The 144,179-nt window shown below is 37.3% G+C and overlaps 1 protein-coding gene across 13 annotated transcripts; it reads right to left on the reverse strand.

Moving 5' to 3' along the window:
* Window positions 1-26,773: 26,773 nt before the first annotated feature.
* Window positions 26,774-114,211, reverse strand: TANK (TRAF family member associated NFKB activator). 13 transcript variants are annotated; one of them, XM_060152779.1, is made up of 9 exons: window positions 99,090-99,144; window positions 80,500-80,647; window positions 59,450-59,561; window positions 58,218-58,336; window positions 37,865-37,941; window positions 37,104-37,219; window positions 31,045-31,625; window positions 29,759-29,835; window positions 26,774-27,610 (listed from the first exon to the last, which is right to left on the reverse strand). In XM_060152779.1, exons 2-9 carry the CDS (start codon window positions 80,596-80,598, stop codon window positions 27,562-27,564), a joined length of 1,230 nt encoding a protein of 409 aa, XP_060008762.1. In that variant the 5' UTR covers window positions 80,599-80,647; window positions 99,090-99,144; the 3' UTR covers window positions 26,774-27,561. The 13 variants fall into 13 exon arrangements, 11 of the variants coding, with proteins under 11 accessions (XP_060008762.1, XP_060008767.1, XP_060008760.1 ...); XM_060152784.1 differs by lacking the exon at window positions 99,090-99,144 and adding an exon at window positions 98,786-99,036 and having other exon boundaries at window positions 59,450-59,558; XM_060152782.1 differs by having other exon boundaries at window positions 27,454-27,610; window positions 29,759-29,780.
* Window positions 114,212-144,179: the final 29,968 nt, after the last annotated feature.

The following is a 144,179-nucleotide window of genomic DNA, read 5'->3' on the forward strand; positions in this document are numbered from 1 at the left end:
ATTTTAAGTAAATTCATTTTGGGCTTATCTTGTCTATCCTGTTACACCATCAACTGTTTCAAAATCTGAACTACATTTAAATGAAAGTTATAGTTCCCACAGTATCACTTATTCTGCTGGCCTTGGTCAGTAATGATTAAAAATGGAGGTGGAGGGAGGTAAGAAAATAGAATGTAAGGAGAGGCCAACGTCCTGAAGGACTGTAAAGACCTCAGTAGGATTTTCCATATTTTTAGAAATCACTAACATATCTCTTATTACCTGGTCTACAACAACGTCTTCAGTTTTCCATTGATTGTAGACAACTGGTTTTTTTTTTGGCCGTGCCTCACGGCAAGTGGGAACACCAGACAGAGAAGTCCCGACATACAACTCTTTTAGGAGGAGAGGAGAGAGAAGTAGATTTAAAGAATAAAGAAAATAAGGGGCTTCCCTGGTGGCGCAGTGGTTGAGAGTCCGCCTGCTGATGCTAGGGGACACGGGTTTGTACCCCGGTCCGGGAAGATCCCACACGCCGCGGAGTGGCTGGGCCCGTGAGCCATGGCCGCTGAGCCTGCGCGTCCGGAGCCTGGGCGTCCGGAGCCTGGGCGTCCGGAGCCTGCGCATTCGGAGCCTGCGCATCCGGAGCCTGCGCATCCGGAGCCTGCGCGTCCGAAGCCTGTGCTCTGCAACGGGAGAGGCCACAGCAGTGAGAGGCCCACATACCGCAAAAAAAAAAGAAAATAATATGAATGATGAAAAACAAGCAAAAAGCCACACTATTTCTTGCTGTATTTTCCTGCTTTAAGGGTTTTACCTGCCTCTTTCTTCCTTGGAATGTTTTAATAGAAAAATGTATGAAAGTAGCTTATTTTCTACTTATTTAGTTAAAATGCTTATCTTCTTGATAAAGTGGGTGGCTATTTCTTAATTTGAATAGTTAGAGCAGAAGAGGGTAGCCATCATTAGATTTTGTATCATTTTACTACCTTAATGCCTTTTAATTTGAAAAACAGTGATAAGTTTTATGAAATGATTATTTGGCTAGTGGTTCTTCTACTGACTAGATCAGATTCTGTAGAAGCTAAGGGGACAGGTGATGCCTAAATTTGCTTCTTAATAATGTTAGAAGTCAGCTCAAAAGATCATTGAATGAGACAACCTCAGGGCTCAATCATGAAAAAATTTTCGTCTTTTCAAGACAGAAATCTGTTCAGATTAAGTTAGGCTTCAGAGAAAATAATGAATGACTTGGTTTAGATATTAGAAGTTTTAAAAAGTGGAGATCAAAGCCTGTAGCTGAAATCTAAGTGAGAGTTTACATAGAGCAAGCATAAGTTTAAGCATTTATAACGTTTAAAAAGTTTACCTTCTTTCTAAGGCAATTTCTCATATGTGAGAATTTCTCTTCCTTATTCATTATTTAAAATATTTCTCATATGATAATATAGAAATAGGAAAATAATTTTATAACAAAACATTAGATTGTATACAAGTATATGTAAAAGTAGAGAATAAGAAATGACAAGAGATAAGTAATGCTTTTGTATTTGAATTACAAAGGCATGGACAAGACTTAGTCTCAGCAATAAATACCATGTGTGAGGCAAATAAATAGGAAATAATATATCACAATGGAATATACATTAATAAATATTAATACCTAGTGGGATTAAAGCAAAGTAAGATAGACTTAAAGAAAAATATTAATCTACTCAGATATTAATCAATATAAGACAATCAGATAAAATCCTAACATGGGATGTATCTACTCATTCAAAGAACTATTCTATCTTTAAGTCTTGGTAGAAATGACCAGCTGCATCTCCCTAGAAGTTTACCAGGAGGGACCAACACTCTAGGTTCACGGTAGTCTCAACACCACATGTATGAATAGTATCCATTGGATTAAATAGAAATTTGTTACTTTGCCTCTAAACAAAGAGGGGAACATAATCTGTACAAGGCATTTTCTAGGCATATCTTGATTTATTTCCCTTTTTTATTTTTAAGAGATTGTTCTTTGTTTACTGTTTGTAGCCTTGTAATGGGTGGGATGTGTGAAGAGAGGAATGGCAGAAAAGACAGAGCTGTAGAGAATAATTATAAATACATCATACTTTAACCATTGTTTAAGAAGGAAAAGTTTCTTTGTATAAGAGTATTGTTTAAAAAATCACAGGTTTTATTTAATTATTGAATATACAAGTGCATGCTCATTGTTAAAATTTAAAACAATATACCAATACATTAGAGTAAAAAGTGAAAGCACTTCTCAGCACCTTTAAAACTTACTATTTTATTATCACTATACCTCCCTATCCCAGAGGGAAATAAGATTAAAAGTGTGGTGTCTATCATTTCAGAACATATTCTTATGTATTTGCATCACATAAATTGTTTGGCGAGTTTTACTTGTTTGGTTTTTTAACTCTCAACAATACACCTTGTAGATTTTTCCATGTACTTATATATAGATATACCTCCTTCTTTTAAAACTGCTGCATAGTTTTCCAAAGTAAAGATGTACCCCAATTTATTTAACCCTGCCAATGATGAACTTTCAGTTTCTTTCAAGTATTTTCTATTGAAAACAATGATTCAGTGAGTAGCCTTGTATACCTATCTTTGTGGGTATGCTTGAGTATTTTATAAGATAGATTCACAGAACTGGAAATGCTGGATCAAATGCATGTGTATTAAATTTTGATAAACACTGCCAATTGTTGACCATAATGAATGAAAATGCCAGCTAAACACTTTTAAATGCTAGCTTTAAAAACAACAAAGTTGTGTAGACATTCAAAGAACCAAAGGGCCAGTTTTGACTATTATATTACATCGTTAGTTCATCCAAGCAACAAATATGTATTGAGTGCTGCCATAGCTCAGGTGCAGGCTAGTGGCAGGACAGTAAGTTACAAGGCAGAATAAACATTATCTTCACCCTTAAGATCACAGTCAGTTCTGACAGCGGAGTCCTATGACGCAATTTTCCCTTTGTCTTACAAAAAAGGAATGAATGTTTGAATAAAATAGAAAATAATATAAAACTAAATTGATTTTTAAAATTGAAGTAGGCATCCTACATTATTTCCAACTTATGCATATACATATGCATTGGCAATTCTATGACCAAGAGAGAAAGGCTATCACTTTTGAACATAAGTCCTCCAAATGGGTTGATCTGTCCTCCAAATGGGTTGATCTGTCTATATCGAATGCGGAGAAAACTTTAAGGGATATTCAAAACTAACACAGACATCAACACACTTTGACAGCCTATTAGTTATGCAAATATGAAGTTATCAATAGTTGGAAAAATGCAGTGAAAAAAAACATGGAACCCACTGGAAGGCTTTCAAGCTTGTTTAATCAGACAGAGATGAGTAAAGTGGTAAAACATGAAAGCAGGCCTTCACTTGGGCCAGAATAAAATCATGGCAAATAATATCAGTAGTTTGGAAAGAATATTTTTAAAAAATTGAGCAAGATTAACTGACCCATTTATAATATGCAAATACACTGCTTTCTTACACAAAGGTTGCACCACTGAGCTGAGACCTGGGAATAAACTAGTATGCTTTCCACGTACATATACACTTTTCTCAGAATCATTGGCATATGATTAAATGAAAACAAAACAACTTTACTTCATTCTTGCTTTCTACCAAAACACATTTCTTATGATTGGATCTAAATTAATTGACAGGTTTGTGTTATATTTTTGAAAAATGACATTTATTCTTCCTTAAAAATTCTCAACTCATATATATATCACACACACGCACACAAGAAACAGTCAGTGCCTCATAAGACTAAAAGTGAAGGATGTTTCATCTCCTCCCAATCGCCTTTTTACTGAGAATTTCTTCGGTTTTATATTACATACCCCTTTTTAAATGCTTTGAAGATGCCCCCTTTCAAACTTCAGTATTTCAGGACTAGCAAATAACATTTAAGAGGGCATTTTATTTTCAAAACTTGGGTCTTTGGAGGACAACTTTGAATATATGGCTCTAAGCCTCAAAGTGATGCTTAAAAGTACATTTAAAACCCTGTATTTCTATGTTATAATCAAGAATGAATGGGTATAGTTTTAGCAGCATTTTATTGGATGCTTGTGTATAATAGCCCAAAATGATCCACATAGCATAACTGATGTATTTCTAATATATTCATTGCTATTTATTAAGAGGAAATAAGAGTAAATTAGACAGCTGGGCTATTTTGTTTTATGTTCAAAATGTACATAAATGTGTCAGTTTATTGCTATGATGAAACCATATAATAAATATTTGTGTTAATTCATTAATGAATAATACAGATTAAAGTGTTAGGCAACTTGGGACTTACCTGGTGGCCCAGTGGTTGAGACTCCGCGCTTCCAGTGCAGGGAGTACGGGTTCGATTCCTAGACGGGGAACTAAGATCCCACATGCCATGCCGTGTGGCCAAAAAAAAAACCTGAAAACAACAACCTCTCAAATGACGTCTTGCTTTAAAAAAAAATCTTTCTCTTTAAAACAAAAAGAAGTGTTAGGCAACTTGAGATAAATTCATAGGCTCACACTGTCAGAAGAGTTCATTTGTTTGTCACTGACCTTCAAATGACAGTTTTAACCAGACCGATAATTGCTTATTCTCTTACTTATAAAATAGAATACTTGTCTTTCCAGAAATAGAAATTTTTAAATCTTTCTTGGTATTTATCTGTAGTGTTTCCTTGACCTAATAAACAATACTTCCTTATAAAAGTTACATAAAACTGTCTGTTTTAATAAACATCTTTTTCTTATTTAGACATGAAGAACCCCTGCTCAGCATCTTTTCTCTGAAAATAAATCTTACAGTTGAATACCAAGCAAGTCACACCTTAGCCTTTTAAGACTGACTAATGGCAATTCCTTAGCTTTCCTGAAGGACCTGAATTAGATCTTCAGCTATTTTTGTTGTTGTTATTCTTTCGACTCTCATAAATTTCCCCACATCCTTTAAAAATGTGATCGAGGGCTTCCCTGGTGGTGCAGTGGTTGAGAGTCCGCCTGCCGATGCAGGGGACATGGGTTCGTGTCCCGGTCCGGGAAGATCCCACATGCCGCGGAGCGGTTGGGTCCGTGAGCCATGGCCGCTGAGCCTGCGCGTCCCGAGCCTGTGCTCCGCAACGGGAGAGGCCACAACAGTGAGAGGCCCGCGTACCACACACACACACACAAAAAATGTGATCTAAAACAGGAAGTAATTTTCAAACAAAAGTATAACTAATACTTGACAATAGGAGAAACTGTCCCTTGCCTATTTAAGATTATTTAGGAAATCATAAAAATTACGTTTGCTTTATCCCACATTGTTGACTATTTGTACTTTGTCGATTAACATTAAAGTTTTTTCTTCTGTCCTTTTTGCCTAGACACTGTTGTAAATCATATACTGCACTGAACATTTATGGCCATTTGCTTCTTCCGAGCATCATTTGTTATATGATTATTATCCTAAATTCAATTTTATTTTTTCAGGATACTAACCACCACAATTAATTTAATATCATTTGAAAATTTGTGCAGTATAGTTTTGACTTTTTAGAATAAACAGAAAATATGTTGATTATTATGGGTCCCAAGAATAACCCCTCAGCCCTCTCTTGGTAAGGCCTTGAAACAACTTGCTCATCATTCTAAAAGTAGTATGATTGAGAAGATATTTTCCTCAGTTATTAATGAGATGAATATATGTGATGGAATCAAAAGTCTGTTTATTCATTTGGAAAAAAATGGTAGAGAATAGTCAAAAAAATCCTGTGAAAGAAAGAGTGATGAGATAGGAGCTATTATGCTTTTCCACATATTAAAGTATCTTGCAGAGCTACAGTAAGTATACTGTGAAGAAGCAGATATACATTTTTTGAATTAGCGATTGCCAGGTGCAATGTGTTTGACATTTATCATCTATATCATTGAATCTTCACATTAACCACATTTTAACAGTGAGGAACCAGAGACTTAAGAAACATAACTAGCCCAATCTGGTAGATAGTATCATTTGTTTACAAGTCATCAATTTCCCCCAAGTCCTTGAGCTGTGAAGGCAATATACTTTCCTTTTCTACTCACTTAGAGCTTGGCCAGGTGATTTTTCTCAGACCAATGGAGTGTGGATGGAAAAGAGAATGTGCTGAGTTGAGATTTAAGAAGTGTGGCTAAGTTTTCACCAGCCTTCTTGAACTCCTGCCACTTAATCATGAGAAGAAACTGTTCTAGCGAGCTGTTGTTACTTCAGCTCAAAAAAAGTGGCACGTGAATGTCATAAACCTGACCTGGAGCCAAGCAAAGTCCATTTGTGTCCAGCAGAACCCTGCAATGTCACAGTTGGCCCAGATACCCATGAGAGAGGAATAAATGTTTGTTGTAAGCCATAGAGATTTGGGGGAGTGTTTGTTACACAGCACTATTGCAGCAAAACCTGAACAACATTCTCAGAATCTCACTAATACAGACCATGCTAATACAGATGAATAAAACAGAAGATAAAATCTGGACCTAGATTACAATATATCCAAGAACTTAGTGAGAAAATGTAGGTTGCTCAAAAATGGTGTGGAGGGCTTCCCTGGTGGCGCAGTGGTTAAGAATCCACCTGCCAATGCAGGGGACACAGGTTCAAGCCCTGGTCCGGGAAGATCCCACGTGCCGCGGAGCAATTAAGCCTGTGCGTCACAACTACTGAGCCTGCGCTCTAGAGCCCATGAGCCACAACTACTGAAGCCCGTGTGCCACAACTACTGAAGCCCGCACGCCTAGAGCCTGTGCTCTGCAACAGGAGAAGCCACCACAATGAGAAGCCTGCGCCCCACAACAAGGAGTAGCCCCTGCTCACTGCAACTAGAGAAAGCCTGCGTGCAGCAGCGAAGACCCAATGCAGCCAAAAATTAAATAAATGAATAAATAAATAAATTTTAAAAAATGAGAGGTAAGAGAAATTATTTAAAAAATGGTGTGGAAATATTAACTAACCATTTGGGAAAAAATATGGTTAGATCTCTACTTACATCGTGGAGAAGAAAGTCTAGATAGGTTAAAGATACAAGTGCAAAATATGAAAACATAAATACAGTTAGAGTAAAACACAGGAGAATTTTTTCTTACTAATGTTGTCATAGGAAATGTCTTTGATACCAAAGACATTGAATTCAGTGATACCTTGTAAATTTGATTACTTAAAAAAACTTCGGCAAAAATGACACAAACAAGATAAAAAGACTAAAGGCATACTGAAAGAAATACATATCACAAACAAAAGATTAATATTTTCAATCTTTAAGGAACTACTTACAAGTCAAAACAGTGAGATATGGGCTTCCCTGGTGGCGCAGTGGCTGAGAGTCCGCCTGCCGATGCAGGGGACAAGGGGTTCGTGCCCCGGTCCGGGAAGATCCCACATGTGGTGGAGCGGCTGGGCCCGTGAGCCATGGCTGCTGAGCCTGAGCGTCCGTAGCCTGTGCTCCGTAACGGGAGAGGCCACAACAGTGAGAGGCCTGCGTACCGCAAACAAACAAACAAAAAACAAAAAAAACCAGTGAGATACATATACTCCAGAAGAAAAAGAGGAATCAGATAGGATAGTTAATTCACAAATATAGAAATAATAATAGACCATAAAACATAGGAAAACATGATAAAATAGACCATAAATATATGAGAAAATGATAAACCTCATTGCTAATCAAATTCTGGAAATTAAAAGAACAATGAAATACCATTCCCCAGCTATCAGATTATAAAAGTTATTTTAAATAATATTAACACTCAGTATTGGGAAGGCTTGAGATAAAATCACTACGACTTTCTGGAGGAAACAGAGGCAGTATGAAATCAAAAGTCTTAAAATTATGCATACTCGTTGATCTAGCATTTCTGTTTCTTAAGGAAATAATGTGTCAAATGTAAAAAGATGTTTTAGAATGTTCATTGTAAAATACTGAAAACTAAACGTTGCTCAATAGAGGATTGATCAAATAAATTATGGAACGTCATGAAATAAAATATACATTTCAATGGTAACCACTAAGAATTATGAAGATCTGCATTTATGGACATTAAAAGGCAGCAGTGATTATACATTAAAAGAAAAAAGAGGCTATAATACAGTAGGTATAGTGTGGTCTCATTTATAAATATATGAAATATATATGAATAGAATTAAGTCTTGAAGAGTAGGCAAAATATATATATATATTTTAATTAATTAATTAATTTTTGGCTGCATTGGGTCTTTGTTGCTGCGTGCAGGCTTTCTGTAGTTGCGGCGAGTGGGGGCTACTCTTCGTTGGGGTGCGCGGGCTTCTTATTGCGGTGGCCTCTCTTGTTGTGGAGCACAGGCTCTAGAGCACAGCTTCAGTAGTTGTGGCACACAGGCCCAGTTGCTCCGAGGCATGTGGGATCTTCCCGGACCAGGGCTCGAACCCACGTCCCCTGCATTGGCAGGTGGATTCTTAACCACTGCGCCACCGGGGAAGTCCCTAGGGAAAATATTGACAGTAGTTTTTTTCTGGATGATAGGGTTATGGTTGATCTTCAAAAAAAGAAAGTATTTTTTCTATGATATTTGAATGCTTTTTACAATGATAATATTAAATATTTATAGTTAGTAATAACGAATAAAATACTGTACTTTTGAAAAGAAAATATATGAAAAATAGCAGTATCTTCTACTACAAATAGGGCAAAAAGTCTACAGGACTCAAAATAGGTCATACCTATAGTTTCTTCCTTGTCTAGGTTCTCATAAATTATTCATAGAAATCCTATCTATACTCTAATAATCATTTTTGTTCATTACTTCTTTGCGTTTCTTTTCAGAAAATGACAGGTATTATATTCTGCAGTCGTTTATATTTCAAGGGATTCTTCATAATTGGTATTTTCTCAAGCCATGTTTCTATGACTCAAAAAATCATATAAATGAAAACAATTATATTAAGTAAAATTAGAATATTTCTATCTAAACCAATAATTTTAGCCTGAACTTGAACTGACCCATTACTTTAGGATTATTTTTAAAGTCAAGAAAATTAAAAATCAACCATTTCTTTCATTTAAAGAAAAAACAATTAGAAAATAGTCTTCCGTGAGACAAATTAACTTTACAAATAATGGCAATTATGCAATATTATTTATGAAACATATCTTTATATTTCTATATATCAATCAATAGTTATAGATACATAATTTACATATAGTTATAGATATATAACTAATAAACTACAGGGCTTGTGTAGTACCCATCTGAAGAAAATTACAAAACTTTTACTGAGGAACATAAAATTTTTTGAAAAGTGTTCTTATATGGGAAAATGACGATATTATAAGGATGTCTCACTTCATTTATAAATTTAATGTATTATAATTCTGTTTAGAATTTCAGGTAAATTTTTGAATACAAACTGCTTAAAAAAGACTATAGTAAAAAACAAAAGTTCTGCTTTCCCACAATGTCTATTACCATTCGTCAAAGGTAATCACTGTTAACAATTTTTTTGTCTATTCTTCCAGAAATTTTGTACATATCTATAAGGCATGTACTCACATACACATGAGCATGCAGACACACTTCTATGTTCTTTCTTACTTTTTTTTTAATTCTAGGAGGGATAATACTATATACACTGTTCTACAACTTGCTTTTTTCACTTAATATATCCTGAGCATTTTTCCATAGCAAAACATATGTTCTCAAGTGAATTTTTTAACTTAATAATTATGAAGGATATAAAGAATAAATAGGCAAGGATGACAAAGAAAACTTTCAGGAAAAAAAAAAACTACTTAAGAGGGACCTGCAATTCCAGACGTAAAAATGTATAAAATATTATGGGAATTCCCTGGCGGTCCAGTGGTTAAGGATCTGCGCTTTCACTGTCAAAGGCGTGGGTTCCATCTTTGGTCGGGGAACTAAGATCCCACAAGCTGCGCGGCTTGGCTAAAAAAAAGAAAGAAAGAAAGAAAGAAACATACTATTAAATACATCCAAAGCACAATGTGGTCCCTCAGATAAAATAATCAAACAATACACACACACACACACACACACACACACACACACACATACACAAACAGTATGGTAAATTAAAAAAATAAACAAATAAAATAAAATATTGTGATAAAAGTGGAAGATAATCAGTGGAGCAGAAATTAATCTAAGGATTGGACCCTGGAACATAAAAGTTTTCATCTTGATTCAAAAAGTCTTTTTAAATCAGTAGGAAAGAAGTATTATTCAATAGATATCCAGAGACAATTGCTTAACAACTGGAAAAAATGATCAAATCCTAACTTTACATGATAAACTAAAATAAATTGCAGATTGATTAAAGCATTAAATGCATGAAATGAAAGCAAATAACAAAACATATATAAAACAAAGTAATCAAATGTATCAGAGAAAAATATAAGTGAATAATCTTTGTGAGGAATATTATTTAAAGGTAATAAGCAAGGATAGAAATTTTAATAAAAACATTTGAATGAGAATTTTAAAATAAAGTCAGTAACAAAATATGACATTAGCTTAGAAAACTACTTGTAAAATGATGGAACAGGGTCAGTGTATCCTTATTATATGAAGAACTATCATAAATTAATTTAAAAATATAAACATCCCAAGAGAAAAAAAAATGGGTGAGGTTTAGGAAAAAGCAAGCCGTAATGAAACAATATAAATGGCAAATAAACATATGAAATATATTAAATTTTTCAAGTAACCAAAGTAACAAAAACTGAAAGAACAAAATGTTTTTCAAACATCGAATTAAAAAAGATTAAAAACTTGGTAACATTTAGTGCTGGTGAAGGTATGGATAAGTAGACACTCTCATACATTTCCATTTTGAAGGACACTTTGAACGTAAGTATCAAAACTTGTAAATAAAAACAACAACAACAAACTTTTAGACCCTGAAATTCTTCTTTAGGAAATTTATCTGTAGGAAATAATTATAGATGTATGCAAATATTGTCTACAGAGATGTTCATCATAGCATTGTTTATAATGCAGGAAAATTAGAAACCACCAAGTACAGTGTCTGAGAACTTAGACAAATTATGGTGCACTAGTTAGGCATTCAAAATAACTCTGTTGACAAATATTTAATGACGTGGGAAAATATTTATGATATATTTTAAGTGAAAAGTGTAGCTCATATATCCTAGTTATTTTAAACATATGTTAGTGCATAGGAAAATATGCTGTAAGGATATACTCTAAAAAGTTAACAGTGGTTCTCTCTCTAACTGGCTAAGTTATGGGTGATTTTATTTCATTATATTAATTTTCCATAATTGCCAAGATAAACACTTACTAGTTTTATAATCAGAAGCAATGTTACACAAATAAGATACATTAAACAATTATTGAAGATGCAGACATTGAAATTTATGTTTTTCCTCAAGAGACTGGTGGTTTTGGGTTGCTTTGTGTTGTTTAGGCATGATCTGATGCCAGCTTCTAGGCATTTCATTGAAAAAAAAATCAAATAAATCATTATAATAAAATTATATGCTGATTTTGTAAAAAATAGGAATCTTTTTTTCAGAGGTAAAATATATTTTCAAATTAGTATAATTAAAAGAATTCAATTAGCATTATATGCCTTTAAATAAAGATTAAATGGCTCTCCCTCAAATTATATTATGTAATTCAGCTTCATTTTTTAACTAGTGGGAACACAAATAAGTATAATTTTATAATTTGACAGTAGCAGATCATTTTTTAAATAAAAAATTTCTAAATATTTTTCCATTACTATCGCTAGAGAACAAGTCACACCATAAAATATGGCAAATAACTTCTAGGAAAAGTCTTCATTTGTTCTTTCTAGAAACTGCTGACAACTGATTTTGTGACAAGCATATGTACATATATTATACTGAAAATAAAATTAATGTAAACTTAATGAAATATTGAAATTATGAAGGGCAAAGCACTTGATAGTTAAAACTTCATAGTTAAAACGACCCATTCTTGCTCATATACCCTTTCATTTTCTACTTATGTTAATAAAACAAACTTTGCACAATCCTCAAATGACAAATTAATATAGACTCCCAAATAGCAAATACTGTGCATGATCTTCTTTTAGGCTCTGATTTTTAGGTATGAATAATTTGGCTGGCAGTACGATAAGCAACAACCTGAATGACAGGTAAATAGGAGGGGGTAAATTCCAAGCACTGTCTGAATGAGAAGTGCAACTCGTTTTCCATAACCCAGACGCCTTTTTAACACATCAATGCATTCTCCATCTGAAAACTGGTGTTGGTCCCAAAGGAGAAAACACTGCCCTCCAGTGGTCTTCACTGGAAAAACGGAAATAGTTTCAGGTACCATGACTGCAGCATGTATGTAAAACATTGTGAATATTTATCCAGTCTCATCTCTGGCTATATTTCTTAAGCTGAAGCCTATGTCTACAACCGAGCATAAGGACAAAACCTCCAAAGTAAATTCTAATATATAGGTAGTTACTCTAGTTAAATAGAAATATTAACTAGGATGAATGATTGTGGCATAAGATCGCCAAAGCTGACCATTTATTTGACTATCACAATTGGATTATGTTAGCCACCTATAGCTTCTCACTTCCCAGATAAGGGAGAAGAGATTTCATCTCTATGTTTCCCTTGTTGGCCAATTTTTTAGCTAAAAGACATTTAAAATTGTACAGCAGGCAGAACCCCAGGGGACCGAACAGTGTTCCAACATCCTTAAAGGCTTCCCATCACTTGAAAAACCAAATTCTTCCTCCTGTTTCTTAAACTAACCAAAGTAGGCAAAAGCAATTTTAAAAAGTCTTTGTGTCTAGCATTGGAACTTTCTCGTATTTCACACCATTATATAAATGTCACTCTAACCTATATGTATCACAAATGCTACGCTAAATTAGGGCCAAATTTGCAACCTAGTTTAACTGGGTTTCCTCTTTTTGCAAATGCAGTTTTTGTGTCTGCATTTAGCAATGCATACAAAACTGTCCGTGTAGCTAACTGCTTCGAATTGCTAAATTTGAGGATGGATGTGTAGATCGCCTGAGTCTTTATGCATGTGCCAAAGCAATCCTGTTCCTAGTCATATAAAGACTTCCCAATCAGATGGACCTTGACTACACTGCTAAATTCTTGAACTACTTCATTGACTTTCTTTGATTTAGTAAAGGAAAAATGGAATTTTAAGAGGGGAGAGATGGTTTTCTACCCTCCATGCCTCTATCTTTCAGACATCAGAATGGAAGTGCCTTACATGATGAGAGTGCAGACTTGAGGGTTCCACGGCCATAGGGGCTCATCCACTACTAGCTATCTGATTTAAACTTAGCCTCATTTTCCTCATCAGTAAAATAATAATGCTTGTCTCATAAGGTGGTTATTATGATTGAATGAGGAAATGTATGTGAAGTACCTAGCACAGAGAACCAAGAAATTATTATTATTCTATCACCATAATTTCCTAGACTATTAATCCAATGGCCAAGTAGATTACCTAGAGGCATGATTTTCTAAAAATATTATTCTTTTAGCACATTGAGTAAAGGCTCCTCATTCAGTTTATTATATAGAGTCCTCCAGATAGATTCTTCAAAACAAATACCCTGTGCTAAGATAAAATATTTTAGCATCATAGTGTTCAAATATAGCACCTTTAAATATGAATCAAGTTTTTCTTCCTTTCACTCCCACAGAAGGTGGTGTCTATTATATATTCACCCGGATTCACAAAGTGCTTTAGAGTTAAAAAAAAAGTCAAACATAAAACATAATTATTATGAAGGTGGTATAGGAATTAGACATATCTGGGTATATTGTAGTAAATTATAAAGTTTCTGGGCTTGAGAATATAGAATTCCACAACCATGCCCATTCTGGTTATTTAACTCAACTGAGAAAATATACACTTCAGAAAGAAATATTGCTTTCTTTCAGAGATTAATGCACTTTCCTTTAGGATGAAGAAAAACCTACAGACACATTTTAATAAGACTTCTCACTGGCTGTTGTGAAGAGTTTTTACTGAGCCGTGGTCCCACATCTCCATCTCCTCCCACTGTGCACACCTGAAGCATTAGAAAATAGGATTTCTATCTGGAGAAATTAATTGAGAGCTGTCTTCACTGTACATGACATCTCACCAATCATCTCATGATGCTCTGTCAACATAGAATTTTGATTAATAAATATAGCTCTTATAATGCAAATTGTTTATGATTTAAAATAGTAGGATATATTGAATGGAGAATACAGTGACTTAATAGGTATTTTATATTTATCAAACTCAGAAAATTTTGAGATGAAGTTTCGTTTAAAGATGCAGCAAAGTAAGTACAGCTAGATATTGCAATTGTGTATATGTGTTACACTGAAGCCCATATATAAGCTTGATCTGTATATCAATAAATGCAAAGAAAATAAACTTTGGTTAAAACAGTTATAGCTAATCTAAATTAATCTCAAAATTTGACAATGAAACATGAATTTGTGACAAACATCCTGAATTTTTAAAAATCCATCATATTTGTAACAGTATGAAAATAATCTAAAGTCAGAACACTTTTTCTGGGTATAATTATATAATTATTATAATTCTCTACCTTAACAGATGACAATTTTAGAAAACTCTAAGTACAGTTTCTAGTATATGTACTAAAATAAAATGTAACAGATAGACAACTCATCATAGTAAAAGTAACACATTCAAATTTAGTAATTTATTTTCCAGGTGGAAACCAGGCTTCTTGGAAGACTTCAAACTATGCCAAATGGTCTGATTTACCATAGAGGTACGCACTAGAGGACTAAATTTACTTCTGTGTAATTTTTGTTAACTACATTTTACATGCAAATGTCTATACAACCATGTTAATGAAGTTATGGAGAAGGAAAGAAAGTTGGCATTCCCATTGTTCTGTTTTATTCAAAAGCAACTTGTCAATTGACTATATATCATTTTAAACTAGTTTTCATTTAGTCATAAGAAAACAGAAAAGTCTAAGAATGCATTCTAATTGGATCACAAGTCAAGAAAAATAATACTTATGAATAGAATTTAGACTTGATAATTTTTCTCCTATACCTTATAATCTTCAGAACACAGGATACTTTTATTGGAATCAGACCAAAAAAGTTCTGTTAATCATAAACATTTAGAAAAGTGCAATCTACCGACCCAGAGGAAAGGAGTTGTGTGCTTCTTATTAAGGGCTAAAAATGTTCTGTACCCGAAATGGGATTGGTTGTTTAATTGACTGTTATCCAAAAATTGTATCCAAGTAGTATAAACAAACATATTTAAATTCCACATGAGTGAAGTTCCTATTAAAAATTTGATATTCAAACTTCCAAGAGTTAATAATCCAAAACTTGCCTCAGATTATAAAAGAAGTGTTTCCAGGGTGTAAGAAAAAGAGTGTTTTTAAGCTAAAGGCACACTTGATTGGCAGTAAAACTGAAAGTACTAATGCCAGAAGCATAGGTGATAGGAGAAAAAGGCAGAAATAATGGTCGCAATTCTGCATTTATGGTACATGTTACAGTTAGGACTGTATCTCCAACTGAGACATCTTGAAAATAAAGCAAAATAAAACCTACTTCACCCTTACACACTGAAGGGAATCAGGATCCTGACCCAAATTTCAAACTCCCAGAACTTGGAAATATCGGTAAAACCCCCAACACCAACATTTCTGAAACCTGCCACATCCCAGAAAGAGGCAGATCTTCAACCATGGAAATATGACTATTAAGAATTCACAGATTATCTGAAACATTTGCTAATCACCCCACCCCCGTGCTAGAGAGAAAGGCTCAAAGCACTGGGAAAAGCCTGCTGTGAAAACGTCAGGCCCTTCTTGGGGTTTAGGTTGTCAACCTATTCCCAGCCACAGCTATTGTATGACTGTATCAGGGGAAACAGAGTACTTGTGTGTGAGAATTGGGGTGCAGTGGGGGGACCAGAATGTTACGAAATTTAACAAATTCATACGATTTTTTTTCTTTAAACATTTGAGAGTGTTGTGTTTATACATGCTGGGCAACATAAACCATAAATCTTGCTGGATTTCTGCAAACTGCTGCGTGAAGCCCACAAACGGCATTCCTGTCAATGGGAGGAAGAGACAGACAGAAATCAAGACACAGACAGGCAGCACCCCCAGGATGTGAAGCCTGCTCCTACTGCAAGCTGTAGTGGAAAGGGATGATGACATCCAGAACAAAATGTCTTTTCCACGAGGATGCTAAAGCTCTTGCTTTGTGTTCTCTGTGCAGAGAAAGAATGATCAGTGGAAAGGGCTTCCTTTCCACCCTTTTCTGGAATCACAATATAAGGGGTTTTAGTTATTTTTAAACTTCTTCCTTTAGAGTCTATTGTTATGTTCCATAAAACAGACAAAACTCAGCAAGACAACAAAGACTTGATCTGTAGGAGAAAAAGTAATACAGAGCAAGTCCTCTCCAGAGGGTAATTAAACCTTAGTCATTCATCCTAGAAGTCCCAGTTACAGTTAAGGTTAATGTTCAGGTAGCTTCTTTCCATTTTCTTAAAAAAAAATTTTTAAACATTTTTTTTTTTTTTTTTTTGCAGAATGTTATACTATTAATTGCCAATTTGCATATGTGTGCAGCTGCTGTTTTGGCTCTGAACTCAATCCGATAAGCTTGCTGGAGGTATCGCAGAGCACTTGGCAGCTTTCCTATTTGAAAAGAAAGCCTCTCTCCACTACAGAACAGCTGATCGTCTATCAGCGATAGACCCTGATGGCGTGAATTACAATTACACTACTTTTCACACTAAATCTGGGTGATAGCTACTTGGAAAGAAGTTTCATCATTTTTTACCACAAACTGGAAAAAGAATTACATGGTCATGCTGTGCTTTTAAAGGCAGTTTGGTTCACTTTTGTCTATTTAACACCTAATTCCAAGAAGTCCATAGGCATCCAGATATCTGAATGGCGTGTAATGAATTCACTGTTTAGATGGAAGATTTAAAAAATCTACCTCAAATTACATTTATTAACAGGGCGACCAGGAAGTGTTAAAGTTGTTAGACGCTTCATTTATTAAATAATTTGTGGGTATTTTCAGTTGTCATATCTAGAGTCATGGGGTTTGCTTATTTTTTTTTAATTAGCAATCCAAAACAATGCTACTGCAATTTAACAATTCATCACATAATCTTGGGCTCTTCAGTTCTGCTGTTAATGTTAGATAATTCAGATGGCTATTTTGATCTGTTTATAAATGATTTGGGTTGCACTGTGCTGTGAGGGGGCTGCAGCCAGGCAAGTCTTTCTCATCTTCCTTGCATTGCTCAGGGTAGCTGAGGGGCCTTCTCAAAATGCATTTGGGGAGTTTAGCGTCTAGCAGGAGGAAACCAGGAATGGGGGCAGAGGACACTAAAATAACTGGATTTATTATCATTACTAAACTTCTTTATTAATTTACATTCCCTGTCTGCTTGGAAAACTGAGGAAAGACCTCTTTGCCAAAGTGTGTCTTATCAGATGCAAAGTGCTTGTCTCTCGTTTCCTGGGAGGTTAGAAAGTCCCTTCTTCCCTCTTGCCAGAAGAACCCAATCATCAGAAAATGTAAGAAGCCCCCAAACATCCCTCTTCTTCTCAGTCTCCCCTCAAATCTCTTCCCCTCCCATCTGACATTTAACTCCATTTGTTTAAAGCAAACGCCCGCCCGCCCCCCAAAAAATGGAGTTAAACCCACCTCAAGCAGCAGAAGTGGAACACATCCTGACGTAGTGAACCTAAGAGAAAAATAGATTTTGTTTTCCTTTTTTAGTCGCTAGCTTTATTAGATTTCTCACTCTCACAGATTATCCGAAGACTACCCATTGATTGATCGCCCGTAGAGCTGCATTTGGTGTAAAGAAAAAACTCACAGCTTTATTGGCTCCCAGGAGACAAAACAAACAGAACAAGATATTCATATTAATGCAAACAATGCAACAAATGAGGGGAAGAAACGCCCGGCTGAAGCGAGGCGTCGAGCGGCCGACCGGGCCGGGAAGCGCGGGGCTGGGGGGCCGAGGGTTCCGGGCGCCCCCAGCCGTTGGTGCCCGCGTCGCCCTCCGCCCACAGGGGCCACGGGGCCAGGCGCCCGGCTCCAGGCCTCGCGGGCCCGGGCAGGCCCCGGGCGGCGAGAGAAGGCCTCCAGGCCGGGCCTCCGGAAGGGCCTGCTCGGGCCCTCACCGCTTCCCGGGGCGGGCCTGGAAGGACATAGCGCTCCTGGCTCCTCTCCCTTCCCTTCTTCCCGACGCTTCTAGGGGTCCAATTCCCGAGTCTCAGTTTCCCTTGGCACCTGGGTCAGAGGTTGAAGTGAAGAATTCCCGCTGCGCCTCCTCGCCCACCTGGGCAGCCTGGAAGGAGAGGTTAGCAAGACTCCAGAGAACCCAGGAGTTAGGGAGGAAGCCAAGCAATACGCGCCCTCTCTCCCTTTGAAAAGCTCACATTATGCTGGAGGAGACTAGATCAACACACACGTTTCGACACAACGCAAAACATTGTATAATCAAAAGCGAGGAGAGCAGTGTGTACAGCAAAGCCTGAGAGCTATTTAAGAGGCACCGAGACTCTCCTTGTGGAATGAGAAAGGAAGAAAGAAAATTCCGGGCACAATAGGGGTATTTGCTCTACCCCTAATTCCCTACCCCCAACCATGCACAGAAAAGCGAAAAAGTACGGGAAAATCTGTTAGGTAAGACTTGACTTCACATCTTTTTAGTCAACAAGATATTACAAATAGGGGTGCATAGGGCATACTTACGGTAAAAAAAAATTATTTGTTGTTTATCTAAAATTCAGATTTAACTGGGCATCCTGTATTTTTATTTGCTAAACCGGGCAATCTTAACTAAAAATACTTTAGTGAGGAAAACTGTATGAGAAGCAAGGCTCTTTCTCCGATGTATATTAATCAGGATATTCGGGACATTTTTAATGGGACTTTGCCTTGGAGAGGAAATGAGTCATCCCCACAGCACACTTTCCCAAGCACATGGTGGGGTGGAAGAGGATGAAATGACTGAAACACTTGGAAACGTCCTTATTTTTGGAGGAAGTGGCAGAGTTTTTTGACTCTTGTTGACTCTTATCTGGACAATGGACCAGTGTCCTTTCCCTGAGGCTGGCTCCTTTCCAGGCCAGTCCAAGGTACCATAGCATCACCTAGAAGTGGAGTGTCACTTACAGTGGCACTCCCATATTGGGATCGTGTATTTTTTTCTAACTCTTACTAGAGAGCCACATTACTCCTTGGTATTAATTGTACTTCGAAAGAAACTAAGTTGGGACTTGACAACTTTAAAGATGCCAGGGTGGAGCAAAATCTGCTTTGAAATTTATCAAGCATTCTAACCTACAAGTAGATCTTATCCAGGCCTTGCCCCGTAGATGCTGAAGGAAAAGACTTTCAAAATGCCAGTGGTAAAACCTCAGGATACTGGAGTGAGTGTGTGTGTGTGTGTGTGAGAGAGAGAGAGAGAGAAAGTGTGTGTTTAAGTGTGTCACAAAGCTGCTTAGCAGAGGAAGCCTGCTGCTTGCATTTCTTCCTCAGTCCTGGTTGGAGAGAGCTTTTTCAAGGAAGCTGTATCACCCTTACTGATACTTCGGATTCCTAGTGAGCTTGCCTTCCTTTTAAGCCAGTTGCTTGAAGTTGTATGAATACACCCACACAGGATGCCCCTTTCTTGCTAGCAATTAGTGCTATTTAACAACTGCAAACGGAGAAACTATTTGTCTAATGAGAGCTGTTTTCAGTGTTGATTCACCAACACTCTAGGGAAGACAGTGTAAAGCTGAGACCTCCTGGTGAGTCTCGGGTCCATCAAGACAAGTGAAGGCCACCTCTTGAAGAAAATGAAGTCTCTGATTTAGAGAATGTTTTAGTTCCAGATTAATAGTTTTAGAAAATATATAGGCTCGCTTCCAGTTCATACTGGTTTACTTTTTTTTTCTTTCCCATACAAACTATAACCTTTGATTTAGAATTTGGATTATTAAATGGTTAGCATTGTGGTTTGGGTGTCACGGTGAGGTTTTAACCCCATGCCTTAGAGGTACAAATCCTTTTTACCTTCTCTCCTACCTCAGATTGTGTCTCACGCTGCAAAATACATTCCAACACTTGCTGTTTGTTCATTAGAGCAGGCATGAGGTATCTCAACACTCAGTTCGCTAAGATGCTTCTTCTCCCAGCAGACACGTTCTGGGGCCCTGCGTTAGGGTGGTGATAAATTGATAATCCCCCTATAGTACACCCCATCCCATTGTCAGGGAACCTACTGCCTCTGTGGTTTAGCATAATGGGTAGTATCTTTGTGTACAAAAGATTCCAGATATAAAGTAATTTAAGCGTCCTATGAAGTCAAGTACAAAGCCAATGAAAAAGTGTATCTTTTTTGAGGTAAAGGATTATTATGGGAAAAAGTGGATTGAAATGCAGGAGAGCTTGAGCCGGGTTCTAGCTTTCTGAGTGGGTTTGAAGGACTCATTCATTCTCTCTAGACACAGCTTTGTTTTGCTGTTTTCTGGGTTGGTTTTTTTTCTTTTGGTCCACACAAAAAGAAAGTTGGATTAGGCAATCTATAAGATTTTATTTCTAAAATAATTATTCCTTGAATTAATAAGCAATAACTCATCTTTTGTACACTGTTTCCAAAAGATATAAGCAAGGTATTTTAAAAATTTATTCATGATATAGCCCTAAACAACAAAGAAAGCATGGGCAGACTCCAGGTTATCCGGGCATTCCAGATCCCAAGGGGATATTCAAATGAGGGAGACCAGTTCAACATCAAGGGCTTGCATAATCAGGTGCAAATACTCTAGAAAAGTGCGAGTGACTTAAAGACAAACAACCCTGTACAGACAAGACAAAGGGATAACATGTTTGAGAACTTATACTTCAGTCCTATTTGGGAAGCTTGACCTCAGAAAGAAGAGAACTGCAATAAAGCAAAAGCTAAAGTTATTTAATAAATATACGCAGCATCCTCATTCCGAATATTCTAGTGCTCGCTGCGCTTTAAGTGTATGAATTCACTCTGAGACAGGAGGAAATTAGCAATCTAATTGTAACTGGTTCTAGAAATGACCTACAAGACTTGCTTCCTTATATATTATCAGTGTCATTAGGTGAAGTGTCTTTTAATTTGAGGCCCTCCTTGAACTGTAAGCTCCAACAAGCTTTCGCTAAACAGACTTCATTCACATTCTGAATCAGGTTTTTGTCTCACACATATTAACTTTTACAAAACAGAAAGAAACAATAGAGCTTATTAGGAAAAACTTGTTTTGAATAGTAAATTAAGCATAATGGAAATAGGCACATGTTTTAGCACGGTTCTCCCCCCTCCCTTTATACCAATTGAACATTTACATCTTTTTCAAAGTGCTGTGATTTTCCCCTTAAGTCTTAAGCTGGCATCACACACTTTCAATAAATGAAACTTAACATCACTTGTATTTACTGAGAGTAATCATTGTAATACTGTGGATTCCAAATGCACAGCCTTCCCTAAAAAGAGTTTTAAGTAGTCACCCCTAAACTGTATTAATCAAGTCATTGTGGCATTCTAAGAATACAAAGAACTACCTAATTTCAAAGACAGTGTAAAATCAACTGTCAGTTTTGACTAGATTCAAATGATGCCCTGTTCTTGAGACTGGACACCTGTACATTCAGAGGTACACCTGACTACATGGTTTGTTATTGAGAGATATGTCCCAGGTGGAGGCACTTTCAAAGCCAATATATTTTCTTTATAACTGGTGTCAAATTGATGTATATATTAAAAAATCTTGGAAAATGATCTCAAAAAGGAAGTAACAGCCCAATGAGCCATATGTTCAGGGAACCTAACAGGTTTCCATTGGGACCAAATTTCACTTCACCTTTTTGTCCTTATGTGCAAATAAAAACTTATCTGTAAATACACCATTAAAACAATCATGCAAATTTGTGAAGTCTATAGACTGAGAAGAAATTACACTAAATCCATAATAACCAAGTTGTTGGAAGGTAAAGGATTTGATTATATATTAGAAATATATAACACAACATGGAATTGAACTAAATTTATTTGTACTTTATAGGTTTACCACATCAGAGAGAGACACTTTGCTTACACAGAATTGGTTAATGGAGAAAAGGCTGATGAATAGTTAATAAATTGCTTAATTTTGATGCTGATGGAGCATCTGAATCTCCAAGTTTACATTAAGAAATGTAAAGTTAATTTTTTTTTCTGTTAGATAGGTTGATATTTTAACAGACTGAGATGCCAGGGAATTTTCCAAATGCCAGCTAATACTCTAGCACTAAAAAGTCTGTGATGTACTAAGCGCAGAGAGGCCTACTTAGTGGTTTTCCCAAGAGTGGAAACCAAAAAGCATTAACATTTATTTACACACAATTCTTTATACAACACTTTTTAAGAATTTTCAGTTTTAAAACTTTTAAACATTCTGTATGATTTCAGTAGATCCTAACAATTTTGCATTCAGCTATTGTATTGGTATGCCTGGGCATATTCTAAAAGGAAAAATTATTCACTCTCTGTGTTTGTGTAGTTTTTCATAGGACTAGGTCAGGGATGAAGATAGAAAATACCAAAATTTACTCAGGTCATTTTATTTTTTGTGCTGTACTTTTGTTATGAAACATTTCAAACAGAGAAGGGTAGAGAAAGTAATATAAATGAAACCGTCATATATATATGACAGTTTTATCAAACTTTCACATTTTATATTGATTTTTTTAAAGAAACAATTGTGTGTGAAGTTATGCAATGGTAAAGGTCAGCAGAACAAAAATTATACTGCATGGATTACCTTTCAACTGCTTTCCTTTTCCATGTCTGGCTTGAGGGAAGGAAGTTTTATTATGTTAATTTAGGCACCTGGTTAACTAAATAGTACGGAACAAGTTAGAAGAAATTACATTCTCCTTCAGTCCAAATTCCTACCAGTTCTCTGTAGCTGTGTTTCACTTAACCTACGTAAGCCATAAGAACGTCAATGTTTCAATGATTTTTATTCTCTAAGGGTAGTTTATGTAAATCTGTAGTAGTAAAAACGTACGAACAAAAGTGTATTTTAAGCAAAAGCTCAACAATCAGCTTTTAAATTCAAAAAGTAGACAGAACCTCAGGTCCTGGGCCTGCCTCAACAGGTATAAAGAGACCTTTTCCAGCAGAGACTCAGGTTCTGGTGGATTATCTGTACAGGGGCAGCCACGGCCCTGCGGTTTTGACCAGCTTTCCCAAGGCAAGAACGCGGAGCGGAACATTCAGGCGGGGAGCTGGGCTGCCAGAGATGCCCCGGCCCGGTCCTGCCTCTGGTCACCGCGGCGGAGGGCGCGGGTGGCCGGTTTCTTAAAGGCTTTCTTTCCCCCGCAACGACTGAATAGTATGATCTCCGGGGGTCCGGAAGCCCCTTAGTCTAGTCTTAGGGTCAGGAGGTCAAGCCTTGGAAGCACAACGAACGCTCAGGCCCTGTATTTGCCTTCCTCTCGGTGCTTACTAAACCGTGTAAGTCCAGTTGGGGCCTGGCTGGCGAGGGGAGGTTGCTGGGGTCTGCGGGGCTCGACCCGGGAGACTCTGCCGGCGGTGACCTCACCCGCGGCCGGCGACGCTGCTCGGGGCGGCGGCGGCGCTGGGGCTGAGTCGGGGGGCCTGCCGTCGGTCCGGGGGACCTTTTCCGCCTTCCTGGCTCCGACTCTCTTCCCACCCCTCGCCCTTCCTGACTTCGCCTGGCTTCCCACTCGCTGCCCACCGCGTTCAATTCACCAGCTGAAAGCGGTGGGCGCGAGAATGCAGGCTCCCCGGCCTCTCCTCCAAGACCCACTCTCAAGAGGCGCGCGGGGAGCGGGCCGGCCCTCGGAGCACCGCGCGGGGCAGCGCTCGCCAGCGGCTCGCGAGCGGCCCGGACCCCGGAGGGCGCCCGCGGGGGGCAGCGCTGGGGCTCCCGGGCCGTGGTGGACGCGGTGGCCCGGCCCAGGTTCCACTTGCCAGCGGCGGGAAGGACGCGCGGGAAAGAGAGGGAGCAGGAAGCGGGTGGCGGCGGCGGCGGCGGCGGCGGGCCCGCTGGAAAGGAGGGAGCGCCGCAGGCGGGAGGGGGAGCGCGGAGGAGGGAGACCGGGAGAAAGGAGGGAGCGCGGCAGGCAGGCGGAGGGAGGGCTGATTAGCATGCAGCAGCGCTCGCGCGCCCGGCTCCATTGTTTTAACACCTCCCCTCTCCTCCGCGCCAATCTGTCACCGTTCAGCAGGCGAACGCTGCTGCCTCAAATGCTGCTCTTCTCAAATGAGACGGATAATTAGTTGCCCCGCACGAATGCCGCACTCTTCTCACCCCTGATTGCTATCACCTTCTTGCTCCTGGCAGTTTTGACACCTCGTAATCAGCCTGCTGCTTTTCTCTTTTCTTCCCGACTTCTGCTTCCCTCCCCCCCTTCCGTCCTAGTTTATTTATTTATTTATTTATTTATTATTTTAAATGCAATCCTGGTTCCTATTTGGACGAGGCCTCTGCCGAGTTAACCTTCTGCGTATACATGTGTGCATATAGATGTATATATAAAATAGTGTGCGTGTGCGTGAGTCGGGGGCGGGCTTGCAGTTTTGCGGGAAACACTGCTTCCACGCGGAGAGAATTCTCTTCCCCTAAAGATATTTTTGGGAAGGGAGGAGTTGGGGAGAGGAGAGGGACGAGGGGGGGGAGAGTTAGGGAGACCTCAATTAATGCTTTAAAGATCTCTTAGAAATTAACAAACTGGGGAGTCTCGGAATCTGCTGTCATAAGCGTGTTTCCCCCCTCTCCTCTAACAAGCACTGACAGTCTAATTACTGTAGCTACAAGCAGCTGTCGAGGCAGCAGCCCGGGAGAGAAGGCGCCACCGGCTGAGCGCACCCGGCCTGCCCCTGCGCCCGGCGAAACCACTGAAACCCGGGCCGCCTCCGGGGAGGCTGGAGAGGAGGGCAAGGCCCCGCATCCGAGAGCCCCGCGAGCAGGAGGCGGGCCTGGGAGCCAGCGGACACGCTTATCGTTTCATATTTATAGTCTTTACTTTGAAGGTTAAAAGATGTGAAGAAAAAAGGAGGGGACGTGGGGGAGCGGGAAGAACATCTCCCGAGCTTCCATCCACCCCTTCTCTACCTCCTCGAGCTCTCCCTCCCCCCGTGTTGGTAAAATAACCACGCAACCCGGGGCTGAGGGGGCGGGGTGAGCCAGGCTGGAGAGTAAGAAAGCAGATGTCCCCGCTGGCAGCAGCCTCAGCCTCCGGGGAAAGCTGCACCGGGGGGGCCCTCCCGAGGACATTCACCTCCCACTTCTCAGGCATCCCGCTCACAACTGCCTCGCCTCGGCGGGGGTGGTTTTTTCAGACTCAGCGTTTCGCGTGTGCAGCTTTTTTACCTGGAAACTGTTCTTACCCGGCCACGCGTAGCAGATGCCAAGATGCAGCCCCTACACGACTCGGAACTAAGAGCCAGAGGGGAGACCCAGCGGGTGCCCAACTCCACTTTCCAAGCTGCAGCCAGCACCACCTCTGCAGTGCGGGCCCGGAGCCTGTTCTCCAGGCTGCCTGTCCCTTGGCCCGAGAGGGCCTCTGTCCCTCGGAAGCCGGAGCTTGGGGTAGCACTGGAACCCAATAGAAAACAAGAGTTCCCCGCTTACTAAAAGTGGTGGAGGTGTCAAAAGGGTGGACTGGAGAAGAGGAGTCAGTGATCCACTTCGAGTCACTTTCTGGGCCACAATTTCCTTTGGTTGTCAGCAGGCTAGTAGATGTCAACTGTGTGAGAGGAACTCTTCCTCACCTAGAAAAGAGAAGGAAAAAGAATCCCCTTTCATGAGATAGGTACAGTGGTATATTCTGGCTGGAACACGCTGGGAAGTTTTTATGTTTAATTTTGCGTGTGTGTGGGAGGAGTGAGCGAGAGGGGAGGCTGGCTGGGCGGGAGGTAGGGGGGAAGGGAAGAGACTTGGATAATTGTCTAGGCATTTCCATTCAGCCCCAGCGGCAATGAAAGAAAGATGTACATGCCTCAGAACCCTTCACAGTGAATGCCTAATAATGGCTATGTCACCTTGGTGAGGAAGATGTCAGTGTGATGTGCTTGGCACCCTGAGAAGTCGAAGCACCACTCTCATTCTTCCACAAGTTAAGGCTCTTCACTGTGGCACAGGTGATACCTGAACAAATTGTTCCAATCCCTTACCTGAAACCCTCCAGCTTTCTACAACACTCGTTCCCAAGAAGGCTTAAATTTCTGTTTTGAGAGTTGCAAATCAGTGTTTACTTCATAAAATGGAAGCCATGCCTCGACCATTTTTAAAAATTAAGTGTGGGGTGGGGGAGGGAAGAGAAACCTAAAAGACAAGAATCATAGGGAAGAAAAATGAAAGGGAAGTCTCATTTTAAAATTCTGCAACCCTCTGAATTTGGTATCCTCTTTCTTAAATATCTTCCTCTCGTCATCAGGCAGGATGCTACCAATGAATTAACAAATTTCTCAAGAATGTGAACATTTCTAATATAAATTAATTAATATGGATAATCCTTACAGGGTTTTAGATTTGCTCCCATTAAAGACAAATGTGTTTCTTTAGTAAGTTTAGTTTGAAAAATAATTTTAAAATTCAAAGTGATCTACTAGTTATAATAAAATGTCACCAGATCTGGTATCACCCTTCTATCAGATTACTGGAAAGAAACATGAATTTTATGAATTTCCCCCAAATGTGATTTATTTATTTATTTAAGAACAAAGAACACATTAATTATCACAATATAAGTAACTTTTAATATTTAATTTCATCATGTTGCTATACGTATAGTAAAAATTAAAACCATGTCTATTTAAAAAAAAAATAAAGTTTTTAAATAATCCTACCAGTGATCTTATCACTGAGCAACAAATGTCTTAGGTTTGGTATTTACTCAGATGTTTATCTTGTCTGCTATTCTCTATTATTGGTTTATTCAAAAAGAACACCCACAGCATAAATAATCTAAACTTTTAAATGAAAACAAGTGAAAAAAACCCTATAAACATTTGACATCACCAAATTCAATAGATCTAACTAGAAATCCAAGCAATAAGCTTAGACATTTGAAAAAAACATAACTTATTGTTATACAATTCCATAAGTCACATACATAATTTTGAATTATGGCAATAAACACTGTAAACATGAATACAATGAATTACAGTTTTGTACAGAATGATCTTTTAAAAGGTAATAAAAGAAAGTTACAACGTAAGTTTAGAAAAAAATTCAAATAGCTGTGACACTGGATTTTTCAACAAATGATTTTGAGCTAAGTTTGCAATCAAGTACATAATATTACAAACCCAGAATCATCACATAGAACTTGATATGTCTGTTTTCAAATGCGTCTTAAGTCTCCCCATTAAAGTGTGAATTAAGATGCCGGAGGAAATCCCCCCTGGATGTAATGGATGGTGGGAAAACTGCTTGACAGAATTCACATACTCGAGGTATATGCAGTTCTGAGCCTGTGCCACTTAGTACCGATAAGTCACTGTCTTGATTAGGAAAGGGCTTCCAAACGGGCTGCAGGAAACAAATAAAAACATCTTCTGTTATTTGTATTTAAAATAAACTTGCACTGAATTTCAAATTCAAATTTTTTGAACGGGTTATGTGCGTATATATGAAATTCCCTAATATGAAAGTGAATTACCTTTCCTTTAGAATTGGCATGAGGACACGACTCAATTCTCTTTTTCATAAAGGGCATAATTTAACTTTAGGAATCACTTAAAATACACATTCATGCACTTTATCTTCACACATTAAAACATCTTTCAGCTTTAACACCAGCATGTTTTAATACCCGTTATCCCAACGGGTTTTGGAGTTTTGGAACAATAGTCAATAATTGAGACTTTAAAAAAATTAAATTCTATCTCTTCTATTTTATACTGGAACTTTAAGTTATAGGACCTTTATTAATACACAGCATACTAGACATGATGTGTGTGTACATGCATTTTGATCAAGAGCAATGTAATTTCGCTACTATTTATAAGCAAATACACAATGAATAAATCATATAGAAATAAGTGTTCTAATTTTTGAAAATAATTTTTTTAAAGTATGAAACAAATTCTACTGATCAGTTGTTTTTTGAAACCTCAAATATTTAATCGTTCAACAAAGTCCAACATTGGATGCATTCTTTTGACTTCTTATTTTGCTCCTGTTACAAGCGCATACTTTGGCCTTCTTACCCTTTCTTGTGGCTAACTAAAGTGAAGCCTGTCAACAGTTGCCAGTTAAAGGATTATGGGAAGCATAATTCTACAGAGCTACCTCCATTACTATAAGCAACACCTACATACTCTTAACTGTACTTATTAAAAAATATCTAGAAGGGCCAGAAAAAGCATTTAGTTCAAGAGTAGGTGCTCAATATATGTTTGTTGGCTGGAATATCTTATTTTCCTGAAATGTTGTAAACCAAATTACTTCTAAAATTTGCTTTCTTATCTTGACATATCTAAATTCTGGCACTTTGAGGGAAATCACCTCGAAATGCCAACTGAAAGAGACCCCTTTGTATTCCTGTTACTAATACGCTTTTAAAATAACAACCTAGTTCAACTCCTGACATAGTGTTAGTTTTCATTCCCTTAACCAATCTCTTTCATCCTAGTTAACCAATCATTACATAAACAGTATATTACTAATTGAAGCATTTGGGTTTCACTACATCACTGTCTTCTTATAAACATTTTAGTGGACAGCTGTGTATGGTTGATGTAAATATACAAAGTCTGTCTAAGCACCAAGATAACATTCAAATATCAGTACAGAGGGTGTATAATAACACTGACTCAAATACTTTTGTGAGAAGTGGCAATTTTATTACAAAAAACAGTAATATTAAAATACATATTTGAAATCTGGAGTAAAATAATTTCCTCTCTTGCATGATAAAAGAAAAGCAGTAATAATTATGAGTATATGACAGAGTTAACTAGATTTCAATTTTAGTGTTGGCAGTTTAAACAAAAAGTACAATTGATTAATATGCACCACTCTAATGGGAAATTGATACGGATATAAATAAAAGATTGTTATGTTAAAGATACTTTAAATTAAGATCTATAAAATAGTAATAGACTCAGAAGCAATTTAGCTTCTAAATTGGATGAGCCAATCTTCTACTGCCAATTTATTTTCAAAGTCCATACTTATCCTTCTCTATTAGGAGCTATTAGTTCGGATTTGAGCTTTTCATAGAATTCAGTTGGGACCCCAATCACTGACTCAGCAAAAGTAGGAAAAAAAGAAAATCACATAGAGCAAAAATAAGCAGGTATATTTTAGACTTTATTATGATAGCTGAATGTATAAAAAAAGGTGCTAAGTAGTAATGATTGAGATAAAAGTAAAAATTTGAAATATGCAACCAAAATTTCACTTCCCTTTGTTATTACTGACAACTCAAGAATTTTGTATTTCTCATAGCTTTATTAAAACAAATAAAACAACAAAATGTTTTAAAAAACCCATTTTAAGAAATATCCTTTGAATCCTAAACTGTAACATGGCCTTCAAAACAAACAAATTTCTTTGCCTTTCTGCCAAAATATCAATTATCTAACCTTATGCCCCACGTCTTGTGACAGCTCAACACCAATTCTCCTGCATTTTTTAAGCTGAATACTTTTCCATCAAGTTGTAATCACATACCAGCTGTTTCCCTTGCTGTAGCCTAGAAAGCAAATGCACAATGCAGGGTGCCATCTACTGAAACATGAATGCACAGACTAGTAAAAGAACAAGCAAGAGATGTAATGGAGAAAAAAATAACAAGCATTAGAACTGATGCACTTCACAGCTCCACAGGAATTCTACTTGAAATAAATAAAATTGTTTAATCTGTTTCATTAAGTAGTAACTATAACTGTGACTATGATGTGAAATAAGGTACAATGTAGAACAAGTGAGTTTACAATTAAAGCTTATTGTCAGAGATGCCTAGTTTTCTCCACTACTAAAATATACCACAGCTTGACTACTGCCTTCTTTGTATGCTGATTTAAAAGTCTATAACCTATAAAAGTACTTATAAAGCCAAAGGGTATTAATCAAGTTGTTGGTGTTTTTTGGTTTTTGGTAAATTAAGTATCTCAAGGCAAAGAGAAATCAAACAAATGTCTGCAAGTTATATTAGACACTTTTACCAATCTGCATTTTTATGAGCTTCTGTTTATTGTAACAATTACATATTTTCATTTGCCTTTAGGCATTAAACACCTTTTTTTTTTTAAACTTAAAGAATCATTTTGTAATAGAACCTGAATAAAAGGGAGGGTAGGAGTGGATTGGGGTGGGGGGCTGTAAGTAGTCTGCAAGCTTTAGAAACATGAAAGTATTTGATTAGAATCATACATATGTAGAGACTGTTTAAAAAATGTATTAGGCTGCAGATTAGAAACCAAAACCAAAACCAAACCCTACAGATCTACGTACTGTATAACTGAGAATGTAATAGAAGTATTATTTGAAAGACAGTTCGCTTATTTTCAGAAATAGAAACATACAATGTGATTATTTACTTATAAAAAAACATGCATTCTTGTAAAGATAAGTATGATACACACAAACTTTTTGATTAAAAAATGCCACCTGCTTCACAGAATGAAATTTAATAAAGAATCCTAACAATGATCCCGAGTTAAAAGCTTTGAATAAGGGACTAAGTAAGAAAATGACACACACTAGATATGGATAAGGTTTACATGTATTTTAAAATGTGCCGTAAATTTTAAGGTACTTTATACTAGAGCTTCACCATATTCATCTTTTAAATTTCATGTCATTTATTACAGGACTTGGATATTTTTATTGAAAGCTTAACTTCGGCTAGTCATTAGTTTAAAAAAGGTGTCTGATAATCTGAAAGCTACATATCTGTGCATGCATGGCAAAATGTGTGTTCACACTTAATATATTTGTTAATGCAAAACAGTTACCTGCTGTGGTCCTCGGATAGCTTTTCCTGGGTAATCGAGTGAAGGAAAAGGTGCATCAGATGGGTCCTGAAGTGGGAATGTATTTACATATAATGCATTATGGTCTCCAGGTGGCAAACACGGAGCTCTATCCAGAGTTGTCCTGATACAAGTATTTACAAGATTTGAGGGTTTTGTTTTGTCAGTTGTTTTAAGGTTTTGTATAGCTGAAGCTATGGGGTCAATTCCCTGAATTTCAAATAAAGTTTCTTCTGTTTTGACAAAGTTTCCCGGGTTGTCTCTGGGCTCCATATTAAATTTATCCTGGCACATAGCCTCACATGAGGCAGGACCAAGGACACTGGGTCTTTCTGGACTGCTATGTAAGAAAGTAGAGTCACTGTCCGTAGGTGGAAACTTGACATTGAATTTAGAAAGTGATTCAAAAGAGGTGTCTTCCTCATCTTGGCCCAATCCTCTTGGTGCGACAGATGTGATGCATGGTGCACCTCTATTTATATCATCTTTTGCCTGAGGCTTAAATAGCACTTCTTGTTTATCTGTTTTATCCGTACACTGTATAGGCACAGAGCACTGTGTCTCTGCAGGGGAAAAAAAACAAAAGGAAAACAGTTGCATTTCAATCCTTCTTAAAAATCTGAACGTTCAATTAGCTTTGGATAGATGAGTAGTATTTTTTCTACTGGCTTTTACAGCAACTGAAGACAACTGGGATTTTTTTACATTTGCTACCACCTTACACAGAAATATTAGCAGTCTCCAGTGGGTGAATTGGAACGTAGCTTATTAGTCACAGTTTAACTACTTTGTCTTTTCCTAGGTCCTTGTGCTGTAAGCCTTGCATCTTGTTCACAGTTATACTGCTCTATACTTAAAAAACATTTGCTTGTAGTGTATACATCTAAACATTTTATCAGTAATGGAAGCTGCAACTGTGAGCTTGCTTAGACAAGTAAGTTATTAAAAGGAAAAACCCTTACCAGGCACATATATAGTATACAGGTTATGAATCTATATGAATTAGGTCATTTACTCCCCCTAATATCTCTGTGTATCACCAATCAGCTTAGCCATTGTCTACTCTTAATACTATGTGAAGGCGTGGTGGTGGCGGGTGCTGGGAGAGAGAAGACTGGAGGCAAAAGAAGGATGAAATTTTAGGATGCATGTTCAGAAAGGTCTATGTGAATATATGATTTTCTCATCTTATTAGAAAAAGGCCTCTGTAGATAACAGGTAGATATCAGGTAGATACCAGGACCTCTGTAGCTCATTTATCTAGAAGCCACTTATCCAACAAATTCAGCTCTCTAGGACATAGGCAAAAGCTAGAAAGTAAATAGTGCTTTTCAGGAGTCAGGCTAAGAGCCACAAGGCCCACAGATGAATTTTGCTCTTATTCTCATTTTAGATTTATTCTAACAAGCTTGATGATGTCTCCCTAGTTCATAGCTGGTAACAAGCAACAAACTACAAGGTATGGATATGAATTGTTGAAAGCAGATATAGATATCAGTAAGAGCTGAAAGCACGAGAGACGACAAGAGAAACAAAAAAGCAGATATAAGAACTCAGAAAACACTACAGTCTAGTGTAGAGCGAACAAGGGCTACATTTTTCAATGCAAAAAAATCAATGATCAAAGCACTCTCCATGTTGATGATACCGAGACATTAGAAAAAGCCAGATTATATTCCACAATGTTACTTCAAGAAGACAGTGAGGGACTTCCCTGGTGTTGCAGTGGTTAAGAATCCACCTGCCAATGCAGGGGACATGGGTTCGAGCCCTGGTCCAGGAAGATCCCACATCTGTGGAGCAACTAAGCCCGTGCACCACAACTACTAAGCCTGTGCTCTAGAGCCCTCGAGCCACATCTACTGAGCCCGCGTGCCCTAGAGCCTGTGTGCTGCAACTACTGAAGCCCACGCACTCTAGGGCCCACGTGCCGCAATGACTGAGCCCGCGTGCCACAACTACTGAAGCCCACGTGCCTAGTGCTCTGCAACAAGAGAAGCCACTGCAATAAGAAGCCTGCGCACTGCAACAAAGGGTAGCCCCCTCTCACCGCAACTAGAGAAAGCCTGCAGGCAGCAACGAAGACCCAACACAGCCAAAAAAAAAGAAAAAAAAAAAAGAAGACAGGTTGGAGGTTGGTAATGTGTATATTTTCATTAAATGGACAAAGGGTAAACATTTTATTTTAAACTAGCACTTTAAAAAAGTAGTCATCAGTGAAGTTATACATTAACCAACGATGCCTATTTGAGCAGACGGGGTATACAGAGCACTGCGCACAGTGTCTGTCCAGATTCGTAGGCACTTAACAAATGTCAGTTCTTTTCCCTTCCTTTGGTCTTTGCAGACTTGTGACACTTTTCTCTCTTTTGCCACAGCACATTTCAACACAGATGTTTTCTGTTTGGACATGATTGTAGTACAATACTTCTTGGTTCACCCTGTTATATGCCTACTAACCTCTCTTTAGTATGTACCATCTTCTCTTACTGGATTACAGCAGCCTTTGAACCACTTCCTTGCCCTAAATTTTTCTCATATCCACTCTATTGTTTACACTGCTTTCCCCAACCCTCTCTTAGTTTTTCTAAAATACAAATCTGGTCATGTTACCTTCTTAATAAAACCTTTTCATGGTTCTCCAAGACCTTCAGCCCTAAAACTCACATAAAGCTGTGCATGATTGGCCCTTCGTCACCTCTCCATGCTGTCATCTTTCACCACATCTGCTCTACTCCGTACTCCAGCTATAATGAACTTTGGTACAGTTGTCCAAACAGCCATGCTCTCTTGTCTTTGGGCCTTTGCACATGCTGTGCAGACTGCCTGAACTTCCCCCTTCCATTACTCTTTGCCTGACTCTTATTTGTCCTTCATGTCTTGGCTTAGGCATTAATTTCTCTGGATGGTTCTCTCTGGTTTCCCAAGACTGGTTTAGTCATGACTCTTGGGTGCTCTGAGGACTATACACTGCATTGTATTTGCAAATATACCTCTTTCTCCCATTGAAGTAGGTTTCTTGAGGTCCTAAACTATGTTTTGTTTCCCACTTATCTCCAGTACCCTGCCCAGTGCCTGCACATAGTATGCCTTCAATAAATGCCTTCTGAATGAATCTGTGTTCTCTTTCCCACAGAGCCTAGCATAATAATGTACATTTACTAGATAATCTGTCTGTAACTAGGAGTGGTACAGTAATTGAGACCAAGCTCAATTGCTGTCATTTTTCCTGGTAGTAGACATAAGAGTGGCAGGAAATTCTAGGAAACAGTATTTTCTTTGTAGATTACAACACCTGAGAAGGAGGAAACACTTATCAAAATGTTCTTCAGTAGAACAGGAGAATAAAGAATCTGCTGCTGCTGATAATGACAACTATTAACATATACAGCACTTCTATGTGCCACACACTTATAACCATTGTTTGTGCATTAATTTAGGGGTTAATTCCAGGGCTACACAGCTAATGAATGAGTGACAGATCTGGAACTGGAACCCAGGCAGCCTAGAGCCTGTGCTCTGAACCATTATGATAAATTGAACATGCTGGTTTCTAAATTATAGAGAAGGGTCTCCAAAATGACAGAAATGTGCTTTGAATTTCTTTTCCAGTAGTAGATATCCCCTTTGTGAACAAAACATGGAAAACCCAAACAGGTGGAATAAAGCATATATTTTCTTTTAGTATAGCTAGCTGGCATACCTCAGCACATTAAAGTAATCTTTTGAATTAATCTGTTCAAGCAATGAGCGTTACTATTCACACACACAAAATTTTTTTTTAAACGTTAAGATTTCTAAGATTACTAGAAATCCAAGCTTAGAAAACTTAAAAATCAAACAAGGTGCATGAAAGCACTTGTCATTCTGACACTATACTAAGAAGCATGATCAGGTGAGCTAATTGTCTTTCTATTTTGTTTTGTTTTGTCAAGACGTGTATTCCTGCAAGGAAAAAAAAGTAAAATGAGAAAATTTTTTCGGTTTCTAAATTTTAAGTATAGGCTGTCCATTTGGATGACTTTTCAGTTTAATTACCTTGTATACTGACAAAAGAAAAAGATCTGAGGGTTGTTTTAACCTCTAGTCCTATATCCTTGTCTCCTGATCGCCACTGAAATATGATCCTACTTCATGGACCAAACAGCACTTTTTTTTGAAGCCACAATTACTTAAACATACATTTTACCTTTGTCCTTTCTCAAGGCTACTGTCATGTGGATGAGAAGCAAAAAAATAAAAAGTACAATTCTACTAACTCAGCAATTTATGAATTATATCTGTTTACTTAAAAGTAAAAATCAAATTTTAACAAAAAAATAACACAGGGGCCAATAATGTCAAATAAACTCTTTCCAGCTGTATTATGCAAATCACATTTAAAATAGTTCCTTTCCATTTGTATTCAATGCAGTGTTCACTCTTAAAAAACCTGAATAGGCATCTTTTTCCAAAACATTTCTTTTTCTTTCTTTCCCCCTTTGATCTACTACTGTCAGAAGCATAATATTTGATATTGTGGTTTGTTTGGAGCCAGCAAAACTCCACTGGAGTCTGTAGCACAAAAGACCTAAAACATTTCAAGAATAATGTTGTATTTATTATTTGTGACACAGTTAATATAAAACATAAGAATAATGTTAGGAAGCAGTTTTAGTGGGAAGGAAATTGAAGTTAAACACTCAGTATTCTAGTTGACAAACACATACTCAGATTTAGACTTGTGCAATTTAAAAATGGTCAAAGTATTAAGCCATTGATAACGGGGTAGGTTCTTTGTGTAACAATGAATACGTCACCATTACAATGTTTTGATACTACGCTGATGTTCAAAAAAGCATGATTAATTGTAGGTACTACATCTCTATAGCTAGTAGATTTTAAATAAAGATAATTCTTTTATTGGTACTTCAGAAGTACCTAGTGTCTTCAGTCTGCACAAAAGATCAAATTCTCAAGAAAATGACAAAAATTAAGGTGGAAACATTAGAGTTCCTTTTGGGGAAGCAGAGGGAAGGGAGGGGAAGAAGTAAATTATGTTTGTCTACAAAGATTGTTTTGCTTCTCCAACAGCATACTGTGTACCTTTTCTGAAAATAAAACGGTAGTAGTAAGCAAAAAGTGAATTTACCCTATAAAATGATTTTTTAAATAGCCTAGCTATAAGAGCTGTAAGAAATGGAAAGTGATCTTTAATTAAAGGAGTGTTAGCACTGCTGCAACATCTTTCAGAGTAAAAACTGTAAATCACAGCTCTTGGGAATTGTAGGTAGAATATCTCAAATCACAAGGGTAAAGGAGAATTTATCATTATAAACCATCAGTTTACCTTCCTTTTGTTTACAGGGGTACATGGTAGCCAGATTCAATCCATGGTATTTTGCTATTCATATCGAACTACTGAGGCAAATACCAGGAAGCCGGTCTGGGGTTTTAGGGAAGGGTGGAGCTTCTAAAAAACACACTGCAATATATCTGTAAAACAGATATTCCTTTTAAGTTATATTTTATACTTAATTTGTACTTTGTACGTCCAACAGAACTGGCCTCATGAAATGTGAAATGTTTATTTCTTCAATCAAATTACAAGAATCTATCCATGGTGTCCAATTAACTTTTAGGCAGAAGTTAAAAACAAACCTAATACTATAATTTTACTTAGCTCATATGTGATAGTGTAGCTTCAAGGTTGCTTACTAATATATCAATTAATGTTTAATAAGACCCCCAAATAGCAACTGAAGACTTTGAGAGATATATTCTATATTTATTTTTCCAAGGTGGGACTTCTCATTAAGATGATTAGTAATTATGTCATTCAGTTCAATCTACATAGTGCCACATAAAATAGGGAAAAGGCCAATAATTATATAATGCAATACATTACAGAATTTAAACAGTACTTACCCATTATAAGTGGTGAGAAGGGCAAGTTATAGATCCTCAGCACTTAATAAGGATTTAGAAATATTTTCACAATAAAAAATAAATCAGTTTCAACCAATAAAATTAATATTACTGTACATTACATCAAACCTTACCAGTTACAGTGGCTGGTACATTAAGTTTGCTTAAGTGGTCTTTTTGTGCTTTGGCTAGCATGCATATTCTATGAAATTCTTCTTTCAGATCCCGGAAAGTCTTCTCTATATAACCTCTAAAAATAAATCAACATTTTAAAATGTAAGGCTATATCTTCAATTTTTAAAAATCATGATTGAATTTACATAGCACTTTTTAATGTATCACAAAATAATTACTGAAAGGTTAAAGTTAAAGAAAAATCATTTAAAATTCCTAGAAAATGTTTCCTAAAACAACTTTAATATTTGGAGAGCCAGGTACAAAGTAAGTGATAAATTAAAGTTCTAATACATAAATGTAGCAAAGACTAGCATACCTACTTATTCATATATCACGCTTATGCTGGCTGTCTCATTCTTACATTAGAAATTTCAGTGTATTGACTTTTTGTCCTCTGTGAACATCTTAAATAGAAAAAATTAAATATTCCTCACTTTGATAAGGTTAACATTAAGAGCCATCCATATAAAACAATGTGGCCATAGCACTTGTTCTATTGATACAGGAGAACTTCAGAGAATTCAGTTTTTAGACCCATCTTTGCTATTAACTGTATGACTTAATTAGGTCATTTTAACATGGAGGAGCCTTGAGTTGGTCTCTTCTAGTTTTGAAAGGCTGCTTTTTCTTAAAATTGCTAAAAATTTAAAATATGTACATAAAAATATATTTCAATATTTATAATTTGTAGGGTTGGCAAAAAAGGATATAGAACTACCTTTCATGGAATAAAGGAATGCCAAGACTCCTTGGTGAAGTTTCTTTTCTTGGAGAAGAAACCTCTTGTCTTCTTACCTTAAAGATATAAAATGATTACCACTTTAAATTGCTTCTAAACTCAAATGAGAATGGGTTACCAGAAAACACAATAGAAAATTTATCTTCCTCAATGAAAAATAAGTTTTGTTAGCTTACAGATATATATATATATATATATATATATGGTACAATAGATTTTTTTTTCCCAACGAGAACATTCAGGGAAAAAGGAAAATGAAAGTAGAAAAATAAGATGAAGACATGAAGTATTTCTGGTAACTTCTTCAATTACTATTTCCAGTATTGCTAATTCAAGAAATTTCCTCAAATTCATATCTTGATGAAATTGCTACTCTGATCACCAAGCATCTGACATGACTAGAAACTTTAAGAAAAAATATCCGTGTGAGTTTACTTTTTTTCCATTGTTGGCCTATACATTTAAATCAATGTCTTTGTATTTTGTTATAGATTCTTTGCTGAGAAATGCGGCTGTATTAGAGGAATAAAGAAAACCAAGCTACAGCTCCTTAGCATTTAACAAACATTTTAAAGATAGTGCAATTATGTATTTAAGCTCCTTTAACACAAGTTCCTGCCACCACCCTGTGGCTTCTACTGGTATTACATTCATCATGACACAAAAGTCAACATTTAGATTTTTAAAAAATCTTCAGTCATACCTAGAGAACTTTGTGTACCTTTTAAAACTACAAATTGATAAATCCAAATATTTGAAGAAGTCCTAATATTAATCAATTATTTATAATTCGGCCAAAACTGTGTAGGGTCTTATTTAAGTTCAAATTCAAACCAGTGTTTTTTATATTAGGTGACTTTTTAGATTTTATTCAGTTAAGGTCATTAAGCTCTTACTAAAATGGATGATTTTACTTCATTGTTTCTTATCATCTGAGTACATCTCCCTTATAATCTTGCTTTTTAAAAGGTTCTTTCAATTTCTTAAGAGTCTTATTTGTTCTTTAGGGAAAAAACCTGATTCTAGTTTGTTTCTCTTAAAATTAGTATCTTCTCCAATTTCTTCAGTTTATTGCTCTACTTTTTCAGCTTTTTCTAAATACTAGTGTTTGCTTACCATTTCTAAAATAGTGTATTACTTTACAGTAATTAGTAAAATATAATCTTAGCAACCCAAACAATTATTTTTATATATTATGTCATTAGACTTAGGTAAAATAAAGATCATTTGCTGCTGCATACTTTCTGTCTGACAAATATTTAAGCCATGTCTTCTTCTGGATTAAAAGAGCTTTATTGAGCTTTATAAAGCAGTCATATCAAAAGACATTTTCACATTCACAGTTTGTTTTTAAAAGTGGTAGACAAGGCTTTTCTTTAGTGTTATGTGCAATTAGAACACTCAATGGATTTTAGTGTGGACTAGGAAAAAAGGCAACATTTTAAAGCTAACCAATCATTCAGGATGCTACAAGTATAAAAACAAACTCTTAAAAGGTTATATTATATTAAATCTATAGCAACAAAATCAGAGAAGAAGTAATATTAAGAGAACAGAAACATTTGACAATTTAAGATATTAAATAAATAATAAAACAAGTGATTAATAGAGTAATTAATCTCCTTTTAAAATTTACTATTTGAAATTCTCAACATGAAATAAAAATATTCTATTAGGAGCTAGAAAGAACCAAAAAGAAGTGCTTCTGTAATTTTAGTCTGAAAATGAAGATAGTTACAGAAAACAGTAATGAAGACTACTCCGATTTTCAAAGTACTGATTTTGACATAAAGTAGGAATGATTGCTTCTGAAGTTAAAGAAGCCTAAAAACTAAGGGGTGGGGGGGTGGTGGTGGGAAAGAGGTGAAGGAAAAGGCAGGAGAAGAATGATAACTTTTAGCTGGCTCGCCAAATAACGTATTGACTTACTTCTGCGATGTTAAGATTTGATAACCGGTGTGGGTGAATTTATCTGGAAAAGATTTCTTTCTTGTGTTGGCAGGGGGTAAAAGGAGGACTGACTTATTGAGGAATTTCTATGAAGTATCTAAACTAAGGACTTCAAGCTTCTTTGGGGTTAGGAACAGTTCTGCTTACTATCATTTTTGTTATCATTATTGAAGAGACATATTACTGATTGTACTGAGCAATGCATTGCACCTTCTATCATTTGCACCAAATAAGTCTATTGATATATTTCAAATGAAAGTTTTATGTCCCCACAACCTAAGAAAAAATTTCGAAAGAGACCATAACATGTTAGTTCAAGAAAAAGCAAAGCAGTTCTCTGACATTTTGAAGTAGGGTTTATCTAAAATGGGTATAGAATGTTAATATTATTTTCCACTGTAGCAATCGAACACAACTTTCTGAAAAAGATCATTTATTTTTTCAAAGGATTTAGGATTAGTATAGCTAACAGCAACTCCAACATTTTCCCCAGAAACTCAGACTTTCTTTTAAATGCTAAATGATCTTACCTAATGAAGACTACTCAGTTTGCTGAGCATCCCAGAGAGTAAGTAAACGTTAAAAGAGATAATTTGTATTTTTCTATTTTCAAATATTATCCAGGTGGACCCCGCACTGCAGGAAGTTGAAGTTATTACAACTTCAAATAAGAAAGCAAGAGAATTCTGAACATTATATTTTAGGAGATTTTAACATTAAATCATTCAACAAATGAATTTATTTTGAGGTACTAAAACTTAAAATACTTAACATTATAAACTGTTCCAAGTACTAGTTTGGAAATGGCGAACTTGTGGAATGAATACTGAAATAAGAGTTTTACACGTCGTACTTTTCATTTACACTTCCAGTATGGCACTGGATAAGTCATTCAACTAAATCATTAAGATAAACCCATTTGAAGCAGTTGGAAGACGTTGTGAAATGATTCCTTAAATTTCCTCTTATGTAAATTGGGAGAATTTGTTTTAGTGTAAATCAATTTAAGCTTCTCATAGATGTGTATTATATATAAAAAAGGTTCTGTTCAAGACTTAGTTGAATATGCAATGATATTTAAGAAGGAGAAAAAACAAAAAGTGGCTAATATTTAATTAGTCCAAAACCTTCTTATTCTTAATGCAGCGATAATGGGAAATGTTTTTGTGTTGGAATCCAAGATCTGTTAGATACCAACATTTCTAAGAAAGAAATGTTTATTTTCCCCAATGCCTGCCTTTTTAATATTTGGTACTAAAAGTGAAAGTTTTTTTTTTTTAATAAATCAATGTGAAAAATACAGAGATGATTCACAATAGCCAAGATATGAATTCAATCTAAGGGTCAGTTGATGATGGATGAGTAGATAAAGAAAACGTGGTATATATACAATAGAATATTGTGTGTGTATACACACACACACACACACACACACACACACACACACATTTTAAGGCCGAACACATCAGCTTTAAAGAAGAAGGAAATCCTGTCATTCGAGACAATATGGATGAACCTGAAGGACATTATGTTATGTAAAATAAGATAAGGCAGGCACAGAAAAACAAATATAGCATGATCTCACTTATATGTGGAACCTAAAGAAGTCAAACTCATAGAAGCAAAGTAGAACGGTGGTTGCCAGGGTTTGGGGGGTAGGGCAAGTGGGAAGATGTTGAGTACAAAGTTTCTGTCATGCAGATGGATAAATTCTGGAGATCTAGTGCATAGCATGGCAACTACAGTTAATACTACTGTATTGTATACTTGAAATTTGCTAAGAGTATAAATCTTAAATGTTTTTACCACAATAAAAAAGAAAAATAACCATGTGAAGTGATGGATATGCTAATTAGATTGACTGTGGTAATCATTTCATAATGTATACATACATCAAAACATCATGCTATACATTGTAAATATATAATATTTTTATTTGTCAATTTATAGCTCCAAAAAGCTAGGGGAGAAGAAGAAATGCAATAAAAATTTTTAATCAGAATCATGTTTTTTCTTAAAAATTTTAAGCAACTAAAGTCAGCAAAATTAAATTGAGTTATGGAACTTTTAAAGATGATTCAATTCAAATTCATTAATACCTCTCATATGGAAGGAATCTAAACTTTATTTATTTATTTATTTTGACATTGTACCAATTTATTTGATTGCCTGAAGCCATATACTTCAAAAGGAAATTAAAAACAGAAACGTTCTCTTCTTTATGGTATATAAGATAAAACAACCTCTTAGTTATTTTTTCCATTTTTTTTTCCAGAATCTAAACTTTAAAAGGCTAATACTGAATAAAGGTGGTAAGTCTTCAATGATACATATTTAACCTATAGCAGTGACTATCGCTTTATTCCAGGGTTCACATCAAAGATTCTCTCTAAAATTTAGTTGAGATCCTTTCATGCAAAAGGAATATTTATTTTCAGGTGGCTCAGGCAACTGAGTGTAGCCAATATTTGATTTCATTTCTGAGATTACGCTTTTAAAACAGAAAAGAGCTATGTTCTTACTTGGAACAATGTCAACCAAGAAGTTAGCCCAGGTGAGATGGCATGGATTAGTAAAGGTAATATAAACTGTGGAATAGTTATAAATACTAACTTAATAAAATTTATTACAGAAAAAGAAAAAATGAGTAGTGGAAAAAGAAAGTGAAAATAAGGTATCACTTAGATTTTTGAAACTAAGAATGAAATGTTAAAGGAGAAACTGAGGTTGAATTTACCAGTTTTAGATATATTGAAACAAAATGTTACAGTGAAGTCAAGCATTGAATATGGCTGAATTAGGGAGAAAGTGAAAAAAGGGCTGAGAAAGTGAAGAGCTTAAGGTAGAAAATAGGAACAGAAAAAAGTTACAAGAGATTTGATAAGAATATAAAAGCATATTAAAAAAGAAGTTTGAGGACAAAAGGTAATTTAAAAAAATACACAGAAATTGTATTTATACGAACTTATGGCCATGTGAAATCTGTGGTTCTGTCACCCTCAATAATATTACTGAAAATCTAGAAAAGCAAGAGGAACACAAATCCTAGGAGCCTTGTCTGTTCCGCATGACACAGTGTGCTAGGCAAATCCACTGCCAGTGCGGGAACAATTCCAGGGCAAAATGGGATCCATCCCAGAGTTCTGAAGGAAGAGGCAAGAAAATAAACAATATAAAAATAAAATTAAATATCCCAATTACTTCCAAGTTCTTTACAAGGTTTTGGTTTAACGTAAACCCCCCAAAACTTCTATCAATTCAATGTTACAATAAAACATTAAAAAAAAGTTATCTTTCTGATTAATTTTCTTAATAGGAAGAAGTATCTAATTGTGGGAATGCCTTTTCATGCAAAATAGAGAAATAACGTAAGTGACTAATTTTAAAAAGTAAGGTTTCCCATACTTCCTTCACCCCTTCTCTGAACACTACTTTAAAATGAAATGATTTGGGAAAATCCTTTTCATTAACTACTACTTTTTTGTCATACCACTACCATGGTGAACAGAAAATATCTTCATGAAAATAGTTGTTATTTAAGCAATTTGCACATATTAATTATTTAACTAAATCCACATAATCTTGTGAATTAAGTACTTTAATTTGATTTTAAAGTTCACTATAGTTACTAAGGGTCTGGAGAGATCAAATATTTGTCTACAGTCTAGTAGGTGGAGTAGCTGCCACTGGAACCCAAGCCTTACTGCCTCAGGCTCTTAACCTCTCAGTTGACAGGTCCCGACTGCTAGAGAAGTGAAGTAGTAGGGTTACCTAGCATGGTGAGGAAGATACAGAAGGGTAACATTTACACATTGCACCAATGCAAACTACTTTTAAGACTCTAAAACCTGTCTGTAATACAACAAATATATTTCTCAGTGAGGCATAGTTATAAGCCAAGTTTTGATGTTTAAATACTGCCTGGGGAATGGCCTTTGGTATGGCCCTTTTTGTGCTCAAGAATGTCCAAGAAGAAATTTACACCCCAAAATCACCCTAGATAGACTTACTCAAGTTCTGCCAAACCAGTTTACGTGTTAACAGAGGCAATTTGGCAATAGCTTCTTAACCAGAATTTCACAGTTTAAGTATTTCTCAGACTTCTCATTAAAAGTTAACCATTTGACAAAGCATGACAGTGGAGTACCTTACTGTTAATGCTATCCTCTCGAAACCTTAATTCTCTTCCTGCCTTCCTAACTACCTCCTAATAGATGACTGGGCATAGTTATAGTAGCTGACTTAAAATCTTTGTCTGATAATCTCAATATCTGCATCATCTCAGGGTTGGTATCTGTTCCCTTGAAACTGGGTCATATTTTCTTGACTCGCCATATGTTGAATAATTTTGGACTGTACCCAGAACATTGTGAATATTATGTTGGGGAGATATTCGGTTATATGGTGCCAAAGAGTGTTGATGTTTTTGTTTTTGCAGGAAATTAAGTTGGTTAGACTCAGACTCCAAACTGTCACTCCTCTGAAGAGCAGCAGCTCAGATCTCAGTTCATTCCTTTATGCTTCAGCTGCAAACTGCTTTCAGTTTGCCCACACATCCTTGGTTTTAGGGAGAGCCAGAGACGGGCTGAGTTTAAACACGGAACTTCAGGTTTACTTTCTCTGGCTCTCTCCTTTATGGGGCTCCTTCCTTCTCTGGTGACTGTGGTTATTCTGGGACCATTTTCCTTTCTGCTTCTTCCAGCCAGAATGATGGTGGGCTTTCAATTGGAATTTTAGCCACTGGAATTGTGGCCACCCTCAGGACAAAACCACAGAAAACTCGGAATCTCCCATTAGTGACAGTACTTCACAGTAGTGAGCAGCTCCTCCTTCTTGATACCTTTTTGGCTACCAGTATAATATTTAGGTTTTCTTTTTGAGTTTTGGTGTTTTCATTGGTCCCTGTTCTTCTTAGACTAAAAATGTAGGCATTCTCTAAGGTTCACACATGGGTACACTGTTCTTCCCTCATTATACACCTTTCTCTTATTGTTCATTCTCGTGTTAAGTCTATTGAGTATTCATTTCCTAAAGTCTGTATCTTCAGGCCCACCCTCTCTCTTGATAGCCACTCTCAATTCTCTTTCAATCCAATATATTTTCACTTGTTTTGCTGTCTATAGTAGAGCACCACATTTTAAAATATAACATAATCAGGGGCTTCCCGGGTGGTCCAGTGGTAAAGAATCCGCCTTACAATGCAGGGGACATGGGTTTGATCCCTGGTCAGGGAACTAAGATCCCACATGCCGCGGGGCAACTATCCCACGTACCACAACTACTAAGCTCATGCGCCTCAACTAGAGAGCCTGCGTGACGAAAACTATGGAGCCCATGCGCCCTGGAGCCTGCGTGCCACAACTACAGGGCCCACGCACCCTGGAACCTGTGCGCCACAACTAGACAGAAGCCCACGTGCCGCAACAAAGAGCCCGCGCCACAATGAAGACCCGATGCAGCCATAAATAAATAAATAAATAAAAATAAATATTTAAAAAAATTAAAAATAAACCCAATCACCTCTTCCTCAAATCTGGTTCACACTTCTAATCTTCATTTTCCTTTGTTAATGCAAGGCCATTCTCCTTAAAATAAAAAAATCTTAGGGAAAGATAAAACCTTCAAGAAACTGAGATTAAGCATTCCTAGAATAGCAAAATTCAAAACATAACTAGGGGTCTGATAAAGGGCTACCAACTTTTTACTTTGCCAAGAAAAAACTTAGTAAAAACAACTAACTATAAAGATCTATTATCTTCTTCATGTAAAAGAGAAATGGACATTTATCAAAAAAGTAGAAGGGAGAGTTTTTGTTGTTTTTTTTTTGCGGTACGCGGGCCTCTCACTGTTGTGGCCTCTCCCGTTGCGGAGCACAGGCTCCGGACGCGCAGGCTCAGCGGCCATGGCTCACGGGCCCAGCCGCTCCACGGCATGTGGGATCTTCCCGGACCGGGGCACGAACCCGTGTCCCCTGCATCGGCAGGCGGACTCTCAACCACTGCGCCACCAGGGAAGTCCCGAAGGGAGAGTTTTAGATTCAGCTTTATTAAAAAGTTTTCACTCTGTCCTCAGGACAAGATGAGAAACAAGAGCCGGGGACAAGAACAGGGATTCTGTGGCTGCAGCATGGGGAAAGAGGAGGAAGAGAAAATGTTCACATCAGCAGGAGCAAGAAGGAAAGCAACATTTACTGTGGCCACTGGCCATCCAGCAGGAATACATTCTAGGTGACACTTTCAGGGAATCTGGACAAGTCAGTGACCTCCTGCACATCATTATTTGGATGAAATGTAGAGGGAAACATGCTGCCTTAATGTTAAATAGTTAAGAGCAATTAGAGGTCGTAATAACGGTGGGTAAACCCATCCAATAAGGAATATAAAAATCACACCACTATTGATAAGCATAACAGGAGAGAGAAAATAAAAGATACCCATCTTGGAATTATTTGGTTTTCCAAAAGGAACTTACCAGAGAAGAAAAAAAAAATCATAGTTTAATGACTTAGAGAATGCCTGGGAACTACCTTACAATAATTTTATCAGGATTCTAGGATCTATCTATTTATCTTAGAGCCGAGTATCAAGTGTATGGAAAGATGTCTAACTGGCAAAGAAAAAAAATCTTTCAGGTAAAAAAGCTTTCATAACATGGCAAGAGTGCCTTAAGCAAGCAACAAAGACACTGAAAGAACACAGCATATTACGTGCAAATGATAAATTAGGTGTGACCTCCCCATCTCTCCCCCATCAAATTCTAGCAATATCTTAAAGGGGACTACAAATTCAATAAGAGTTGTTAAAATACAATATTGGGAAAAGTGCTAGCTAGAGATTCTATGGTAAAATGAAGCTAAGTAGTTTTTTTTTTTTTTTTTTTCTTTTTGGCCACGTTACATAGCTTGCGGTATCTTAGTTCCCCAACCAGGATTGAACCTGGGCCCTCAGCAGTGAAAGTGTGGAGTCCTAACCACTGGACCACCAGGGAATTCCCGCTAAGTAGTTTTCTTACTGTTGATTTTGGATCCTATAATACATTCTTGTGCCTTTAAAAATTACCACGAAGAATACATACTATGCAACATTTCACAAGTCTAGCGTTCTGTGGAATAGCTCAAGAAATGCATCAGGCACCACACCAGCTTTTAACAGCATAATGCAACCCTTTGCATGCACAGGCATCCATTTGGGTCCACCCTGTGTCCCCCACCATGAGACCAATGCAAATATAATGCTCTAGCTGCTTGCTGTTCTATAAATAACAGAGATCTTTTTTACTCTGATCCAGGAGCCTCATGTCTTCTTCCACCATCCATGAAGTTATAACTTATTAGCTTGTAGGTAGGGTAAAATCAAACCCCAGACCCTGAAACTCATGGGGTCAACAACTGTCACAGTAGTATTAAATATTATTTGCCTTTTTTTTTTTTTTACTGTGTTGGCATTTATACTGATGATACAAAAGCAATGGTGAGTAAAACTGCTGGTGCCTGAGTATGACCAAGGCCATGTTACCAAACTGTACTCATTGTATTCTTCAATGCCGTATACTCGATCAAAAAGGAAGCCAGTTTCACCTAAGAATATCCTTGATGATGACATAGTAAAAACTATTAACTTTATTGAATTTTGATCCCAAGCTAACATTTTTTAGTATTCTGTGTGACAAAATGTGAAATATACACAAAGGACTTCTATTTCATACTGAAGTACAGGGGGAAAAACACTTGTGCAAGTGTTCGAGCTGCAAGTTGAACTAGTCACTTTTTTAATGGAATGCCATTTTCACTTGAAAGCATGATTATCATGCAAGCTATGGTTATTCAGACATTTTCTCAAAAGCAAATGAAGCTAGCTTCCCACTTTAAGGAAAACAACTGAAAAGATTTGTTGTTTACGAAAAAATTTAAGTTTTCAAGTGCAAATTTTGGAAAACTTCTGTTATAATAATCTTGACAGCTGCCCAGTATAAAGACTTTTCTGATGAGATCAGTGATGATGTTAAATGTGAGTTAAAATATTATATCATGAAATAAGTCAATATTTGGAAGTTGTGCATAGCTCCCTGAACTGGGATTTTCCAAATGACCAATTCATGATGCTACAAAATCATACATAAGTAAAAGACACATTCGAAGTACAAGACCAATGGCTTTTAATGTACCAGAAGAGTTCACTGGTTTCAGCTTTCATACTGCAGCTAACATTAAGAAATTACCACTTGCCAAGTTTTGGTATAGTATCAAAGGAAAATATCTACAATTTCTAAAAAGGTTATTAAAATACTCTTCCCTTTCCCAACTACGTATCTGTGTGAAGCTGGATTTTCTTCATGTAATTCCACCAACCAAACAAACAAAAAAAAACCCCCACAACCCGCCCCCCTCCAAACCACCCACCACAACATATCACAACAGATCAAATGCAAAAAGCATTTCTAACCAAAAAACAAATATCTTTTTTTTTTTTTGGCCACGCCATGCGGCATGTGGGATCTTAGTTTCCTGACCAGGGATCAAAACTTCACCCCCTGCATTGGAAGCGCAGAGTCTTAACCACTGGACCGCCAGGGAAGTATGAAGAAACAAATATCTTTAAAACAGATTTTGAGAACTTTTAGGATGACAGATTATAATATATTAATAAGAGAAACTAGATTGATTTGGAGGGCTAGCCCCAACCTACTGAGGTTGAAAAAACAGCCTTTCAGGCCTTGGTCAAGATAAATCAAGGAAGAACAGAATACAGTAGCTCTGTTTAGTGGGCTCTGGAGAAGAGTAGAAAAAAGAAAAATGGGAAATGTGAGAAAGGGTACAGAAAGGGGAAATAAGGGGAGAAATACCATATTAGAGCTATTTAAATCTTCTTAGAAGCCAGGGAAGAGGATTTAAAAAGTGATATGCCACTTCTCATTTTCTTCTCCCCTCAAAAATTATTTCTAGTGTAATAACAAAGCAAAAACTAAAATTATGTATTAAATTAAAAAACAGAGACTCACCAAGATTAACATACAGAAATCTGTTGCATTTCTTTACACTAACAATGAAGTATCAGAAATGGAAAGTAAAAGAACAATCCCTTTTAAAATCCCATCAAGGGGACTTGCCTGGTGGCGCAGTGGTTAAGAATCTGCCTGCCAATGCAGGGGACACGGGTTCAAGCCCTGGTCCAGGAAGATCCCACATGCCATGGAGCAACTAAGCCCGTGTGCCACAATTACTGAGCCTGCGCTCTAGAGCCCACGAGCCACAACTACTGAGCCCGCGTGTCACAACTACTGCAGCCCGTGTGCCTAGAGACTGTGCTCTGCAGCAAAGAGAAGCCACTGAAATAAGAAGCCCACACACCGCAACAAAGAGTAGCCCCTGCTCGCCGCAACTAGAGAAAGTCCGCGCACAGCAACGAAGACCCAACACAGCCAATAAATAAATAAATTTATTTAAAAAAATTGCATCCAAAAATAAATAAAATACTTAGAAATAAATCTGAGCAAGGAGGTGAAAAGACTTATTATAGCTGAGAACTACAAAACACTGATAAAGGACACTGTAGATGATTCAAGGAAATGGAAGGATATTCCATGCTCTTGGATTAGAAAAATTAATATTGTTAAAGTGGCCATACTACTCAAAGCAATCTACAGATTTAATGTGATCCCTATCAAATTACCCACGATATTTTTCACAGAACTAGAACAAACAATCCTAAAATTTATATGGAAACATAAAAGACACAAAATTGCCAACACTATCCTGAGGAAAAAGACCAAACCTGGAGGTATAACCCTCCCAGACTTCAGACAATACTACAAAGCTACAGTAATTAAAACAGCATGGTATTGGCACAAAAACAGACATATGGAACAGAATAGAGAGCCCATAAATAAACCCACACACTACGGTCAATTTATCTTTGACAAAGGAGGCAAGAATATACAATGGAGAAGAGACAGTTTCTTCAGCAAGTGGTTCTGGGAAAGCTAGATAGAAATCAATGAAGTTAGAGCACACCCTCACACCATACACAAAAATAAACTCAAAATGGCTTAAAGACTTAAATATAAGACATGACACCATAAAACTCCTAGAAGAGAACATAGGTAAAACATTCTCCAACATAAATCATACCAATGTTTTCTTAGGTCAGTCTCCCAAGGAAATAGAAATAAGAGCAAAAATAAACAAATGGGGCCTAATCAAACTTATAAGCTTTTGCAAAGCAAAGGAAAGCATAAAAAAAATGAAAAGACAACCTACAGACTGGGAGAAAATCTTTGCAAATGATGCGACCAACAAGGGCTTAATTTCCAAAATATACGAATAGCTCATACAACTCAGTAACAGAAAAAAAAAAAAACCCAATCAAAATATGGGCAGAAGACCTAAATAGACATTTAACCAAAGAAGAGGTAAGATGGCCACCAGGCACATGAAAAGATGCTCAACATTGCTAATTATTAGAGAAATGCAATTCAAAACTACAGTGAGGTACCACCTCAAACTGATAAGAATGGCCATCATTAAAAAGTCTACAAGTAACAAATGCTGGAGAGGGTGTGGAGAAAAGGGAACCCTTTTACACTGTTGGTGGGAATGTAAATTGCTGCAGCCACTACGGAAAACAGTATGGAGGTTACTTAAAAAGCTAAAAGAGAGAGAGATGCCATATGATCCAGCAATCCCACTCCTGGGCATATATCCAGAGAGAACCATAATTCAAAAAGATACATGCACCCCAAAGTTCACTGTGGCACTATTTACAATAGCCAAGACATGGAAGCAACCTAAATGTCCATCAACAGATGAATGGATAAAGAAAATGTGGTATATATACATAATGGAATATTACTCAGCCATAAAAACGAATAATGTTAACGAATAATAATAACGAATAATAACGAATAATAATAACGAATAATAATAACGAAAATGCAAATAATGTCATTTGCAGCAACATGGATGGACCTAGAGATTATCATACTAAGTGAAGTAAGTCTGAAAGAGAAAGACAAATACCATATAACATTTATATGTGGAATCTAAAATATGACACAAATGAACTTATTTATGAAACAGACTCACAGACATAGAAAACAAACTTATGGTTACCAAAGGGGAGAGGGGGTGGGGGAGGGATAAATTAGGTATTTGGGAATAACAGATACAAATTACTATATAAAAAATAGATAAATAACAAAGTTCTACTGTATAGGACAGGGAACTATATTCAAAATCCTGTAATAAACCATAATGGAAAAGAACATGAAAAAGAATATGTATATATACCTGAATCACTTTGCTATGCACCAGAAACTAACACAACATTGTAAATCAACAATACTTCAATAAAAAAAACAAAAACAAAACCAGAGACTCAAAACAGGAAAGAGTTAGGATGAATTAATAATTCAGATTTGGAAACAATTTCTACAACAGAAGCTTCAATGTAAACATTAAAATGATTTGGATATCAATTTTCTTAGAGTTTGTGATATATTTATTATGACACCTTGGGGAAAACTATGAATTTTAATGAATAAACTTGTTGAATAACTTTTTTCCTTCTAATTATTATTCTACCAGAGAGTCTATAAACAAAGACTAATCTCTAGAGAAAAGTAATATAGAAGTGTTACATATAAAAAGAAGGTATATTTGATCCAATCTCTAAAAACAAAACCAGGGGGAATGGGACATTTGCTCTGACCAAGAAGGTAAGTTGCTACATACACACGTTTTCTCCAATCCTCTGTAATCCCCAGGCTAGGCTGTCATGTGTCATTGTATAATGGGCATTTCTATCTAATAAGAGATGATGAAAAGAAAGAATCGAGCCTTAAAGGAATATAAGGATAACTTTTTTTTGTTGTTTTTTACAAAGGTGAGTAATACAAAGGTGAGAACATAAGCAGTCATATTTTTTTTAAAGTTCCTCTCTCAGGAAAGGTACTATGTGTTTTGGTAATGTAAACCATATTTTACCTTGCCAAGGAAATCACTTGATAGTTACATATCTTGACTAATAATATAATTTCTAACTTCTGTTCAAATAATAAAAACATATTTAAAAACAGGTGTTTTTATCATATACCTGTATACGATACTCTATTTTAAAGCATTTACAATGTATATAAAACCAGGTACCTGACAATAAACCTAACCTATAAATAAATATAGTTTAAGAGACTTGCAATAGAGAAAGTATCTAGATGTTGAAAGAAGCTATGGGGGCCTGAAACTCAGATGGCGATCCCCACCTAAGTGGGTGCTGCTCCTGAAGTCCAGAGTATATGAGATATGAACAGTTCATGGATGGAGATGTCATCCAAGACCTAGATTTGTGAGGCTAGGATTTTATAAGCTACAGAAGGCCAGACAGCAGAACAACTTAAAGTTCATACAGTGTCTGCCAAAACTGTCATATATAATAACTGGAGGAATACACCATGGGCAAATGCCTTTCACTGAAGAACCGTCTACAGAATAAAGAAACAAAAATAAAGAATAAGGAAACAAAAAGAAGCACTCTCTCCTCTGAAGTCATGATTATGTAATTTTAAAAAGTTATAGTAAATGAAATTGCTCTTTCAAAACCCTCAGTTTTATTCTTATTTTTTTGCCGTACACGGGCCTCTCACTGTTGTGGCCTCTCCCGTTGCGGAGCACAGGCTCTGGACGCGCAGGCTCAGCGGCCATGGCTCACGGGCCCAGCTGCCCCGTGGCATGTGGGATCTTCCCGGACCAGGGCACGAACCCGTGTCCCCTGCATTGGCAGGCAGACTCTCAACCACTGTGCCACCAGGGAAGCCCCCAAAACCCTCAGTTGTAGCTTTCAGTTTATTTAATGTTCTCCAAAGTAGCCTGGAATAATATGGGTTCTTGCCTAGAGATTATTCTTTTTCTATTAAAATGCTGCACAAAATTTAAGTTTACATATCTATGCACATACTACCACATAAGCAAGTTAAGAATTTGTTTTCTTTCCCCTACTTAAACTAAATGTTGAGTGCCTGATCAAGCCTACCTTCAGCTCACTGGGAATTTTTATTTTTAAATTAAGGTCCTATATGTTTTATCTGTACCATAAAATGATAATTAGGATTTCATTTTGTCATGTAATTAGGACTTCACATTGTCTTTTAATTTGCTTGCTAATTGCTTTGGGTCTCCAAATTTTGTTTCCCCAACCAGATTGTAGCTCCTTAAAGGGGAAAGATCTTACTCTTTTTTTTTTTTTTTTTTTTTGGTATTCCTATCAAGGACTAGCAAGACTGGGAAAATAGTCTGTCATACAGAGTGAAGCCAGAAAAAGAAAAACAAATACCACATGCTAACACATATATATGGAATCTAAAAAAACAAACAAACAAAAAATGGTTCTGAAGAACCTAGGGGCAGGACAGGAATAAAGACGCAGATGTAGAGAATGGACTTGAGGACACGGGGAGCGGGAAAGGTAAGCTGGGACGAAGTGAGAGAGTGGCATGGACTTATATATACTACCAAATGTAAAATAGATAGCTAGTGGGAAGCAGCCGCATAGCACAGGGAGATCAGTTCTGTGTTTTGTGACCACCTAGAGGGGTGGGACAGGGAGGGTGGGAGGGAGGTGCAAGAGGGAGGGGATATGGGGATATATGTATATGCACAGCTGATTCACTTTGTTATAAAGCAGAAACTAACACACCATTGTAAAGCAGTTATACTCCAATAAAGATGTTAAAAAAAAACCCAAAAACTTCTTGTCTAACTGATTGACAAGCGAATTTTTAGACATCAGCTTTCTTCAAACATATCAGAGCTTCTATGTTTACTTGCAATTGACAGGTACAGCACATCCTACTTCCTTAATGTTAGCACTGATGGCAGCTCCACAGCTCCATTACTGTTTTACTATTCTAAACCTATAAAATCTTTCCTGCTCCTCAAAGCTACCATGTATCTGCTGATCTAATCACAATGATAGCTACATTAGAAATCTGCCAACTGTCTAACTGGCATCTTTCAGTAACAACTGCATTCTTTGTATTTTTTTTTTTTTTTTTTTTGCGGTACGCGGGCCTCTCACTGTTGTGGCCTCTCCCATTGCGGAGCACAGGCTCCGGATGCGCAGGCTCAGCAACCATGGCTAACGGGCTCAGCCGCTCCGCGGCATGTGGGATCTTCCCGGACCAGGGCACGAACCTGTGTCCCCTGCATCGGCAGGCGGACTCTCAACCACTGTGCCACCAGGGAAGCCCCATTCTTTGTACTTTTAAACTTTTGTTTAAAGCGTATAACTCAGATGAAAAAAGATGTATAAAGAATAAATTATATATAGAAAATCAGAAATAAAGCATAAAAACATCTCTATACACATGAACACATGGTCTCTAAATAATTAAAAGTTCAAATAAACTCATATAATATATACTTTGTATCTCGGATCCTAGAATCTGAAAAAACTTTATAACATTCAATAACGTCTATATTGGTTATTAAATCAGAGGGCAGTTTAGAGTTATTGAATGAATGAGTGAAGAAAATTTACCAACATCACTAAATTCTTCTATGTATTCTACATTTTTGCTCTCTATATTTTCTTGTGTCAAAACACTCTAGGACTTTTGTATAACTTCCACACAAAAAAAGGGATAGAAAGATGACAAAATCTTTTGTCACACCCTACACACCTACGGTAGCATTTAGTTTGCAACTGAAGTGGTTCCCAGAGCCGTATTATAAAAAAATCTCATTTCCAAGATCATAAAAATGATCCAGGGGAACTCCCTGGCGTTCCAGTGGTTAGGAGTCTGCGCTTCCACTGCAGGGGGGCCTGGGTTCGATCCCTTCTCAGAATTTGTATTTATATTAAAATATAAAATTTGCTAAATAATAACTGCTATCATGACATATGTTACTATGTCTGACAATGGTGTCCTGCAAACAAGATAGTAGTCTTTGCCAAGAATAAGTGTATGCATTTTTGTGTTATTTGATTTCTTACAATTTTTAACTTTTAAAGTAATAACATGCGACAGTTTCTTGGTGCTCTAAAGCACTGCTCAGCTAATCTCCTCTGGAAAGTCTATATTCATATTAGAATTTTTGAAATTATTCTCAAGATAATAAGCTATGATTATTTCTTTCCTCTGAGATGAATAACAATAGGATTCAGGTGAGTCAAATTCAATATTAAATTCTGCCAGGTTCCTTTAACTCTCATCAATATTTATCATATGGTAAATGATGTACTATGCTGCCCCCACGCACACCCTTGATCTTTTGGTACCCTCTTCTGTATACCACAATCAACAATCCCTGTGATGCTTTTATTTTTATTTTTAAAAATATTTATTTATTTAGGCTGTGCTGGGTCTTAGTTGTGGCATGCGGGCTCTTTTAGTTGTGGCATGTGGGATCTAGTTCCCTGATCAGGAATCAAACCCGGGCCCCCTGCATTGGGAGCACGGAGTCTTAACCACTGGACCACCAGGGAAGTCCCCCTGTGATGCTTTTAAATACAGTAGGTCTACAAAATCTTTGATAATCTTTTTTTTTTTTAAAGAAGAACTTATTTTATCTCTGGAGCACTTAGTGACTTGTTTCTAATGAACAGAATAAAGTGGAAGCAAAGGTGTGATTTTAGAGACTAGCTTGTAGAAAGCACTGTGGCTTCCTCCTTGCTCTCTTGGATCTCTTTCTTTGTTACTCTGAGGAAGATAGCTGGCACACTGTGATGAGAGGCCCATGTGGTGAGGTATCTTGCCAACAGCCATCTTGGAGTAAGCCATCTTGGAAGTGGATCCTCCAACCACCGTTAAGCTTTCAGGTGACTGGAAGCCCTTGGCCACATTCTGACTTCAATCACATAAGATCCTGAATCAGAACTACCCAGCTAAGTCACTTCTGAATTTCTGACCCACAAAAAGTGATTAATAAATAGTTGTTGCTATATATTGGGGTAAATTTGGGGTACTTTGTTTTGTTTTTTTGTTTTTGCGGTATGCGGGCCTCTCACTGTTGTGGCCTCTCCCGTTGCGGAGCACAGGCTCCGGACGCGCAGGCTCAGCAGCCATGGCTCACAGGCCTAGCCGCTCTGCGGCATGTGGGATCTTCCCGGACTGGGGCACGAACCCGTTTCCCCTGCATCGGCAGGCGGACTCTCAGCTACTGCACCACCAGGGAAGCCCGGTACTTTGTTATATGATAGATAATACAATGAATCCTATCTCAACAAGAAATACTGTACAAACTACAGTGGTGTACAAGAGGTGAAACTCAAGTTTTCCATTAAACTGAGTATACTTCTCCTCTAATGTCACTAAACTACAAGCAGAATACTAAGGGTCATCCAATGACACAGGTTCTGCGACCTTGACTTTTTTATGTCCTTTTAGAAATCAAAGGACTCTTGCATGCTCTTTGTGTAGGATTTCTATGAACAGACTAAACTATACGTTTCATGTTTCTCAAATACAATTTTCTAAAAGGTCCTCTTTTCCCTCAACATATTCCTTTCTCCTCCACTCTATGTGTCTCATTTTCCAAGGCAGCCATAGTTGCCATTTGCCATAATGTCTGGGGGTCTTTCCCTTTTCAAATAACCTATCCAAGTCCCAAACAAGGTAAACAGTCCTCAAACTACCCACCAAATAGGAGGAGGAAAGGACTGTGAGTGGTTAGCAGTAGCCTCCTTCTGTTGTTGGTTCAAAACGTTTCTATTAACTCACTAATTCATTACAGAGGCTAGGCCAACTGATTGGGAATGTAATTTCTAAAATCAGTTAAGTTTTTCATGACACAGAGAACTATATTCAGTATGATAAACCATAATGGAAAAGAATATATATATATGTATAACTGAGTCACTTTGCTGTACAGCAGAAATTAACATAATGTTGTAAATTAACTATACTTCAGTAAAAAAAATAAAATCAATTCGTTTTTGAGAAGGCTAATAAAAGCATATTGAAAACAGAAAATTGTGCCATTATCTTAGCCATTTCTGCATACTACCTTCTAGGTTTTGTCTTGTGTATACATGCATACTTTGACAAAATTGCAAGCAACCAATATGGAATTTTTTCATTTTGGAAAAACCTTAATGATATCCATGCCAATCAAACTCCTTCAGGAAAGGATTTCAATTGTATTACCTAAAAGTGTATTTAATTATAACTTAATTAGCTCAGATCAACATATATGCCAATGGAAAAGATTTTAATTTCAATTGGCCAGTATTTTTCTAAATTAGGACTAATTTTTGTAACGCATATATAGCCAGCTCTTAAATACTCAATAAATCCAATTTATCCATTCTTTTAGAATATATTTCTTCCCTTTAATCCTTTATACGTTTAGTGCTCATTAGCACTTTGGCTCTAGATACATAAAGGAAGATTAGAAAACTGAAATATAAAACTGCTAATTTTTATTATAATACAAAAAGATTGAGTTGATGAGCTATTCAAAGAGTTAAATACGTAGCTGTCAAATAAATCTTTCCCCTGTTAGTAAAGATAATTAAGAGAACTCACTGAATTTAGATTTATTTCCTACTTGGAGCTTTATATTTTTCCCTCTTGTGGTCTGTCAACAAATAAGGTTATAATTGATGCAACATTATTAATTTTTTGGAAATAAGCTACCTTTGACATCATTTCTGTTACTTACACTTAATTTCAGCCCAGCTGTTCAGATATATATATATTTGAGACATAAAGACATCTTACAAAATTAAAACAAACAATTTAAAAAAGAAATCTGTTCGAAGGTTCTCTTTGAACACTAATTGACAAACTCTAAAACTTTCATAATGACAAATTATCCAAATTCAAAATAAACTAAATTATTAATATATCTTAGAGCCTTTCACATTATCCCCTTTGTTCTAATCAAGACTGCTGCTTTCAAAAATACTTTCTATGTACTTGAACTGCAGATATTTTATTATTTTCAGAGAAATGTTATAACTGGAATAAATATAAGAATTTTGACTAAAAATTGATGATAAATCATGACATTTAGAAGTCTCTGAAACAGGAAAATGGTCTGCAAATATTATTTACTTAAGCACTAAATTTATGTCAGCATTTTATAGTAGTTCAATGATTTTAAAATGTACTATAACAGGCTCTATCACAAAATTGTATTCTAAAACTCAGAATCACTGTTTCTGAATTTTGTCTTTTGCAAAATAAACCTGAACATGTTCCAGTGGCACAGTTTCTTGTGTTTACTAGCAGTTTTAGATAAACGGAAATTGGAGTGGGGGTGAAGAGAGCTGAATGATTCTCCACCGTTCCTGCCCATCCCAAATGTGACAGAATACTGACTAAATAATTCAAGAAGCCCGATTTCTCATTTATTTCCTTTAGGGAATAAACTGGCAGCGCAGTCTACCTTTGATTCTTTTTCTTTTGGTATTCGTGATTTTACGTTATCATGTGGCTGATCCAGAGTGAAATTATTCCTCCTTGCTTCACTGTCTTCAAGCAGGGGAACACAGCCATAACTGTTATCTGTAAGACAAAAACCTCTTAGACATAAGTGGGAAATCCTTGTTTTTGGTACCACCTGGAAAAGTAAAAAGAATACAAACCCAAATCCCTAATTTTAAAGAGTAGAGATTTTAAACTATGAATTTAAAAAATTCTTTAGATAATAGCTACTTTGACAATTTGCCCATTTAGATTTTGGCATATTTGATTCATATTTTTTTACTTTCATTCCCACTAAACGCACAAAACCCCTACTCTTCCAATATCAGTAGTATATAAAATATGTAGAATTTAGAAAACTAGAAGTATGTTCTTTGTATCTTATCATCAGCAATGTAATTAAACTTTTATTTAAGTCATATTTTCAGGTATGCATTTCTTGTTTATGATAATTATTTGCATAATACTCTATGCTTATTATTAAAAAATGAGAAAATGCAGACATGCTGAAAAGAATAAAAAAAATAAAAGCTACCCACAGTTTTTATTATCTGTGAATTATTCCTATTAACATTTTGGTTTATATTTTATCAGAATTTTTCTTTTCCAATACATATAAATTCACAAAAGAATCTTTTTTTTTGCATAGATAAAATTACATTTATTTTTTATCTTGCTTTGCTCAGTTTGCCATATGTCATGAATATGTCTCATGTTTGTAACTGAACACCTATTATCACTTTTCTTGGCTACATAGCTGTTCACTACACAAATGACTGTAATTTAACTGTTGAACATTTATTTCTAGTTTTCCATTATTAGAAATTATACTGTGATGAGCATCCTTGCATATATACCTTGAGTACTTAAAGAAATATCTTCTTATGATATATTCTTAGGACTTGAATTTTTGGTTTAAAAGGCACAGACATTTTAAAAGCTTTTGCTATTTATTGACAAATTGTCTTCTAGGAAGTTTTATCAACTTAAGAGTTCCACCAGATAATATATGTGAATGTCCATTTTCCCATTTCCTGCAACTGTTCATTTCTTAAATAAATGTAACTGTACCACAGTTATTAAAATATCAGAACTACTGTAAAACAATGGAGAAATAAAATAGAAAAACTTAACTTCCATCTTTCTTTTCTCCCAGAGGTTTAAGAAATAAATAAAAATTTAACATGAACATACCTCGACTGGAATTCACAAGAAGTAACTGTGATTTTAGCTTGTCAATAATAGTTTGTTGAAGTGACAGCTGTTCCTGTTGCTCACGTATTCTCTGCTCATAGTTCTCAGTCTGCTGACATAAAAACCAGTTAGCCTGATATTTACTGACAGACATGTACATACATTTACTGCCCCTTAATAATTACATATAGATATGAGTTACCCATATTGCCATTTCCCAGGTACTGGAGCATTTATTTATGAGCTAAAAATAGGATCCAATAATGCATTTATAATCATTACACATAAGTGATTTAAAATGCTTTAAACACTGTAAAATTTTAAAAATCTTCTTAAAGAAATTTCAGTTAGGAGTTCAACGTATAGTTTCTTGGATAAAAATTATAATTTAGAATTTAATCCTTAATAATAACAAAAAAAGCATGAATGACAAAATGGATATTAAAGTTATTCTATACCCACTAACTTTAAAAAGTGAAGATTTCATGTCTTTTAAATAAACACACTTTTGAATTTACTTTTAGAGTACAAAAACACAAAGGAAGTAGCTATAGCTAAAACACTATGAAAATCAAAGGGACATGTACAAATTATAAAATATATTGATCAGAAACTTCTAAGATTAAGTTTTAAGAAGTCAAGAGAACACATGGTTAATCTCTAGTGGATATCTTAAATACCACAATTTCCCTTATATTTTTAATCCATTCACCCTACTATTTCATTGCAGTGGCTGTGAGAATTAAGCAATGAAAGAAGAACAGGAGTTTGCATTAGAGAATACAAATGTTGCAAACCCGAAATTTGAAAACGTTCCATTACAATTATCAAATTAACACGAAGTCTGAAAAATATATGACCAAAGAATAATAGAGAATTCTTTAACAATTTCTATCACTAGAAGAACATATAAATGACTAAATTGTAAATTCTTTGAAATATGAAATGGGGTTCTAATAATCTTGGACTGTCCTTTAATAGATACTAAATATACTATTTTGAATTGATACTTAATCAAAGTTCAAAATTAATGAAGCTCTATTATTTTCAGAGATCTATAAACCTAAAGTTCTTTATATACACAGCTGTTCCTAGATTCCCAAAGTAAATTAGCTTAAGAAATGAAAGCAAAATACCACATTTTCCCAAATAAAAGGTGAAATTTTATAAGTATTACACTTCACACATGAGTAACTGACAAAGCTGGTAAATAACCCAACTGGTGTGTTGTCTTTGCATGTTGCCTGAGGGTGGTATCATATAACTTGATACTCCCATAGAACTCTGCAAAGTAACTTACACATAGGAGGAATTCAGTACATGCTTATTGAAAAAATAAAATAAAAGAAATAAAGAATCCAATTAAAAGAAAATCCAAGTAAATTTTATTATAATGAATAAAAGAATGAGTCTTTTGAATCTGTCTGAACCATATGTCCTATGACTAGGAGTCTGAGAACAGAACCTTGGATACCAAATTCCAGTCGAGGGCCAGGCTTCCCCAAATAAGACTTCTTATTCCTACATAAACTTACATCCAAGCCCCTAGGAAGAGTGGGTAGGTTGACTGTAAGAAGGGTTTAAACCTCTAATGCAAATTCTGTAATACTTTAAATTTACCTGGCTACACAGAGCCACCAGGGCTGAGGAATCAGCAAACACGCTGATATTACAGTCTGTACTACCTACTTCTGTGTATTTAGAACTTTCTCTAAAGAACTCAAAGCTTTTCATTAATATCAACGAAAAATTACCCATTCTTTCACTATTCTTTGAGAGCTATATATATTCTACTATCCAGCATTAAGTAACCAGTACAAAAAACTTAGTAAGTTAGAGACGGGCCCAGAATAAATGTATAAGTTATTCAAGCCTCAGTCCATTCTCCATGTACTATATATTTTCCCCCAACCTTAATGAAAAAACAAATGACTTGTATTTTCTTTTGGAACCAACTCAGAAAGCCTCTGCCAGGTAATTTTCATCTTCTAGTTTCTGGCTTAAAAATATACTTTAGCACATCTGCATATAACATATTACAATAAATGAATAATGCTGAAAATGTTTTCATTAGCTGGAAAAAAAATCTATAGATCAACAATAATTTCAAGTTGAAGTTTCGAACTATTTCTTAAACAACTTAACAAAGTACTTTATAAACTTAAGCAAATTCTGTAATAATTTAAAAACCAATACTCTGGAAGTATAGCAGGGGAAATAGAACAGCAATGACCCATGTTCTTTTACTGTTCTTTCCACATACTTACATTATATCAATTACAGTAGTCTAGCCTAAATGTTTATATGTATGATTTCCCTTTAGACTATGACCTCCTCAAGGGCAGAGACTATTTTCTCCTGAGTACCCCATCTCCAGAGTACAGCAGAGTACCTAGCACACACTGAGATGCTCAATAAATATTAGTCGAATAAATAAACTAAGTTTTATAAGGAAATATAAGAGAAATAGATATGCCTTCAGAAGTAACCTGAAGGAATGGAGATAAGGTTTTGCTTACATTTCTATAAGGAAAATAGGAAAAATAGAGACAGTAGGCCAGTAGGTAAATAAGACAAAAGGAAATTAAGTTTCAGAAGATGGATGCAAAAAAAATAGGCCATGTCTGAAGATTTTCTTTTTCTGGAAAAAAAGGGAAGCTTATACTATCAGAAAAAAACGTACTAATTTGAGAAGAGAAAATACATATTTAGAAAATAGTATAAAGCTTCTGACCACAAGGCTATGAGAGGGGAAGTCCAGAAGAGGATACTGTATCAAACTGGGAAATAACCAGCAGAATTCAGTTTACTTGCTGTTTGGAAACTAACAGGAACAAGAAGTTTGGTTTTTTTTTCTTTTTAGTAAATGCTTTTGTTCACTGAACAGATGTTAACAAACTTACTATCTGAAAAGTCTTTTTAAAAGGTCAGATAATTGTTGCACTGTCACAGTATTTTTTTTAAAAAAACAGTACAATTAAAAAGCAAGTACATTCCAGCACTACCAAAGACCCAACAAAACAGAAAAATCACTAACAACCACATTGAAAACGTACAACAGCAATGTCTTGTCAACACTTCTGTACAGAGCACAGACATGACAGCTAAAACAGACAGAAGAGAAGATGCTTTTGACAGCCAGTGTGTGTGAATGATTCTTTGAGTCAGATGGCAGCAACAAGTTACCAACTAGGAGATCTGCATGACAACTAACCATCCATCTGTATCAAACACCATCTGGCCGAGATGACTCTGGCTTCTGTGTATTTGACACTCCTTCCAGTTCCAAAGACTAGCAAAACAAGTGGTCTATCAGCATCTAAAGAGGTAAACAGGTACTTAGGTACTTGGTGCCAGAATGTACTTTGTATTCTTTCTCAGTGTTCAAAAGCAGAACTTAAAACAATGGTGATTAAATACAGTACACATCTTGAATTTACTAAAAATGGTTGTCCATACATACTCTCGACTATCATAAATAAAGCAAAAAGCTTATCTTAAGAAATGTCCCTTTATCCAGGCAAAATTTCAATCCATCTTCAAAACTAAGGCAGCATATTCTCTATAATTTTGGACATACAGCTGCTCAAGTTTTCATGGGTTTCATAAATATTAATATAGAGTTCTATAAATTGAATTTTTTCCTACTGCTGATACTGAAAATTCTCATTTTTCATAGTTTCCAAAGCACGTATTTCCTAAATGGGAAAAAAAGTTCAAGTGTCCTTAAGTCATCCATAATTCTCTAAATAGGTCAAACATTATCTCTTCTCATCCTCAAGAACTAATCCCAATATTCTGAGACATACCATTCTTTTCCTCTAAGTATAGAAAGAATAAAAATTTTAGTAAATATTGAATGGATTAAAAGAAAAAGCCTTGGTTTAAAAACCTTTCAAACTGTTCCAAGATTAACAAAGAGGACAAAAGCTTTATTGAAGGATTTGCTTGGCTACCACAAAAGCTCTCAATAGGGAGCTCCACAGTTCATGAAGGAAGATAATTAAATATTAATTATTCCAATACATAACACTTCAGACACAAACTAATTGTCTTATCTTGAAACTTTGGTAAACTAAAAACCAACTTCAATTTTAGGTTAAAAAAAAAAGAGACGGTATAGGATTAAAAACTCGGAGATATGGTTTACACGGCTCATTGCTAAACCATTCTCTGCTATATTCTCCTATAACTAAGAAGTTATAAACCCTGCCCTCTCCCACCTTCCTGATACCAAGACTCACCTGGGAGATCTGCAATTTGACAGATCAGATTATCAATCTGATTATCTACTATTAAGTGACAGTGCTGTCACCAATTTCTCTGCATGCCAAATGGTAAACTATTTTTATTTTACAATATTGCATTTTGGTCCTGATTAATTTATTCAGCTTCTTTTAGCCTTGGTTTCTTTCACTTTGAAATGAAAATAATATTTACTTACAGGATTGAAGGAGATTGCTTATTATGGTACATAATAAGCTCTTTGCAAACATTAGTTACTTTCCTGTAATAATGAACAACGTTTCCACATAATATCTATTACTATAGCATGTAGTGCATATGTCCATTAACTAAAGCTCTGATTATCACCGTACATAGGCAATTTGTCACCAGACTTACCACACAACCACCCCATGCTCTAAGCCAGTTTCTCAGTCCTTCTAGTTCACTGTAATCTAGGACTCAGAAGCTTCTCTTCAAGAAATCAGTGTGGTATCTCCATTGAATCAAAAACATTCTGTCAAGCAAAAAAACAAACTCTGGTTGTTCAAAGTTTACAAAGAGACAAAATAGGCTCAGAAATGATTAAGAAACAAAATTGTCGTTAAAAACTACAAAAGTAGCACGTTTGTTGAAAACAATGCAAAAATAACAAAATGTCCACCATTACCACCATAACAAAACCCCAGATACGTACAAAGTAAAAGTGACAGTCTCTTCCTTTACTTTGCTCTCCTTTCCTCCTCAGAGGTAATTACACTTGGGCATTTGCCCTTTCAAAACTTCCGTGTACATGTGTATGTATCTTTTTTTAAAAATGTGAACTGTTTTGCAACCAAATTTTTCATCAACACATCATCATCATATGATCATTTCACTGACTACTATGCTCCAGAAATTAGAGAGCTTTATTTTCTCTATCTCACTTAATCCTTAAACTAACCTTCTGAGATTATTTCCCACATGTTATAGATGAGAAAACTGAGGCACAAAGAGTTACAAAATAACCTGCTCAAGGTTTCTCAGTAGGTAGTAGAGCTGGGATTTGAATACAGGTTTGCCTGACCACAATGCCCAAGACCCTAAATAAGCACCATGGCTAGACTCATGTGAGTCTATCTAGCTCTACCAAGGTCCTCTTTTTGCTATATATTCTCCCTTCGGGCAATCTCATTCCCAGTGGTTGGTTATTTCCCAGACTTTCAAATTCTCCTTCTAGCAGAATCCTCCTTTGAACTCTATATCTATGTGGTCAAGTGCTCCTGAAAAAGCATTTCAAATTTTACTTACTCAAATCCGATGATCTCCTCCCTCCAACTAACAAACCCCTCAAACCCCCCGCAACCCCACCAAATCGGTCCTTTTCTAGCATTCCTTCTCTCAATACATGGCACCGCTATTTATCCAGAAAGCTACAACCATCCTTGACCTTTCCTCGTTCTATTGCCAATCCACCACCAAGTGTCAATTTTAATCTTAAATACTCTCAAATCTATCCACTTGTTCATTTCCAATGTAGACATAACAGTTCAAGCATCCAACATTAATGAACTACTGCAACAGCCTAACTGCTCTTCTTAAATCTATCAGCCAATCCACTCTCTACACTGTAGCCATAGTGTTCTTTGCAAAATGTAAATCTAATCATAAGACCCACTCTTTCCTCCTCCCACCCCTCCCCCCAAAAAACCTTAAATGGCTCCCTACTGATTATAGAATAAAAACCCCAAAATCTTCAATATGGCCTCTAAAACTCTACAAAGTCTTGCCCTTGACTCTTCTCATTGCATTATTTCCCTTATACTTTCAGTTCTTTAGGCCAATGGGGCTTGTGCCTGGAAAGCCCCCCAACCTTGTCCTTCCACAATCACTTCATAAAAATTGTCTTCTCTAAATTAGGTCAAATCCCTAACAGACATTTTAAAAGCAGTTTACTTTTCTTCCTAATACTTATCAGAGTTTGAAACTTTACATTCACAGGATTGTTTGACTAGTCTCTGCTTAACTAGTCTGTGCCACCATTTCATGAAGCAGGGAGCATTTCTGCTGCTCATTGTAGACCCAGTAACTTAGAGCAGTTCCTGATACAATACATTGAGTAGGTGCTCAAAATAATCTTTGAATGGGTATCATAATTTAAATATTCCTAATTATTAATGAATCTTCTTGAATATATATCCTAGCATACCTGCCTAAAAGTTTTAACAAGACATATTTCTGAAAATTAAGGCCTGGAACAAAGGATACAAACATTTTAAATTCTAATAGGTGGAAAACAAGTTTATGGCAAAGTACTCACAATGTACAATAGAAGAAATAAGGCTTCGATCAGAAAGAGCCAGAAGCACCTTTATTCTAATACCAGTAGCTTCAGTAATAAAAAAAAAAGAGTGAACTACTTTATTCCTACCGACACTTTACACCAAGATAAATGTTTTGAGGAGCAAAGAAAGGTAAAAAGGAAGAGTAGTAAACAATAATGAGGCCATTCACATCTTAAGTGAAAGTAAAGGCATTTTAAAATAAAGTAGTACATAAAATAAAGGCATGTTACGCCTTTATGCATTCCTTTAAAACATGTTTTACAAGCTTTTATGGGTAACATAAGCCTTGAGAGTTTACATTTCACATGGGTCAAGACTAGCTCTAGAATAAAGCAATCTGACAGCATAATCCTTATGGCTTTACATTTATTGTCAGAAAAACATTTAGAACTGTAATTTATGATAAAAAGACAGCATAAATTTAGTCTTATTTGAGGTTTTCACCTTATACCCACTGGTTAGTCAATAAGGCTCTTTGCTTAGCACACAGGATGATTTGAAATATTTTATATCCTTCAACTTACTTATCAGTACAAAGAAAAAGCAGTTTATAGCACAGCATCTGAACTATTTTAGAATTAAGAAAATTTCATCCTTTGTATACAAGTTATTGTAGATATTTCTCTTTTAATCAAGAACTGGGCAAGAAGAGACAAATACTTCTTTTCTCAACAAGAAGATATTTTCTGATTACATAATACAAAGGCTCTGGGGACAAGCAGATCAAACGCAGGAAGTTTTCTGTAACTTAATCATTTATGAATATGGTAATCTGACTTTCAAATTGGCAATCAGTTTTTAAATTTTCAGATGTTTTTATTACTTTATTAAGATTCTTCTCTTGGTCAAAGAAACAATAGAGGGTACTTACGTCTTTTAAAAATATATTTGGTTTCTCCCACAGGACAGTGGCAGAAATGAGTGATAAGCAACTTGGTATAATAAAACTGATTTAATATTTAATTCCACACTGTGGAATCTTGTGATATTTGAAACTCCCTAGGCAACTTAACTAGTCAGTCACAAGATATGGCAAAGACTGCTAATTATTACCACATACGCATTCTCATTCTTTCTTTTAGTAATATAGATTTTTTTTGTGTGGCTTCTCCCGTTGCAGAGCACAGGCTACAGACGCACAGGCTCAGCAGCCATGGCTCATGGGCCCAGCCGCTCTGCGGTATGTGGGATCTTCCCGGACTGGGGCACGAACCTGTGTCCCCTGCATCGGCAGGCGGACTCTCAACCACTGTGCCACCAGGGAAGCCCAGTAATATAGACCTTTAAGTGGGCACATGATCATCCAGCTAGAGAATATATTTACTGGCCTTCCCCACTACTAGGTGTGACCATGTAACTAAGTTCTGGCTAACGGGGTATGAACAGAAGTGACCTGTCCAAATTCTGGACTACATCATTAAAAGGAAGTTGTTTGCTCTTCCCCACTTCTCTCTCTTCTTACTGGCAGGGAAATGATAACAAGTAGAGCAGCCACTGTGACTCCAGAGAGGGAAACTGTAATTTAGGGGTGAATGAGCTGCCTAACTAGCCCTGGCTACTCACTTCTGGACTGTTACATGGGAAAGAAATAAACTTCTACCTTATTTAAGCATGGTATTTCCTGATCTCTTTGTAACAATAGCTTATTCTATCTGCACAAAATTCAGAGGCCAAGCCAACTCTATCACTGCCCTATATAATAATCTCTTCTCTTATCCTTCAAGCACATTAAAAGTTGTTTATGTCAGGGGCTAACGTGATTAAAATATTCCTCTACTTTGCAACAGTCAGAAGACCTTTTAGTCTGGGTATACCTAAGTGCTTATACAAAGCAAGAAACAGAATAAGCCATATTAGACTGTGAATCCTTTAAAAGGTACATTTTATGTTTTATGTATCTTTGAATCCCTAGCATTTATTATGTTCCTGGAACATCATAAATTATTTGTAGGATGAATAAAAGAAATATGAATGGCAAACTTTATACTCTAGGCTCTCTTAGTAAGAGATATATAAATCACAAAGTAAGGATTTATCCAAGGATAGGGAAGATTATATTTGGTTATTTATAGCAATGGGAAGAAAACGGTTTGAAAACCTGGAATGGGCTGTGATTTAACTAGGTTAGTATAATGAATATGGACTTTTGAGTCAGATAAACTGTTTCAGTATAGATTCTGCCACTTATGTTAAAAAATTAACTTATTTCTGAGAGTGTCAGTTTCTTCATTTGAAAACGGGGCTAACAATGCCAACTTTGTAGGGCTGGGAGTATTTACATATAAAGTATGTGACTCTTGTAAAATATACTCATTCATAAAAAGTTAATTCTCCTTTCTGCTTTCTGAAGTAATATGAATTTAAGGATTGAAGGAGGGAAAAGGATAAAATTGGTTCAGTATTTTCTGGGATTACCTGCCATTTTAATATGGTCTAGAATAAAGGCTAAACTGTAAGGAAGAGCTAAAAATAGTCATGTTTTCTTACAGACTAGAGGTTCTAAGACAAACAATTTAATGTCATGGTGGTAGGAGTGCCTAGATGTAACAATGGAAAATTTGGTATAGAGAAGAACACCTCTTAGGGGCCAGGGAAAGTAAATATACTTGACGATCAATAGTAGGATATTAGTAGCCGTATGAAGGATCATCCTTTGAAATTTAACTGAGGTAACTTAGGATAAATAAAAGGCAGTATTATTCCACACGGTACCTTATAAAACTCATTACTCTATTAATATGGTATAGGTGGGAAAAAAATAGTGGATATATAAGTTCAGGTCTGACATTCAGTTTAATGTGCCTTCCAAGTGACAATAAGATATATGAGTCTAGAGCTCAGAGAGTAAATCTGGAGTAGGGAGATAAATTTAAGAGTAACTGTCATAGGTATTTGAAGCCATAGGAGAAGATGAAATAGCTCATACAAGAATATAAAGTAAGATGCAAAGAAGGCCTTGAATAAGTCTAATGTTTAGTGACCTGGTAGTAGAGAATAAACCTACAGAGAAGAATGAGGAAATGCAACCCAAAAAGGAATGAGAAAAATCAAATATGGTATCTGAAATGTTAAAGAAAAATAGTGCTTTAAGTAAGAGGTAGTACAAGAGAGAGGATCAGTTATTAGATGGAATGAGGTAGTTCTGTATGTGTGAACTTGAAAGACTATGGATGATTTTAGGCAAAGAAGTCATAGACATGAAATCTGTGGTCAAGCAATTTTTTTTTTTCAAATCATAGTTCTACTACTTATTAGTGATGTGGTTGTGGGCAAGTTTTTTCACCCTTTTTGTACTTCAGTTTCCTCATATGAAAGATAATTCTTCCTCATAAGAGCTGTAAAATGATTAAATCAGATGACTGTGAAGCACTTTGGCAAACGTAAGCCTCAATAAATCTTAGTGATGATGATGGTGAAGATAAAGATATTTAAAAAAATTTAAAACCTTTTTCAAATTAGCGTAACTCCATTTTTGAAAAAACATGATTCACATATTTTGGAAGGATATACATATATTACTAACAATGATTACCTCTGGGAAGTGAGGGAGAGGACCATCACTTTATATTCTGTGTATCTTGGATTATTTGCATTTTTTTCAATAAGCATGTGCTGCTTTTGTAATTTTGGCCAATAGTATTTTAAAAAAATCACTTACCTGCCTTATTTGTCTTTGTCTCCTTTATTGATTTGGAATGCTCAGATGTCTTTGCTTGACAGAATGTTCTTAAATGGATGTAGCACACTGACTTTTCAAAGAGGAGCTTCTGAGTCTTAAACTGCAGTGAACTAGAAGAAATGCTGTGAGAAGAACTGACTTGGAGTATGGACAGCTAAGTGGTAAAAGGCAGGCGAGTCTGCACAAACTGATGAATGACAGGTGAACAGCAATAAAACATAGATAGCAGGAGAATCTAGGCTACACTGATTTTTGGTTTTTGGTAATAGATCTTTTGAAAGTTGTGGTAAAATATATGTAACATAAAATTTGCTATTTTAACCATTTTTAAGTGTACAGTTCTGTGGCATTAAGTACACTTACATTGTTGTGCAACCATCACCACCATCCACCTCCAGAACTTTTTCATCTTCCCCAACTGAAAATCTGTCCTTTGAAACACTAATTCCCCACTCCTTTCCCCCAGCCTCTAGGAACCACCCTACTACTTTCTGTCTCTCTGAATCCAACTAGTCTATCCATTGTATGTATATACCACATTTTGTTTATCTATTCATCCATTGAGGGGCACTTGGGTTGCTTCCACCTTTTGGCCACTAAATAAGGCTGCTATGAACAAGGGCATACAAATATCTCTTTGAATCCCTGCTTTCAGTTCATTTGGGTATGTACCCAGAAGTGGAATTGCTAGATTATATGGTAATCCTATGTTTTGTTTTGAAGAAACATCATTTATTTTCCACAGTGGATACACTATTTTACATTCCCATCAGCAATGTACAAGAGTTCTAATTTCCCCACATCCTCACCAACACTGATTTTTTTTTTTTTTTTTTTTGCGGTATGCGGGCCTCTCACTGTTGTGGCCTCTCCCGTTGCGGAGCACAGGTTCCGGACACACAGGCCCAGCGGCCATGACTCACGGGCCCAGCCGCTCCGCAGCACGCGGGATCCTCCCGGACCGGGGCACAAACCCGTGTCCCCTGCATCGGCAGGCGGACTCTCAACCACTGCGCCACCAGGGAAGCCCCTTAATTTAATTTTCTGTAATAGCCATCCCAATGGGTACAAAGTGGTGTCTTACTGTGGTTTTAACTTGCATTTCCCTAATGATGTCGAGCATCTTTTCATGTGCTTATTGGTCATTTGTGTAACTCCTTTGGAGAATGTCTATTCAAGTCCTTTCCCTATTTTTTTATCAAGTTGTTTTTTGTTGTTGAGAGTAGGAGCTCTTTATATATTCTAAATATCAATCCTTTATCAGATAAATGATTTGCAATTATCTTCGCTCATTCCTTGGGTTGCCTTTCACTCTGTTGATAGCGTCCTTTGATGCACAAAAGTTTTAATTTTGATAAGTCCAACTTACCTAATTTTTCTTTTGTTGTCTGTGTTTTTGGTGTCATATCTAAGAAGTCATTGCCAAACCCAATGTCATGAAGCTCTCCCTCTATGATTTCTTCTAAGAATTTTATAGTAGCTCTCGCATTTAGGTCTTTGATCAGGTTTAAGTTAATCTGTATATGGTGAAAGGTAAGGGTCCAACCCAAGAACACAGACTTTCCCCCATATGTTTCTTCTTTTAATTTTTTTTTCTTCTGGCTGCTCTGTGCAGCTTGCAGGATCTCAGTTCCCCGACCAGGGATTGAACTGGGCCACGGCAGTGAAAGCCTGGAATCCTAACCACTAAGCCACCAAGGAACTCCCTATTCTTTTAATTTCTTTCAGCAACATTTTGTAGTTTTCAGTGTGTAAGTCTGTCGCCTACTTGGTTAAATTTATTGTTAAGTATATTATTCATTTTGATACTATTGTAAATTGAATTTTCTTAATTTCCTTTTCAGTTTGTTTAATGTTAATGATTTCTGAGTGTTGACTTTGTACCCTACAACTTTGCTGAATTTGTTTATTAGTTCTAATAGTTTATTTGATGGAATCTTTTGGGTTTTCTACACACAGGATCAAGTAATCTGGAAACAAATGGAAATAATTTTTCTTCTCCCTTTCCAATTTGGATATTGCTTTTCTTGCCTAATTACTTTGGGTAGGACTTACAGTGCTATGTTGAATAGAAGTAGTGAAAGTGGACATCCTTGTCTTGTTCCTGATCTCAGAGAAAAAGCTTTCAGTCTTTTGCCATGGAGTATTATGTTAGCTGTGGGTTTTTCGTATATGGCCTTCATTATGTTGCAATAATTTCCTTCTAGTCCTAGTTTGTTGAGCGCTTTTATTAAAAAAAAAGGTGTTATTTTATCAACTCTTCTGCATCAATTGAGATGATCCTGTGGTTTTTGTCCCCCTCTTCATTCTGTTAAAGTGGTGCATTACCTTGACTGATTTTTTTTTTTTTTTTTTGCGGCACGCGGGCCTCTCACTGCTGTGGCCTCTCCCGTTGTGGAGCACAGGCTCTGGACGTACAGGCTCAGCAGCCATGGCTCACGGGCCCAGCCACTCCACAGCACGTGGGATCCTCCCGGGCCGGGGCACGAACCCATGTCCCCTGCATCGGCAGGAGGACTCTCAACCACTGTGCCACCAGGGAAGCCCACATTGACTAATTTTGATTACACTGATTGACTTGACCATCCTTGCACTGCAGGAATAAATCGCACTTGGTCAAAGTGTATAATCCTTTTAAAATGCTGTTGAATTTCGTTTGCTAGTATTTTGTTGAGGATTTTTGTATTAATATTCATAAGACATATCAGCCTGTAGTTTTCTTGTAGTGCCTTTGTCTGGCTTTGGGATTAGGGTTGCTGGCTTCATAGAACTGAGTTAGGAAAGTGTTCCATCTTGATCAATATTTTGGAAGAGTGTGGGAAGGACTGGTGTTAATTCTTCTTTGAATGTTTGGTAGAAATCACCAGGGAAGACATTAAGTTCTGGGCTTTCTTTGTTGTAAATTTTTGCTTACTGTTTCAACCTCTTTACTAGATATAGGTCTATTCAGATTTTCTATTTCTCCATGTTCCAGTCTTGGTAGGTTGTGTGTTTCTAGGAATTTGTCGATTTTATCTAGGTTATCCAATTTGGTAGTATTGTCCCCTCTTTCATTTCTGATTTTAGTTATTTGAGTCTTCTTTTTCTTAATCAATTTGGCTAAAGATTTGTCAAGTTTGTTGATCTTTTAGAAGAACCAATTCTTGGTTTCATTGGCTTTATTAGTTTCTAGTCTCTATTTTGTTTATCATTGCTCTAATCTTCACTATTTCCTTCTTTCTGGTAGCTCTGGGTTTATTTTGTTCTTTTTTTAATTTCTTAAGGTGTAAAGTTAGGTTACCGATTTGTGATCTTTCTTCACCCTTTCAGCACGCTTTCACTGCATCCCATAAGTTTTGGTATGTTGTGCTTTCATTTTCATTTGTCTCCAAGATATTTTCTAATTTCCCTTATGATTTTTTTTCTGACCCATTGGTTATTTAAGAGTGTGTTATTTAATTTCCACATACTTGTGAATTTCTTAGTTTTCCTTCTGCCATTGATTTCTAGTTTCATTCCACTGTGATTAGAAAAGACACTTTGTATGATTTCAATCTTTTTAAATTTATGGTGCCTTTTTAATGGCTTAAAATATGGTCTTAGAGAATGTTTCATGTAAACTTGAAAAACATGTGAATTCTGCTACTGCTGGGTGGACTATTCTGTATATGTCTGCTATTTCCAATTGGTCCATGATGTTGCTCAAGTCTTCTATTTCCTTATTGATCATCTTTGTCTGGTTGTTCTATCCATTAATGGAAGTGTTGAAAGTGAGATATTGAAGCTGCCTACTGTTACTGTAGAGTCATCTATTTCTTCCCTTAAATACTATAAATGTTTGCTTCGTATATTTTTGAGTTTTGATGTTCAGTGCATATATGTTTATAACTGTCATATCTTCTTGATACCATCCTTTTATCACTATGTAATGTCCCTCCTTTTTTTTGTAACAATTTTTGACATAAAGTCTACTTTGTCTGATATTAGTATAGCCACACTTGCTCTCTTTTGGTTACTATTTGCACGGAGTCTTTTCCCATCCTTTCATTTTCAATCTATGCATGTTTTAAAATCTAAAGTGAGTCTTATAGACAGCACATAGTGGAATCCAGTTTTTTTATCCATTATGCTAATCTATGTCTTTTGAGTAGGGTGGGACCATTTATACTTAAAGTAATTACCCATAGGGAAGTACTTACTTTTGTCATTTTGTTCTTTATTTTTTGTATGTCTTATAGCATTTTGTTCCTCATTTATTCTGCTACTGCCTTCCTCTGTATTTAGTTGGTTTTTTGTAGTGACACACTTTGATTCTCTTCTCCTTTCCTTTTGTGAATATTTTATATTTTCTTTGTGGTTATCACTGAGATTACATATAATATCCTGAAGTTATGACAATCTATCTCAAATCGACAACAACTTAACTTCAGCTGCATACAAAAACCTTATGCCTTTATAGCTCTGCCCCCCACTTTGCTATTGATGTCACAAATTTTACCTTTATATACTGTGTACCCATTAATATAGACTTAAAATTATTTTTTATACATTTGTCTTTTAAATCCTGTAGAAAATAAAAATCAGAGTTACAAACCAAAATTATAATAATACTGATTTTTATATTTGTCTATGTATTTACCTTTCCCAGAGGACTTTATATTTTTACTTGGCTTCAAGTTACTCTCTAGCACTCTTTCACTTCAACTTGGACATGCCTTAGCAGTTCTTGTAAGTCAGGTCTAGGGGTAATGAACTCCTTCCACTTTTGTGTGTCTGGGAATATTTTAATTTCTCCCTCATTTCTGAAGGACAGTTTTGCCAGATATAAAATTCTTGGTTAACAGTTTTTTTTCTTCAATACTTTAAATACATCATCCCATTGTCTTCTGGTCTGCAAGGTTTTTGCTGAGAAATCCACTGACAGCCTAATTGGGGCTCCCTTGTACATGATGAGTCACTTTCCTCCTGCTGCTTTCCAGATTCTACCTTTGTGTTTCAACAGTTTGATTATAATTTGTCTTGATGTACGACTCTTGGATTTATCCTACATGAAGTGTGTTGAGCTTCCTGGATTTGTATATCCATGTTATTCCTCAAACTTGAGAAGTTTTATTATTTATTCAAATAATCTATTTCTTCAAAAGAATTTCTCTCTTCTCCTTCTCCCTTGATGCATATATTGCTGCACTTGATAGTGTCCTATAAGTCCCTTAGGTTCTGTTAACTTTTCTTTCATTTTTTTTTTTGTACCTCAGGCTCCATTTTTTCAAATGACCTGTCTTTAAGTTCACTGATTATGTACTCTGCCTGTTCAAGTGTATTCTTGAACCCCTCTAGTAAAATTTTTATTTTGTTCATATTATTGCTTTCCCGATTTCCTTTAGTTCTTTGAGTCTGGCTTCATTTAGCTCTTTGAGCATATTTACAACAGTTATTTTAAAGTCTTTGTCTATTAAGTCTGATGCATGTTTTCTTCAGGAGCTGTTTCTGGAAATTTATTTTGTTCTTTTGAAAGGGCCATGTTACTTCCCTGGTGGTCCAGTGGTTAAGAATGTGCATTTCAGCAAGCCTGGCATCTCACATTAAAATGGGAATAATTATGTTGTCTCTTGAGGATACAGATGCCTCTGTAACCCCCTCATATGAAGCTGTCTAGTGTCATATCAAACCACAGGGGTTGGGTGATGGAGTTAGATGTGGGAGAACAAAAAGATAAGTATGATCTTGCTTCATTATTGCCACTTCTGGGCCATTACTCATTTAAACTTAAGCAAAAGACCATTCACAAGGCATTCAATTATACCAGTCTCTCCTCAAAACAGTTATCTTCCAAGATACTAGTCATTTCCTCACATTCAAGAATTTTTGCTCTTCCTTTCACAACAGTCTCTCTAAATGCTCCTAAAACTACCACCATTCTAGGAGAATTGCTCTAGTCTTAGAGTTTCTTGAATTCCTCAATCTCATTCCAGCTACCCACTTTTATGACTCATTATGAAGACAGAAGATCCTAAACATCAATATTTACTCATTGACAATAACCTATCCTTTGAACTCTCACATTCTTCTACTCCCTCTATATCTGTTCTCTCACTTCATGAACACTTCAGCCATAAACCCTCTTTTTGTTCTTAGTCTGTTAGATTCCTCCTAGGTTAGCTTCTTTCTGATTTTAGCTTATATCGCAAAGCACATAATTTCAATTGCTTTAGTATGCACTTTCTGGCCACCTAACCAGAAATTCTTCTACTCTTAACTCTACAATCTCTTAATCCTGGATTTGGCCACCCACTTGTTCTACTTCTATATCAAGAAACTTGATGAAAAAATAACCAGCAAACATGGATTGACACCACCAAAAATTCATGGTGAAGGCTGGATGCAAAATTTTTCTTCTTTCTTTTCTTAACTGAAGCTTTCAAGTCTTTATTACCACTTTCAGAATATTCTAAAATCATTTCACTCAGTAGATGACCTTATCTTGTATTTCACAGGAAAAAAATGGACTCTCATATGATAACCCTACTATTTTTTATTTGATTTTTTTAAATTGAATGAATTTGACATGTAACATTTTGTAAGTTTAAGGTGTACAGTGTGTTACTTTGATACATTTATATATTGTAATAGGATTGTTGTAGTCATATTTATCACAGTAAATAATTATAGTACCATATTATTATCTATATTTGTCATACCGTACATTGGATCTCTAGCTTTACTACTTGTTACAAATTTAAACACCGTCAGTCTTATCTGCCCCCCTCCAATTCCTTAGTAACCACCATTTTACTCTCTGTTTTTTACAGGTTTGACTTTTTTTGGATTCCAGATATAAGTGATTCATGATAACCCTTTTAACTTCCTGCCACCTCCACCCCTTATCTGCAAACTTATTTTCACTTGCAGCTATTTCTCTCTCTTGTTCCCTCCAATTCTTAGAGGAATGGGTGTTTCTCCTCTGTTCATAGTAAATTCCTTAACCTATTTCTGAATCTCCAGCAACCTACTGGTTTTCCTTATTTTCTCCCTCTTACCCTCCTGTCCTTCATATATTCCTTCACCCCATACATATAACTCAGAAATGTTATAAACATTCAAGGCTATGATGAAATCTGTTGTTCTACAACCTATATCTAGAAACTCCAATTCAGAACTCTACCTAGGCTTTTAGGTCCATATTTGCAACCATCCATTGGACATTTTCACCTGCATGTCCCATAGGTAACCAAACCTAATAACTAAAATCTAATTATACATCTTATTTCCCAACCCCTTAAATCTGAACCTTCTTCTCCATTCTTGGTTTCAGTTCATCAGCACCACTATTAATCCAGTCTTCTCTTCCAGATACATGGGTATCATCTTAGAATCTATGCCATCACCCTCAGAAGTGGCCTACATTCATATGCCACCTGCTTTTCATTCTATCTCCTAAATAAATCTTAGATTTATTCCCAAATTTATTCCCAATGCTTAATTTAAGTCCTCATTTTGATCGCTTGAAATGATTGCATTCATTCTTTCTTTTGTAAATTGAAGCATATGTACATATGTATTTAATATATGTATATTAATAGAAATATATATATTAAAATGCAACTTGATTTGCCACTTATTTTTATATTCCTGGATCTTAGACCATTGCTTAGCATCAATGTATGTTTGTTGAGTGAATTCTCTATCCTATTTATCCCCTATCCCACTGTCAGGAAGACCCTTCTAAAGCATATATTAAATCCTTCAATAAATTTTGAATGAATAAGAATACGTACAAACTACATAATCATAATCATAGAGATAGGGCTCTAATCTACCTTCACAGCTTCTTTTCCTATACTGCCCTATAGTTCCTTCTGGAGCCATAGGATCACCTTATGGTACATAAAACATACCATACATTCCTCACTTCCAAGATTTTATTATATAATATTCTCTCTCTGCTTGCAGGATCCGTTTTCCCTAATTTACCCAACTCCTCCTAATCTTAGCTAAAGGGTTGGGCTTAGTAGTGGGCTTATGACCTGATCCTTCCAGACTGAGATAGATGCCTCTTCTCTGTGCTCACATATTATCCTGTACAGATCTCTACTGTAGCACTTAGTATGCTATGGTAATAACTTGATCTTCCTTTTTTACTTATTGAAAGTTCCTTAAGGACATAAACTATATTTTATTTCAGTATTCTTAGAACCTCATTAAGGACCCAGTACACAGCAGACACTCAATAATGTTTCTTAAATAAATCAAAATATTTAGAGTTTAACATATAAGAATATATAGTATATATTTTTTCTTCCCCTGTTCTTGAGAAATGTAAAAAAATATTTCCCTTTCCCCTCTTTAAGATAATTGCTGCTGTGAGTGAAGGTTTCTTCCATGGCAGATAAGAGATTAAATTACAAAAGTTTTCAATTGCTTACCACTGGCCAGTGCAGAAAGAAGAGGAGACAGAGAAATTCCTGTGCCTGCCTTAACCCAAGAATATCTCAATATTCCTTTTCCCTAATTCTGTGTTTCCTAACTTTCCTAGAGCAAGTACAGTATTGGTGAAGTTTCTTAATGAACCTAATGGGAAAATAAGAAGAATAAAAGCTGGGAGTTTTTGTTTTGTTTTTTAAAAAGTGATTATGCCTTATACATAAACTGGAAAGGAAAAGAAATCCAAACTTCATTTCAATAATTGAGAAAGGGCTTCCCTGGTGGTGCAGTGGTTGAGAGTCTGCCTGCTGATGAAGGTAACACGGGTTCTTGCCCCGGTCTGGGAAGATCCCACATGCCGCGGAGCGGCTGGGTCTGTGAGCCATGGCTGCTGAGCCTGCGCGTCCGGAGCCTGTGCTCCGCAACGGGAGAGGCCACAACAGTGAGAGGCCCGCGTACCTCAAAAAAAAAAAAAAATTGAGAAAGTGCCTGTCATTATCCCATCTGTTTCTCTTGTGCACCCCTAATGAAGACATCTAGCCCATTAAGTTTACCTATATAACTGTGAGTATTCTTTAGTAAATCAAAAGGAGAATCACAAAGAATAATGATAATTTCTGAGGAATGCAGTGAAGTATGTATAACAGCTAGTTTTATAGTAGATGTATCAAATGGAAAGGAGGAAGGGAATTGTGTAGTTCCTATATTTATGGAAGAAACTAAGAACCGCATGGCTAGCATATTTCTTAGACTTCAGAATTCCACAGGCTAGTAAATTTTTTTTTTTAATTGAGGGAACCAACATAAGATCCTCCACTTTCAACTGCCCGTGCAGGAATAATTTAACATAGCAGGCCTTAGGCTGTTTATCTTCAGAAAGGCCTATTTGCAAGGCTGGCCCTTCACAGCATCTGGGAACTTGATTTTTGAAAACGTTTAAGTGATAAGATTCTAAATGCTGTGCCAGCCTACTTAGACTGTACCATGAGATTTATGGTGAATAACTACTTTCCTTCTGAGAATCTGAAATTTTGGTTGACAGAGGGTGCCTATGTAACCAGCCCTTAAAAAAAACCCAAGCTCTTGAGTCTCAAATGGAGTTCCCCATGCCAAAACACTGCAAGTGTGTTGAGTGAATTTTTGAAGCTGGAGACGGTGCACTCTGTGTGACCTCTCACAGGAGGGAAAGAGCGTAGGAAGCCTGCACACAGATTCCTCTAGACTCCACCTGATGTCTTTTTCCATTAGTGATCTGGCTGTGTATCTTTACAATGTCTCTGTAATAAACCTTAGCTCTGAGTATGACAGTATACTAAGTCCTGTGAGTCCTTCTAGAGAATCACAGAATGTGTGGGCGGCATTGGGGACCCCCAAAACACTAAGTAATGATATTAAACAAGCAAACAAAAAACTCTATGATCATCATTCAATGAATATATATGTTAATAAAATTTTGCTCTTTATTCTGACAGTACAGAAACATGGAAACAATATCAGAATAAAGGACAGAGTTTTAAACGGAATAAATTTAGCATTGTAAGAAGTTCATTACATTATTCTCATTTTGCTGTAGACCAGTGAAAACCTTATAATGGACAAATAACAGACATGTGCCTGGTAACTACCAGACCAAGTAATTTTTGCCTGGGTATACCTTTCTTCCAATTTACTTTCTTTTGAAACTGAAAGCACTAAACAGAAGTTTTACGTGTACAGGAGTAATTTTAAAAAGCTGAACATTCTGGTAAGTCACTAAAGATTTCACTGAAATAGTTGATTTTTAACTGTTACATTTAAAGAATGGAAGACTATTATAAATTAATAACAAATTTAGTTCCAGGATATTTTAAGATTTGTACAGTCCTCGCACCAGCCAAATAACCATGTAAAAAAAAAAAACACAAAAAGGGCTTCCCTGGTGGCGCAGTGGTTGAGAGTCGGCCTGCCGATGCAGGGGACACGAGTTCGTGCCCTGGTCCGGGAAGATCCCACATGCCATGGAGCGGCTGGGCCCGTGTGCCATGGCTGCTGAGCCTGCACGTCCGGAGCCTGTGCTCCACAACGGGAGAGGCCACAACAGTGAGAGGCCCGCGTATCGAAAAAAAAAACAAAAAAAACACAAAAAAATCAAACTAGCTGAGATAATAATACTTCTGACTTTCAGTTTGTCATTTTATTTAAAAATTATTTATGGAAGATAACATTCTTATCTTTCCTCAATACAATCACCTTAAAATGAATTCTTCCCACAGGTCACAATGTTTTTAAAAAAGATAATAAATAAAAATCTCAAATTTCATCCATTAATATATCACTGTGTTTTAGTTCTTCAAGGCACTTTCTAACAATATAATATTTTCCATTGCACAAGACTCAAATTCCATTTACCAGGGTAAATAACTTTCAAAACCAAAACCACATACCTTTTGCTGTAGTTCTTTTACTGCTGAATCTCTATCCATGCATGCCTGTCGAAAGGCTTCATAAGCTTTATTGAGTTGCTCGCCAATGTTTTTATCCATTCCTCTCTGTCCTGTAGCATCACTATAAATGATGGAGTAAATGACAGGTCTGGAAAATAATTGAAAAATTTAGATAGCTATTAAGTTATATAAATCTCACTTTAAAAATGTACCTCAGGGCTTCCCTGGTGGAGCAGTGGTTGAGAGTCCGCCTGCCGATGCAGGGGACACAGGTTCATGCCCCGGTCCGGGAAGATCCCACATGCCGCGGAGCGGCTGGGCCCGTGAGCCATGGCCGCTGAGCCTGCGTGTCCAGAGCCTGTGCTCTGCAAAGGGAGAGGCCACAACAGTGAGAGGCCCGCGTACCGAAAAAAAAAAAAAAATGTACCTCAAAGACAGTTCTATATGGTTTATCATGAACATTATAGCACCAAGTACTATCAAGTTTTATAAAGGCAAAAAAGCCTCATTTAAAATCCTGATCAGAAATATTGTGAAACCTTAACTTCTACAATTTTTAAATATTTTTTACTAATGTTTAAGGAGCAATTAGGGTTCCAGTTCATAAAGATCCTACTTTGCACATGGTATTCTAGAAATGCAAGCTAAAAATGGAAAAACGTAAAAGGCCATTTGTTATTACTCTTTATTACAGAAATGCACAACAGGATTAGCAATGTGAGAAGGGATTTCTTTTTACTAAATGGACAGTTATTCCCACTTACAAGGTAAATGCTTGCTACACTGAAATTAGAGCAAAATTAAGTAGATAAATGTTTGTGGATGGAGTTCACACTGTTGTTATCACAGAGCAATTAAAATGTGTGAAAATGCTCTTATTTTAGCACAAAATCTAGGGAGAGCTGCCGTTGGACTCTACATTAAAAAAGAAAAATCACATCCCATCAGTCCTACCCCTATGCTCTATTAGTTTGCCAACTTTTTTGCTATTTCTGAACTACAGGTGATTTACTCAGTGGAGGTAATTTATTTTTATCATCTCAACTTGCATAACATCTCTAACGACATTCCCTGACTCTGAGCAGAGGGTCATCTAATGACTGATTCTTCCTGTCAAGCTGTAAAAACCACACCACAGAGCCTTTCTCTTAATCCTCTGAAAGCCAGAGTAGACAAAGTTCTCTATCAGTCATAGGGGATTTTGGGGGTACCAAATTATTTCACTCCCTTATGATTAGAAATCCTTCATAACCGTCTCTAACCTTTTATAACACCTTTATTTTATTGTCAGGTATATATGCTTTAAAAAACTTTCAGTATTTTACATTAAGATGTTCATATAACATAAACTCACCATTCTAAAGTATACACTTTTGTGGTTTTCAGTATATTCACAATGTTGTGTAACCATCACCAATATCTAATCACAGAACATTTTTATCACCTCAGAAAGAAAGCCTGTACCTATTAGCAGTTAGTCCCAATTCACATCTCCCCTCTATCCCCTGACAACCACTAATCTACTTTCTGACTCTATGGATTTGCCTACTTTGGACGTTTGGAGTCATAAAATACATGCCCTTTGTCTCTGGCTTTTTTCATGTAGCATAAAATTTCCAACCTTTATCCATGTTGTAGCATGTAACAGTACTTCATTGCTTTTTATGTCTGAATAATATTTCATTTTATGAATATACTACATTTTGTTTATTCATTTCTCAGTTAATGGACATTTGGGTTGTTTCCACTTTTTGGTTATTTTGAATAAAGCTACAATTTGTGTATACATATCTGTGTGAACATATGTTTTTAATCTCTTAGATATGTGCTTGGGAGCAGAATTCCTGGGTCAGATAACAATTATGTTTAACTTTTTGAGGAGCTGCCACAAAAGTTCCAGACGTTTCCACAGAAGCTGTACCATTTTATATTTCCACTAGCAACGTACAAGAGTTCCAATTTCTCCACATCTTCACCAATAATTGTTGTCCATTTTAAAATTATATGCTAGGATCCTAGTGGGTATGAAGTGATACCTCATCACAGTTTTGATGTTGAGCATCTTTACAGTGCTTATTGGCCATTTGTATATCTTCTTTGGAGAAATCTCTAGTCAAGTCCTTTGCCCACTTTTCATATATACATACATATATATATAATTTGTAATATTTTCTCCCATTCTATAGATTATCTTTTCATTTCTTTGATAGTGCCCTTTGACAAAGTTTTTAGTTTGATGAAGTCCAATTTATCTATTTTTTTTTGTTCTTGTGCTTTTCATATCATATCTAAGAAACCACTGCCTAACCCAAGATTACATGGATTTTCACCTGCATTTCCTTTTAGAAATTTTATAATTTTAGCTTTTACATTTAGATCTTTGATCCATATTGAGTTAATTTGTATAATATGGTATGAGGTAGGGTTCCACATTCATTCCTCTGCATGTGGCTAGCCAGTTGTCCTGGTATCATTTGTTGAAAAGGCTTTTCTTTTCCCACTGAATGCCCTTGGCAGCCTTGTTGAAAATCAGTTTACCATAAATCACAATGCCCTTTTAAATACCTAGGTAATATTTCAATCCCGTCAGCCAGTCTTTCATTTTTTTTTTTAATTAATTTATTTATTTATCCATTTTTGGCTGTGTTGGGTCTTCGTTTCTGCGCGAGGGCTTTCTCTAGTTGTGGCAAGCGGAGGCCACCCTTCATCGCGGTGCACGGGCCTCTCACTATCGTGGCCTCTCCTGCTGCGGAGCACAGGCTCCAGACGCGCAGGCTCAGCAGCTGTGGCCCACGGGCCCAGCTGCCCCGTGGCATGTGGGATCCTCCCAGACCAGGGCTCGAACCCGCGTCCCCCGCACCGGCAGGCGGACTCTCAACCACTGCGCCACCAGGGAAGCCCAGTCTTTCATTTTAAGATACTAAATACACTCCTAAGTTATTTTCTAGGCTTGATAAAAACAATTTCAAGGATTTTATTATGGGGATTACAGTGTCTTTACCTTGTGAAGCAATGAAAGAATGATATATTTTTTAGGCACTCCACTTGAAATTTGTTTTTACTGCTACTTCTGATAGATGGAAAAGATGAAATACTGTTAGGATAATTAACATTGCCAGGATCTCTGACATACCGTAGACACTACGGAAACATGAGTAATTAGCATGAACACAAAGCATCACTTCGAGTATTTATTTAGATATTATCATTCAAAAAATTGATTTAGGGTGGCTTAAAAAAACACAAGATTAAAAATAAGTATATAAGCAGGAAAAGAAAAATAAGGGTAGGTAGCTAAAGGGACTATAGTATACTGTAATATGCTCATGCAGAAATTAGATGATTTAAGTAGCTAAGTGGCTAGGTTGTCTATCACTGTCTTAATAAGCTGCAGATGTCATAACAAATTGTCAATGTAAACCACACCTATATTTATCTGGGACAAACAAGAGGCTTGAATTGGGAACCCATCTAGTTTCTTGTTTTGTTCTATCACTGGCTGACCCTGTGAGCTTAGTTCAGGGCCACTAAATCTTTTGGGACTCAAGTTTCTACCTCTTCAAAACAAAAAGAGATGTCTGGATTCAATTTCTAAGAAACTTCTTTGTTCTACGGTTCTTGAGTCTGTGAATCTAAAAATGCATGTCTGTTCCATCAAGAAGGTGCATTCTTGCTTTTAAAAATGTAAATACAGTACTAAAAACAGCTGCATCATATGCAAGTAAATCATGTGCAGCCTTCATTTCAGTTCCACACAAATGTCACTAGGAAGAGTTACTGAGTAAATTCCACATGGATGCATCCGATTTCCTGAAATAAGAATGTATGCTGGGGAGATATGATTCAGGTCAATACAACTAAATAAATGATGCATTTAATTCCTTTCTCACAACAAAGAAGAAAATTGGATGTTAGATCAGTGACACTGACCAGAGAAAAAGGAAACAGTCTCTGGGACGCAGTTAATTAAATTGGACAGATTTCAAATATTAACACTCTGAACTTTAAAGCCACTTGTTCCTCTATTTTTTAAAGCATTTGTTAAGTGTAAAATTAATTTCACAATTTAAGAGGCAGTCACAATTCAATTACATTTTGGTATGTCTTCTGCAAAACTTGCCAGGCTCCAGGGAAATGGTTTTATTTACAATAAACATGCTCAAACTCAAATCAAATGGCCACTCTCATCCCCTAAACCCAGGAGGTCCAAGCTAGAGCCAGCTCTGCCTTGGAAACATTCTTCTAGTTATGGCTTCACTCTTTTAAATGTATTTTAAGGAAAGCCTTCCGTGGTAATTTCTTTATTTCTGGGTTTGGTTTACTAGTTTCCTCATACCACACAAGGAAAAACTTAACTCACTGATGCCCAAGACAGTATAGCTGGGTGGGCAGAATACAAAGCATCCCACCCCCAGGGTAATCCTGGCTTCAGGATAGTCCTGTCACACCTACCTCTATTCCTCTGACAGAAGTCCCTTTTTTCCTTTGGGTTGTTCCTGTAAGATGGAAAATGGAGGGTGGCAAGTTCCTATTCTGCCTCCCAGGTCCAGCATGTGCTTGCACAGGAAGAAGTACTAAGAAAATCCCTGGGCATCAGGCTGCTTCCTCTTTCATTGATCCTTGGTTCATAACGAAACTGTTCTAGGATAGGAGAATCAGCCTGCATGAGGGCCAATAATTTTATTTTCCCTTGGTAAAATTTCCCAGCTCCAACAAAGCTGTGTCAACTACTAGGGCCAAACTTTGATTTCAATAAAATATATACCATTATGATTCAATTAAATTAGAAAAACTGAAGTAGTTGTTTGCTTAATACATGTAAGGCACTATGTGGGATGCAGCAAGGGGCTTTAGGGATAGTGCCACCTTAATGTTGTGTTCCTTTTACAAAGTTTTTCACCAGCTCTTCATTTCCTGTTACTCGTATTCCAATCTGACTGATAAGGCTCAGAGGAGTTAAATGACCTGCATACAGCTACAAAGCTATAAGCAAGTGACTGGGACTAAATCTTTGAAACTCTTAGTTCAAGGATTGTTTATTAAAGCCAGCTGCAAAGTATTCTCCTAAAATGCCATGATGGATATTTCATTCCATAAAACATTTACTGAGTGCCAACAAAAAACAAAGCCTGGGCTGGCCGCCACTGATGTAGTGAAAACAAAACAGACATGAAACCTACCCTGACGACGGGTAGGTTTAAGTTACACCATTAGCTGTAACTTAAAGAATATATATGAGTACCTGGAGATATTTAAAGGCTAGAGTTTGGAAAGGAAAGTGCTCACATCAATTTACAAGGTTTAGGAAAGGCTTTGAGAGGTAGATGGCATTTGACTTGGGTTTTGAATTATGGGTAGGAATGACCTCACCCATTCCTTTTATTTGACTGTCAAATAGCAGTCATCCTTTCTAAAACAGGTTCCTGACAATTATAAAGATTTTTTTTTGTGCTAGATAATATCCATTCTTCACTAAAACAGCCCAGGATTACACACATTTCTTATGCATTGTTCAGTTTGAATTTCCAGATCAGGACAACTCTGCAAACCTGAGACAATTCTTAAGTATAACAATTATGGTTACTTATAGAAGTGATTAATTAGGCTAGTCCTTGTCCATGATGCTTGAAAAGAAGCAAGGGTAGTAATGGAATACAGGACAAGTCCTATATCTGCTCTGGACCTCGATTTTTCTTGCTTTTAAAGTGAAGGGGTTACAAGACAATCTCCTTCAACTTTATGACTAGACAGCATTTCTAAACAAATACAGAGTATAGAAGCTTTTGCTTGGCAAATATAGTGATTTTTCCTCATAAATGATATCATAGATTTAAAAGTTACAAGCCAGTTGATATGGTAATTCATTTAAAGATAATGAGAAGTATGGAATAAAGTTATGTGGGATGTCCTAGAAGAGACATGATACTGTGAAAATATGTGATATGAAAATACATGATGTAACACTGTGAAAATTAATGACTTTCTTTATTTCATAACAATTATATAGTCCCTCCTAACACTTTACTAGGTAGAATGAAAAAAAAGTACAGGCTTTGAATTCAGATCTCAGATCTGCAGTTTTCTAGCCATTTACTTAGCTTTTCTGAGCATTAGTTTTCTTATATATAGTTTGTAGGTTTATTGTGAAGACTGAGATCATATATGAAGCAATATCTGTTAACTGTTCCTCAATATCCATTCTCTCCTCTTCTAGTATTCCTGATTTTTAGCTGATGTGGTCATGTGACTGTGTTCTGGTCATCGGCAAGTAAGTATAACTTCCAAGACAAGCTCTCTTCTTTTTCCCTTTCCCAGTTGGATGGAATATTGTGGTTAGTCACCCAAAACACTGTGGTGAGGGCAACACTTCCAGGATGGTGGAACAACAAGAATGACAGGTCCTTGACACTGTGGAACTGCCAGATCAGCTCTGGACATCTTATACTTTGAATTGTAATACGTGAGAGAAATAAAATATCTGTCTTATTTGTTTAAGCCAGTGTCTTTGGGGGTCTCTTAAGAGAGGAGCTGAGCTGTATCCTAACTGGTACAATATTCAAGACTGGTTCAGTGCTGAACACACAGTAGGTTCTCCTTTTTCCATGGGAAAGAGACAAACTCATAGTCTTTGCCTTATAAGCTCTAATTAGAGCTTATAATTTAGTAAGGCAGAAACACATGGAAATGATTAACCATATTAACAGATCAATTATAAATGTGTAAAAATGTATAAGCGTATCTTTATAGGTATCTGGGAAACATAGGTAGAAGCATTTGTAGGAACTGACCCAAAGGCTCACTCAAGATTTGTACATTTCATTGTATTTAAGTTTTATCTCAAAAGAAGAAGAAAAGAAAGAACTGTTAAATAAAGAGTATGAGCAGGAAAAAGGCTCAATAGAAGGAACAATTAACATGAGAGGAACTGTGGAAGGCTTCACAGAGGATCTGACGCTTATACTGGGACCTGAAATATGAGAAGGATTTCAACAAGTAGAGAATGAGAGGGGAAAGAACATTCACTCTGAAGGAGCTGAGGCTCTGAGAAATCACTAGTATAGTGCATTTAGGGACTGGTGGTGAGTATTGTATTTATGAAAGTAAGGTGTATGTACAGACAGGATGGAGAGGTCAGGGTGCTAAGACAGGTGCATAGTCAGGGCCACCATGTGTGATTGTGCTGCACTGAAAGATCCCTATAGGTACCGTTCATGTAGACCATAATTGGAAAGAGTTACACCCTAGAGTTACAGAGTGCACTAACTACATAAACTATACTACACAGCAGATTAGATAAGGCCAGATTGCAGTAGACCTTGAATGTCACTCTTAAGAAATTTAGACTTTAACTTGCTAACATTAAGGAATAATGGAGGATTGTCAAGCAGGAGATGGATATGTTTTAGAAAGATTAACTGGATATCAGCAGGGAATATAAACAAATGAGGGAGACAAAGTGAAGATATCCATAAGAAGCTACTGCTGTATTCTGAGTGAAAGATGAGGGCTTAAACTAGAGTAGGGAAAATGAAAGATGAATGAATTCAAGAGACATTTTAAAGGTAGAATCAATAGGATTTGTTGGCCAACTGGATCTGTACAACAGACAAGAAGGAAGCGTTCAGGGCCCAGCAATTCTGAATCAGTTGGCCTGGGAAGGAGTCCTATAATCTATATTTTAATAAGTAAAGTAATCAGGTTATTTTGTTAAAGATAGTTCACCAGCCATATTCTTCAAAAATTAGGCAAACAGTGATGCTAGTCAGCCACAGAGAAACAGGAAGAAATACTGAGGGGGAGAGGAGAGGATATTGAATTCAATTTTGAACAAAAGTGCTAACAGAGACATAATTAACAACAGTCAGGAAAAATGTACCAATTGAGTGATAATGAAATCTAAAGGAAGAAATGATGGCTAAGTATGCCTTCCCTCCTGCTTATATTCTTAAAGTTTTTAATGTCCTCTGATACTGGTTGACAGTCAACCAGGCCAAAATCTTTTTACCAAAAAAGAAACAAACAAACAAACCCCTTACATTTTTTAAAAGAAAACAGTGGAGGGAGAAAGAAGCAATACTTGTTATTGTACCACTTTGTGCCACAAGATGCACACTTTTTTTCTCCCAAATATAAACCAAAAAAGAGGATAGGCCCACTGGACAACGTCAGAAGGAAAACTAGGATATGCATAAAATAGTAAGGCATTTTAGTATAAGTCTGTTACCTTATATGAAGAGATTATTAGCCAAACAGGAACGTTATCTAACGTTCTGTTCTGTTAACATTTATACAGTGTTAAATAACAAGAAAAATAACTTTCTGGTAGAGTGAATGTGTTATTTTTCTTAAGTCTCTCTCTTCTACTCTACCAAATTTATGATAATGAAATAGTATTATTAATGATCTTTCACAAGAGTAGAACATTTGTACCTATCTTCTGGTTTTAATTTAAAAAGTGTGAAAAAATATTTTCAGTAATCTTAAAAAGGTCCCGCCAACCAGAAGAGATGACACAGGTTGCACCAGATTCATAAAGGGCAAAGTTGTTTTTGAAAAAGAAGTAGTTAAAATCTCATGAGTTAACAGATTAGGGGCCCCTCCAGCATCTCTGAGTCATTTACTAAATCATAACCACTACGAAAGGAGAGAGCTCTTCTATGAAAAGAGAATGAAACTTCAGGAGACAGAGGACCTTTTCACAAAAAGGTCTATTTTCTCTTAAATCGCAGTTGAAATCGCTGAACAGTCATTTAGCCTTGAGAATATTACCAATGATAAATGGGAACAGGCAAAAGCCTACATAATTATAAGCTGTACTCTGTGCTCTTAATTACCAGCACAAAACTCTACGGCTCTTCATACCGCTGCTTTTAATTTCCCTGAGGACACCTAGAGGCTGCTGGGCAAATGTTTGCAAGTCACAACTTGTCTTATTAGAAGTAACTGAGAGAACTCCAGTGAGAAAATAAATAAGGTTTCAGAGATATCCAGATCTCCATTCCTAGTCATTCCCAAGATGTTTAGGTTGTGACTTTAAATGTATAATATGATAGAAGTTTAAAACCAGATACAGTATTTTTATACCATGCAACACACTTTCTTACTCCTACTGTTGAATACTCCTGAAGACAGGACTAAAAATCCCTGGGTAGCCTGACAAACCAACTTCTCAAACCTGCCTCTGTGCCAAAATTACCCAAATCTCTACTCTTTTCAGGGCCACTCCAGTTTTCCTCAAACGTGAATATTCAGATCTAGTTAAGTCCCAGATCCCAAATGTGAATATTCAGATCTAGTTAAGTCTAGCTTGTTATGCTACCCTACTGTGGAGGAGCAAGAGTTTATTAAAAAATTTGATTCTGTTTCATTTCCTTTTGCATCTGGAAAAAATTAAAAAGATGCTAAAAAATAAGATTCCAAATCTTATTTTTAACTGAGACCACATCTTGTGTAAAATGTGTTAATTTCTCTCTTAATACAAGTTAGAGAATCAAAATTAAAAAGCCTAGTCAACCAAAGATAGAATCAGAGTTGAAGTGCAGAAAACATGTCCAGTCTAGATATGCTTGTTGATGGGTGAGAGTAAATAAGCTGTAACCTTTCTGTGGACCTCGGTTCCCTCATCTGTCCCAGTTTAGAATGTCTGGGGTACAGCATGCTGTAGGACATGGGTTCCCAACCTGTCAGTACATTAGAATAATCCAGGGCAGTTTCAAAAAACAGATCAGCCACCCCTGTCCAAGACTTCTTGGATCATAATTTTTTTTGGTGGAGAGGGGGCGGTGAGGGGAGGAAGAGGGAGAAGCAAGTGTGAAAGATTTAGAATCACTGCCATAGGGGACCAAGTCATAACTGGGAAAGCACTGTACTCTGTAAAACACTACACAAATATGCACCAAGGCAGGGAAATAGGCTTTCATAAAGTGTCCTTTTGTTCCACAGTGATCTGCTTTATGAACTGTTCCAAAAGAAGTGTATAGAATTGAGAAACAAAAATAGCAGTTGCTAAGGTAGATGTTCTTAAAAAAAAAAAAAAAAGGTATTTTGATACTTTGGCAGATGGTCCAGAGCAACAGCACTCTTGTCGATCTTGATTCCATGAAATTTCCACAGTTCATCAGTCTATGTGACAACTGTTTTCTCTATTAATGGAAGAGACACCATTAATGGCATTTGCACTGAAGTTCATGCTGAAAGAGAAATCTGAGTGTGACCAGAGTTCTCCCACCAAGCAGTCCTTATAACTTGATTCTACCCGTACCAATACTCTAAATCATCTCAATTCTATTTAAATTCTCTAACTATCTACAGATAGTCTAGAAAGGGCATAGATCCCAGTGCCATGCCTTCAATCCGAATAGGCACACAGCTATGAACCAGAAGGACAATCTTAGTCTTATAATTGAATGGGAAGCTTCCCAACAGTGGTGGTGGTTCCCTATTTCCTCCTGGGAAACCTTAGGGCCAGGGGTAGAGACTGACACCTGCTGAGGTAAAAACTGCTTGCTACTTTACATAAACTACCTTATTTTAATGTTCCCTTTCCAGATAAGGAAACTGAGCTTCAAAAGGTTAAATACGTTGCCTGAGTTCAACGAATTAGAAAATGGAAGACCCAGATAAATCCAGGTCTCTTTGATGTGAAAGTCCAACATCCTACCTCTTTTCACCCTAATTTAGTTTTTATTTTATTTTTAATCAAAGCATAACACATCTACATTTTAATGAGTAAAATAACTTTATAAGGTTTAAGAAAAACAGTAGTACCTTACTCTCCTCCCTTCCCATTTCCTGCTTCACCTTGGCAACAATTTTCAGCTCTTTTGGTTGATTCCTCTTTTTTTTTAATAAATTTATTTTTATTTTATTTTTAATTTTTGGCTGTGTCAGCTCTTCGTTGCTGCACGCGGGCTTTCTCTAGTTGCAGCGAGCAGGGGCTACTCTTCGTTGTGGTGAACAGGCTTCTCATTGCAGTGGCTTCTCTTGTTGTGGAGCACAGGCTCTAGGAGTGTGGGCTTCAGTAGTTGTGGCACGTGGGCTTCAGTAGTTGTGGCACGTGGGCTCAGTAGTTGTGGCACGCTGGCTCTAGAGTGCAGGCTCAGTAGTTGTGGTGCACGGGCTTAGTTGCTCCGCGGCATGTGGGATCTTCCCTGACCAGGGCTCGAACCCGTGTCCCCTGCATTGGGAGGTGGATTCTTAACCACTGCGCCACCAGTGAAGTCCCTTTTGGTTGATTCTTTTTGGTATTATCTCTGTATCTCTAAATAACATGTTAATATTGCCACTACTGAGTTTTCAGTTTTACTTGTCTTCCCACTATGCAAAATAAGGATTCAGCTCTCTTTAAAATCTCCCCTCCCTTTATATTCTCTCCATTCTCCTCATATAGTTATATCCTATTTTTTGGTTAGATTTGCATTCTACTTTAACTTTCTTATGACTACGTAATGCTATTCACTGCTGAGCCATATAATATACTATGGCTCCTTTTCCTTTCCTGAAAAACATTTTTCCTGAAAAAATTTCTTGTTTGTTTCATTTCTTATTATCATTACTACAACTCCTCAATCCATTGAGACACTTCAATTATTCTATCAATTTCATCTTCCTAGAAGAATCTCTCCTTGACCTTTCTGACTTGCTCAAGTCTAGATTTGTTGATTTCTATGCCTAGAGGAAAGCCTTCATCTTGAGACTTTCTTTCAACTTGAATTTGATGATTCCCTTTATTCACCTCTCTCTCTAGCTGAATCCCTCATTTTCAGTATCCCAAATCTTCATCCTTCTTGTTTTACTCCCCAATTTGGTGAAGTAAACCCTCTAGTAGCTTCCTGATAAAGTGCCTGCAAAGTAAATTTTTTGAGACCCTTCATAACGGAAAATATCTTTACCCTCAGATTTAAAGGACAGTTTGCCAGGTTAAAAGTTCTAGGTTGGAAGTAATTTTTCCTCAGAGTTTTATAAGTTTTACTATGCTCCCTTTTGTTTTTGTTGAAGTCCAGAGCCATTTTGATTTCTGATCTTGTACTTAACCCACGTGGAAGTTCACCCTTCAGTTCTTGCAAATTTTCTTGAATAACTTTTTGAGCAATTTCATTCCTTCTGTGTCCCTTTCTATGACTCCTACTATCTGGATGTTAAATTTTCTGAAGTGGTACTCTGACTCCTCCCACCCTCCTTCTTCTTGTTTGTTTATTTATTTATTTTTAGCTGCATTGGGTCTTCGTTGCTGCGCGCGGGCTTTCTCTAGCTGTGGCGAGCGGGGGTTACTCTTTGTTGAGGTGCACAGGCTTCTCATTGTGGTGGCTTCTCTTGTTGTGGAGCATGGGCTCTAGGTACCCGGGCTTCAGTAGTTGTGGCACGCGGGCTCAGTAGTTGTGGCTCGTGAGCTCTAGAGCACAGGCTCAGTAGTTGTGGCACATGGGCTTAGCTGCTCTGTGGCATGTGGGATTTTCCCGGACCAGGGCTTGAACCCATGTCCCCTGCATTGGCAGGCGGATTCTTAAGCACTGTGCCACCAGGGAAGTCCCCCTCCTTCTTTTTAAACAAACATTTCTTCCCTTATTTTATAGATAAAAATATCTTAAGCCTGTTGTCTTTGACAACCAGCATTATGATACCAAATGATATCTAACCAATCCTGAATAAAAATTAATAATCAAAGAAAGTAGTGGTGCTTTTGGAGCTCCATTGAGGCTGCAGGTGTATGAGCCAAACAATGGTCTACCACCAATTGCCCAGTTCAACCAGAGCAGCTCAACTGTGATTAGTTATATACATTGGGATTTCAAGTTTGAAAAGAATCACAGGCCTAAAGGTAGATTTCCACCACCTCCACCCCTAAAATGATTTATAAATCTTTAACAAGTCTACTTTTTGTGGACAAGTAGAGACAAGTGTGGGTGATTTAGTAAGTAGAAAAAGGTCCTCTGCTGGGTTTCCCCCACTGCTGAGACTATTCTGCTTCTGGGTAAATATTCTACCAGGGTTCACACTTGTGGTAAGATGCCAGTTCAAATCTACAGAAGCTTCAGGATGGGGGAAGGATCACACAGAGTAAATATGACGTCTTCCACTCTGCCCTAGAAAAGAAAGTCACCTGCTTTTCCCAACCCCTCAGGGTATGAATAATAATGAGTTCATATTCTATCTCAGAAAAGTTGCCATCTTAGCAAACGAAGAGGTGAATAAGTGAGATACATCCTGTCTTTTCTCTATCTTAGCTCTATGTTTGCCTCCTCACTCACACAAAGCAACAGAAGCAAAAAGCAGAAAATAAGTCAACAATGTAGTATATACACATAAATAAAATAACATCCTCTTAGATGGTTAAGGTAAACCTTTAAAGACACTAAAAAGTATGTATGTTTTCCTTGCCTGAAGAGAGGAAATGGAAGAGAACTGTCACTCCTGACATTTACTTACGATCATTTCCCACTTTTAAGAAAGTTCCATAACACAAGCAGCCAATTCCCCAAAATGACAGCTTGCATTTCTGTTCTCACTTTCCAGGTTGTAAACTTCGGTTATGGATATACCCATAGCACACTGCACTACACTGTTACTATGTTCCAATCAGGCAGCTAAAATAATAGAAACTTAAATATCATAGATCCAGTAGTGTCAGAATTTGGATTTCGTATTTTTTTCATAAGCTGGATTGCTAAATGCATCAGGATAAACAAGGTAAGACAATCCCACTGATCAAACCAAAAGCTCCCCAGACCAGGTTCTCCACTATGCTGGATGTTAAAACTTGGTGAAACTTTTTGTGCTATCTTCTAAGAGTTAAAAGAAGACTTTATAGCCAAGACCACACCCATGAGTCTCAGCTTTGCCTCATTTCCTTTTTTATCTCCAGTAGGACCTCTCTCAAACTGTTTATCAAATTCTATGGGTTGAAGTGCAAAACTAAATAGTATTAACACCAAAAAGGAAATTAGGCATGTGATGTTCTACCCATCTAAGGTAAACATAAACACTGCATTGCTCAGTTGTGGTTGGTTGAATCCCTGGATGTGGAACTGCCAGTATGGTGGAACCACAGATACGGAGGAACCTTAGATACAGAAGGCTGACTGTAAAATATATGCAGATTTTCAACTGAGCAGAGGGTTGGCATGCCTAACCCCTGTGTTGTTCAAGGATCAACTGTAGTTAGAATAGTGAAGTTTTACATCAACAGGCTATCTATTTTTTACCATTTCCTTACAGATAATAGGTATGCTTTTAAAAAACATGCAAGTCTTTATTTATTTAGGGCACGCCCCCCAAATTATGCCAATAATTATCTGTTCTAGATTAATAGATGATAATTTAAGATACTCAAATATCCAAGCATTGACATAATGCCTGTATTCTTCTGTAAATAACACTTACGAGTGTCTTGAAGTCTCCTCCACAGTTCACAGATGTACACTGCTAAACTCCATTATCTAAGGTAATAGTCTTGAAAGTAATCAAAAAATATTTAAAATAATCATTTATAAAAGTTAGTAACTCTACCAAAGATTACATAATACAATACTATCCACATATTAACAGTAAACCATTAGCTGAGTAAAACGGTGGGCTCTGGTTGGATGGTTTGTATTCCTTAGAAGCCAGCCCTGTTCTTACGTGTATGCAGAGGCCATGTACATCCCTAGACGGTGCTACTGATTTTCACTTCAAATTAAATAAGTAAAAGCATGCTGAGCTTGCATATGTTCTCAACCACTCCTTTTGAAACTCCCCTATGGGATTTGGCTAGAGTAGAATGTCAGCTTGGTTACTACCTCTAAAGCAAGAAATTTCCTGGCAAAATTGGGAAGCTGATGACAACAAAGTGAAACTGATGCTTTCTCAGTTGAGTATCCCTCCTGGTTTCTTTCAGGGCATAGAAGAGCTTGCCCCTGTAGAAGCAACACTCTTTCCTTCATAAACTGGAGTAGAGAAGAGAAAAAACAGTAAAACACTTTATTATCAGCCTCAGTCTACCTACAGCATTTTCCCAGAACAGGGGGGAAAAAAAAGGTGGGGGACAAAAATAACCAGGATCAGTACAGCAGTTCTTCTTTCTTGACATTATTGGTGTTTCACACCCTTTCTTTTATAAGGATTTACTCTAAGGAGTTTTTGTTTGTTCGCCTTTTAAAGTTCTGGACCTTTTTGCTGAATATTATTGCTGTTTTTAAGAACAATGTACAATTGACCCTTGAACAACATGGGTTTTAACTGCATGTATACACTTACAGGTGAATTTTTTTCCCACTAAATATATACTACAGTACTACACTATCTGAAGTTGGTTGAATCTGAGGATGCAGAACCTCAGACACGGAGGGCTGACTATAAATTACATGCAGATTTTCAACTGCTGGTAGGCTTGGCACCCCTAACCCCCAAGTGTTATTCAAGGGTCCACTGTACTTTCAGATGGGTTCATGAGTGAATTCTTTCAGACCTTCAAATAGAGAGCTCTTAAGCTGTATTTAAACTACCTCAGAGCAGAGAAAGAAGGAACTCTTCTCAATTCTTTTTAGAAAATCAGCATAGCCTTGCTATCAAACTCTGCCAAAGATAACAGTAAAAAGATAACTACAGATGAAACTCAATTACTGATTTTAAATAAAAATGTGACCGAAAAGAAACCTATATGCTTAAATATTACACAATGACCAAGTGTAAGGTTGGTTCAAAAAGTAGAAATCAAGGGTAAAAATGAACTTATTTACAAAACAGAAGTAGAGTCACAGATGCAGAAAACAAACTTATGGTTACCAAGGGGGAAAGGGGGGGAGGGATAAATTGGGAGATTGGGATTCACATATACACACTACTATATATAAAATAGATAACTAATAAGAACTTGCTGTATAGCACAGGGAACTCTACTCAATACTCTGTAATGGCCCATATGGGAAAAGAATCTAAGAAAAAAAAAGTGGATATATGTATATGTATAACTGATTCACTTTGCTGTACACCTGAAGCTAACATAACATTGTAAATCAACTATACTCTAATAAAAATTAAAAAACAAACAAACAAAACAACAACAACAAAAACCCCCAAAATCTACTAAAACAATTTTCCATTCTAATAGGTCAAGGAAGAAAAGCACATGACAGGCCATGATAGATGCCAAAATGCCGTATGACAAAACTCAACTTCTACTCCTGATAAAAATGTTTAGTTAAGTAGTAATGAAAAGACATCATCTTGACAACAAGAAATATACAGACCAAATGAACATTCAACATCTGTTAGTTAAAACTGTTCTCCAAGTGCTAGCCAATGCAAACAGACCAAAAGAAAAAACAAAAACAAAAAAACCCAACTTCAGACACAATCCAAAATCCATTCCCTGCAAAAATCCCAGTAGCTAGAAATATTAGACACTTCCTTGATAAATAAAATTATTTGAAATTTACTCTAAAATTCATATTTAATGATGACACAGTAAAAACATCCACAAACTAAGAAATATGATGAGGATGGCCTGAATCAATGTTATTATACACCACTGTTCTGGAAAAGCTAGAAATTTATTAAACCAAAGAAAGAAAGAAGTATAAGGAGGGAGATAAGATTATATTTAGATGACTGTTTTCCTAGAAAATTCAAGAGAAAAAAATTATTACAATAAGTTTAGAAAGTTGGCCAGATATATAAATTATCTACATACCAGTAACAAAATATTACTGGATGGCTAAAATCCCCCCCAAAAGTTATGTTTTAATGAAACATAAACAGTTTACTTTAAATTTTACCTGAGAAGAGAACGCAATCACCAAGGATATTTTGAAAAAGGCAAATGAAGAGGGACTTGCTTTATGAATTACTAAAAAGTGCCTAATCAAAGAGATTGGTATTTGTATAGGAAGAGGCAAATAGAACACAGCAACAGAAGAATCCAAAAAAAAAAGACTCATGTACAGGTGGAAATTTACTATATTAAGGTAGTATTTCTAGTCAGTTGGGAAAGAATTGATTTCAGCAAATGATTTCAGGGAAAATGGCTAAACCCTATCTTATACAATGTACAAAAATAATTTTCATATGTTTTAATGAGTAAAGCATACAAAACTATAAAAAGAATTAACAGACAATACAGGAAAATATTTTAATAATTTTTGAGTAAGGACAGCATTCTTAAGCGATACAAAACCTGGGCATTTAAACCAAAGACTGATAGTTCTTGAAAATATTTGCCATATAATTCACAGAGGATTAATATATCTGTATCCTAATGAAATACAGATAATTTTGTAGAACAAGAGCAAAATATATAGACAGGCAATATCAAGAAATGGTTAACTACATATGGTACATCCAGGCAAAGGAATACCATGCTGACATTAAGATAAAGTAGAGCTACATATGGTAAGATTTCCACTATATATTTTTCATCTGAAAAACCAGATAATAGAACTGTATGCATACATAATCTCATTTTCATAAGAAAGCGAAACAACATATTTACATACACATGAGAGATGTGGAAGACGTTGGAGTACCTGTGGTTGGGGAGAGGGCTGTGAAGGAGTTACATTTTCTGCTTTATGCATGACTATCACTTTAGGGTTCTCCTCCCCTCCCTAATGAGAGGGGCAAAATAATTTTTCAGCAGAATACAGAGCTTGCTTCTCTGCTACCTCTCGTTTGAAATGTGTATTCCAACCGTGGTAGGGAAGCAGATCACGTTATTTTCCTTCACTTTCATGTCATTTCACTTCCTTTACTACCGTTTCTCTCTTAAGATATAACTTGTCAAATGAATCTGTGAGATAAATGACACTTGACATAGCAAAGGCTGCTCTACTTCTGCTTGTTACAGCATAATAAGAGACACAAAGACTCTTTGGTTTGAGTGTCTTCCCCCTTCTTTCTTCACTTCGTGACAAGCACAGCTTGTGACACCCGTAACTCGTCGCTAGTCAGTTTACGCCGCGCTGGGGATTCCACCTAACGCCCGGTTCCCACTGGGGGCAGGGTTTGCTTCTGCTCTTTCCGCCTCAGCCATCTATTCTCTCCGTGACCCTCGGGGAAGTTACCCAACTTCTCATTGACAAGGCTATGATAACACCCCACAGGAAAGCTGAGAGCAAAACTGTGCAATAATCTTGGGGGAAAAACAACAGAAAGAACCGACGAAGTTTTCGGAAGAGTAACAACGATAGTACTAGCTTCTGCAAGGCAGCCCGCGTCCTCAAAGGAGGCGGGGACCTCCAGGCGGGGTCCACTGCTCACCCTGATATCGCAAGCCCTGCCTCCCCGGTGGCTAGCCAAGAAGTCAAGTCACCGAGAGCAGCCGACGCGGAGTCGGGCAGGATCCCTCGCCTGCTGCCGTCGCAGCGGGGTCCGTCGTTGCTGCGCTGACGTCGCGGGCCCGGAAAGCCCCTCCCTGGTCCGCTCGGGGATGGGGACCCAGGTGGTTTCTCTCGCACTAAGTCCCTCCCCACTCTGAGAACTGGTTGTCTCTGCAGCTCCTCGGCTTCTCTCCCTGCGGCGCCCATACGGCCAGCGTCGCTCACACACACAAGTTCTCTGTCGCCGTGCCCGACGGCTTCGGACACAGCAACTAGCTCACGAAGTTTCTTACTCACAGTTCAGGGCTTCCGCGCCGCTCTCTCACACCTCGGGTCGCCGGCGCCCGGCGGAGTGACTCCAACCGGAAGTTGTTTTCCGTTCCAGTTCAGAGGGCAGCGCCTGCGCGCGGAGCATTAACCCTTCACCCTCTACCTCTCCAGGCCTGGCCTCTCCGGCCCCGCCCCTCCCCACCCCGCCCACTCTCGCCCCTCATCCAAGCCAAGCCCCGCCCAGCGCAGCCCCGCCCCTCCTCGCAGGGAAAACCATAGCCACAGAAAGGCATACAATGTCAAGTTTAAAGGTCACCTGAGTGTGTTGGCTAGCTTTTTGCCAAACAACAAATAACAGGGTCTAGCATCACCCAGTGTGTGAGCTGAGAATCACCTGAGAATTACCCAAGAATCACCTGAGAGGCTTGTTAAAGACGTAGATTCACCCCTAGAGATTCCCAGAGTTCAGAGCAACTGGGGTGAAGCCCAGGAACCCGAATTTTCAACATATCTCTATATGAATGTGATTAAGGTGATTAAACTCCACACTCTGAGAAAAATTACACACGCACACACACACACACACACACACACACACACATTTGGTTTTCCCCCAACTAGTAACACCTTTCATTAAAAGTACTTGCTAAAGTTGAATGATTGCTACATGCAAGTAGACCTTTAACATTTCCCATGACTTACGATTCCCCATTATTCCGTTGCCTAACCATGCTTGAATATTCTCCAAGATAGAAAGTTTAGACAGATAACTCAAGAAAAGTTTTAGCTCGAATACCTACTACCTCAGGCAAGTTGCTTAACCTAATGAACATTGATACTTTAAAATCTGACAAATGACAATGATAACCTACATCACTGGATGGATGGTTGCAGAATCAATCCATAATGTAAGCAAAAGTCGTGGTAAAGTTCAGAATGCTCTGTAAATGAAAGGTGTTGTCTGGAATCACTCATGTCATGCTGGCTCCTTCCCACCACCAAGGTCATCCCGAGGACTCCTTTCAGGAAAAGAGCAGTCAAATCCACAGCACATGTGGAAGCTTCCTGAGAGCACTGAAGGCTGGGACTCTCTACATGGACTGGAGCATAACTGTTCTGGGTGAATGCATGTAGCACTTTCAGAAGCTTCCATGGTGATGACCTACTATTTATTTAATTAAACATTATTTTTAAAACTCACTATTTTTGCATATATCTGACAAGGGTTAATGGTGTTTGAAAAAGACTTTATCACCAAGCACAAGCATACTAAGGGTGCTGAAATAGTGATTTCATAGTAAAGATTAAAATGACCATGAGTACTGTATATTGTTGTCAGGCAGAGCCTGCTCTAGAGCATAGCTCTATATCCATAGACTTGATGAAATTTCCAAAGTTGAGAACACTCCTGAACACTCCTGTAACACTCCTGTCCTAGTGGTCTTGGCTAAGCCATACCTTGACAGGTCTTCAGTCCATCCAAGAATCTTTATTCATCCTGAAAGTTACAAGGCTAGCCCTGGAATCTTGAGCTCCTTTTTTCTAGTCATGCTGTCCCATATAACTTAGAAGCTACTATCTTCCCAGGGAGGTCCAGGATCTTGCTCCTCCTAGGATAGTATCTTTTCTCTGTTAGAGCAGAAGGATGGGGTTCTGACTGCCTCAGTTTCTCCCTACATTTCTGAATCATGGATGTTTATACTTCTTTCCTTAGGCCAGTAAGTCCAAGAATTTAAAAACTTGCCAAATTGCAGTGTATTCTACTTGGTTAACTTGAATATTGGGCTTATTTTTTAAAGTCAAAGCCAAAACATAATTTAAAAACCTTTTTTAAAAAAAACAACAGAAACTTCTTGTGTATAGCATTATGACCAGTTGAACAGTTTTCTTGTAATAAGTAATTGAGTTAAACATGACAGTACAGCACATTTTAAAAAAGAATTTTTAAGAGTAACTTTAAGTTCACGGTAAATGTGAGAGGAAGATACAGAGATTTACCACATACTCCCTACCCTGAAACATGCATAAGACTGTTTCATCATCAACACTTCCCATCAGGGTGATACGTTTGTCACAATTGATGAACCTACATTGACATACTATTATCATTCAAAGTCCATAGTTTCCATTAGGGTTCACTCTTGGTGTTGTACATTTGATGGGTGTGGACAGAAGCATAATGCCATGTATCTATCATTATAGTATTATACTACAGTATACTGGAGGATACTAGTATACTCTATACACTCTGACATGTATCCATCATTATACTATCATACTATACAAGAATAATTTCATTGCCCTAAAAATCCTCTATGATCCACCTATTCATCTCTCCCTCTCCCTAATCTCTGACAACCACTGATCTTTTTACTGTCTCCATAGTTTTGCCTTTTCCAGATTGTCATATTGTTGGAATCATACAGTAGGTAGCCTTTTCAGATTGGCTTCTTTCACTTAGTAATATGCATTTGAGTTTCTTCCATGCCTTTTCATGGCTTGATAGATCATTTCTTGTTAGCACTGAATAATATTCCATTGTCTGGATGTACCACAGTTTATTTATCCATTTGCCTACTGAAGGACACCTTGGTTGCTTCAACTTTTGGCAAGTTGAATAAAGCTGCTATAAACATTAGTGCACAGGTTTTTGTGTGCACATATTTTCAACTACTTTGGGTAAATACCAAGGAGCGTGATTGTTGGGCTGTAGAGCAAGAGTATATTTAGTTTTGTAACAAGCTGCCAAAGTTTCTTCCAAAGTGGCTGTACCATTTTGCATTCCCACCAGCAATGAATGGGAGTTCCTTTTGCTCCACATCCTCATCAGCATTTGGTGTTGTCAGTGTTCTGGCTTTTGACCATTCAAATAGGAGTGGAGTGGTATCTCATTGTGTTTTAATTTTCATTTCCCTGATGACATATAATGTGGAGCATCTATTCACATGGTTATTTGCAATCTGTATATCTTCTTTTGTGAATTATCTGTTAAGGTATTTGGCCTATTTTAAAATTGGGTTGTTTGTTTTCTTATTGTTGAATTTTAAGAGGTCTTTTTATGTTTTGTATAACAGGCCTTTATCAGATGTATCTTTTGAAAATATTTTCTCCCAGTCTGTGGCTTGTCTTTTCATTCTTTTTACAGTGTCTTTTGCAGAGCAGAAAAATTTAATTTTAACAAAGTCTAACTTATCCAGCACTGCTTTTGAGCAAATTGAAGGAGCTACTTTGACTATTTCTAATTTAAATAGTAGAATTTAATAATACACTCAGAATCTAAAACTGAATTCATGAGCATTTTGAAATATGAAAGTGCTAAACACTTTAAATAAGGAAAGAAAAAATTAAACACACATTTCTTAACTATATATTTTTATCTCTTTCCACTCCCATGATGTTGTAGTCATGAAGAGAAGTGGCTGCATACTGCTCCAATGTCTGAAACATGCATAAATGCTGGGGTAAGTGGATGAGTTTGTGCTAAAACAGTGTCAAACATTTTCCTTTTTTTATAATGATGATGAATTTTTTAGAAATGACATACAATATGTTGTATTAAGGTTAGGAATTGAGTTGGGATATTCATTTGAGGAATAATTCTTTAAAACTGACATAATTTCACTCTAATTTTCCTTATATTATTATATACCTCAGGTTAACAAGTAGTACTGGAGGGTAGGGTGGAATGAAAATGAGAACTGCAGCTTTATTAAAACTATTTCAGGACCTGTTTTCAAAACTGCTTAATATTTTATTGAGAGTTCTGAATATAAATCTAGAAACAAGGAAAGCTGCCAGTATAAACACTTACTACAACTAACTTGGAATGCCAGGTATGCATCAATGGTCTTAGTCAAATCTTTGATGTGAAATATCACTATTAATAGAATCTGGTTGACTTCTGATTTAGGATGACATCTGGACTAGCTGTTTTTGTCTCAGAGTCTCTGAATTAAATGCCTAATGAAAAATCAGAAAAATATGAGAACTCATAATAGCATCAAAAGGCAGGATTGATGACCAGACCCAGCGCATATGGCTGAGAGGCTGTGCCCTGTACAGGGCACTCGGCTGAAATAGGTGCTCACTCACTTGCCAAGCCTTGCTACCTTGGGCTTGAGTCTTCCAGAGTTGCTATAACCCTGCTGATAAGCATCCTACTGACAGAATTTGACAAGATTTTCCACCACTTGCAAGAACTGTAGGGCTGAAATGGACATGAACTTTGTTGTTTGAAGGTGAGCAAACCTGTGACCCTGAAGGATAGTAAGAAAGCTATCTGCTTCATGTCACCTACTAGTGAATTGGACAGTAACCCCACTACTATGTGTTACCTTCAAGTACTATTTTACAACTTGTTGCCTCATTGTCCCCCATTAGTACGTGTTTTTATTATCTATTGATATTTTTGAGTTCTGGTTTGGAGTATATCAACATGATCCCAATGGGAGTGGACGGATGTGATACTCTGTATCTAAGGATATGTGAAGCAAATAATGGAAGGGCCTGGGCAGATAGAGCTGTGTGTTTGACTCTCTGGGAGTTTAGTTTTTCATACATGGCTCGTATCAAGGAAAAGACCAATGATTTTTTCCTGATTAACCAGGAATTCTCTTCTTCATATTAAAACAACTAGGCAATAAGGGTGAGGGATCTCTGCCTCAGGCCAGTATTCATAGTGACAAAGTTGGTAAATGTTAGCTTTAGGTCCAAAAGTTAGCTGTGAACTATGCATGTCTTTATGTCTCCTAGCTCAAGATCTGTGCTGAGGAGCTAGTAGAAATCAGGAAGATAATGAGAAGAACCAAATAAAATCCACACTTCTGGTTAGTAAGGGCTACACAAACCTTGGAATGAGTTTAATACAAGATATAATATACTTGTATTAATGAGTGTAATACAAGATAAAGCATCCGTTTGAAAAGACTGTGCTGCACAAAGGAAGAAGAGCAAAGTCCCCCCAAATCCTGAGAAAATGAACACTCTAGAAAATGGTTTGCCAGAAGCATAAGTAAGTGGAAAGAATCCAATTTGTATTTTCTGTGATACAAGAGTTGAAATCTAAGGCATGATATTGAGCTAAGACAAGAAGGGAGAAATAAAAACAAAGTTGGGTAAGTTAAGGCTGTAAGGACACAGAACATGCAACATCAAAATTCAAACGTTATTTGAACATAATAAAAAATGGAATCCATACTGCAGAATGTTAAATCAATGATTAGAGAAAAAGCTTGAAAAACTCTCTCAAAATGTGAATGGAAAGGAGAAATAGATGAAAACCATTAAATGTAATAGTGGAAAGATAGTGCTCCAACTTCTGAAAAAGAGATCCGAGTAAATGGAACAGAAATAGCAACTAAAGATATATCAGAATATATCCGAAGTAATACTTTGATATAAGACAATCAGAGATGAAAAGAACTCAGTGAGTCTTGAAATGTATTAATGAAAAGAGCCCAACATTTTGACCTATCCTGATAAAGATTGTAATGTTAAATTATGTATCCATTCATTTATTCAGGAACCATTTTGTGAGTGCTTGCTATATGCTAAAAGTTAGGGCTACAAAGATTACCAAGTCACAGTTCTACCTTAAAAGAACTTAGTGTCTATTGTGGATGATATGCATACAAGAAACAGGCAATTGCTATACAATGTGGTATTACACCATAACAATAAGGGTAAGAATAGGGTACTCAAAAAAGACATTGGAGAGGCCTTAGTCTAGTCATCAGGGGGTGAGAGAAAGCTTTCTGAATCTAAAGTATGGAAAAAATTCAATAAGAATACAGATTAAAAAATGAAACTATTTTCAAAGGAAGAAAAAAAATGAAAAATAGACTTAACTTCAACATTAAACTTCAGAAGCTGAATAGAATAACACGTACAGCAGCCTGAGAAAGATTTGACTTACAAAATCTATACCCACTCGAATTATCATTTTCATAGGAAAGGAAAACTAAGACATTCTTAGATACCTTATAGTTCAGAGATATTTCACCTATGTCCTGAAATAACTGGACATACACTTCAGTTAGTCAGAAGGGAATCAAAGTGCAAAAACTAAGAAAGGTGAAATTCTGATATAAAAGAAATATCTGTAAATATTTGAAATAATTTAAATATTGGATTAGGTAAAAACTTGTTGCAAATATAATGAGAATATTAAAAATAATCTTTAAGATATAAGGTCCAAGTATAAATAAATAGTTTAGTAATAATTTGTTCTAAACTTCCTGATTATAGCAACAAAAACTCAAGTGGGTAGAAGAGAGGTGGCAGGAAGGAGAAAGTTCTAATTTACTCATTTTCTTATCTTCTATATGTGAAAACAAGGAAATGATAGGCTCTCATTCTAACAATGATATTATAATTGAACATATATTATTTTAGATTTTTAAAAAAAATATAAAGGTAAATAACTGCAAGTAGAATTAAAAGCAATTATACTCCAATAAAGCCATTAAAAATTATATGCTTATTGTTTATGTTTATGTTTTTGGCCGCACCTCATGGCTTGTGGGATCTTAGTTCCCCCACCAGGGATTGAACCCTGGCCCTTGGCAGTGAGAGCGAGGAGTCCTAACCATTGGACCACCATAGAATTCTCCATTTTTTCATGCTCCTCAATAGAGGAGAAAGAAAGGAAAACATTGCTCATGTAATGAAGATGTAAAACTCATCCAATAAGGTAACTCTTGTGAGCACTCCTCTGCAACATTGTTTTTGCATGCATATACTCTGTTCTCATTGTCAACTCTGTCCTCACTGTCACACTCTGACTCTACTGACACCCCTTGTTCAGACCATCATCAAATTCTTATTTACTACACAATCTCCTAACTATTCTCCTAACTTTTTCTCTTGTCAAATTCTAAATTTTATTATGTTCCTTTAGCACCTAAAGTCACTTTCTATTAACCTTAGAATAAAATCCAAACTCTAAACATAGTATGAGGTTTCTTCTTACTTCTCCAGACTCATATCCTGCCTCTTCTTCTGGCTTCTTTCAACACCTCAAATGCTCCGTGTTCTGTCTTTTTCAGGTGTTTGCTAGTGTGTTTTCCTCATACTAGAACATGTTTCCCTCACATTTTGTTGGTCTATTAAGGCCTCAGCTGAATGGTCTGATTCAAAGCAGGGCCTCACTTGACTTCTCTTCCAGGTTAGAACTATGGGCTCCTATTTCACCCTGTCCTTTCCCCTTTATGACATGCCTCACACTTGAAATTCCAAGACACATATTTGTGTGTTTCTGAAGTTAGGATGGCTATTACAACTAATATTAAAGAAACTTGTAACACAGTCTGAGGCCTAGATGATCATTGCCCTCACAAAGGCAAACTCAAGCTGACATAGGCTAATGCAAGCAGGCTATAAATGAGAGTTCTCATTAGAATTGCCCCAGTCATATGTTGGTATTGTCATTTACTAACCATATGACCAACCCCGAGCTTCAGTTTCTTCTCCTGTCAAGTATAGATTATAATAATACTGGCCTCAAAAGTTGTGTGTGGGGCTTTCCTGGTGGCGCAGTGGTTGAGAGCCCGCCTGCCGGTGCAGGGGACACGGGTTTGTGCCCCGGTCTGGGAGGGTCCCACATGCCGCGGAGCGGCTGGGCCCATGAGCCATGGCCGGTGGGCCTGCGCGTCTGGAGCCTGTGCTTCACAACGGGAGAGGCCACAATAGTGAGAGGCCCGTGTACCACAAAAGAAAAAAAAAAAGTTGTGTGTGTATGTGTATGTGTACAGTGAGATAATATATGAACAGGGCCTGGATTATAGGAGGAACTCAATAAATATTAGCTAATACAGTTGACATTTGAACAATGAGAGGGTTGGGGCACCAACCCCCTATGCAGTTGAAAATCCACATATAATGTTACAGTCAGCCCTCCATATCCATGGTTCTGTAACTGCAGATTCAACCAACTGCAGATCGTATAGTACATGTTTATTGAAAAGAATCCACGTATTAGTGGACCCATGCAGTTCAAACCCATGTTGTATAGATAATATCTGTAACTTAAGTAGGTCGTTCTACATGCAGTTGATTTTTAATTTAAGTAAGTAGTCAGAATTATCATTTAAAATGTCTTTAAAAGTTCACCCTAAGGAAGTGTAGAGATTGTACTTACTAGGAAAATCTCTTACTTTAAATCAATTGTCTTACATATGCCCAAAAAACCAAAGGAAACTGTAGACCAAAAAACCAAAGGAAATCAGAAAATGTTGTATGAACAAGACAACATTATCAATAAAGAGATAGAAATTGTAAAAAGGAACCAAATAGAAACTCTGGAGCTGAATAGTACAATAAGTGAAATGAAAAATTCACTAGAGGGGCAACAGATTTGAGCAGGCAGAAGACGTCAGTGAATGTGATTATAAGACAATTGAAACTATCTAGATAGAGGAACAGAAAGGAAAAAAGAATAAAGAAAAGTGCATAGAGCCTAAGAGGCCTATGAAACATCATCTTGTAAGCCAAAATATGCATTATGGAAGTTCTGAAGGAGAGGTGAGAGAAAAGGAGCAGAAAATATATTTAAAGAAATAATGGTTGAAAACTTCCCAATTTGATGAAAGACTGAATCTGTACATTCAAGAAGTTCAGTGAACTCAAGTAGACTAAACTCAGATTCACACTGAGACACATTATAATCAAACTGTTGAAAACCAAATACAATGAGAGAATCTTGAAAGCAGCGAGAGAGAAGCAACTCTTTATTTACAAGGGATCCTCTGTAAGATTAACAGCCAATTTCACTTTGGAATCATGAAGGCCAGAAGGCAGTGGGATGACATATTTAAAATGCTGGGAAAAAAAAAGAAATAGGTGCCAACCAAGAATTCTATATCCGGCAAAACCATTCTTCAAAAATGAAGGAGAAATTAAGACATTCTGAATTTATGAAAAACCCACAGCTAACATCATACTCAATGGTGAAAGACTGAAAGATTTGTCCCTAAGATCAGGAACAAAACAAGGGTGCTTTTTTTCACTACTGCTATTCAACATTGTCATGATAGTTCTAGCAAGAGCAATTAAACAAGAAAAAGAAAAGGCATCTAAATTAAAAAGGAAGAAGTAAAACTATATCTGCAAATGACATTATCCTACATGTAGAAAATCCCAAACAATCCACAGGAAAGCTACTAGAGCTAATAAATAAATTTAGCAAAGTTGCAGGATACAAGATCAACACTCAGAAATCAGTTGGTTTCAATATGTTATCAATGAACAATTCAAAAAGAAAATTAAGGAAACAACTTAATTTATAATAGCATCCAAAAGAATGAAATATCTAGGAATGAATTTAACCAAAGAGGCAAATGACTTGTACACTGAAAACTACAAAATATTGCTGAAAAAAATGAAAGAAGACCTAAATAAATGGGAAGACATCCTGTGTTCATGAATTGGAAGAGTTAAAATTGTTAAAATGGCAATACTCCCCAAATGATCTACAGATTTAATGTAATCTGTATCAAAATTCCAATGACTTTTTTTCAGAAATGAAAAAGCCAATCTTCAGTTTCATGTAGAATTGCAAGGAGCCCTAAATAACCAAGGAATATTGAAAAAATTAAAAGAGTTGGAGGACTCACACTTCCCCATTTCAAAACTCATTACAAAGCTACAGTAATCAAAACAGTGTGATAAGAGCATAAAGATAGACATATAGACCACAGGAATAGAATGGAGAGTCCAGAAATAAACCCTTACATCTATGGCCAATTGATTTTGAGCAGAGTACAAAGACCATTTAATGGAGAAAGAATAGTCTTTTCAACAAATGATGTTGGAGCAACTGATATCCATAATGAAAATAACAAAACTGGACCCCTATCTCACATTATATACAAAAACTAACTCAAAGTGAAAAAGTAATCTAAATACAAGAGCTAAAACTATACAACTTAGAAAAGACGTAAATCATTGTGACCTTGAATTTGGCAATGGATTCTTAGGTATGATACCAAAATCATAAACAAAAAAATACAATCAAGAAAAAAATAAATTGGACTCTAAAAATTTTTGAAAATAAACTTTTGTGCATTGAAAGACATTATCAAAAGGCAATCTGTAGAATGGGAGAAAATGTTTGCAAATTATGTATTTCATAAGAGTCGTGTATCCAGAATATATAAAGAACTCTTTTATTATATTAGCCTAACAACAGAAGGACAACTCAATTAAAAAATGGGTAAAGGACTTGAAGACATTTTTCCAAGGAGACTATACAGTTGGCTAAAAAGCACATGAAAGGATGTTTGACATCATTAGTCATTAGGGTAATGCAAATCAAAACCGCAATGAGATATCATGTAACATCCATTAGGATGACTATAATAATAATAACTTAAAAAACAGAAAGGGGACATCCCTGGTTAAGAATCCGCCTGCCAATGCAGGGAACGTGGGTTTGATCCGTGGTCTGGGAAGATCCCACATGCTGTGGAGCAACTAAGCCTGTGCGCCACAACTACTGAGCTTGCGCTCTACAACCTGCGAGCCACAACTACTGAGCCCATGCATTGCAACTACTAAAGCCTGCACGCTCTAGGGCCCACCTGCCACAACTACTGAGCCTGTGTGCTGCAACTACTGAGCCCGCATGCTGCAACTACTGAAGCCCACACGCCTAGAGCCTGTGCTCCGTAGCAAGAGAAGCCACCACAATGAGAAGCCTGTGCACCGCAACGAAGAGTAACCCCTGCTTGCCACAACTAGAGAAAAGCCTGCACATAGCAACGAAGACCCAACGTAGCCAAAAACAGAAAACAAAAAACAAAACAAAACAAAAAACCCAGAAAATTACAAGTGTTGGCAAGAATGTGGAGAAATTGGAACTTTCATGCATTGCTGGTGGGAATGTAAAATGGTTCAGTCATTGTGGAAAACAATTTGGCAGTTACTTAAAAAGTTAAACATAGGACTTCCCTGGTGTCGCAGTGGTTGAGAGTCCGCCTGCCGATGCAGGGGACATGGGTTCGTGCCCGGTCTGGGAAGATCCCACATGCCGTGGAGCAGCTGGGCCCGTGAGCCATGGCCGCTGAGCCTGCGCATCCGGAGCCTGTGCTCCGCAATGGGAGAGGCCACAACAGTGAGAGGCCCGCGTACCACGAAAAAAAAAAAAAAGAAAAGGAAAAAAAAAAGTTAAACATAGAATTAGCCCACAATGTGACCCCACAATTCCACCGTGAGGTATATACTTAAAAGAATTGAAAATAGGTAATCATACAATGTAAATGCATGGTCATAGCAGCACTGTTTACAATAGACAAAAAGTGAAAACAGCCCAACTATCCTGTCCATCAATAGATGAATGGATAAATAAATGGTGTATACATAGACAACAGAATATTACTTGGCCATAAAAGAAATGAAGTACTGACATATGCTACAACATGGATATATCTTGAAAATACTATGCTAAGTGAAAAAAAGCCAGACAGAAAAAGTCACAGGTTATATGATTTCACTTATGTGAAATACCCAGAATAGGTATATTCATATAGACAGGACACAGATTGGTGGTTGCCAGGGATTGAGGAGAGCAGGAAATGCAGAGCAACTGCTTAATGGGTAAAGGGTTTCCTTTTGGGGTGGTAAAAATGTTTTGAAGCTAGATAGAAGTGGTGGTTGCACAACACTGTGAGTGGACTAAATACCACTAAATTGTTCACTTTATAATGTTTAACTTTGTTATGTGAATTTTACCTCAATTTTTGTAAAAGGAAAAAATAAGGAAATTTGAATAAACTATAAACTGAGTTAATAAAAATGTATCAATATTGTTCCTCTATTGTCACAAATGTACCATACACTAATACGTTAATTACAGGGGAAACTATGTTGGGGAGCAGGGGTGCGGGGGAAGAGGCAGGGTGGTACATGGGAACTCTCTGTAGTGTTTACTCTTTTTTTCTCTAAATCTAAAACTGTTCGAAAAAAAATAAAGTCTGTTAGGTAAAAAAAATCCAAAAAACAAGAAAAACCTTTATTGTTCTAAATAACTCTTGGATCAGAGAGGAAATAAAACTGCAGTTAGAAAAACATAAAATAATAATGAAATAATGTGAAAATGATATAAATGTGTAAGAACAGTTAAAATGGTACTCAGAAAATTCCTAGCCTTAAATACTTTCATTACAAAATAAGAAAGAAAAAAAATAAATGAACTAAGCAACCAAATCTAAAACTGAGGAAGGGAAAAGTAAAATAATCTAAAAGGAAGGAAAGGCAGTAAGAAAATAGTAATAAAGATAAAAGCAAAAACTATTTATTTAAAAAAGAGCTAACCATAAATGAGATACATCCAAGAGATTAACCCTTTGACATGTCCAATCAGGAAAAAAAGAGAGAGAAAACATAACGAAAAGGGTTATCCATATGGTTATGGAGATGGTAAAAATTACAATACCATGTATACCAATACATTTGAAAATTTTGATAAAATTTTATTTATAAACAACAAATAACCTAAACTGTGCGAAAAAATGGCATAAAACCTGAATAGATCAATAACAATAGAAAACGTTGAAAAGCTTTTAAAGAATTACTTCCAAAAGTGCGTGTCAGGGACAGAGTGCTAAGATATGCTCTTTAAACATTTCAAGGAGCCGATAAGTCCCACGAAATTTTTTTAGAACATGGAGAGTTTTGGTATTTTTATCAGAAAATACAAATACAGATGAATTTCACTTGTGAATAGGAATGCAAAAATTCTCATTAATTCTTTTTCAGTATGTATTTTCTTAATATAAATTGGTGTAAAATAAATCAATTTGGACACACATTTTGCACACCACTGTTGGTTGTAACTGAATTGTGGTCTGCAGCTAGCAGTGTTAAAATAGGGAGAAAGCTTTTTGCACAATGTGTAGGAACAGCTGCTTTGTCTGAGTGTTGGTTGCTCTGCCTTGATAGGGTTCCTTGGCTATGCCACATTGTTTTCATTCTTTTCTGTTAATTTGAGTTGTGAACTGAATTGTGAAGCCAAAATAATAGGGGAGAGGCGTTTAAGCATGTGGATTGAAGAGAAAATGAGGAAATGTGTAGGTTTGGTTTGCTTTGATCAACCAATTTATTATCTTAACCAGGGCAATAACAAAATATACTTCATAATTATAAACCTACTTTTATTACCGAGGGATGATTTTTAACAACATGTAATTTTTAAAAAATACAATTACTCTATTGTGTAACAACAGGGCACTATATAGTTTAAAGTAGAAAAACCATACAGCTGTCTCTGATGATATCAAAAAGACAATGAATATAGTTTACCATGAAGTCTTGATACACTTTTAGCAAACTAGGGTTAGAGGCATATTTGGTAGTTATTTGGTCTTTATGATTAATGTGTTTATCTCAAACCAACAGCCTACCTCATTCTTAATGTTAACCACTAGGGAAATTCCCACTGAGATGAGAACATGATGAGGTTGGCTGCAATCTCCTCTGTTATTAAACACTGTTCTAGAAGTTCTGGCCAATGTCACCACCAGAAGAAAAAAGAAGACAAAAGTAAATTCTTCCTATCTAGGCTTTGCATGTGAATTACCTAAAATAATTTAGAAATAAATAAAATATCAATATAATGACTGGATGCAAGATAAAATTATGTTTTCAAGAACTTTCCTAAATGTCAGCAGTAATTAGTTAGAAAATATAGTGGAAATAATACCCCTATCAAGATAGCATCCCTATGACACACATGAAGAAGATAAAATATATTGGAATACATTTTATAATAAACAACCAACCTATGTTTCCTGAGGCCTTAACACATGGAGAGAAAGAATGTTTGCAGACAGTAAGGTTCTCTCCTGTAAGGATAATTATTTTCTTCAAATTAGTGCGTAAGTTTCATGAAGTTCCAACCAGCTCTTTTGGGGAGGAATTTAACATATTTATTTTAAATCTTCCAGTTGGCCATCTCTCTCATTGTCATAAGTGTTTAAGAGAAATAATTGGATGTTGCTCTAGTTGGCTGCTAGCAGGAACTTCAGTCAGGTTAGACCTGGTATACAGCCATAGGTCCCCCCTTCTGCATGGAGGCAGACTAATGTGTGCACCTGTGCCCAGGTGGAAGTGAGCCCTGGAGGGAGTGAGGAGATGGGGTGGGCAAGTGAGGACAAGGAAGACCTAGGAATGAATTCTAAGCTTCTGTGAATGACTTGGCTTCTCTGTGATCTTGACCAAGTATTGTCATTTTCCCCCCATCCGTTTGCAGTTTAGATAAGATAACTCAAAACACTTTTTCAGTATTGTAAGAAGGCAGGGCAGTGGTAACAGAGAGCCATGGAAAAAGAAATGATGTGGATTTATGGTTAAGCTCTGGCTCTACCACTTACTAGCTGGGAGATCCTGTGACCATTTCCCTGTAGCAGACACTCAATAATGGCAGCTATTAATATAACAATAGTAATGATCCTTGAGGTTTAATCTTTTTGAACTATCTACTTATTCTTGAGAATATACTATACTATCTTTAATATTCATTTTTTGTGAAAATAAAGGCCAATTGATAATAGAATAAGACTGGATTGCTATTATTGTGTAAATTTAAATATTCGAAGGTAGGAAATGCCAAGTTTTCTATAAGGTTAATACTTTACTGTAAAGAAATATTCATAAACATGTGTTTCTTAGAAGATAGAAAAATAGTAAATGTGAGTTAATGTTTGAATGAACACACTGGATCAGGCCAGAATTGACCTTTAAAAATTTAACCAAAAAAAGTATGAATATATACAGTATTTACTTTTCAACCTAGTAAGCGGTATACAACTTAACTTATGCTAAATATATATCTTTTAAGTCTTATGTTATAAAAACCACTCACTGGAGAAGGCTATATTCCAGATATAAACTTAAAAAAAATCATTTCAAATAAAGACATAAATTCTACCTTAAAAGTTGAGAAGAATGCAAAAAGATCACAGTTTAAAATTTTTTCCTTTAGTCTTGGCTAGGGACCCCATTTTTAAAAGGCTGAATTTCCAACTGTGGCAATGAATAAAAGGCATTACTGAATCATGTCATAAATTACTCACTTAACAGAAGGAATTGTAGAGCAAATCTGCAACACGTCAGTTTAAGACATCCAGGCCACCTTGCTAGCTTGAGAATTGGTAGGAACTACTAAAGTTTTGATTACCTCTTCTCCAGGTTACAAGGCTTCCTTCATAGACTATTGCTTTTAAAGAAGTAGGCAGTTACAGGGTCTGGAAGTTTTACCTCGAGTCTCTAGCAGTGCCGCCCCAACTGTCCTGAGATCTCCCTTGAGTTAAACTGGGAACTTCCACTGAGAAATCCCCCGCCTTGAAGACTTCCTTTTTTGTAACTTTCAACAGCCAATCATGGCAAGATATTGAAACAAAGCAAAGACTACCAGAAAATGTTCTGTAAACCACCGTGGCTGTAACTTTGACTTCCTTTTGAAGCAAAGATACTTTACTTGAAGAGCTAGGACGTTTTAACAAAAATCCAGAAATTGTAAACCCCAAATTATATTTGGATTAAGCACATTTTCATGTAGCAAAATTTTAAAGTAAGCTTATTTGATAAATGGCTTTTTTTAGGTTTTAAGAAGTCACTTTTTGACCTGAGCAGTATATTTATAAACAGTAGGTGAAGACTAGATTTGAGTATAGTTGTCTTTGCTTCATGGCCTACAGAGGTCACTAGGATGAAGCCTAGTAATATTAAAGTTTATGCTGGATTCCAGAGCCTGACCTCATGTACTTAGAAGAGAGATGAAACATAAAAGGCTCTTAAGAGCTTTTCTCCCTGGGACCTCAGATTCTCTCTTCATGTGGATAAGCATATATGCCAGCACACTGGGGAAATGCTTTACAAATACATATATTCTTCTCAGGCTACTTGGAGCAAAACATCAAGTTCTACACGCAAATGGAAGGCGGCATATGCACCCCAGACATTTTTCTTTGTTATAAAATTTTAGAGCTGGAAATGTCCTTAGACACCATCTGTTCCATTTCCTTTTTATTACAGATGAGGAAACAGGAGAGGGTAGATGCTCAAAGTCACCAAGAAAGTTAGAGGCAGCACTCAGATTAAAATCTGTCTTTTGAATGAGTGCATTTTTCTCAGTGTAGCAAGTTATTGAACAGGAAAAGGACTATAGCGATTGAGCAGTCTCCTTGTTCAACTCCTGCATTTTATAGATGAAGAGTTTGAGACCTTACCCAAAAGTTCACAGTTAGCAAAAGAACTACAATTTAGAACTTTGGATTCTTGGTCTAGTTTCTTTTCCACTTTAAAACACCACCTCTCTTAAATTAGATGTTAAATAAACCTGAGTTATTTCTATTCCTGAAGAAATTATTCTATAAAAAGGAAATAATTCTGAATTAATCTAAAGTGATGAATAAGCTTATGATTAAAAACATTCCATTTACTCATCTAACATATCATGAAGTATTAATTTCCTTTAGCACCTTACATTTTATAATTAACTTACTGATATCAAACATTAAACTTTTTTGTGTGTAACGGGAAAATAAAACCTATCTAATACTGTGAATACAGCAAATCAAAACAAAAAAGTGAGATAGCCATTGGTGGAAAGAAAAGTTTTTTTGTCAAGAATTTACACTTTTGAGTTGGATTTTAAAAACATAGGTTTTTAAAAAATTTTTTAATTTTTATTATTACTTTTTAAAGCAGTGCTGATGTCTTAACTGGGAAATGCCCCTTTGATCTCTTTATTCTGTGCCCCCTCCCTCTTCTATTTACTTTGGCATGTGAGCTTGGCATGAGCCCAAGCCCCAGCAGAACTGGCTAATCCAGGGTAATTGGTCTCAACCTGGCGGGGCACTGTTTGCAAGAAGATCCTGAGGCCAAGACAGAGAAGCTATAGTTAGAAACGCTTGTGGAGGAAATTTTGGCTGCGTGCATGGAATTTAGAACCTCTGTCACAGACTGGTTCTGGCTCCAGGCAAAACATGTGAGGCGGATGGAAGTTTTTATCTTTGTTGTCTCTAGTGGTTCCTTTTCCTATTCCCTCCCCCTCCTTTTTTCCTCTCAGAGTCATAAACCATGTGACTGGAGCAGATAGAAATGCAGAGATACCTGCAGGGGAGGAAGGAGCAAATTGGTACTGAGGGATTGGCAAGGATTAGGGTCCAATGATTAGAAGAAGGGGGGGGATTCAGGGGGTGGGGAGCTCCCATCCCAAATGAGACAATGGGAGGCACAAGTCAGGTTCCCATTCAGGCAGAGGTGAATGGCCAAGGGTTTGCTAATCAAAGAATGAAGAAATCACCACCAAGGGACAACAAGGTTCTCTAGGCAGGTCTGGGTGAAAGACGTCCCGAAGAAGAATCCCTGGAAAGCAGAGTCTTCCCTGGGGATAGCGGAGAGCGCAGAAACCTGTGCTCTTCATTGCTGACTGGGATTCAGAGATAGACTTCCTCCTTCAGGATGGGACCCAGGTGCCTGTAACTCTGGCCAAGAAGTTAGTTAGGCAGCTGGGCTGCATGCGGTAGGTGTTTAATTGGAAAACTTTGTTCAGACTATTTCAAGGACACCTGCAGTATAAATCTATGTTCCAGGCATGGTATTTGTGGGAGGAACAGACTTTTCTAGCCTCTGCTTGCTGGTGAGCTGATGCTACAGGATTTCATTGGCCCATGGCTGGGATCTGCAGGGATGATGGATACTCTCTTTTGCTACCACCTCAGTCTCTATAAAGTGCACTGTGGGGAGTAGTTGATATCACTACTTTGCAACTTAACATAAATTTATTCCAAAGTGTTGCTCCAGTGGGGATACTTACATTTTCTCTCTTAGAGACTTGTAGAATTAAAATGTCCCTATTTAACTGAATTTCTGGTCATAGTGAACAGGGGAAGGGGATTTGGTGCAAGTAGGGAGGAGGTAGGGAAGGGGAAATGTCCTTACTTCTTACAATTCTTCTACTTAAGCTGTAACCTAAATTAATGACGGACCTCACATCAGTAGGTACATACATTTAGCATGCTTACTCAATAAACATGTATTATCTATTATGTGTTAGGTTCCGTGCTGGGTGTAGGAATTATTAAAATGCTTTTTCTTGCCTTTGAGGAGCTCATGATCTTAAGAAAGAGACAGACAGGCAAACAACATTTTCCTCTGCCCATTGCCAAAATGAGAGCAGAGATACGTACAAAGTGCCGTGTGGGCAGAGAGGCAGTTCTCAGAGCTAGAGCAACACATAAGGAGATGCCTAGACATCCAGGAACTGAGCAAGCAGAAGATCAAGGGTTAAAAATCAATATTGTACCTTTCTGCATATTCTCAGTAAATTCATTCTTTTAGGCTAACCTTGTGGCTTTTTGCTCATTTCCATAGCTTTATAAGTAAACATTTTCTAAAATATTAATTTTTTTTTTTTTTTTTTTTTGCAGTACGCGGGCCTCTCACTGCTGTGGCCTCTCCCGTTGCGGAGCGCAGGCTCCAGACGCGCAGGCTCAGCGGCCATGGCTCATGGGCCCAGCCGCTCCGCGGCATGTGGGATCCTCCCGGACCGGAGCTCGAACCCATGTCCCCTGCATCGGCAGGTGGACTCTCAAACACTGCGCCACCAGGGAAGCCCTTAATTTGGTTTTTAACATTCTAGAGGATTATTTACAGTCTTGATGATAGGTAGATACCATTTTAGTGTTTTGGGTAACTCTCGTTACAAAACAAAGCTGTGAAGTACACAGATGGCCTGAGCAGTTAAAAAGTATGTTAGGCCTGTTAGTTTTGAGACTAGGAATAAAAATACGACCCTGGTTTCCACAGTACTCTGTCATCCCCATTGTATGATGGCTACATACTTTTGACTATCAAAAGGAAGAGGACACTTTGTGATGTCTGATGAAATGAAGGTTGATAAAACTAAAATCCAAAAATATCTTGACAAACTCATGTTGTAGGCTGCTGCCACATGAACTATAACAGGAGTAATCACTACTCTCACTTACAGACTACATCACCCTACAACCATCCACCATCCTACAAACAAACAAAAAACACGAAAAAATTGCATAAGGCCAGAAGGGATGGTGAGATGCAATTTGTAGCAGTCATACAAAAATGACTTAAGAGTTTCATCTGAGGTGGTAATACAGGGATGCTAAAAAAATTCCAAAATGAATAGGACCTTTGAATTCCCTCTAGAATGAGGGAAGCACTAGTTCTGCTTTCAGACACATCTTTCCAGGTACCACGCTTTAAAAAGACCACAGACAAACTATTTATTAAATACTCATCCATATTACATATGTATGATTGCAGAAATGGAAGATATTTAGCTTAAAGAAAATGAGAAGGAAATAACAGTATTTATACCTGAATTAAATTCTTCTATAGAGCTCCAAGGTGAACCTCAGACCAGTAAGTAGGAGCTAAACGGAAAACAAATTTTGGTTCACTGTAGAAAGATCAACATTACAATAGTAAGAACAATAGTAAGTTACCCTGGGAGATAATGAGTTCCATGTTCTGGGGAAAAATCAAGCATGGGATAAATGACCGCTGCTTGGGAGTATTGAAAGGTTATTAAAATCTCAGATGAGATAATAATGAGTAATACCTATATAGCATTTCCTGTGGTCCTGGCACAATTCTAAGTGCTTTACACGTATCACCTCATTTAATCCTTAGAAGTATCCTATGAGGAAGGTGCTCTTTTATAGATACAAAAACTGAGGCATAAAGGAAGTTAACTAATTTATCCAAGTGCATGTAGCTATTAAGTGGAAACCCAGACATCTGTCTCCAAAGTCCATGCTCTTAACAAATTCACTATAGTGCAGCTGGGTTGTACATTATAATGCACTTTATTGAATACAAATTCCTTCATTTACTGAGGGCACAACATTTTAGAGGCAGTGAAAAGAAATTCAGGTGTTTTCTCTGTCACTTTTTATTCCTTCTTATGTCCAGTTTTGAAAGCTTCCAGCCTGCCAAGAAGTTAATGAACTGAGCATATGCCACCTCCAATCCCTGCCCAACACCTACCAGTTTGGCCTTAGGATGGGCATGTAAGAATGGTATAATTGGAGACAGCAAGGTGATGGGAAAGGAAAAGGAGGGTGGGGCAGAAGTTGGGCTCCTGTGGAGAAGTGGAGGAGGTATTAGACTTGCTGCCTTTTCTCAAGTGTCAATTTAGAAAAAAAGGGCAACCTTGGAACAGATTCAATGCCATTAGTTAAGGAAGATGACAGTGCACATTTTGTTTCTGCAGATTTACTTAGCCTTCAATTTTTTTGCTTTCTCATCTGTTATGGATTGCTAAGTAAATCTCATAAAATAAAAATCCATGATACTTTCTACAGGATACAAGGTGAACTATCTAGGTCTCCATAAAAAAATCTCTATAAATTGACAGAATTTCATCAGGGAATGAAGGTACCTCACCACGGAAAGGTTTGTTTCAGGTATTATACATTCTACTTTCTCTTTTAGTGGCCAAGGTAGCAATAGTTCATTGTCAAATGGCCCTTTCATTTTGATCTATGTACTGGGATTTCTCTTGTCTGAGGTTAATGAGAATCACCAACCAAAAGAATGAGTCTCATAGGCACTTTCTTTCTAAGCTGAGAAACCCAGAAAATGATTTAGCTATTAGAATAGAGAAAATAGAAGTTACCTGGATCCTTCACAAAGGTCCAGAATTTATGAATGGTGCTTTTGCATTACCTGAAACATATTTATTTTGGATTTATAAATTTATGAAATTGAAATTGCTGTGAGGTGCTTAAGGTCATCAATAATTTTCTATGCGAGCACACAGTACAGTAATTTAGTCCTGATATAGTTTCTAACATTAGCAGGATTAATAGTTCCAACTTGTAATTCTATATAAATAAGGAGATAAAAAACATGTTAGTCCATCTATAGCCTCTATGACACAACACAGTGAGAGAAGAGAAAAGAGGGAGAGACAGGAAGGATAATCCTTAAACTCTGGGTTTTTCTATGGCTTTAATAAAATTAGTCAGGCTTTCAGAGATCTGACCTTTGAAAACGATTAGCTTGCCTCCAAGGGGATGTTGGGAGGATTAACCAGCTGAATCTTGCAGAGAGATTTTAAGATTTCTTGTGTGTTATTTATTCTTTGGTTTACCAGTTACGTTCCTTTTTAGTTTGATCATATTTGGAGGGATGCCAGAGACATGATGAAAGATTTAATAAACATGGGTTCCAAGTAAAATCACAAGCTATTGTTTGAGGGGGAAAAATTGAGGTAGTGCTAGAAGTGTAGGAGTAATTGTGTGTGTGTGTGTGTGTGTGTGTACATGCTGTTCTTTAGATAACCTTGTTGTATTCCTTTACTTCACAGGGGAAGAATCTGAGACTCAGATTGATTTTCTCCATTGACGGTGTTGACAGCTTTCTAATCTTTGGAATGAGAGATCGTAGCTCCAAGATCATCTCTGACTTTACAGTTTGAGGATGCTCTTAAGGTTTGGAAGCTGAGTGGAATGTGACTGGAGAACTTCAGATTACTCTGTTGGTGAATGGCCTATGTGCTTTGTCTCTTGTCATTGGGTTTCAGGTTTTAAAACATTGTTTGAATGGAAAAAAAAAATCTTTCTAGAACACCTCCTTCCCAAGTCATTCATTTACTCATTAGTCCTTCATTCATCAATTGCTCTGTGCTGATCACCCCTGGACAGAGGGCACCATAGAACCAAGCTCCACAACATTTCTGTAGCACACCAGAGGAATTAAGTATCACCGCTTTGTTGAGAGACAGTCTAACAGAAGGGTTAGGCACACAGTTTCTGGAGCGTATTGTCTAAGTTTCAAATCCTGATTCCATTCTTGGGTAGCTCCTTGCTTAAATCTTGTGGTAGTTTTGAGGATTGAATGAATGAGTATATCTAAAGCATTTAAAACACTGAGCACATGATGAGACTATGTGAGGTGGTTGTTGTTGTTTATTCTTTGTTATATTTGTATTCACTATCTCTATAAAATCATAATGTGAATTTATACAAGCTTTACAGGAAAAATAGACGAGGGAAATTAAATTATTTAAGCAAGATCTTTTTATTTTTCTATGCAACATCCATATAGCTTTTTCCTTTTCCCCCTTATAGCCTATGTGCAGTTTGGGAAAACACCCCTGATTTCACAGGTAAGCTAGGATTGGCTTAAGCCAGTCAGCACATTACATTTCTCTGAACTTTGCTATTGGGGTGAGCATGTGACCTAAGCCAATCTAATCTGAGTGAATTTCAGGACTCTGCTTTGGAATACATAGCTCACTTTCCCTTTACCTCTTGACTTTCCTATTATGTAGTCCCCAAAGCACTTTTTTGATTGTTTAAGTGAATTTGGGTTGGATTTTCTGTTACTAGCAACTGAAATCTTCTTGCTATAATACTCAATATAATAAAAAAGAAGTCATGAATAACAGCAATAACCACAAAAAATAGACTTTTGGAGAAGTTGCTATGTGGCAAGCACTGTCCTAGGTACTGATCTTTATAATAACTCCATGAGACAGGTATTATGATTCTCATTCTCTGTGAGTCAAAGAGTGAAACTATGAACACCATGTGCAAAGTATCATGACTGCAGACCTTATACTTCCAGCAGGTCCTGTTTGTGGCATATTTTTGTGCCAATATTTTCACAGAAAACAAATGTAAAAGTCTAATTATCCAGGCATCCTCTTCCTTGATCCCCCAGATAATTTTTTAAACTAAATATAGAAGATAATCATTTGGGCACAGCAATACTGAAACTTGACAATTAAGGCCCTTGTGTATTGAGGTTTGAATTTTTAATTTTGTTTGTTCATTTTGCTTTATTTTATTGCAGGTTTAATATGAAAATCCTTTTTTTCTAAAATTTGAATGTTCACTGCCTTTTTTTCTATCTCATTTATTGTAATCAAGATATTGGGCTCACTTGCAATAGATTACTCTGACAGAAAGTCAAACTATCTTTCTGATTCTTTGCATTCTTTGGGTTTTTAAACAAATGCTTTGAAGGTTTATTCCTCAGGAATGAAGATCTTTTCTCCCCTCTATTATATCAATGAGAAGCCAATCAGGAAACAGACACCCTAGAGTAATTTAAACAGGGAAAGTTTTATATCAAGAATAATTAACTGTAACAGATGGTGATCTATGAAGGGTAAAGATAACTCGAAAGAATACTCTAGGGCTCAGGAGGGTACCCAAGGAGGGAACAAATGTGGAAAAGATCTCTCTTCCCTAAGGCTGAGATTAAGAAAGGCCACATTGGAAAAGGTGTGGCTGTGGACCACTGGATTGCAGAGAATTTTGCAATCCAGTTGCCCAGACTAGGACTTATCCATAGATACTGGACAAGCAGGAACCACTCCTCCAAAGTGCAGGTAGGCCAAGGCTGGGAAACTGGCTTCTGGGATACCTGTGAGACTCATTGGGAAGCTGTCAATCAAGACGCTACTGAAACTTGATGAGAAGCTGTTTGCACATGTGCCACAGAAACTTGATGAGGGTGAGTGCCGCTGGAAGAAATGCAAGCATGAAGCTGGCAGCCGTGAGATAGGAACAAGAAGCAAATGGAAGATACCAGAACCAGTAGGAGAAGTCCTGTTCCTCTTGTAGTGTCTCTCCAGTTCTCTTACTGACGAAGTTTAACATCATGCTCATTGCAAAGAAGAAATATTCCAACATTCCAGCTCCATTTTTTTAGGGCAGACAACAAAGGTGGCTTTGGAACTAGGAAGCAATACAGTTTTAGCTGGAACACTTTTGAAGGTAGGGGATTCGTTTTCATTTTACCCTGTTATGTCAGTATTCAATGGTAGCTTTTATTTAAGTATATCCTCTATATTACTTGAAGGTAGGTAAAACAGGTCTCTTATAAAATGTCTCTTCAGGTCCTCACTGAAGTCTTGAGGCTCCCCAAACCCTCCTTGACTAAGGTCCAAAACAAGTTGACTTTTATTTGTAATATAAGACTTTGACCCCAATTAGAATGTAACTACCTCATGAAAGAAAACTGTTATACTGTTGTGGGCCGTTAAACCTTAGGGTGACTGAAGACTCTAATGATAACCATTGATAAGGGAAATGAGAAATTTTTGAGGAACTAGGATGGGGTGGTCACTGAAGGGGAACATGGGCTAAGAATGAAGAGGCTAGGAGTACAAAAGACAGTTTTGTCCATTTCCCAGTTTTGTCTAAACTGATCACATAGAGAAAAGGCAGGGAATAAGACCCTTAAGGATAAGGGAGATATAGCAGTAAATACAGTTACTGGGAACTTTGTATATGATAGGATGGCTTAGATATTTTTGAAGTGAAATAATGAATAACTAAACAGTAGTATAAGATAGAAGTCCTCAACTGCATACAGTGGATGAAGGGGAGGGTAGTCTATGATGTCTAAGATGCCATCTGGCTCCAACACGTCAATAATTTGTCATTCCTTTCCTTGGCATGATCGAATTTCTAACACAGCGCTTGTTTATGAGGGGACAGGACACAGGAGGAAATTGAGAAGAAAAGAAGGTGGAGTGGAGGTAAAGGTGGGGAGTGAAAGTGTGTGCCAGGATGGTTGCAGGCAGGTGGGCAGCAGAGATGACTTGCCCAGTGTGCAAGGCTGAAGGTGGGGTTCTTGAGAAGAAAAATGAAACTATCCAACTTGGGACAAATATAGTGAATTTAGTATTTGATGGTACATTCATTGTGGACATTCTGTTCTTGAATTAGAAGTCTTTTTTTTTTTTTTTTGACCCTAAGCTGAAACTTTCCCCTATCATTAGGGAAACTTTCCTGTCTCTTCTGAACTTTTCTAAGCAACAAGATTCTGAAACACACAGTTTAGCTATATCTTACATATTCCTTCATTGTTGTAGAATTATTCCACGTATTTTGAAAGCAGAGGCCATGACTTGCACATAATTTATACTCTCACGGCACCTAGAAGTGCTATGAGGTTAATGATATGTTTGAGTTTTGATATATTATGAGTTAATGATATAATCAAAGGAAGAATTTCCTATTTGGCATTACATGTTAAGAAAAACTTCCTATAGCAACAAGACTCTTATTCACAGAAACAAAAGGCTAAAGGCTTTGGGCATTCACTCTTTTCTTGACTTGAGTCCCACCCAGAAACCTAAGGAAACCACCCAATTGAATACCTTGGTCCTGCCCATTTATAAGAATTATGGTCCAAATAAAACAAAGAAACTTTATGACAGTGCTCAGTACGAGCTAAAGTCATGACTGGCAGGACTCCAAGATTTTTCCAAGATTCTCAAAATAATTCAAGGCATAAGACGAGAGAGCCAAAAATAAATATTAATAAAAAAGGTAAAGAAACATATTTATTAAGTAACTTCATTGTGCCAGGTGCCATATTATCTTAATGACTCATCTCAACCACACTATTAAGTAGATTTTGTTCTCACTCTGCAGATGAGAAAATAGAGATGACAGGGTCACACAGTCACTGATGTGGAACCAGGATTTGGATTGAGGCCTGTCTAACTCTGGAGCCCAGGCTCTTTCTACCACATGACATGGTCTCTCTTGAGAAGAGAATCTATGATCATCAGAATGAGTGGCAAATTCACTTACTTAGATTAGGTGCATGACCTGGGTCTCCTCTAAAAGCAGAGAACATTTCCTTGAGGATTGGGTTTGTAGCTTTGAATGAAATTGGCTAGAATGAGGTGGGGCTTATCAGGGAAGTGGCCTAGACAAGAACCACAGTTTTAATCCAATTGGTGGCCCAGCAGGGCAGGCGTGTGACGGGGAAGATTTTTTTCCAGCTGCCGAAATGAGGGGGCATGATCTGGAAACAGGTAGTACCACAGATGGGATAGCTTTGGAGCCTTGTAAATTTTTGAAGCTAAAAGTACCTGAAATATTTATTTGTTGGGATTTCCCATTACACTTCTAAAATTTCTGTCATCTAGAGGAGACAGCTTTTGTGTACACACATTCTCTTTCTGAGGAAAGTGTTATTTAATAGCTGAAAGCTCTGAGTAGAATAAATTACTTGTACTAATATATGGGATACAGAGAGGTATAAAGCATTATAATCCAATCTAATGAAGAGAAGAGAGATTAGAGGCAGGGAGATCAGTTAGGAATGATTATTAGACTGTACAATTGGCAGAATATGGGGACTGATTAAATGTGGGAAACCAAGGAAAGGCAGTTGTTGACGATGCTACCGGGTTTCTAAGTGGATGACTGGAAAGTTGGTAATGCCAGTACCTGAGTGCTGCACGCTGTGCCAGACACCATTCCAGATGCTGCATGCAAATATCTCATTTCATTGAATCTTCGTAATCACGCTAGAGCCTAGATGAAGGACGTAGAGAGAACAGGACCATGGTGGTGGAGAAGATTTGTTCACTTTTATGGAAATTGATATTCAGGAGGCAATCAAGCATTCATGTGGAGATATCTTAGCCAGGATTTATATTCACTCATAAAGTATTAAGGTGGTAAATCCTACAAGAGTCTGAGGAGACTGGAATTGAAGTTCTGTATCTCAATCATTATTCCCCCTTTCCCCACAATTTTACTGAGAAATAATTGATATACACCACTGTTTAAGTTTAAGGTGTATGGCATGATGGTTTGATTTACAAACATTGTGAAATAATTACCATACTAGGTTTAATTAACAGCCATCATTTCTTAAAGATAAAACAAAAATAAAAGAAAAAAAAACTCCTTGTGATGAGAACTCTTAGGATCTACTCTCTTAACTGTCCTATCTATCATGTAGCAGTGTTAACTATAGTCATCATGTTGTACATTATATCCCTCTTACTTATTTATAACTGGAAGTTTGTGTCTTTTGACCACCTTCCTTCAATTCCTCCTTCCCCTCCCCCTCTGCCTCTGGTAACCACAAATCTGATCTCTTTTTCAATGAGTTTGGTGTATTTATTTGTTTGTGTGGATTTTTATTAGATTCTACCTATAGGTAAGATCTTATTCCTTCTTTGTCTTACTTATTTCAGTTAGCATAATTCCTCCAAGGTCCATCCATGCTGTCACAAACGGTAGGATTTCCTCGTGTTTTTGTATGGGTGAATAATATAATATGTATATATCTCACAACTTCTTTATCCATTCATCCACTGATGGACACTTAGGTTGCTTTCATGTCTTGGCTATTGTAAATAATGCTGCTATGAACATGGGGAGGCAGACATCTTTTCGAGTTAGTGTTTTCATTTCCTTTAGATATATTTCCAGAAGTGGAATTGCTGGATCATACAGTAGTCCTATTTTTGATTTTTTGAGGAAGCTCCATACTGTTTTCCATGGTGGCTGTACCAATTTACAGTCTCACTAACAGTGCACATGTGTTCCCTTTTCTCTACATCCACGCCAGCATGTATCTTTTGTCTTTTTGTTACCATTCCCTTTTGAAACTTCTTGACAAATAATTACTCTCTCTGAACAATTCCTGTCCCCAAACCCCCCAACCCAAACTCCACCCCCTGGGCCAGCTATAATCTTGTCAGGATGCATCACCTTGCCTCTTTTTATTTTTGGAGTTGAGTTTCTGGGTTAGCTTTTTTGGTGACCCCTGAGCAGATGTACAGATAATGTGGGCTCTTAACACTGTTCTCTGCTCTTGGGCTTCAGAGAGGGTACGGAGAAAATGGAACCCTTCTACACTGTTGGTGGGAATGTAAACTGGTGCAGCCACTATGTAGAACAGCATGGAGGTTTCTTAAGAAACTAAAAATAGAGCTACCATATGATCCAGCAATCCCACTCCTGGGCATATACCCAGAGAAGAACATGGTTTGAAAGGATACATGTACCCCAATGTTCATTGCAGTGCTGTTTACAATAGTCAAGGCATGGAAGCAAGCTAAAAGTCCATCAAAAGATGAATGGATAAAGAAGATTTGGTACATATATGTAATGCAACGGAATATTACTCAGCTAATAAAAAGAATAAAATAATGCCATTTGCAGCAACATGGATGGACATGGAGATTATCATACTAAGTGAAGTAAGTCAGACAAAGACAAGTATCATATGCTATTGCTTATATGCAGAACCTAAAAAAAATGATACAAGTGAACTTATTTACAAAACAGAAACAGACTCACAGATTTTGGGAACGAAATTTTGGGTACTGGGGTTGGGAGTGGGGGAGGGATAGATTGGGAGTTTAGGATTGACATGTAAAATCCACACTGCTATATTTAAAATAGATAATCAACAAGGACCTACTGTATAGCACAGGGAATGCTGCTCAGTATTCTGTAATAACCTAAATGGGAAAAGAGTTTGAAAAAGAATAGATATATGTATAACTGAATCACATTCTTGTACACTTGAAATGAACACAACATTGTTAATCGACGATGGCTCCAATATAAAATAAAAATTTTAAAAAAAATAAAAAAAAAAAGAAAATCAGAGGCAACAGGAACAAGTCTACTTATACTGCTACACACATCAGTAATTTTACTATTGAGACAATTTAAACACAAAGTGTAGATTTGGGCTATATCTTTCAACAAGACAATGGCTTAATTTATAGACTTATTTGAAGTACTGCTTCAGTCAATATGGTTGAACCCAGTTTGGTGTGTAGAATTAGCCTCAGAGACTTTCATCACTCTTTCAGGGTGGTTCCCACAGACGGGTAATGAATAGACTGGGCAAATGAGAATAATTTTTTTAGGCTAGAGCCAACAGAGGAGCAGATTTCCAAAACGTCTATTTAAGGTCTTTTAGGCCTTCTTTCCCAGAAAGCCTGAATCGAGGGGCTTCACTTAGTATCCATCTACCTCTGGTCTTTTACATTCCTGATCCTCAAATTATGATGCAATTCTGATCTATTGTGTTCCTAATTTCGGCATGATCAACAGACTCAAACAGCCTGTGGCCTGTGCTACTTCTAAACTTTACTCTTGATTTCAATAATCATATTTCCAATCTTGAAATTACAATCTTGGCCTGATTCCTGCTTCTCCCTTGCTAGAGTTCTGGTTTCCGTGGCCTTGAATTTGCTTGAGTATGAATCATCCCATTGTTGTGACTCATCAGGAAAGATCCTGCCACTGCTTTCACAGCTTGCCTGCTAGTAAAGATTTAAGAAGTTAACATATCTCAAATCCCCCAAATCTTTTCTTTGATTTCATCTTTACTGTCATTGAGGTCAGTTTAAGACAGGGAGAAAACATAATTGCTTTGCCTTCTCTTCAAAGCCAACATAACTTCTTAAAAGTAATGACAGAATTAAAACCTGACAGAGACTTGGAGACCTGTTCCTCTTCTAAGTACTTACACTGTGTGGGCTGCCTCATAAATGGGCTCATAAATGCAGCCCACACAGTGTAAAACAGTCTGTGGCAACTTGATAGAAATCAGAGATTCACATTCTGGAATAAAAGAAGACTGGAAAAGATTGTTTTGTCTATAACCTGGCGTTTCCTCAGTAGATAGGAGAGAGGATTGCCATACTTAGACATGATAGACCCTATCAATATGGACAAGCAGGTGAGGGAAAGAAGCTGAGATGGGAAAGATGGATACAGAACTGCCCTTCCAGGGACAGCTGGGTGTCCTCCACGCAGAGCACAACAAGCATGATTTGTACAGGGCTGGTTTTGGCGGGTACTGATTTTCTAGCCTGGTTCAAAAAGAGCCAATTCATTCCCTGAGCAAAGGAAGACCCTAGTCCTTGCTGTTGATGAGGAAAACATTACCTGCTGCCCAGAGTTCAGTTACTTAAGCCTGTAGTACCCAAAGGACAGTATATGGACTGTTGTCTATTATCAGACCACGTGAAATGAGGAGGATAATGTAGTGGTTTTTCCTCTAAAGCTAAATTTAGTCACTTTAAAGAATTGCTTTTTAGTCTGTGATTTGTTCCCTCCTATTTTATTTTTTTTGGTATTAATATGTGCTTTTAAAAAATAAAACAACAGTGTTAGTGGATGGTCATTATTGGTTTTTATATCTTTGCTTAGCAAATTAAAGATGAACAACCTTATATTAGTCTCCAAAATATTTTTTGAAAATATTACTAGTTCATAAAATCCAAACATTTTGGAAGTTCTGATCTAAGCCACACACTCTCCAGCTATATACCAACTGACAAGGAAACAGGAAACCTAATCAGGGAGAGACCATGTTTTTTGCATGGTAGCAAACGGAGTATGGAACAAAAGTGGCATCGAATTCCAGACCCAATTCTCTAAGTCAGCAGTAGCAGCTGCTGACCATCCTAAATGTCATCTATGGGTTTTCTATCAAAGCTATTTTTTTTTTTTTTGTGGTACGCGGGCCTCTCACTGTTGTGGCCTCTCCCGTTGCGGAGCACAGGCTCCAGACGCGCAGGCTCAGCGGCCATGGCTCACGGGCCCAGCCGCCCCGCGGCATGTGGGATCTTCCCGGACCGGGGAACGAACCCGTGTCCCCTGCATCAGCAGGCGGACTCTCAACCACTGCGCCACCAGGGAAGCCCTATCAAATCTATTTTTGAGTACCATTTGAAATTATTGTTGTTGTTTGGTTATTATTGATAGTAAATCAGGAAGATGAAAATCAAGGATTTCATGAGAAGTATTGATAAAGCACAAACTATAATTACATAGTTACAGATAAAATGAATGTAATGTTATCTTAAGTGACCATTTAAACATACTAGTTTATTATTCACTGTCAGGTTGGTGTCACAAAGAGATGCTGTTAAATTGTCTGGCCAGGCTGAATCAAAATCCACTCCCTTTGGGAAATGCTCCTCTTGGAATTGATTGTTTCTTTGTCTAAACTCTCATCATATCCATGTCAGGGATGCAAATGCTGGACATTGGGTTAGGTTGCTGTGTTGGGAAGGATTCTAAGGCTAAATATGTGCTCAAAGAGAAAGAATGTTATCAATGGTCATTGATATCTTCCAAAGGCTCCAGAGGCAAGGTAGTGGGACATATGTGTGGTGGCTGTGTATTTACCAACTTGGATTGATACCCTCACTTGATATGTAGCATATACTGCTCTAAATTGTAGCTATCAGTTAATTTATACAGAGACACTCTTTCTTGTCACCATGGTGCTTCCTGTGAACTGAATATAAAAGTGGGTTTTCATAAAATGGATTGTGCTTTTCCATAGGAGCAATGCTTTAATTGTGGGATATATTTCTACCCACAGACTCAACATCAAATATACCAGAAATAGCAAACAAAGAATGTCCCACAAAAGAAAAAAGGCCTTGAAACAAGAGCATTGCTTTCTTCCTTAGAATTTAGAGATAAAAAAGACCATCCATGTCCTTGCTACCTACGTGTGGTTGACAGATCGGCGGCATCAGCACCATTAGACTATTAGAAATGCAAAATTTTAGGGCCTTGCCTCTGCCTTTTGACAAGATCCCCAGGTGATTCTTGCTCTGTCAAGGAAACCAGGGCCTGGCAGAGTAGCGAACTGAACAAAGTCTATCATGACCACAGGATGAGGGCATTCTTAGCACAAGTTTAAAAGAGGAGCCCAGGGCAGCGGGGACACAGGACCAGGTCAAGTCATCAGGAGGGCTGAAAGGAAGAGCTGCGTCATAGGAAATGCTGCTGGGCTGTGCCTGGAAAGTCAGTGCAAACTCACCGGGCTCCTTCCTGGGAAGAGATGATGTGGCCCTTCTAAAATCCCAACGAGTGCCTTGGCTGGAGTTGGGACTCAGAGATTAATCAGTGGGGAGAGGTATAATAAACAAAAGGGGAGAGAACTAGTCATGTCTTTTCCATCCTACTTCCCTCAGGCGGCTCATTAAAATCATCTGGGGAACCTTAGAAACCCTCTAGCGCCTGGGTACCACCCCAAGAGATTCTGACTTAATTGGTCTCAGGTCTGTTCCAAGTGTCAGTATTTTAAAAATTTCCCCAATTGATTGTTTTTTGCGAACAGCATTGCAAAGTCTGTGATATTTTATTTCTTTAAAGACCTTTAAAATAAAGACCTTCAGGGGAAAAAAATAATAAGTGTTTACACTCTGTAAAAAAGCAGCTCTCCTATAGCATAAATACATGCTCACATAAATTAATAAAAAATTAGATAAGCATTTAATTAGAAATATCTTTTTATTGTGTTAGAACCTAGAAGGATGGGGGTAGGGGCATGAATTTGAAGAGCTAAATATTTTTCCAAAACTACAAATAAAGTCTGTACTTTAAATTTCCTGTCGCAAACAGATACTCAGAAGTTTAAATTGGGATTAAGAATCGGGAGGCCTGGATCTGATATGTGACCTCCTGCTGGTGATTAACCATGTTGACACTGATGAAAGCGTGGGTGAAGGTGAAGAGCGGCTGTTAATTAACTGCCTTGAAGTGGAGCAGCTCCACAAAAGGCTAATCCTGGAAACGCAGAGATTCTTTTTATTACCTTAACACCTAGTTGGAAAATTCCTATGAGGGAAAGCAGCAAGAAGCTAATGTTTATCGGGAGCCTATTCTGTGCTGGGCTAGGCTTTCTCATTGCATTTTCACAACTACCTTGTGAATTAGATACTTTTCAGAGGATGAAGTAGGCTCCCAGAGGCTAAGTAACTTGGACATAGTAAATGGCAGATCAGGATTTGAATTCAGGTATGTCCGTCTCTAGGGCCTGTGGTCTCTGTATAGCACACAGGCTGTGTTCCCCGGAGGGCAGAAGGGCCTGTTAGATCGTGTTTTTTTGATATCCGTAAAGATATTTCCCACACACGATAGATGGCTGACAAGTATTTCTTTAAGAGTCCACAGCCAAGTGGCATGTGAAACGCATATTAAGTCGATGTGTCCAGCTGTGTTTTACATTGTGGTAATGGACTGTGGTCTGGCTCCTCTCACTTCCCATCACATCCCATCATTCTCTTTCTGGTAAATCTTCAACTATTCCCATCCTGTGGTACACTCCTTCTCTCCCTGTGGAGCTGAAGAGCCGAATGCTGGACTAACTCCCAGACTCTCTATAAATCCTATAACTGATGATTCTGGCCTGACAGTCTTTGCCAGTTTAGGTGGAGGGTCAGATTGGACCAAGCCTGGAGACACCCAAGAGAATTCAACGAGTTGCATGGTGCTTGAGGCTTGATTCGACTTTGATCCAGGTGGAATTGGGATAGAATCATAACTTCAAATACTCTAATTCAGAGATTCGTTCAGGCTTAACACTCAATAGTTAACATTATGGTTTCCTAAGACTATATTTCTGAATTATGGATGGAACTGAATAAAACTATTGTCAAAGGTAATTCTGGAGCTGGCTCTTCTGTATAATTTGATGTACTCAAGACTGCTCGAATCACTAGGGTGAGCTCATGGGAAAAGTTTTTTGATAGCAACTCTGCAAAATGGACACTAAATATTAAAACACCTAACATAAAAGCTGTAGCTTTCATTAGATTTGAATGAGAGAAAGTGTTAAAAATAAGCAATTCTATAAAAAAAGTACCGGTGGTTAAAGAATTGGTAACAGTTGTAAGATTGGTTTGGCAGCAGAAGCAGTCTTGTGGTGGTTTGGGACAGCTGTAAGGGCACATGACTGTCACAAGTTATGGTTTCAATCCTAAGCATGGTGTGAACATTCATTAATCTGGGTAAGAGTTAGCTAAGTGGAAAATACAGTTTTGGGACTAGTCTGAAACTTACCCAGTGCATTACTTTGGGATCTCCCCACCTCCAACTTAATGTTTGACTGATTTCCTCTTTACTCGAAGTTTAGATGAGAGAGACGACAATGATGAGAATATTTGTGATTCACTAGGTACACAATGGTTCTAGGTTTTGTGTAGGCACTTGTATGCACACATTAGCTCTGAAGTTAAAGCTCATAAATAGAAAGGACTTATTTCTTTATTTAAAAAGTTTTCTTCCAGTTTTATTCAGATATAATTGACATACAGCACTGTATAAGTTTAAGGTATACAGCATAATGATTTAATTTACATACACCATGAAGTGATTACCATAATAAATTTAGTGAACGTTCACCAACTCACATACGTACAAAATTAAAGAGATACAAAAAAAACATTTTTTTTCTTGTGATGAGAACTCAGGATTTACTCTTAAAAACGTTCATATATAACATACAGCAGCGTTAATTACATTTGTCATGTTGTACATTACATCCCAAGTACTTGTTTATCTTATAACTGGAAGTTTGTATCTTTTGATAGAAAGGACTTATTGTAGATACAGAGTGCCAGCTTCCATCTTGTTCTCCATATTCGGAAGGAGCTATAGCATCTTCAGGGACACTAGCAACATTATTATTGAGCTCTCCTGGAACTGTGCTTGGGTGGGACAGGTGCTAGAGTTAAGTCAGGGAAACAGAAGTCATGCTCTGTTCAGGAGTCTGTATTCCCTGAAGAAACTGAATATCAGGAGTAGTCTTGGCAGGGTCTGATCCATTTCCTTTGTTTCCCAGTATAGTTAAAAGTACAGGGGAAAAAAAGCATGAAGAAAGGGAACAAGTCTGTGTTCACAGGTTGTCTGCTCTATTGAAGACTTTCTTGGGCAGGCTTTTTTTTTTTTTTTTTTTTTTTTTTTTGCGGTAGGCGGGCCTCTCACTGCTGTGGCCTCTCCCGTTGCGGAGCACAGGCTCCGGACGCGCAGGCTTAGTGGCCATGGCTCACGGGCCCAGCCGCTCCACGGCACGTGGGATCTTCCCGGACTGGGGCATGAACCCGTGTCCCCTGCATCAGCAGGCAGACTCTCAACCACTGCACCACCAGGGAAGCCCCTGGGCAGGCATTTTTGATGCAGTGAAAATCATGCAATCAAGGAGCTTTAAAAATAGACAACCATAGCAGACTTCTCCCAGTGGAGAATGTACACTCCCTTCCAGGTGTTACATCAACAAAAGAACAGACGTAGTGAGCAGAGTTCTGACTCGATGTTGGCCGCCACTTAATGTCTTGCCTGAGCTCTTGTGTAGTGTACCTCCTGAATAACCATTCATGGCATCCCTGACACAAGATTTTATTTTATTTATATTAGTTTACTGCTTATAAGATAAGGGGATGGTTGAAGAAAAGTATTCCATCTTCAGAGTCTCAGTATCGTATGTTTTCAACTTGTATGTAGTGGGAAAAATTTCTCCCCTCCTAAGTTGAAACTCTAAGAAGAACAAAACAACAAAAAACCCAAATATGTCCAATTTTCATAGGTCAGTCAGTGGCTTTTGTACTGCAGAGCAAAATTTATTGTGGATTCTACTGTGGGTTTCCAGAGAGGGGAAATGTAGGTACTTTCTGGAGGGTGGATCTTGGTGCTACCCCTTGAGAGACAGTGAACAGATGTAGGAACTTGAAGCCATTCAGGGAGGGAGGATAAGATAAGGAGAGCATTGGGTTTCTAGTTTGAGAAGTGAGTTAAAAGTCCTGATGATAAGCGTTTGGATATTAGTGGGAAGATTATGGGAATGAAAAGACCCCATAATATGTTCATGTGAAATCTAGGCCCCATCAGAAATCAAGGTTAACAGAATTAGTCACTTTCACTTATTCTCGTGTCATAATACTTACAAAATAGCATTGTTAATCTACTTGATAGAATTGTCAGAGGCTGCAATTTGGATTCCCAAACTCTATCACAATCTTCTTTAGCTTAAATTGTAGAAAAAATACATTAAATATATTTTTGAAAAAAAATGGAGTGGTGTATTCATCCGTAATCTTATAACTCTGACCTTTTCTCTCTTAGACTTTCCTAAACACATACATATATTTAGTTGTAGTAATTATGTACATGCAGTTTTGTGCTCTACATTTTGATGTATTTTCTCATAGATATTTTTGTATTGCTTAATAGTTTTCATAATGATCATTTGTAACAACTGCAAAATATTCCATTGAGTGGATGTACTATAGTTAACTCTTTTCCTATTGTTGGATATTTAATCCTTTTAGACTCTTTGCTTTTTAATAAAGGTAATCAGGCTATTTACACATACTATATATATATCTATATATACACATAAAATTGAGATATACTTGGTCTTTAGAAATCGTTCTATTTAATTAAAAAACATTGCTTGTCTCTTGCTTGACCTATGCTCCTGTCTTGTATTCTGTAATTTAGAAAATGAATGTAATTACTAAAATTCTATTGGTGATTATTTTAAAGGATTGGTTCTCAAACTTTAGTGACTGTCAGAATCACTTGTGGGACTTATTAAAAAGCAAATTTCTGGCTCTATCCTTAGATGTATTGATTAACTAGATCTAGAGTGTGGACCTAGACTTTCTTATGTAGGGGTTATAGAGCACATTCGATAAGTAAACACTGTTTTCAGGAAAATTTAGGACATCTTTTAACACAATTGCTGTTAGAATTAACCATGGAATGCTTAGGTTCTATATTTGAGCTTAAGTAAACTTTTAAATATAGTCTGTATAACCTAGTGATTCTTATACCTATAAGCATAAAATCTAGTTTTGACTTTATGCCATCACTCACCAGGCAGTAGAGAGGAAGTGAGACTGAGGGAATGAGGAGGAGATCGGTTACCCCTGAGCTGGAAGACAGACAGGAAGGCAGTCCTGCCCACTGTGCATGCGACGTGATGTGGGGTGTGGGGAAGATGTTGTAAGGAGGACCCAGGGATCCCTGAGCTACAAAGTGATGTGATAAAGAGACAGCACACCTATTGGATTTCTTAAGAAATCTAAACAGTGCTTGAAATAAAAACAGAATATTTAAATACATGTAATCAGCTTTACAGTTTGATGAGATTAATGGCTTAAATTCATGTTCAGCATTAAAAAATTAATATCTCCATGTTCTCAGAATGAAATATCTATATGTTTATCATACTTCCTTCAAAGGCATCAGAGAATAAAATCGTGATTAGAACCCAGTATGTTTTTATATGGTGTTCTTCTATTTTAGTGTGTCCATCATGAAGCTCAACACATTTGTCAGGCTATTCTTTTTCCTTTATTTCTCAAAATAAGCAGTGAGTGGGCAGATATCTTTCCTACTTTATAATCACAGGAAGAGAAGCACTGGAAAATGAAATTTTTTGCTTCAAATCCCATACCAGCTAATTGATCTCTTTTCCTGGATTATCTGAGGGTTGAGGCCTTTATAAATGCTACAGTAGACTTAGCACTGTTTTCTGTGTGTCTCTCACATTTCTGCATGAGCAAAGACACAGTCTGCCCTTTGCTATGGAAAGAAGGTTTATATAGCAAATAGCCTTTGAAGACAGAGAGAGTGTTTCCCACCAGAACAAAGGGCAGGCATGCTTGCTGTCCAGTATAAAAGATCTAAGTTTCCTAAGTTCAAAGATCCTTTTCTGGAATGCAACCCACTGCATGTGCCGGCACCCATCTGGACCCATCTGCGTTGTCTCCCTGGGATTTGAAGACAAGGAAGAACTGACAGAAATATGCTATCCATGCTGCCTGCTGCTGTGCCGTGAGTAATAAGTCCTACATCTCTGACCCAAGAATCTCATGTCATCAGCCAACATTCATGAAACTATGGCAGGCTAACTTGTTATCTAATCAATAGGATACAATCTCACAGCCTTCACAATTCTTGACAACCACAAAATGGCATTCAGTTAAAGACTGTGGAATAGAATCAAGGCCCAGATAATAGACTCTGGGTCTTCTGATTATAAATTCATGGTCCATGGAGAAGTTGGCACTGCCCCACAAAGTATGGCCAAAGAAGAAATAACGGCAACCACACATCCCCTGGGAGAAAAAGACACCTACGTAGAATGCACTGCTAACAAATATGCTTAATCTATCTCATTTGTACTTGAAACTGTCGAATTTGGAATCACAAATATGTATGACCAAGAAATGTTGTGTTACTTTATTTTCTGCAAGTTACTAAGCAGGTAAAAAAAAAAAATTGTCATCATTGTGCTCCTTTTCCTTCCTTCCAGAGGTTTAAATTTTGCCCAGAAAATAGAGGCAGAGCCAGTATGGTCACCACTGAAATGCACTTTGTCTAAACCAGTGAGGTTCCCATTGAATCAGCAGCTGACCCTGCTGCTTTTGTGACACGTGGCTCTCAACATCATCTCCCCTGAAGCTCTACGTTGGGAGGAAAGTGCAGGTCACAGGCTCCTCCAATCTCTTTCCAGATGAGAGGAAACCTCCTCTCTCTGTCAGGCCAACTTCTTTCTCATCATCCTCATAACATAATACCATAATGTTTACCTTCAAGGAGCTCTCAAGTATTGGAAAACAAAGTCAGGAAGGAAACATTGGGACTTGCCTGGTGGCGCAGCGGTTAAGAATCTGCCTGCCAATGCAGGGGACATGGGTTTGAGCCCTGGTCTGGGAAGATCCCACATGCCGCAGAGCAACTAAGCCTGTGTGTCACAACTACTGAGCCTGCGCTCTAGAGCCTGCGAGCCACAACTACTGAGCCCGTGTGCCTAGAGCCTGTGCTCCGCAACAAGAGAAGCCACCGCAGTGAGAAGCCCGCGCACCGCAACTAGGAGTAGCCCCCACTCGCCGCAACTAAAGAAAGCCCGGGCACAGCAACGAAGACCCAACGCAGCCAAAAATAAATAAATAAATAAATAAATAAATAAATAAATAAATTTATTTAAAAAAAAATCATTGGGCTCCTGGAGCAAAGGAATCCAAAGGGCATGGCTTTTTTCTGGAAAAGGTCTTAAGAGGGAAGTGTAATTTGAGAATACAGCATGATGTAATATCTCAGTAAATTATCCTGCCACACTATGTTTTATATTTTTTTTTTCTTTACATTCTCTTTGGATCCTTTCCTTTAATGAAAGTGGATGACTAGGTGGTAGTGATGGGATGAATTGGGAGATTGGGATTGACATATATATACTAATATGTATAAAATAGATAGGTAATAAGAACCTGCTGTATAAAAATGTAAATAAATAAAATGAAAAATAAAACTGGATCACAACTTTCTGTAGAAACATAGGTTAAAAAAAAAAGTGGATGACAAGTTTTAAAGTGTTGCATGGACCGTTTTAAGGGTGTAAGTTCCAGAACAGTAGCCTGGGCGTGGGAGCGGGGTTTAACGAAAGAGGCAACACCTACAGAGAGCAAGCAAAATGAATAGGAAACCTGTGGGTTGGTGCCTTTGGCTCTAGTCCTCTTTGTTCTCTTCAACTAGTAACCCTTCCTCCCTCTATCAGGCTGTCAAGGTAAAACCGACTAGCAGGATGCCTGCTTAGCCAACCCTTCTACATTTGAAGACTATGTAAATGACAATAAAACACTGGCAGTATGTGCAGATTCTCTTGCATACTAGATTCAGAAAGGAAAATATGGTCTGTCTTGACTCTCACTGCTGTCAAGTGTTTAAATTGTCCTTCCAGCATATATTTAAAACACATTGTCATTGCAATGTTACCAAACAGTGAACAAGTCAATGTATCTGAGACCACGCAGTGATTGACACTCTCTAAGTCAAACAGAGCGACATGGAACCTCAGCCTGGGACTGCCGTTTCCAGCTCTGAGGATGGCTGATGCTGTTTCTGACAGTGTGGAGAGATGTGTTGTGTTGGTTCACAACCACAAGCTGTAGAGTCAGAAGGTAGCTTCCGCTCCTTGGTCGCTTGGCACACTTGCTTCCCTGAGTGGGAAAGAACCGAGGCAAATTGCAGTGATGTCACAAACACATTTTCAAGCAGTTGTTCTTTTTAATGTGAATCTTTGGGGGATGGTTTCTTCTTTTGTTGATTTTGGTCTTTTATTGTATTTGGTATGGAGAAGAACATATCTGGGTTACATGCTCACATAGGATCACTTATAGGATCATGGAGCAAGCCTTCTGGGTCGCACGGTCGCACGTGGGTGAGCAAGGTCCTCATCCTCAATTTAAATCATTTGCTAAGTTGCTCACTAATCATCACAAGAACTCATCTAAGCTTCAACTTTAAAAAATGGAATTGGGTTTCCCTGGTGGCGCAGTGGTTGAGAGTCTGCCTGCCGATTCAGGGGATACGGGTTCGTGCCCCAGTCCGGGAAGATCCCACATGCTGCAGAGCGGCTGGGCCCGTGAGCCATGGCTGCTGAGCCTGCGCATCCGGAGCCTGTGCTCCACAATGGGAGAGGCCACAACAGTGAGAGGCCCATGTACAAAAAAAAAAAAAAAAAAAAAGGAATTTGCACCTGGAATGAAAGGTGCAACTAACCTTCTCAGTTAGAATGAAGTTCTAAGCAGCTGCCTGCACCACCCTTTCAACAGAGTTAGGATGAAACATTTTTTCACTCCTAGATTATGTGCCATTGTGGAAGGCAGAAAATGCATTTTTCATCCTTGTATTCTGAAGTGTGTCTCAGTGCCTGGCACAAAATACATGTTTGATAAATTTTTGTCAAATGAGGAAAGGAATGAATGCCGACAATTAAATAACCATGCAAATAAAAAAAGAGCCTTGGACTTCCCTGGTGGCACAGTGGTCAAGAATCCTCCTGCCAATGCAGGGGACACGGGTTCGAGCCCTGGTCCAGGAATATCTCACATGCTGCGGAACAATTAAGCCCGTGCGTCACAACTACTGAGCCTGTGAGCCACAACTACTGAGCCCGTGTGCCACAACTACTGAAGTCCATGTGCCTAAAGCCCATGCTCTGCAACAAGAGAAGCCACTGTAATGAGAAGCACATGCACCACAAGGAAGAGTAGCCCCCGCTCGCCGCAACTAGAGAAAGCCCATGCGCAGCAACAGAGACCCAATGCAGCTATAAATAAATAAATAAATATTTTTTTAAAAAGAGCATTTCGGGTTTCCTGGGTCTTGTTTTCAGAGGTTACTCTTTTTAGGCCATTTTTTTTTCAGCTCTAATGACTACATCTCCTTTTATTACATCTTTCATTTTTTTCTAATTAAGCTTACCATGGTTCACAAACCCTGAGAAAGTAGCAAGGTTATCCACTAAAGAGTGTTTTTTGACCTACATTCTCTTAGTAAGCATCCCTGGCAATGCTTTTGACTTCCCCAAAGAGTTGTTACATAGATTTTATATTATTTAGATGGAGAAAGAAGAGAACAACATGATCAATGAAATTAAGGCTTTTGCATAATTAGGGAAAAAACACCCTTTGCCTGGCACAATTTCAATCTTTTTCACCAGCTGCTAAGTCATTTTCATATCCCTAGCTGCTTCCTCCAAGTGCAAACACACCTGTTCTCCCAGCTCAGTACCCATTTTATGCTGGCTCCTTGTGAGCAGGAGATATGAGTATTTTGACTTGCATCAGAGAGCAGAATAATCATCTCTTTATTCTGGGATGACAATAGCTGTCTTTGGCAGAGGTAGGCAGCTGTGTAGTGGTCAAACTCAGAGTCATCCTCCTGAGACTCTGAGTAGGACAGTTCACTTAGTAAACCATTTTAGGTAAAGCTACAAGCTTGGATTTTTCTGTCTGGTCAACTTGTTGCGCTAGCATTCTGTGAAAGCCCATCTGACCTGGCTGTGCTTTATGCAATGCCCAGTGCTTCATGTCTGGTGGCCAGTCCAGAGACAACCAATCCTGTGCTTCCGTGTTTACTGCAGATGAAGTCCCCAACAGACTGGGTGACTGGCAGCCTAAGTGGCTCCTCTTTCTTTGGCACTCGAGGAAGGAACTTGAACTAAAGCATAAAGCCTGCATAGCTTATGTGTGAATGGGAACAAAGCAAAAGCAAGTGTCAGAGATAAGATTAAGTGAGGTCAAAGGCGGAGCAATTAGTGTGCTGACTGGCAGTGATGTTTGACAAAAGTGGGGGCTATCCCTACCTCTGCTGTTCCTATTATACTCCCATCAGGTACAGATGAATTATATGGAAGTCAGAGTTTCAGTTCTCAGTATCCTTAATGCTTTTTAGCTCAGAATGTTCAAGAGTAACTGGCTCATTTTTTATTGGGAATTGCTTATAGGTCCCCAACCCCCATCTGATTTATAATAGTTTCCAAAATAATGGTGTCATTCTGAGGATTTCTTTCCATTGTTCCACTCTCTATTCCTTCCATCTGGTTATACAGCACTCATCTTAATTAGTGAAATGCCATCCTGTCCCTTTCTCCTTTGCCAGCAAGCCATTCAGTTCCCAAATCACTTCTTCACCTCTATCCCATAGTTTAGTATTTTGCAGCAGAAAAACTGTAACATACCACATTCTTCTCCCTGTTAGGGAAAAATGAAATCCGCTACAGCAGCGCTAATTAAGCCGAGTTTAACCTTAGCTTTAATTTAAAGCGGCCTTCCCGAGACTTCCTAGCATACACTCAGGGTGTCATAAAATACGAAGCCACACTCCCTCTCCATAAGCGTCCATTTATTTGGGATCAACACCGAGCAGCAATAAACAGGCACAACATGTTCCTTTCTCTCCTATGCTGTCGGGCAGCAGCCTGCTCACTGGAGACTTGCTGTAGCAGCAGTAGCAGCAGCAGAAGCAGCATCCTTTAGGTGCCTGGGTTAACGCAAATTGGGGCCAAATAAAGTATCTTGCTAGGCATCTCTCTCTCTCTAATCTTAGGTGTGTTTTATAGTTTAAAGTGCATCATGGCAGTGAGTTAACTGTTGAAATAGCTTGTATTAAAAGGAAGGCTCGATCACACTCAAAATGGAATTGGTTTGGCCAGAGGTGATTTTCGGCAGAAAGCAAACAGGCAGTGGAGGATGCCGGGCATGATACTGTGATTATGATAGGTCTATGAATCAAGTTGCTTTTTAAAAACCTTTTGTATACCTGTTGTCACACCTCCACCAGCCAGATTTAACCCTCCACCCCCTTCTCCTGTCTCCTGGCAGCCAGTGCCCTCATTACCGAGTTTTCCTGATCCCCTTCCTTCATGGAACTGTAAATGTTCAGTATATCTCTGGCCAGTAGTTAATGCTACTCTATTAGTTTAGTCTAAAGTGTTTATGTTAGACCTTCCAGATAAGCATTTTTAGTACAGGTAGGGTTTAACAATTTTTTTCAATTTTTATTTTGTAAACATCAAACACCTAAAAAGGAGGTTTTAAAAGAAGAGAAAGAAATCCTAGCACATCAGTAACTTCTTAATCCAGTTGTATCAGTTGTTCCTGCTGGTAAGACCTCAATGTGTTTAAAAATGCAGAGGAGTAATACATTTTAAACTGTCTGGATAAGGCGATCTTCACAAATTCAGCCCGAACACAGAAACCTTCTGTTTTCTTCTTGTCATGTAGATCAGAGCTAGAATTTTAATAAATAATAAATAAGAGAGGTCGGAAGAAGAAAAATCCAAGGGAAATATCAATAATATCAAACATCTTCTAAGTCCCATCTGTTGCATCATCCATTAGCCGAGAAATTGCAGAGAGCCCTAATAATAGTACTTGTGATTTAAATAGCACCTTTCAAACAAAGAGCTTTGCTATCTCTAATCTCATCTTTTACAACTTCCTTATAGGAGCACCTGGGACAGGAATTATTTTCTATGTCTTACAAATAGAAACACCATGGCACAGGGGTTAGTGATTTAAACAAGGTCATGCTGTTTGCCGGAGCAGAGAGAGGATGTGGACCATATGGCGTGACTATGGTACATCTGTAGCAGCTACATTGTTTAGATCTATGCAGACCCAGACCCAGATGTAATATAATGACTTGAACAGCATTGTGCCTAGGCTAATTGTGGGCAAAGATCAGATCCTCTGCTTAAGGGGATGATGGTTGCATGCATAGTAATATTTGTTCTTTGTAAATGCATAATAAATGTCCTTTGCCCTGGGTGAAAACACTTAAAGGACTGTCTCTTAACTGCCTTTCTCTAGCACAAATTTATTGTTTTGATGGTAATGTATGTTTATCATAGCCTGAGTTCAGTTCTTTCTGTGTGTGTGTTTAGGTATGGAATTTTTGATATGCTGGTCAAATCTGAGCTACTGCTATTATAACAAATTTAGACAAAAAGTAACAGTAAATCTGATAAGAGATAAATATGTAATAAAGTTCTGTCAGTCTTAGATGCACTCCAGCAGATTTCCCTGGGATATGCAGTCGCGAGTCATCTTCTACTGATGGAAAATATTCCTAGTTGGAGGTCCACGTCTCCTTGGCTGTGGGCAAGACCACAATGCTTCCCAAGAAAAACTATAGGGAGAACAGTAGCTCCTTTTATTTAAGAAACATTGGCCCACCCCTTCGTTGTAGTGAGACAAACCTTCTGGGGCCTGGCTGCGATCCCTGGCTTAGCAGTGGCTCTGCTACAGTCTGTTCACCCACGATCCTTCTGAACTGCCCATGAGCTGGACAGCCAACACCTTGAACAATCTTCTGTGACCACCCAGTCATGTGCTGGCCCTGGGGAAGAAAGTGCTCTCCCAGGCCCTTCTGGTCGGGCGCCTCGTTTTAGTCCCTCCTGTATTGCTCAGGGTCCATGTGACTGTGGGGTTTCTCTGAGAGACTTATAGTTGGCCCAGGAGAAATATATCTCTCTATACGTGTATATGATAGATATATATATGGTATTAGTATAGGGATACATAACATTTTGAGGAAGTTTCCTGATCCTAAAAATCAACAGTGAAAATTAATAAAATTTGAAGAGTAAAATAAAATGAACTATGTGGTTCATACCTGTAAAAAATTTACAATCTGCTAACAATTTTATAGCAGAGTTCTAGTAAAACGTCCTAAATAACAAGGAATTATGTAGGAAGAAGGAGTCATTCCATATCTAATTTCATTCCCATATATTTTAATAGAGTGGGTGCCACTGTTTTCACTGTCAATTTTTCCTTGTCTCAATCTAATGATCCAGGGGCCTAATTACTTAGGGCATTAAGATCTTGATATTTAAGAGACATTCTTCCTCATTTTACCATGACTTAACTTTGCATGCTGACCCAAATATGGTGGAATAAAATAATGCATTATGTACATGTTTTCAAAGTTATTTGTTTACCGAGTCGAGTATCTGTCTTGGACTTTTTTTAATATAAAAATTTATTTAATCTATTTATTTTGGCTGCTTTTGTTCTTTGTTGTGGTGCACGGGCTTCTCATTGCGGTGACTTCTCTTGTTGCGGAGTACAGGCTGTAGGCACGCGGGCTTCAGTAGTTGTGGCTCGTGGGGTTCGTTGCCCCGTGGCATGTGGGATCTTCCCAGAGCAGGGCTCGAACCCGTGTCCCCTGCATTAGCAGGCAG

The sequence above is a fragment of the Lagenorhynchus albirostris genome, chromosome 6 (assembly GCF_949774975.1).
Source record: "Lagenorhynchus albirostris chromosome 6, mLagAlb1.1, whole genome shotgun sequence".
Taxonomy (NCBI): Eukaryota; Metazoa; Chordata; class Mammalia; order Artiodactyla; family Delphinidae; genus Lagenorhynchus; species Lagenorhynchus albirostris.

What these genes read in the sequence shown, in the direction of transcription:
- TANK (XM_060152777.1), bottom strand. Translation starts at nt 80,598, where the DNA reads ATGGATAAAAACATTGGCGAGCAACTCAATAAAGCTTATGAAGCCTTT. An exon ending in TCTTGTGAATTCCAGTCGAG is followed by an intron (nt 58,337 to 59,449) that starts GTATGTTCATGT and finishes TTTGTCTTACAG; the next exon opens with ATAACAGTTATGGCTGTGTT. An exon ending in CAAAAGAAAAAGAATCAAAG is followed by an intron (nt 37,942 to 58,217) that starts GTAGACTGCGCT and finishes TATATCTTTAAG; the next exon opens with GTAAGAAGACAAGAGGTTTC.